The sequence below is a fragment of the Astatotilapia calliptera genome, chromosome 20 (genome assembly GCF_964374335.1).
Source record: "Astatotilapia calliptera chromosome 20, fAstCal68.1, whole genome shotgun sequence".
Lineage (NCBI taxonomy): Eukaryota > Metazoa > Chordata > Actinopteri > Cichliformes > Cichlidae > Astatotilapia > Astatotilapia calliptera.
In genome coordinates this window covers 6,394,742-6,538,920 of record NC_137441.1, presented here as the reverse complement: position 1 = coordinate 6,538,920, position 144,179 = coordinate 6,394,742, and the positions used below count along the sequence as shown (strand labels likewise).

At 40.3% G+C, this 144,179-nt stretch overlaps 4 protein-coding genes and 1 long non-coding RNA gene across 12 annotated transcripts; all 5 read left to right on the top strand.

Moving 5' to 3' along the window:
• The first annotated feature begins 3,036 nt into the window (after window positions 1–3,036).
• On the top strand, window positions 3,037–4,004 carry LOC145423061 (uncharacterized). Its single transcript, XR_013904173.1, has 2 exons — window positions 3,037–3,349; window positions 3,447–4,004. It is a non-coding gene; the product is annotated as an uncharacterized LOC145423061 (long non-coding RNA).
• A 30,001-nt stretch (window positions 4,005–34,005) lies between these two features.
• Window positions 34,006–38,220, top strand: zfp64 (zinc finger protein 64 homolog (mouse)). Of its 2 annotated transcripts, none has more exons than XM_080294366.1 (6): window positions 34,006–34,218; window positions 34,488–34,551; window positions 34,629–34,772; window positions 35,768–35,830; window positions 35,921–36,172; window positions 36,279–38,220. In XM_080294366.1, the coding sequence occupies exons 3-6, from the start codon at window positions 34,694–34,696 to the stop codon at window positions 37,688–37,690; spliced, it is 1,806 nt and encodes a 601-aa protein (XP_080150492.1). In that variant the 5' UTR covers window positions 34,006–34,218; window positions 34,488–34,551; window positions 34,629–34,693; the 3' UTR covers window positions 37,691–38,220. The 2 variants fall into 2 exon arrangements, with proteins under 2 accessions (XP_080150492.1, XP_026010903.1); XM_026155118.2 differs by having other exon boundaries at window positions 34,009–34,218; window positions 34,384–34,551.
• Window positions 38,221–51,949: 13,729 nt separating this feature from the next.
• On the top strand, window positions 51,950–66,374 carry sall4 (spalt-like transcription factor 4). 3 transcript variants are annotated; one of them, XM_026155112.2, is made up of 5 exons: window positions 51,950–52,034; window positions 60,332–60,479; window positions 62,534–64,966; window positions 65,048–65,355; window positions 65,464–66,374. In XM_026155112.2, the coding sequence occupies exons 2-5, from the start codon at window positions 60,413–60,415 to the stop codon at window positions 65,899–65,901; spliced, it is 3,246 nt and encodes a 1,081-aa protein (XP_026010897.2). In that variant the 5' UTR covers window positions 51,950–52,034; window positions 60,332–60,412; the 3' UTR covers window positions 65,902–66,374. The 3 variants fall into 3 exon arrangements, with proteins under 3 accessions (XP_026010897.2, XP_026010899.2, XP_026010896.2); XM_026155114.2 differs by lacking the exon at window positions 51,950–52,034 and having other exon boundaries at window positions 60,289–60,479; window positions 65,051–65,355; XM_026155111.2 differs by lacking the exon at window positions 51,950–52,034 and having other exon boundaries at window positions 60,290–60,479.
• Window positions 66,375–69,899: 3,525 nt separating this feature from the next.
• On the top strand, window positions 69,900–106,667 carry atp9a (ATPase phospholipid transporting 9A). The gene is made up of 28 exons (XM_026153470.2): window positions 69,900–70,063; window positions 72,411–72,555; window positions 75,845–75,958; window positions 76,156–76,264; window positions 77,283–77,341; window positions 78,259–78,310; window positions 79,297–79,391; window positions 79,691–79,771; window positions 80,621–80,696; window positions 81,143–81,219; window positions 81,448–81,608; window positions 81,710–81,852; window positions 82,455–82,567; window positions 83,241–83,450; window positions 85,633–85,794; window positions 86,372–86,464; window positions 86,582–86,665; window positions 87,625–87,795; window positions 89,237–89,335; window positions 91,872–91,961; window positions 92,216–92,360; window positions 93,804–93,868; window positions 95,825–95,980; window positions 97,266–97,330; window positions 97,535–97,643; window positions 97,734–97,791; window positions 100,624–100,827; window positions 104,854–106,667. Exons 1-28 carry the CDS (start codon window positions 69,996–69,998, stop codon window positions 104,988–104,990), a joined length of 3,141 nt encoding a protein of 1,046 aa, XP_026009255.1. The 5' UTR covers window positions 69,900–69,995; the 3' UTR covers window positions 104,991–106,667.
• A 6,781-nt stretch (window positions 106,668–113,448) lies between these two features.
• Window positions 113,449–132,816, top strand: nfatc2a (nuclear factor of activated T cells 2a). Of its 5 annotated transcripts, none has more exons than XM_026153473.2 (10): window positions 113,449–115,519; window positions 115,903–116,824; window positions 116,931–117,099; window positions 119,443–119,645; window positions 119,745–119,917; window positions 121,594–121,734; window positions 123,578–123,633; window positions 123,729–123,861; window positions 123,985–124,665; window positions 130,892–132,816. In XM_026153473.2, exons 1-10 carry the CDS (start codon window positions 115,387–115,389, stop codon window positions 130,945–130,947), a joined length of 2,667 nt encoding a protein of 888 aa, XP_026009258.2. In that variant the 5' UTR covers window positions 113,449–115,386; the 3' UTR covers window positions 130,948–132,816. The 5 variants fall into 5 exon arrangements, with proteins under 5 accessions (XP_026009258.2, XP_026009259.2, XP_026009256.2 ...); XM_026153474.2 differs by having other exon boundaries at window positions 113,451–114,185; window positions 123,729–123,888; XM_026153471.2 differs by having other exon boundaries at window positions 113,452–115,519; window positions 123,729–123,888.
• The last annotated feature ends 11,363 nt before the right edge of the window (window positions 132,817–144,179 follow it).

Here is a 144,179-nt window from a genome sequence, read left to right as displayed (position 1 = left end):
ATCAAACATGCAATATTGTTTCTGTTTATGAAAAATTGCTTCAATCTCTTTAATATCAGGGTGGTGGAGGAGAGTTATGACAAAATATTTCTTTCACTTTACTTATAAAACTGCTTTTGTAAAAACATAAAGAAAAAGAAAGTGAAAGAAACAAAGAAATAACAGTTTTTGCTGTGCGCTAATTGTTTCTGTAACATTTCTTCTTTCAGACTAGCAAAAATTTCAATCTGATGCGCACAATTTCCTTATTTTAACATAAAACTTGAACTTGAAATTTTACAAAAAAAGAAGAAGTTTAAATTAAGGTTATCATTGAAAGACATTTCACTGTAATATTGGTTTATTAAAATTCATACAATTAAATACAGGCTATTTTCTTAAAATGACACTCGGAGCGAGAAGTTCCCAGCAGCATGTAATAAGACATTCCAGTTTATTCCTGTCTAATTTTTAAAGGTTTTTGCAGAAGATTTTGTTTATATAGGCCATGAAACAGAGCTTGATTTACAGGGGGGGAAAAAACAGATTTTTTCTGTTATCAAAAATCCATCTGTAAACACTTTTGACTCTAACGAAACTAAATGAATCAAGGATTACAAACCTGGTTTTATCCGATATTCAATATTCTGAAAAAGTAAATGAATTAGCCCAAATTTATAGAGATGTCTCATTTGCATCTTAAAAATTCTAATCTTTACATACTTAATCAACCGGATAACTTTCATGGCGATGAGTAAAATACAACCGATCGTAACATGATTTTTATTATTTATTTATTTTTAAACTTAAACAAAGCAAAGTAGTAAAAGTTTAACTTGTTTGCTTTACATGATAACTAAAAGTTGCAATCATTTGTTTTATACATTAACACAATCACCAGATAGAGGAACTGTACAATGGTAATCACTGCAGTTAACTATATGAGGCCATTTGTGTCTATTGAATAATATCTGGTGTACAGCAGGTGCTGCTTCATTGTTTTCCGTCCAGGCCAAGTTCAGGTCATTCCTGAATGTGATCTGAAAAATGCTCAGTCCTCAGTGATGCCTCATACATGCACTGAAAACAACAAAAAAAAGCTATTTGGCTTCTGTGGATCAGCATTCTTCTCAGGCATGTGTACGGGAGTGAAAATACAATATCGTTTTGGAAGATGCTTGCATTCATCTTAGAATGAGTCTCTCAACCTAAGCCCCACTTTTAGCCACCTCACAGAAAAGAAAGAAAAAAATCTTGAGGTTTAGGAAGAAATGAAACCCCCAGCGCTGCTCACTCATCTAAGAAACATTAAATGTACGGTTTGTTTACCCGCATGTGCACTTATGAATCCCAAGGGTGCCGCAACCTGTGTATAACTCACCCTTAGGGCCTTGGAGTATTTTTCACTATGAAATGAAATTTTATAGCATGCGAGATTAGCCGACACTAATGCAAGGTCAAAAATAATAGAATCAATAGGCAGGCTTGGCGATGTTAACATTTACAGAAAATAATGGGCTGAAAAGCGCTGTTGAAAACAGAATGAAATGACTCTCTGCAGAATTCTTATTGATGGCTTTTCATTATTTCTAATAATTTGACTTTCTTTTGTGTGCTGTTGCCGGGGGTATGGCCCTTGCTTTGGCACTATGGTTTATCTCTGTATGTGTAGGTGTTTGCGTGTGTGCACTTGCACTCGTGTAAGTGCAGGGGCGTGCATTTGTGCTTTCATGTGTGCACGCACATGTTTTATGGTCAATAAACAGCTATTTTCTGCCAAAGTCTTTCAGCTGCTGGTCAGATCTCTGGTTATAATGTTCCAATAGCAGTTTGGAAGATGAATCTCTGCAGATCAGCCAACTTTGTAGATTTGGGCCTGGTCTCACATTCAGAAATGGACGATGTTTATTGCTTCTGACAACACTCGCTCCTTCAGAGAATGGGCCAACATCAAATGAAGTGTCCAAGATAAACCCAAACGAGTATTCTCTGTGACCTCATGTTTTATAGTCTATTGGAGTAGTTGCACTATCTGCAGCTAATTCAAGTGTGATTACAGGGGGGGTCTGAGATCCCTCTCCAATATAACCCCGCTCGCTGCTATTGTCTTTCCCTCCGACTAATGAAAATAATGGTTATGAATGTTTTTGGTGCACTTTGATTGTCACATCAACTGTTTTTATTGCTGTCATTATGGTTTAACATCGCACTGTTAATTCTGTTAATTAAAAAGCTGATTGCTTTTGCCAGTCTGTGATCTCCATTTGGTGAGTCCATATGGTAGAGATTGCTTGTTGTAAATTTCAATGAAGCCTTATCACAGCGTTGCTATGTATAATCAAGCAGTACAAGTGCTTGAATTGCCTAGAAACCCCCATCATCCTCCCTTGCAACTCTTGTCCACAACTTCACTCAAACTACCATTTTCCTTAAATAGCTTTTGTTTAAAATCACTAGAGAGATTAAAGGGCCATTGTTTGTAAGCTAAGCAAGCGCGTTTTAATGCACACAGTACAGTAGATAATATGGGATTGAGATGATGGCATTCCCATGTAAATTTAGGGGTGGCGTTTCCAGTTTAAGAAATGCAATTAAATAGAAGCAATAAGCACATGTAGGAAGCAATCCGGCGTACTTACGCATCAAGAAGCACTTAATATACATTCAAGTCAAATATATGTATGCTCTCTATGCACATGTGCTGCACACATAACAGTTGTTCATAGCTCAGCAGTGATGACCTACTTCAGCTGGATTTTTATTTGTTGTTTGCTTTAGTGAAAAGTCCCTCAGTCCACTCCTCTGTCTGAAAACACACTGGTTAAATCCCTAAAGGATGGATTAGATTTGCTTTTAGGTATCAGCGTCTAAATGTTATGTTCAATATCAAAGCGCAGGCAACCAAACAAATCAACCAAGCCAGAAGATCAGTGTACGCTTCTTTGAGAATTTGCTATAAAATTAAAACAAAAACTGTGTTGACATTAACACAAGTACTTGGTATGTGGTTTGTTTTTACCAGACCAGATATAGTTTTGGGACATGCTGTCAGTGGGATCAAAGCCTTGTTTCCTGTATCTGTCCTAAGTGCAAGTTTGTACACACAGATAAGAGAGCTCAGCTGCACTGGGCACCGCTACAACAAAGTCTGGGATTAAAATGCCACAAACGTATCGTCCAATGTATTTGGAAGCTCGATGACAGCAAAATTATTAACTTTAAAAGCAGCCGTGACCACGTTCCCCGCGACCACGCGACACAGAACGTAACCTCGGAGTCCGTGTTGCTACGCCGCCCGACAATCTGACTACATGTATTCCAAACAGAGACGTTTTCATGATTGATAACAACATAAAACACAGCATTCTGGGTGAGCCACATAAGTCTTGTCATCGCAGGTCTTTGAATTCTTGACAAAGCTTTTTCCAAATGATGTTCTCATGTGCGTGGAATGTCCGTGTTTACAGAAGAGACAGGGAGAGGGTGCACACATGGACGCGTCTGCCCTCATCAAGCCTGCTCGGGAGTGGACGTCTATCAGTTCAGAAGTCAGCGACTTGCACGAGTCACCCATTCTTCATTTAATTCCCTCTGACAGGCCCGGGCTCTGTCTCTTCTCTGCAGTATTTACAGCGGTGGAATCTGTTTATGTCACACAGATGTAAATGTTTATACTTGATGAACACTGGCTGAGTTTTTACAGTCCGAAAAGATGTGTACGGTTTTGAATGTGTGGAAATAGTTTAGCTTAATTTACTGTCATCATTAGGAATGTGAGATCTGTCTCAGACACCAGTTATTGCTTTTAAGCATGGTGCCAGGTTTACATGTTTAATCGTGGTCTGTTTGTAGTGCCAAATCCAGCAGCGTCCTTGTTAGGCTCTCGTTTGCAAATGCCAGCTGATGTGGAATAAATTGGGTGGCTTATGGTTTGTTTTTTATTTTATTTTTTTATTTCACACGTGGATAACTTTCTCAGCAAGTTCTTCCTGCCGCTACACATAAATAAAAAATTTTTAAAAATCTGTTTTGTGGAATTTTGGAGACAACAAAGTAAATGATGGGCGGTATTTAATGGATAAAATTATACATAATGGAGTATGATGATCATAATGGTGAACTGTACATATTGTTGTTTTTTTGGTGAGGTAGCATAGAGGCAATAGCAGCTTTAGGCAGAGCACTGCAGTCTTAATTTGTTAAAGTCATTGTCCTGAGCTCTTTTCAGAAGGCGAGCTATTTATCATTTAGGCGGCCGTTATTTTTAATGAGTCTGTTATCATTCATTTTAGGGCATCCCACCTTTCCTTGACACGGATAGTATTTCTTTTTATATAGGACATAGGATTTATGTCTCCCTCTCCTATCAGCCTCTCTTCCTCTCTTGCCTGGCTGAGCTGTCGGCTGGATGGCAGTTTGGGAAGGTGCACATACCAGGGCCACAGGGCTCATAGAGCTCAAAGTATATCTTGCTTATACAACAGAAAATATGGACATTATGTGGCCCTATCCTTGCCTGTTATGTTTTTACAGAAGGTGTCAGTAGAGAACATGAAACACTTTTCCATTCTGGAATAAATTCTGGGGCTGGATTAAAAAATAAAAGTATAATGTGGGAACTGAAACCTTAGAAAGTCAGAAATCAACAACTCTAGACTGATGAGAGATCCAACAATGGCGTGTTAAATTATAATAAATATACTTACATAAGCTATACATACAAATCTATTTAAGATCAAATGCTACCTTTTAAGGCTTGACAAATGAAAGAATGATTGTAATTATTTAAATCTACAAAATATGAACAACCAGCACATGTAACACTGAACCTAAGGAGGCATTCAGACATAAAACAATTCTGTGTTTTTTTGCTGGCTTTTTTCCCCATGTACTGGTGAGATGATAAGATACATTCAAGGAAGTCAAGCTGAAGTAAAACATCAATAAATTTCAAGGCTTATCGGATGTCAAAACACTGCGCTGCAGTTTATAATACTCGAAGACTGGATTTTATAACTCTGGAAAGTTACTCTGCTGGTAATGTTTTTCTTTTTTTCTTTCAGTCATCTAGCCAAACTGTGGGCTTGCACATATGTGATAAACCAATGGTGTGCTCCAGCAGATGATATTACACTGCACTAGAACCCTGCTGCATCACAGTTTGTTTTTTCTGTGCAGAAATAATATTAGTGTGAATATGATGTGCAAACTATCTGGAGAAATATTCGCTTTCCTGGAGCTATCCAATTTGTCGATTACGAATACATATATTTAGCCATACAGTCATGTTAAATGCATGCAAAAGGCGCACATTTGCATGTGGGAAATTACCACACAAATATGAGGCATCATAAAATAATACATCTCTGAAGTAACGCTTATTCTCAACATTTTCTGCTGCTGTTATTTTCCTTGCTAACAGATTGTGCAGGTATGTTTTGAACTGAAGTGCATAAGTGCCTTAAACGTGAATTCTTTCTAATGGCATGCAAGGAACAAAAAAAAGTTTGATAGCATGAAAGACAACAGGAAAACTGCCCTCAGTTCTTTTGATCTATGACCTCAGTAAACACTTTCTTGAGAAGTTTATGGTGTCAATTGTGAGTTTTAAAGTGTTACTGAATACGAGATGACACTTGTTTTGCAAGTTATTGCCCCCATTACAGACAAAAAAGAAAATAAAAGTACACTTTGATGTGGACCTTTCTTGCAAGTCTCTATGGCATAAGCGTGCAATGTTCCTCGGTTTATCAGTCAGATCGACCGCTCGCTTGTCTCGTCTGGTTCAAGTGAGATGGTGAAGGCCAAAATGCTGAGGTTGAGGCTTCACAACAAGACTTCACAAGGCTAAGGTCTAATCGAAATGATAAGATCAAAAAAACCCTGATGAGGGTGCCTCCAAATGGCAGATCTTAGGAATGAAAAATGACTCGAGAACTGATGTGCCAAAAACTACAATTCCTCAAATGGCCACTTAGGCTGGACTTCAAAAAGTTAGCTTGAGCTGCCAAAACGTTCAGCATGGCACTCTTGTTTTGTAAAAATATGCAGAGAAGGAGGAAGTTCTCCTCACTGTTATTTTCATATCAGCCAATGAGCTATCAATTGTCAGTTTGCCAATGAGTTTCTTGGAATTATAACCATGGTGTTTTTTAATGATAGCAGACTCGACGACCCGAAACATATTGTTGGAATTTCACCCTTTTTTCTTAAGACCGCTATCTTAAGGTGTTTGCTGCATATACAAATTATGGAGCAATTTAAAATTATGCTCCTCAACTTCTAGTATCACATTGTTTACTGTACATAACGTCATTAAAGGATGGCTAAAACTCACAAGGGATAAGGTTGTAAATAAATTTGGATCCCACTGAACTACGGGCAGCGCTGCATTAAAAACAGATATGATTGCACCATGGAAAACTCAGACATGGGCTCAGGAACACTTCCAGAAATCACCATTCCATTTACATATGCAAGTTAAAGTGTTATCATGCAACGAAGCACACATCTGTGAACACGATGGATTGATGCAAAGTGGAAAATTGGGATGAGACAAATCAAAATTTGAAATTTGTACAGAAATGTGTACATGGACACAAGGTATATACAGGTTTTAGGGAAATGCTTTCAATTTAAAATCACAGCAAACTGATGTACCCTATTACAAACCCTGCTTAGCGAGTGCTAGCATTAGCTTATGACTCCCCATTGCACTTTTCCTTAACAGTATTCTGATTATGAGACGTATCACTGAAGATGTTTACTAATAAAGACAATTTACAATAGCTACCACTAAGTGCCTATTTCTTAAGTACTGTTTTAATTATTACACCAGCCATTGTACTCTTGAAATACTTTTGCAGTTACTCTTGCTTCCTGAGTGCTTGACTCAGTTCCTAAATAAATGTGTCACTGCGGTAGTACTGCACTCCCCACGATGGGTGTACGTACATATACAGTATATATCTTGGTCATGTTAGCAGCAGACACGTGTTTGTATTTGTACATTACTAAGTGTTGGGCTTTGATGTCTGTTCCCTGAAGTGTTGATCTAGGCCATATGTAGAGCTGGCAACAAACTGTAATAGCAGGTGAAAGAATGTGCACTTGGCATCTTTCTCACACTCTCGGAGGCACACACAGGACATTGGCTCAAATTTTCTTGCTATAACAGAAATGACCCGACAGGTTTAGCGCAGCAAGATGTTTTCTGCTCTGCTACACTTTTGGGTGGTGGTATCAGGATGTCCGTTCGGTGCCAACACTGAGTTCCTCCTATGTTGTTACAATACACGTCTATTTGTAGGACCTCGACAGAATCCATCTTTGCATTTCTGCTTATGAAAGTGTCTTTATCTACCAGACGATGCTTACAGTGAAGGCCTGAGATGTGAAGTGGGATAAAGTAACAGACTGTTCCAGGAGATAGGCAAAGCGCCCTTCGTCGAAAGTTACCGCCAGGCAGCCGGGGGTAATACATCACAGCTTTTGTGAGGACAATGCTACGAAGCCAAATCCAAGTACAGATGCATCATAGTTGCACAGTGAGCATTTTGTTACAAATAATGTTGTCATCAATTTTCATCTTTTGTTTAAACATATTAGTCTTTTGGACAAGATAGGTCATATTTCAGCAGGTTGATAAATTTTCTCCCCTCTCCTCTTCACAGAATGTGCACTTAATTAATTACACAACCTTTAATTGGACAGATTATTCCTAATGGTGGTACAGTGCTAAATGTACAAACTCTGAGAGGGCTCACAAGTAATTATTTTAATGCCACTTTCTCGCCTAGCTGTAATCAGTATATTTCAAATAATTAGTATTTTTCACAGGATAAGGTACAGATGCTCTAAAATAGACAAATTACATTTACATTTGTGTGTTGGATTTCTGTGCAGCTGATGCCTCATCTACTGCATCATTTCCATGTGCCGAGGCTTTACTGTGTTAAGGGGCGTATGATCACCCCTTGATATTTTACGATATCTGGCAGTATTACCTCCTGTTTAATTACCTCGGTAATGTGCATTGATGTACATGATGGATTTTTACGGAAGCCCACTTCTTAACTATCGGATGCGGCGATATGAATGATCGTCACTGCTGCGGTAGTCTTAAGAGATAAATTAATAATTGTGATAGAGGAAGCGGAATACAATTAGCAAATGCATCTGCGGTCAACTAACGAAGATAAAAACGTGCATGCTCGCGTGTTTTTTTGCCACGTAAACTCCAGATATCAACACGTCATTCCACGTTGTTTAAATAAACACACTTAGGCTTTTTGACCTCAGCAATTCAGCCGAAAGAAGCTCTCCATATTCATTTAACTGAAGATCACACGATATGAGTAGACAAACAATCTTAATTTAGCTATAAGTCTACTAGTATACACAGCGACTGTGGAACAATTTAGGGAGGAAAGAGGAGAATGATGGTGCTGTAAAAACTTCACAGCTTGACTCTGAGATAAGGAAAGAGTGGTTAAACTAATGGCTGAGGCCTGCTTTGAGGGTGCCCAGGCCTCAAAGTCATATAATTCAAAGCATGTATGTCTGCCTTGTGCTCATTACCATGACTGATCATACTGTCTTCCAGTATCCTGCCCGCCTGGCACCCAGGACCTGCAGGTGGTACTTTATCTAATGTCCATGTCAATTTTTCACAGAAATTTTTTGCAGCTAAGCAGTCCGAAATCACAGCTTGGCAAGGAACAAAGAGCAAAAACATTTACTCAAATGAATAGTTGAACAACTGCATACAGCTTCTGTTTTTCTAAGGTGAAGACAAACTGCAAAAACGATGCAGTTGTACAGAGGTCTATCAGTTTATTCTTTTATTGCGAGGAAAAGACTATTTTTTTCGGTTATAGTGGACAGTTTAATACTGTGAAATGTATTCCATGCATTTATATATATATATATATATATATATTGGGGTTTTTTTTGCAGCGAGTGGCCCAGTACCACAGCACTTGTCCATTCTGACAAACCCTGATTTCATTTATCTAAGTGCTAAAATGTCCAAAATTCATGCGTCACTGGCCATCATTTTTCCCTTTTCAGCGTCGAAGCATCTTTTTTTGTTTTTCCCTCGTTCTCCCCCCTCTGTCTCTTGTCCTTCTCTTTTATTGCTTTGTACAGCAAAGCACCATTACTGATCCCTTCCAAAGCACAAACTAAAAATCTATCCCGTTGTCATTTGCTGCACCGTGCCATCTATCATCGGGGGTGCTTGGCAGCGTCTCCATACGAGAGAGGAGGTGCTGGAACAGGAGGCAGAGTCAAGGACTTTCACGCGCAACAAAAAACTTGTCACAATTATTTATGGCTCTTGCTGGGACACATAATAGGACACATCAAACTGCTGTTTTTTTGTGTGATGAGCGCCCTCACATCGCTGGCTCCCTTGTCGAAGTGGGTCACAGGCATCTCTTGCCTTACACATACAATTTCCAAGACAATGGCGGAGCACTTGGGGAAGTGACAGTGACAAATACTGGAGCCCCCACAGAAAGCTGGGCAGGCTGTTACATGAGTGATTGCGCCAATAATCATGCGGAGTCGTCACGTGTCTGTGGAGCAGGAGGGAGATGGGCAGCAGGGGTGGCAGGGGGTGGGAAGAGGCAGAGTGAGTGAGAGAGAGAAAGAGAGAGAGAGAGGGAGTCTATGAGTGTGTGAATAAGACAGGGAGGAGCTGAGGGGGGGGGGGCAGAAGGCCTGTGTAGAGAAGTGGCTAACAGGTCCTGGCAAATCATTTTTTATTTCCTTATCATCCATCTCCCACTTCCTCCCCTCAGATGAGTTGCTGCTAAATGACTGTCACTTTGGACGGTGCTGTGATATGTTCTGCTGTAGCGCCCGTAATTGGGAAGGGGTCACCAGTGCCTGTTTCTCTGTGTGACCTTTCTTAAACTCAGCCGCCCAGGGAATTGGGCAGAGCCTCAGATTAAATTACTTCTCCAGCGCCTCGGCCCTTCACCTTAAGTGCTGGCACTTGGCTCCAGTTCATGGGAAAGAAGCCCCTTGTTCTCGCTTCAGCGCTTCAGGCACCGAGCACAGACTTGCCCAGTTTGCCAGCAGGAGCTAACAGGAGAGACACCATCGGACTATAAGGCTTAAATACTGGTATACGATGTCTTACAGATACACTTCCAGATACTGCACTGCACTCAAATTGGATCACACTTCAAGAATTCCTTGTGAGATGTCCTTTTCTTCCTTTTTTTTTTAAAGCCAGATGATATAGGATGTAGCACAATATGCAGGCTAAAGTAATTACTTTGTTTCTTCTATTAGTTTCTGCTTTTGGTAAACAACAACGAAGAGTTAAATGTGAAATCATCATCTCGCTGTCAACAATATACCCCCACCGCCTCTCTCCCGTCACCACTTAAAAAATGGCACATTGACCTGACACAGCAATGTGAGGAGAGAGGCAGCTATTCACTGCTCTGTTAGATATGATATAATGAGACGCCACCGCGCTGAAAGACTGACAGAAGAAAAAACACCACCCAATTGTTCTCCAAACATTGTGGGGACGTCTAAATAAAAATGTCACATTTTGGCTCGCTATCATGCAAATTAATGGCATATCTGGCTGTAAAATAGACATTATGTGAAATCAAATCATCTCAGAAGACATAAAAAAGCTCTGATCAAGTGTTCGTCCTCCCCTTTGAGAGCCTTCAACAGCTCGACTACCTCCTCAATTACTTTGGGTGTCAACAGACAGCTATCTGCAACGAGGGCATGTTTTCCCACATAATGACAACTGATAGCTGGTGTCAGACAGGTTATGCTTTTCAATTTGTGTCTGGCAATAATAACAATTACAGCTCATGCAAGTCCTCATTACCTTACAGTATGAATTCATTTTGCTGTGCATATTTCCCAAAACGCTTATGTCCACACCCGTCAGCTGAGACGGGCAACGGGAAGGACAACACAGGATGGAAAACAAAATGGTAAACTTTGTTATGGTTGACCATTAACTTTAAGCAGGATTAGTCCTGCCAGACCTGCCTCTGATTCATTTTGGCTACTCAAATTGTCCTGCATTTACAGGGTGGGGTCCTGTTCTAGCTACCAATCCAGGAAGATTAATGGTTTAAGGAAAATATGGCAAAATGAAGGCTGCCGGCTGTTCGGTGACACAGATTTTCCCGTTAGTGGAGAAGATCTTATTGCTGTTGAACTAATTATAACATGAGTCTTTATTTCAGCATCTCTGCAGCATGCCAACAACTGCAGTTGTATTCATGCTGAGATGAACAGCAAAATTTTCAAGCTCTTGGCAGTGTAATTTGCACTAAAACAGGTGGTGTGGTGAGGATTTTAGGATCGAAGCACAATCTACCCCAAACAGACAAATATGTGAATGCGATCTAATAACATTTGTAACTCAGTGCTACGCTGTGTGTTTTAGAGTAAAAGGAGCATAAGCAGGATTACGTGGAGAGAGTGTTTCAGAATAAAAGTCCCATTCATTTGTGGCACAGACTCAGATTCATTGAAAAGAAGAAGTACGGCTCAGTTAAGCAATATCATAGATCCAAAACAAATAGTGTGAATTCAGCTTGTTAACAACAACATTTAGTTTTCTTGGAGGGAAAGGCTCTTTAAGTATTCCACTGAAAAACATTTCCGAATTTTTTTTTCTTAAAGAGACGTATACCAAACCAAAACTCATGTAATATTCGATTTCTTTAATTTTGACAGATGAATTCTATCTCCTTTGACTCTTGTGGCCTTCTGTCACCCCTAAAAGGAATGCACCAAACTCTCCCTTAATACATCAAATTATAATGTAGCTTTAAAAGTAGGTCATTACAGCAACAGTACATCCGTAAACAGTAAAAGATGGCTGCGTTGAGGGTCAGTGCTTCTGTCACTGAGCTGCGGTAGCTCATTTTCCCAGCCTGGCATCAGCCCTATAAGTCACTGCCCTCAGTCTGGAGACTGCCTTTGCATATACAACAAAGACAGACATTTCTGGACACAATTCAGTGCTCCATGGTACAAGGCCCACCCACTCTGAAGTGCTTGTTTTCCCTTCATGACATGTGCAACGGTATTGTCCATCTGGCAAGAATTTCCCCAAAAAGAAGGAAGAAAAGAAAAGCAGAAGAAACATTAACTTGTTAATGAAGTTTGTATCTTTCAGTCTGTACTTTTAACCTATCTAGCAACTAATCTGAAAACTTTCCCTTACATATAATCTTTTTTAAAAAGCCAATTAAGAGTATACAGCGTTTACAAGTAGCTCTGAGACTGTAGGGACTGCAGTGCCTTGAGATAAAAAAGCGACCATGTTCACATCTTCATTTACTGTTGTAGTATGCTAACATTTTCTAATTAGATCTAAAGCTTTGGGTGTTGGGAACATCATAAACCAAAGAGATGACATTTGACCTGATGATTACACCAGATGTAAAGTTAAGGGATTGCTATATTTATTACAATTCATCATGAGCAGGACACAGAAAGGGATCTGCATCCCAGATGAAACACAGTTAAGATATTTAAGTCTTGAACAGTGTGGTAAACCAGTTAACCAACATCCAAGTGACATTTCCATACGCAGAGCTATTAAGCGTGGCTAAAGAAAGTCACTGTGGGGTGAAGATTACCCAGAAAAAACAGCCTTTATGTGCTTGCTTGTGGTTCTCATTCCTGAAGACAAATGAGACTTTGCTGAGCTCACTGCTTGCCTGGTTGAGTCTACTTGCACAAACCTGGCATGACACTATTCACTCTTCTACGTCACCCCACATGGCTGTAATTTGAGTTTGGTCTATCAGCTTTTAGGATCAGCTTCAGACCAGATCAGGATTAAGAACACAGAGCCAAAGTATAATCACTATAACAAATCTGTCAGACACAGAATTTGTTCAAAACATACTAATGAATAGGTACTGGTATTCATAATGCTTTTGGATATTACTCTTCTTTAATTAAAATTGAGAGCAAATATTTTTCCACCAAAGTGGTGCCAGTGCCTAATCTAAAATTACAAAGCTGGAACCACTAATGCTGGTGCCTGTATAATGGGTTTTCTTCCCATAGAAGTAACCCCAGCTTCTGCTTTATAACACATAACCAGCTACACTCTAGCGCCCACCTGCAACCGCAGGGGCTACAAAATTGAAATCAACGCAGTGGTGCCATAAACTGCAATTCCTCTATTGGCCACATGAGGCTTGCTTCACAGCAAGTTGATCACCAGTTTCAATGTTTTTAAAAAATAATTTTTACAGATTGGACCTGTATGAATCATCTCCTCCTTCACGATAACTGTCCAATTCTTCCATATGAATATTGATGAGGCTTAAAGTTAGGGGCAAGGCTGTTTTGATTGACAGTTGTGCCCACATAGGCAGCTGGCTGCTAAGTGTCACCTCTGCAAATTCCATTCACTGGACATCTTGACCTTGTTTATGCTGTTTGTGCTTTATCAACTTATGTTATAAAGCATAAAATGGTTGCATCTTTCAGTTAATAGGAGAGAGGAAAATGAATTTTGATTACTATGACAGTCTCCTGTCTTTTGGAGGGGGTTTGCAACAACTAGTTATTACTGGCAGCCCATCGAAGGCCTGAAGACCAGTGTGCAACCCTGTGGCAAGCACTGGTAGCTGACTGGTTGGTGAGCAGATGTTGGAGGTTACTGGCAGTCAAACAAAGACCATTCACCTTCAAAGTAAAACCTTGTCCTTCTGAAACATGTTGGCTGCAGTGTTAAGGCATGGAAACGTCTACTTTGAAGGCCAACATTCCCTGTATTTAGATTCTGCTGCACTTTTAAAAGTTCCCCTACTGCTTGGTAAGTAGTTGGCGAGTGCAGACAAGTTCACATTTCCCATGCAACCATGCCAATCTGTTGGTAACCAATAATATTGCAAGAAGGTTTTTTGGTGAGCCACACCCTTTAAAACCAACTGCACTTAGCAAAAGCCAAGAGCCTTCAGCAAACACTTGCCAACCACATGGGGAATATACCTTCCTAGCAAGTACTTGCTGCCAACTGGTCTCCAGGCCTGACAGAGGCTTTTCAGGCAGATGGTACACCAGACAAAGGCTTAACTTTGTTGAGAGCAGAGGTTTAATATATGTTTACAGGTAGTTTTTGTGTGGTGTGACTGGAGGTAAATGCCAGCGTGTTCAACAAGTCTTCCAAAAGATAGCCTCTTGAAAATGTTCATGTTCAAATAATGTTTTGGGGAAGTTAATCTGAAATGATTAGGAATTATTTGAAGTCAGTATTAAGTGATTTAAGTGGTCAGTGCTGTGGAGTGTTCCAGGGATTTAACATATTCCTCCAACGTCTTTCTTAATTCTAGCTGACATCTTCCCGCGGAGGGATTGCATTGCACTGGCATCCGTGTGTGTCTGCTCCTTTTTAAGCACCATCCATGTGTGGCCAGAGCCCCACTTGACAATGACGCAGAGTGATGCCCCCTCAAAAGCAGAGAAAGAGGAAATCTGAGATGAATCACGTCCCATGGAGAGAAAATGTGTTAAATAGTACTTGGACACTGCAGCATGATAATTTTCTATCACAGCAGCCTATAAGTATCTGACAAGCCCTATGCTGACTCGGCAGTCTGTTACAAAATGGCAGGCGTGCCCTTTTATCTCGGTACATGTTTCACGGCAATTGGACAATCAGCCACTGCAGTGAAAATCCATAGTATTGATCGGCCTGTATCTTCTCTATAATTCTCCACCAGGAAATCCCTGATGACAAATTATATCTGCACCAGTTTTTGATTGGTGCTTTGATGTAAGCGATCTCCAAGGGCAGACTGAGGAACTGGTTGAAGCTTTATTAACTGAGTCTAAGCTGGCTCTTCCTCGTCTCACACCTGCCCAAAGCCAGACCTTCTGTCAGTCATATCGCAGGCAGACAGTCAAAACCGCTTCAGTGAGTCGGAATATACAGCTGCACATACAGGCCACCTAGCATCATCACAGAGAGACACGCAGGCCTACCAGTGGGAGGGATAGCTGGCTGTGAAGGTGACTGTCTGCCTCCTGTGTCTAGACTTGAAGAGCACACACACACACACATATGCCAATACAAGCGTGGCACAATAAATCTTGCATCAGATATCGCACAACTTTTTCCTGTTTATTTCAGGAAAGTCATTCCTGTATTTCATTACAATTTACAACATGTATACTGCATTTTTATAAGTCTATCCCGAGATAGTCACTGCCTTTTATTATGCCTTTGTAAATTGTGCGGCAGTGTTAAGTTTCAATTTACTGTCAGTGTAAGCGGTCATTTCATTCAAGCAGCTCCTATTCTGTTTCCCTTGCATCTGCCATAATGGCACTGCTACAGTGGAGCTAACCGTCTCCTCCAATCTGCTGTTTATGAACGCAACGCAAAGAGGTAGAAAAGGCAGCACAAGACAAATTAAATGTGATAGTGTATTCTATTGATTCTAAACAAACACAGGCCTTTTCTCACTCTCTGCTTTTAGCACTTGACGTGTACAACGAGCCTTATCATTATGCACACTGTACTACTCCCCTTTTTCCTCAGTTGATCACCCTGACCACAATGCATTGCTCAACACCGTGGAGTGCACACATCAAGAGGCCTCTTCTAATCCTGGCGGGGTACTTAGCAGGCATCAAAATTGGCGAAGAACTTTTCCGAAATCCACTGTCATAAATCCGATGATTTTTGAAAGGAGAAGAGGAGAGAGAAAGCCCTTTATTGGAGAGTCGGGTGTGTGTGCTGGGGGGGTGGTGGTGGATAATGTTGGACATAATCCAGCCTCTGACAGAGGAGGAGGGGGAGCCAGCATCGTTTACAGAGAGGCATATGCTCCCTCCCTTCACACAGTCATGAACTACAGCAAAGCAACCTTTTACCAGCCAGTCAGAGAAGGATAATCTTTCCCCTCGTAGCACAATGCAGGAGATTACATGGAGAACATGTCAGTCTGCACTGGATTTGCTAGACACTAGATCTCTTGTCCCTATCGATTTGCAGGCTGCTCATTCATGTTTTCACACGGGTCTCACAGGCAGAGCGGCCAAAGGCATATAGTTAGGAAAGCAGCCATTCTCTCCTTTCTGCTCTCTTACGCTCTTTGTATGATTGGGTGCTTCACATTGTGTGTGTGCGTGCATGCGCGCGCTTCGGTTTGCACCATCCTTTGCACATACATGCTCGCAACAGTGTCAATGTAACACCTGCTCCCGGTAAATGCGTTTTGTAATCACAGGACAAGTTAACCTCGACACCGCAGACTGCAGATGTTGTAATCCCTGGTGCTATTCTGTCGCTGTTGATTTGCTTCGGCGCAAGCACAATCATCGCCCTCATTTTAGGGGTTATAGTTTTCCCTAAAGCTTTGCATTATTAATCAATTATTACATTGCGCCCCCACCCCAACCCCATACCCCCACCCGCTCCCCAACACAAATAACAGAAGCTGCTACGGTTTACACACTGCTGGGCCCAGGTGGTTAGGATATTGACCATTATAAACTGGGCTCCTTCCTGTTTGTTTCAATATGCATCACAGCAATTTAAATTACAAAAGCAAAGCTGTAATCTAAAGCGGCTCGGGGAAGCATAAGCAGTCGGTTTATCAAACACAAACGTGTCTAAACTTCAACAGCATTTTGGCAAGTTATCAAACGTTATTTCATGTTAAATGAACTGTTTCTTATACAGTGCTTTTTACACTTTCTAAAACATGATTCACAAATTCATACAAGTACTTTTTGACCTATGCTTAAGGGCCTTCTATCTAACATTCACACACCGATGGATGGATCAGAGAGCAACTTGACGTTAGTAGCTTGCCCGACGATATTTGGCATGGAAACCGGAGCAGAAGCCAGGGAACTTTGTGATTAGTAAATGACCTGATCTACCTCCTGAGCTATAGCCTCCCCAATTGATTTCCTCGTCAGCTGTTTGTTTTATATATAATGAAGACATATTATTCTCATTTCCACATTAGCTACTCTTTGTTCTACCAAAACTGTGGCTTTTTGCAGACCCTCTGTTCATCTGCTACCTGAAACAAGCTGTTTTAAGTCCTTCCCCCCTGCCTGTAAGACATTGGGTACCTTTTGCAAACAGAAGGTTTGAACCAAAGGTGTGTGGGACTAAGTCAGGGCTGTTTTCCAGGGATATCCAATCTTATCATAGACAGCTAAAAAGAAAAATTAAAAACTGTAACAGTCTCTATTTAAGTTGTTAAATCTAAATAGGAAAAAAAGAAAGTGAAAACTAATGAGAGTAAAACAACTAAACTAATGAAAACAACACTATACTGAAAGAGTTCATTTTGTAGAAACTTCACCCGACCAAAGTTTTTGATATAAACTAAAGAAAGTCTTTGGTGTGTCTCTTGGTCCTGAATGACAAAAGCCCTGCATCTTTTATGCAACTTTGAGGAGGGCAGATTAAGGCCCACTGCAGTAGACTTTGACAGAAGAGTCCCGTGGACTCACAATGCCCATTTTAAGGAGCAGAAAACAAGAAGTCCTCACTCATGCGTTTCTCAGTGATCAATATGCTAACTCTGGGAATGCTAAAATCGAGGCGGATGCTTGACAAAGATGGATAGATTTGCACCGTCCGTGAAATGTCACTGATTCAGTGGAGGATGTCACCTCAGGATCGCTCGGCTGTGTGATAAGCCTGACACATCAGCTTGGGGTGGAAAGTGGTGTGGCGCCACTTTCTCACTCTCCCTTCCTGTCAGAGCAGACGGATGACAACGACCACCGCTGCACCGAGTCCAGTGGGACCCAGGTAAAAATGAACACAATTAAAAAATGGATGAGTTGCAATCTGTGGAGAAAAGTCAATGTGTGGGGTTTCGGGTGGTTAGCGTCTGAGTGGTCGCAGAAAAGCAAAATCATTAATTCCAAGTGAGGGCTGTCAATCTAGATTTGACAGAAACACTCTGAGCTGAAAAAAGTTTTTTTCGTATTATTTATTGATTACTTGCATGTCTGAGCACTTCTGTTTACTTGCAAATTGTAATCAAATTTCAGCACGTTAAACTGCTGAATACAACCACCTTGACATACTGTAAGTCCACACTCGCTGTGATCTATTCAGACTGACATACATCACTTTCATTTTCAGCACATCAGACACTCCTTGCCAGAGATTTCACTGATAATGGGAACAAAGCTCTGTCATTTTCCATAGATAATGTAATTGCCATAGCGAATGAGGCCATAAAGATGGCAATAAAGGTTTTAATTTTACTGCCTTCTTCTAGAATTTGACCCTTTGTGGTGCCCATATTTCTTCATGCCCCAAGGCAGGTGCTCTGAGACTCTCTATTTGTTCAAGATCAAAGGTCTGTCCAACAACAAGCAGCACTGACAGGCTGCTTTGGCATATGTTGGGCCTTTCTATTGGACCACGGGGAAGGTGAGAGAGCGAGAGGTTTCTGTTTTCTTCATCGCTCTGTCAGAGGGGCACATCTCTGGGGACATTGGGGCAGTTTGTGTGGTCAAAACAAGAGAGTTACACAAGGGGAAAAACAGCAATCAACAGAGTGGTACTTCACACTGACCCATAGCTTGACCTACTGTCAAATTCTCCACCTTCTTCTGTTCTGCTGCTCCCTTTTGGCTGATTTTGACTGATTGGTTTTGTTTTGTCTTTTGTTGATCCGTCTTCCTCCTTTTCAATTCTAGGTAGCAGGTATCATATCTCATGTGGTATTCCCAAAGACTCTGATTGTAATCCTGTTGCCTTCTGAAGGAAAAACACCAGAATCTGACAGAAGACAAAGCACCATCTAGCCACAGGATCCCGGGTAACTAATAGCTCAGGTCAAAGTCTGTCCTTTTATTTATAATCCTCAACAACATGAAAGATGAAGGGGTAGATTGAGATGCATAACTTCACCCCCTTTTTAAGCAGGAAGCCCACAGACACCAAAAATGATGAAATGCTTTGGCTGAGAGGTAAACTATTAATAGACTCCTCTACCTGAAACTGTCATTGTGATCCCTGCTCTACAGCCCTGCATCCACACCAGGAGCACCTTCCCGGGACCTGTAAAGGGCTGCTGAAAAGGACTATCACATATGCCGCGGTGCACACGGCAGCTACTGTACAGACGGCAGCGCTTATCCAGAGACCAGTATGCTTCATAATTGATAGTAGCGTGCATGTGTCAGTAACTCAGTGGGGTAAAAGCAAAGTGTGGGCATGCAGATATTTTATTTTGTGCTGATTCTGGATGTATAACTGCAAATCTCCACAAAAGCCTACAATGTTGTCGAGTCAAACAGAGGATGACAGTAAAACAAGGACGCAGGCATTTTTCATGGCCAACTAATTAGCTATTTCCCCTAAGAAGAACAATAAGAGCTCTTGTGTGTGTCACTACCGTCTGCTGTGCATCATGAATAAAATGCCCATTTTAAATATTTTGGGGACAACTTTCCGTATGTAAATCAGCCAACAGTAAAGTTATGTCAGAGGAAAAGTCACTGCCGATAGCAACTGCATTCCACAAATGATCATTTATTACCCGACACTATTTTTAAGGTGGGAAATGGCAGCCTCCCTTTGTCAAATCTAACAAGGGAATAGCTTTCAGGTGCTTATACCACTATAACTCATCTCTGTGACCTTTTGAGCAGGAATTAGGGCACTTTCATCCTTGCTCAGGTGCTTGTTGGAGTCCATTAGCATTTTTAAAAAGTGCTACAGAGTATAAAGCAAAACAGGGAATCTTTCATTAATAGACCTAGTGAACTTTAGCATGTTGGGTAAATTATGTAGAATCAGCCGATAAAGGATGGCTACAGCATTGCCGCAGACTTTAAAGCAACATCTTACTAGCATGAACTGTGCGGTTCATGTGACTATATTCCCTAAAACTCTCTCTATTTTTGCAACGTATTTAATATGAAAGCTAAGATCCGTGATACCTTCAAGCGCACGTAGCAATCATGAGTTAATATTTCCTTGCTTCAAATGTTCAGTACCTCTTTTATCATTATTCTCCAATTCAACATGCTCCTCCTTCAGGGAAATTACATAGCCAACCACCTAATCCCAGTCGTGTTGAGTGCTATTCTACGCTAGCAGACCAAATTAAACATCTGACTGAGATTGCTGAGAGAGACAGAACACACAGTCTTCTAACCCATTCTCGATTTTTGAAGCTCCTAAATAATTCATAGATAAAACAAAACACAACAAATACCTTGAGACGTGTGCTACACAGTAAGTTAATCCCACAAAATGAAATAGAACTTTATCTTGGAGCTTAAATTGAAGCAATACTGTGATATTAAAGTGTGAAAGAGAACACAAACACTGCAACAAATTACAAAATACCAGGGGGACCGACAACAGTATTACAGAGGACAGCCAAATACCATTTCATTTTAGAGTGTGGGACATGCGGTTCAATATTATCGTTATTGTCAATAAATTGTAGCATGCAAGCTAGTTTGAGTTATCACTGCCTGTCTCACATATCAAAGCATGGGGTATCTTTGATAATTCACAATTGTGCATTGTCAAAAATATCATGCAAGAGCAGCAGAAGCACTGGGAATAATAAAAGGGGGGAAGTTTGTTTGGGCCAAGCATGAAAAGTACTCCAGAATCCTAATGCACCAGATTGTGTTGAGATGTCATACCTTCTGCCGTCTACTCGTTTTGTATTACCACTTTCCCTGTGATCAAAAGCATTAATCTAAAAAAAGGCGATATCTGAGTGCAAATATCATCTTTATGTGGCCATTACTTATTAATCTTTATGTTCATTCCGGGGCCACTAAGTCATGTCACCTAGATGTCCTCTGAAAGCACAGGGGCCGACAGTATATTGAATTACATGTTCCCCTATTTACTGGAAAAGCAGGTCTTGGAGATAACAAGAAAGGTGATATTTACAGTAGCCTGCAGCAGTGTGATGTGTCCTGCCAAATCACAGCTCAGGTGGGCCAAGTAACTTCTTTGTGCTAGGTGGGAGGATGCGACTATGTTAGACACACTGGCAAGATGCATTTTTAAAGATCGCTCTCATATCAGTGTGTTTAAAAGCAATTCATATAATTGTCTGTGAAGATGAGCAACTAAGGTTTAAGTATCATTTTGATTTTCTCCTGTTTTAGATTGTCTCCTGTAACGTGCAAGTGTAGGACAAGCATGGTTGTAAATACCAAAATTAATGATGTCTGAATTCCATTTAGCTACTTTAGTTTCAGGCTCCTTGTATCGTGCACACTGCCTCACTGATAATCTGTCATGGCTCACTGGAACAAAAAAGAGCCATCGCTTTGTTATAGGTAACACCTGTGCTTTTACAAACAGTCATATACTTCAAGTTAAGACATGGTGTCCAGTGAATTTCCTCAAGGATGCCAAGGTTTATGTGGCAATAACCAGACAGACAATTAGGTTAATTAACACAATTTTTTAAGCAGATAGATAGATAGATAGATAGATAGATAGATAGATAGATAGATAGATAGATAGATAGATAGATAGATAGATAGATAGATAGATAGATAGATAGATAGATAGATAGATAGATAGATAGATAGATAGATAGATATTTTAAGTATTTGGTTTTTATAGTCATGCAACATAGTGTATTATCAAGCTCAGCTCAGCTCACAAGTCTGGTCAGTAACATTTTTGGAAAAACTACAGAAGATTAAGCATGGATTACAACCAAAACAATTACTCAATTAGCAGATTAGTTGATCAACAGAAATCAAAACAGCAAGAATTCATTTATTTTCAAATAAATTAGAATTTCCTCCTCACGTCTGTAACTCTGTATGCCTTCCTAGACCAGTAAATTAGCATTTTTCACCCTTTTCTGTATGCTTTTCTAAGCTCACAGGGCTAAGGCTCATATGTAGTCGAGAAATGTGTTAAGTATATTCATCACTGGCCAATTAAGCTGATTCTGACAGAGCCCAAAGTTGAAGCCATGACAGTAAACAATGCAACAAAAGTGAATGTTGATGCAAGGATGCTACAAATTCTAAAACATGGATGCTTCATAGACATCTTTAATGGAGCAACACTGTAAAGCCAAAATCACCTAGGTGGGCACCTGAGGTTATTGATATTAATTCAGTATATGATCAAATGTGAAATAAATTCACAACCTATCCTTCTTTTAATAAGTAATGGTTATGAATAAGTATTCTTGCACAATATTCTGACGTAACGGTGAATTGACCTTTAACAATTTGGGTGTAAAATGTCATCCCATGTGTGTAAAATGTAGAGCCGACTGATTTATTGGCAGGCCAGTATTACTGGTGAATATTAGCTATTTGCTGATCTACCAGTATCAGCATTTATAACTACCAATATATTAAAATGTGAAAGTACAGGGGAGACAGGAGAAACACCCTTCAATCATAAGTGTGGCTGTTACATGCTTTGTCCACCAGTGGGCACTCTGTAGCATCCTTGTTGACAACAGGTGTTTAAAACGCTACAAACACTCAGCCAATCTGAGAAGAGTCAAAACATAAATGAGCAAATAAATAATTATAAATATAAAATGTTAGGGGGAAAAAATAGCGATTTGTCAGGATATCAAATTTTTATATAAATTTTTAAACCACCAAACATCATTATTTATTATTTATTATAATATTTGGTGAGTTATTTGGTAAAATGGTACCACCATTGTTAGAAGATTACTGAGTTATAACCAAAAAAACATTTTGTCAAGGTGATCTTGACCTTCAAATACCAAATTCCAACCAGTTCATCCTTCAGCCGAAGTTCATGTTTTTGCAAAACAGTTTTTTTCCTGTGACTTTACAAGAATGCTGCCATGATGAGATATCAGCGACCCTGAGATTTGAGTTCATGCATGAGTTTGAGTGGATATTTGAGCAAGGTTGGAAAAGATTATCTTCAGGCATTCAAGAAAGACACATTTCTGTACAACCTAAAAACAGTCATAGGTGTCAAAGTTCAAGCTTCTGATTATGTTACATGAAAGTAAAGTGATAACCATTATGTTCTTTATTTTTGGTTGAACTCAACAAGTCCACAGGTGTCATTTTTGCCCTATAAAGTTGGTATTTTTCATCATCTTTTAATTAAAAAACATAATGAAGATATTAACCAATTTTGGAGGAAAAACACTTACAGTCCTTTATAAGAAGTTTTTTTTCACATTTTAATGGTTACGTGACAACACGTGTTGGGGTAGTGTTACACTAAACATTCAGCATGCATAGTGTACTTATCGGCTGACTTCAAAGTTGCAGCTATGCACCTGTTTAATTTTGTAGTTCTTTCCTACCGGCAAATTACACAAAACATAAATCCAGATTTAACTTGTATCTCTCTAACTTTATGTATGAACAACATGACTGATTGGCTTTTATGTACATATGGAGCCAGTTCACAACAATAGTAGTCTCAAGGCACCTAAAGTTAAGCAGCGATGGCATATTTTCACTTCATTTCATTTTGTCTGCCTTGAACAAATAACTTCTCTGTTAAAATCATGAGTGTGTCAAGACCATCACAAGTTTCACACTTCATTTTTATCTTATTAGACAAATTTTAGATTTTCAAATTTGTTTATCTGCTGCAAATATCACATCTCAGCATGGCTTTGATCACAATTACAATCAAACTTGTTACATGCAGCCACATATAGATGAAACAGTGCTTTCATGTATTTGAGAAATATGTGTAACCGACACAGCACAACTTCTTTCGGTTCTTTATGGCAATGCCACTGTTATTGTTTAGAAAGCTGTACTTTAATATAAACAGATCACAACGCCATGGAGCCTGCGTCTCCTTACTGCTGCTGCCGACTATATTCTTGCACGAGCTATTTCTACTGTAGTTTAAATCATTATTTATTAATCTGCAAAAGTAGCATATTCAAGTTTAGGTTGGACATGTTTTCCTTGTTAATGTAACTTGTGACACAATAATACGCGCCACACGACTTAATTATTTCTAATGATATGTGCCTGATACAGACAGTGACATTGTGGCATATGAGCGAGAGCACTTTATGGTTAATAAAGTGTTTTGATCATCATATACAGGACTCGGGGAAACAGGTGCAGATGAAACAACTGGAACACATGGTGGAAGCCAGAAGCTCAGCACACCTGTTCCCTTCCTGCTAAACAGCCTCGCAGTGGATCGTCTCTGGAGCACAAAATAGCTTCCATCTCACACACACAGCACACATTTCTCCAATTCCAATTGCTCAGAGATGGAGAACAGACATTTGTCCCTTTTAGGGCCAATAGCAATAGTGATAAATGAAAGCAGGACTCTTTCTCTATGCTGCTGGAAGATCTTAATGCATTTTCCTCTGGTCTGTGTAGACAGAGCACTCCGCAGGGAGGGAGGGGAGGATAAGTAACTATAGGAGGTGGTAATGGTGTTGGTATCGGCTGGTGTTGTTTGCCCTAGCTGTATTGAAGCGATGGTCCCCGAGGAGCCTGGCACAGGGAGCTGGGTTTGTCAACCTTGTCTGAGGGACTTAATATGAAAACAACACTAATGAGAACCATTTCCATTGCTCTGTTTATTTTCAGAGATGCATTGAGCGGGGCATACGCACGGCTCAGTGATCGCACGTTGCATTGCATTCATTATGGGGCCCTGGATGGGCTACTGATACATTACACACAAACACACTTATAATTGCATTTTTTTTATTGTTCAGTGCTACTTTTAATGCTGCACTGAAGCAAAATGGGCTCCATCTGACCAAACACAACCGTAACGTTATGCATCTGGCTGGCATCTTTTATCCTTTTTAGAAACACTTACTAAAAACTAAAAATCTGCCCAGAAAAAACCCCACTACGTCTGTACACTATGTCTGTCCATTCTATAGTATGTGAGGAGGAATTCTCTTCATCAATAAATGACAAGCTTCAGCAGACAAGTATCATTTCCTCAAGCAAAATGAATCCTCCCGCGTCCATCTATTCACTCACAGACATGCCATTTTGAAAATCTCTCTAAAGTGACATTACTCTAGAGATTGAAACCACTATTTCATTGAGCAGAAAATTGCTATTGAATTTGGGGCTGAATAATTGGAAGCTATGTTCCAATGCAACCCACAGAAAAGGTGGAGTTATGTTTTATTGTCACACTCAAACCAATGACATTCTGAAGCTGAGCAGCACAAATGGTATGGGTATTGTTGGACGGGACATTGCTCTCCTTTGTATATGAGCCATATCAAGCAAGGAGTTGGAAGGCAATTTGGAAAGGATGCAATTCACTTTGAGCTGAAAGAAGGCCATGGATGGCATGAAAAGATATCAGCATTTTAAGGGAAAAAATCTGAGCATTCAGCTGTGTAGTTCTATGTTTGTTAAAGCCTAGACCAAACATTCATTTTCAAACATGTTTGCTGTATTGAAAACCAAAGAGGGCGACATTTTTCATCCAAATATATTTTTTTCCTTGCAAGAAAATACATTGTAGAGTCTGCAATTATAAAAGCCTGAATTAAATATTTTCATACATAAGCTGCTTCTGATTGCATGTATCTACATCAACAGCGGGCTCTACTCCTTAAAAAAATAGCACTTGTGAAAGCGGCCACCATTTAATAGAAGAATAACTGTTTCTGCTATCCTCTTTGCTGTATTTTGTTTTTAGTTTTGTGGCACTTCCTCTCCCTTCCTGCCCCTCCTTTTATCCAGTGATCGTTTTGTGAACCCTTTACCCTGTCATTGGTTTAGAGACTCCAAATGACTCTCTGTTTCTGCAGAAGACTAATTCATCCCCTTTCCTCCCTCCCTTGGCCACTGGCAATACTGATGACCACCAGAAAGACGCACACACACAAGCGTGAACACTTTTCATACAGCTAGACGTCGGCGCATGCACGTACACACTCACACATACACGCACACACTGATGGCTGCTGTGGTGTGCTGGTGTAATGTGCTTTGTTGTGTGAAGGTATCAATCAGAGGGGAGCAGATTATTAGAGTGTCTGAAAGAGATCAAACAATGTTGCCGTCTGCACCCACACATGGCTGATTTACAGGCAGGCAGATAAAGTACTGCAGCTCTCTGTCAGGGGCTACATGACGGCTCGCCGCGCTCTTAGGATAAATTATTGCAGAGGCCCGCGGTAATGTCTCTCCACCTAGCAACCAGCCGCTCCAGCCGCTGCCAGGGGAGCCCTGCTCGTCTGCCATAATGGCACTGTGTCCGGGGTCAGCAGTTACTGTATCGTTGCAGAGTAGGAGGGATATACACACATGCACGCGCACGCACACACACACACATATATATATATAGAGAGAGACACACACACATCCTTGAATGCAAGCGCGTGCAGGTTTGAGCACTGTTTCTCGTTTGTCTCTACACCTGCCATAGGAAGCAATGCCAAAAGACACTCAGGGATGACTACAGGAGGACTGAGTGGACACAGGGGAGGTGCCGATGTCTCGCTGCAATTTTGCAGCAAAGCAACATTTTGAAAAACTGACACCAAGGTTCCAAACAAGACAGCGCTGAGGGGAGGGGGGTGCCATTATCAAAAAATAAAACTTGGCAAAAACATTACAGAAAGCCATTTGTAACACTAAGTCTGATCTCACTTGTGCGATTGGCCAAGAGGCAATTGTATAGACGCGTTATTTCATAGTACGCTCCAGCTGCTGCTGTCCTTAGGTTGGCATGTAGGCCGGCACAAAAACAATCACTTTGTGACTGATAAAAGCCTCAGAGGCATATTGACATATACCAGTGACTTTTAGAACAAAACACAGTACCTATTTGATCCACTTTCTGAAACAAGACTACATATTTTGAGCTGTGCTTTAGTAGACAGTGACAAAGATAGATACATATATAGAAATATATATAGAAATATATATATAGACAGCAGGAAATTGAAATGAATAAGTCACTAACCTGAAGTGGATTTCACTTACAGATGACACATAACTATTTTATATGTCGCTGAGCTCCTGGCCTTTTATTTATTTCAAGATGGCATTTTTTTTTCTGAACACCGAGCAAGGTCAGAGTAAGTAAAATTCATCCGAGGAATTGGCAGGAAAGAAACAGGGCTGCAAAAAGAAAGCAGAAAAACTATAGTGAGATGCTAAAAGATAGATGCTGTCGATTGAGTGTAATGAATATTTTAGTGAGGTTTTCTCCATTAGAGCCTTTCAACAGTGTATTTCTATATAAAAAGAGGAGGGAAACTAAGAAATAAAAACACAAACAACTAAAAAATACATTTTTCCTTTTTCTTGAACCATGGCGGTCCACATCAGGAGTTCAGAAACTGGCTTTGGCTAGCCGCTCTGCCATTTCAGTGATGACTGGGTGATCGCCTCCTCCCTGCCCCCTCCCCCGTGTTATCTCGCTCAAAGCAGTGCCATCCCTCCATTGTAATAATGCCGCTTCCCAGCAGCCCTTGGAATGACCTTTCTTTAATTAACTGCATCTTGATGAGCAGATCTACATAGAATGTGAAGGTTAATTAATGAAGTATCACTGCTTAGTCTTAAAACCATCACCTAGCGGATGACAGCCAGCCCACCACTCTCAATTTTACCCCCGATCTCATTAGCGATGTAAGGCCAATGGACAGCTCGGCTCTGGCCAGTGGATCTCAAATAAATTGTATCAAAGATGGGCCCTTTGATATCCTTCATATGGCTACGTAAGACCATATTCTGACTCTACACTTTGAATAATATATGAGAAATACTCACAAATACACACTCACATTCTTGCATCACATAATGTGTTCATGTTTTTCTCTGAGGTATGAATCTAGTCAGCAAACGCATAAATAATTCAAATGAAGGTAAAATAATATTTCAATTAAGATCCATGTAATCTGTTTCCTGCAAACAAATACATGATGGATGGTGATGGATAATTCTTGTATTATTGCACAGTTTCATCTTGATAAGCTTTCGGTTTCCGTGTGATTTCATTTCAGGGCACATTTCAGCGTTGCTTATCATCGCAATTTGGAAAGAAGATCCACATTAGCGAATGTTGCCCGACGACTAAAAGTGTCTAAAGCTGGTAAAAGATGGGACGATGATGACTCGGGGTCTACGGTTACAGCGAATTTCCCAAAACTGGCTGCACTCACACAGCTTTTTGTCTATCCATATCCATCTATCACGCGGGAGGATGAGGTGAGCTATCGCCCACGTATGCTGAGCACTCCTAGCGCAGACACTAGGTGGACATGCAAGACTATCCATCACCGTGGAAGCTTGGTTTTGTTGCCGTTGATTAGAAGATTTCCCTTCTGGGTATCACCGTCCAGGAAAGCCACCTGGGCTCACTTACCTCCCAACTTGCCCTGGACATTGGAAAAATGACCCGAAAGTATCCAAGATAAGAGAAGTTTTCTGACCCCTTTCATTCCGAATAAAAGCCTCATTCCAAAGGTGATGATTTCATTCATTCATTGCACCCAATCAAATGGTGCACATTATCCTGCTGTGAACATTATCCTGTTTCTTTCCGTGTAACGCTGTTGTCTATTTAGATGCACATGCAAATCTCCATCAGGAGAACCGCTACTGTCTCTGTATGAAAATTCCTCCTGAAAACAGAGAAAAATGATTGAAGCTCCCTCTGTAACCTTGTTCCAGCCCTAAAGTCAAAGCATTAATGCATGACTTGGCGTCGGGTAGCATAAGAAGCACAAAACAGCTTCCACAAAACAGCAGAGTTTGACAGGTGCGTGTTTATCCTTTTTATCCAATATCTGCAGGATAAAGAATAAAATATGACAAATATACTCAGGCCATCTGGATACGGCTAAACAAGCAAAGCTACCAGTCTCTATTTGTGTCTGTTAGCACTACAAAGTTATTGATTCTCACCATTTACCACTACAACCCTTTGACAGCAGACACAAGCTCATATGTTAAAACTGGCATGGCTGACTTCATGACAAGCTAACAAAGAGTGATAACCCCCTGGTGTCTTGTTGCTGTCTGTGGTTTTATGGAACACAAAAACAAAAGAATAACATATAAGCAGAAATCTCTCCACTGCTTTTATATCCGTGCCTAATCTGTATACTGAATGACAATGATTTCCAACCCTCATTTACGGATCGAGTCATGAAGAAAGACAGAGTGAAATCCCATTTTGTTGCCCTTAAATTGTTAAGATTTTGCCAGAGTAAACTCAATCCCTAATTGGTGTAGCTTTTTGCTACCAGTGATATAGTGTCACACCGTCACTGATGACTGTCAGGTAAACTTTCTATATAGAAGTATTTCTCCGTTGAAGCGTCTATCTGATTTCCCTTTCAGCACCTCGAATGACACCCCACTAAAAGCTGGCACAATACGCTTCCCGCACACAACGCTGTCACCAAAGACAACTTGGGAGAAGCGAGTGTTTTGAGAGTTTGAAACAAAATAGCTGGTGCAGCATTTCCCCATTTCCGTCTGAAATCCTTGACACCAGAGGATTTACAGTGAAGTGAAGTGAGGTGGGTGCTGTATGGAACGAGCTGTGGGGGCTGCGTTAGCCGGGGTGGGGGGTGGGGGTCCGCACTACATTCGTGCTGACAGGGATCCTCCCTGTAGCGCATGCTTTTTTTCCATTAGTTCCTTACTCACTCTCTTGCCCTCCAGACCCACAGAGTGAGGAAGATTTAAGTGGCCAGTCAAGAGAAATCCCCAAGGTTTGGCAGGTGTGAGGTCTGGCTTCATTATCTACAGACACCTCTGTCCAATTATGAGCCTTGCTCCCTCTGTGACGATGATGATGCTGTGTGTGTGACTATAGGTGTGTGTGTGCACGTGCGTATGTGTGTGTGGAGGGCATGAATAAGCTGCCCTCATTGTTATCTGTCTAACTATCAAGATTCTCTCTTCCATTGTGACATCATTGACAATTTCACACAAAAAAATGTATGCACGCGCACTCATACCCACACATCACAACCACGGACACACACGCGCACACAGCATGCACATGCCTTTTGTTTAGATTTAGCTCCATAGATCGGCCTAAACCTGAAATATTCGGCCCATGGCCTCATTTCCTCCTCTGCTCTACTTGGAAGAAGAAAGCAACACCTGAAAACTACTCGTGCGCTCACAGTAACGGTCACTTCCCACCGAAAATAATTAGGACTCGCGATAAAGAATAACCAAAGGCCCATAATAAATTACACACAACAATCCTGTGATCAAAAGTCTCACTGGTTTTGATACATCTCCATGGTTTCTCCATTTTGCTGACCCACTGGTTCCAAAATGTCAGCTACTACAAACTGGAGCAGTGCCTTGTAAGCTGCTTCAAACAAGCACAGGGGTCTCTTTCTCTGGACTGCTTTTGGACACCCCCTGCTGACACTAAAGTGAAACACAACCTACAGAACCTTCTTTCCAAAGCAGACTGCACTGATAAACATGACAGAACAGATGACAAAAATATCATCTATTTTAAGCGACGTGCACCTTAAAGATGGAGAGAAGAAACCTAATTATTTATTTGCTACTACGGCCACATTTGCATTAATGCATGCTACCACGCTAGATCTTAATACTTGACAATACAGACAATTCTAAACTACATTATTTTTAAAGTGGGGGGGGGGGGGGGGGTTAACATTTTTGTCTTAATTTATACCCCAGCATGTTCCTTGGGATTGCACACACTCCTCCCAGGGCTATGGCCTGCTATTGTCTATGAAGCCACATGTACCCTCTCCTCTCTGGTTTGCATGCACTCATATGCAGCCCTATCATCTGCATCACTTGGCAGATACAAAGAGCATAGCACTGATTTGCGTGTGAGCATGTGCGCCTTTTGTGTGTAGCACGGCTGCACTTGCTTGCTGTGCAAATGTGTGTGTTTGTGCGCATGCTTGTGTACAGTGTCTTTTTTTTCTTATATGATAAAGTGGGAGTGTCAGAGGCATCTGATGGTTCCCAGACTTTGGCTCTGTTTTATCTGATGCTGAGATGGCAGCTGTTGACCAAAGGAATTCATACATGTGTGTATAATTTGTCTTATGGCTCAAAACAAACTCGGGACATGGGACATCTTTTAGCCATTCAATTTGACACGACACAAACCAAAGGTCGCCGTGCGTGTTTTGGTTTCCTGAGTTAAGGACTGTCTAGAAATAGAACGGACAACAAATCTATCTTATTTTCTTGGAACTGTACAAATAACAAATCATTAACATATAAGAACAAATGCGGGTTGAAGCAGGTTGCAGCACAGCTCTGAACTCACCAATTTATTTGCCTCCTCTTAATGATGATAATCTTAGGACTGGCGGCAGCAAATGAGCTTCGCCTGAAAAAAAAAATTGCATGAATTAATAATGAGCAAAATTACTCAAACTCTGCACACCACAACCTGCCGCAGCACGGTGGGCAGTGGGCCCTAAGGTGACAAAGCTGGGTAAATATTTTATGTCTAAATATGATTTTGGGGTCCTGAGTCTTGTGTCTGACAATGCTGCCCTTATCCTTGCAGAACATGGGTAAACCATTAAGCTTAGAGGAGACTTGGAATCCATCGGCAGCTCTTATCTGGATGCAAGCGAGAGAGATCAGGTTTGCGTGCAGCAGTCGGCTTTTGAGGCTTATGTCTGTGAAGTGAGTCGACGGTGTTCTTTGGGTGCCCTCAGGTGGAAGCCTGGTATAATTGCTGTTGACAACCTACAAGTCATTGTGCAATTAAAGCATCTGCCGCTCCTGTGTGGCAGTGGGCTGTGATGCCTTGTGACAGCTCGTAGCCATTAAGCAACTGTAAGCAGCTGGCGTGCCTCGGTGGGGGAAAATAATGTGACAGAGGCACTCCCCCCTATTGTTGCCCTTGTCTCATTGGGGAAAAGAGGGACATTACATCACTCACCAAATACACGGGTGTCTCAATGAATGGGAAAGGGGCATGTCTACAAATTAGGACTGGCACAGCTGGATGTCCAAATGATAGTTTGTTTCTGAATGCAAAAACTGAAAGTGCTTTTGTTTTCTAACAAGAGATGGAAGCCTAGGGAAAACACAATCAAGACTATGCAGTGTGCTCAACCAGGAGCTATTGGAAATTAATCAAATAGTGAACTGATTGATTAGTTCAAGTGAAAACAATGACAACAATTAGATAATTCAGTTTATGGATTTTTTTTTTCTTTTGTTTTGGGTTTTCTGGGGGGATGTAAAACAACAAATTTTCATTGGTTTCAACTTGTTACATGTTTTTCTTCTTCATATCACTGAAATTTAATATCTCTGGATCTTAAATTATTTTGAGCAGAAACTGAAACATATAAACTGGGAAAAACTGTGATGAGCACTTCTTGTTACTTTCTGATATTTCAAATCATTAAGTGGAAAAACGATCTGCCCAAATAATAAATGACTACAATTGTTGTTTGGGAATATTTTCACTGCGGTTATTGCAGTGTTTCTGAACTTAACGAAGTGACCAAACTGCTCAATCATATGAGAGAAAGAAGAATCCTAAGCTTCGAGTGTGAAAAGTGAGAAAAACAGATTTACAGTTCTAGATCAAAGTAGGGAGCATTTTGGCCAGTTCTTCACTGCTGGGAGAAGGGCGGGAGGGACATAAGTCTTTTTTTTTTATTACACCACCACTAAATCATTTGGGTGTCACATGTAAATGTGGTCTTTTGATGTACATTTAAGTATACTCAATTTGCGAGGGAGGGGGGGATTTATGTGAATGCAATTTGCACACTCTTTAGTCAGATGCAATTATTTATTTAATTAGCTCATTTTCATGTCTCCATGTCTCCTTCTGAGCTGTGTCATCAAATTTCAAACTGCTAAGAAAACAGTACTTTGTTAATAATATCATCAATACATTTACCATATCACTAACTGAACATTTATGGATTATACGTGAAATCATAAGTCAAATAGGGTGATAATCAACTAGTCACATTCATGTGGGTAGGCTATGAAAGGCCTTGCAAGTCTAAGTGTGTGTGTTCATGTGTCTAGTGTACTTAAATATGTGTGTGTACCTCCTGTCTGTCTCAAGGATTTGCTGTTTCAGCAGGGAAGGAATCAGTCCTATGCCTTTGCCATGCAGGAAAGTCAGCGTAAGGAAATTCCTGAGCTTCACAGTGGCAATCAGGCAGTTAAGGACCTGCCACTGAAAATGGAGCTGTATGTCAGTCACTTTCATGGCTTATTCACACTAGCACAACTGCTCTGGCATAAAAAAAAGAGGCATTCTCATTCACTCACACCAACAACCAAGCAAATTGCCCTTACTTGAAAATGGTAGAGCGTGTATATTTAAGTAGCCTACCATCTGAAAGCTTACCTTGCACACGAGCAATACTCTATTAAGTCGCTGCAGGCACCACAGCAAGTGTTAAGGCAATATTCTGCTGCCTAGAGTAAACAATAAAGCTAACTGCTGATTTCCGTGCCTACGTAAGTTAGAATTTGACATTTATATGGCCCAACAAATAGTTTCAACATGCATGTAAAAGCCATCGTTGCCTCTCTTTGTGACATTTCTAATAAGTAGTAACCGTTTTGGTGGCTTTCTAGGAACAAAGAGGTAAGCTAATAGCTACTATCCTCTCCAAGTCAACTAATGCAGCTACTCGTTAAACCTTTAAATAATATACTTTCTGTTTTTAAAGAATTTTAAATTTTGAAATCAGATTTAGTTTTGTTCAGCATCTGGAAAGCAGAGCCTGAAGACCTCGAATGGGCCGGGGGCACCACCACACAACGATGTTGCGTTCAAGTGCTCATAAATACGCAATTTCAGCTTTTAAAATCCCGGTTTGCAAAAGAATTAACACAGTGTTAAATAGATATTGGTTTATTCTAAATAGGACAGTCAAACACTAAGTCAGATAGCTTTATTAATAGTATTATTTAATGACTTATAAGTTGATTTGGGTGATCAGACTTTGTAGTTTGATTTTCCCACGTTTCTCAAAGCAGCATATGACGACACCAGCAAAGCCTTGTGCGGTTGCCGCAAACCCAACGTAGAATGTCGTAAAACGTGGAGTCGGCAGAGAAGTGAAGTGCTAGTTCTATTGATATGCAAACCGTGGTAGATTTCGCAGTTGGAAATAGGTAGTGATGTTGGCTACTTTTTGACCCCAGTCGGCATGTTTTAAAACTACAATGGACGCAGCGAGGACACAGAAAATGAGCTGATCTCCAGCAAAACCACCTCGAAAATGGCTGCATACACCGCTGAAGGTAAAACAAAACAGTTGCTAAAATTCATAACTGGAAGACAAATCTATGATATCACGATTTAGCTCCAAATTATTGTAGCTATCTTGTAATCACTTTCACAGATGTACATTATGCAACGTCCTATGAAGTCGTTATTTCCTGTTTTGTGTTCTCTGCCATCCGAAGTGGCTGCAGGTCATTCTGTGGTGGTGGAGGTGAGCCCAGATATCCACATCTGTGGCTCCTGCAAAAAGCAGTACAATAATTATAAGGTCTTTCTCGCCCATAAGCAAAATGAATGTTTCCTGTCCACACCTGACACCCCAACCACTACTGCCACATCCACTCTCACAGGTAACATACTCCTCTTTCTGCTTTTGCTGTCCATAATTTGAATGAAAAATTGACTTTGCCTGTCAAATTATTTTCAGACTCCAGCACTGAGTTTATTTTTGAGGAGACCTACCAGACCTGTGTTGTGAGAGGTGTCAAAAAGATGACCAAAGCCCCAAAGACACCTTCCAAAAAACTAAAACCTGCCCTGACTTCAAAGAGACACAGCTGCTGTTTCTCAGGTTGGTGCCTCTTGCTGCTGATGAACACAGATCTTCAATCTCTAACAGGAAGAACTGCACTTCCTGCCACTCAAGCCCCATACCATTAATAGCTGTAAAAAGTATTTGCCTCCTTCACTTTCCTGTTCCATATCATCAAGCAAACTTTATTAAGTAAAATACGAAGAAAACCCAAGTATATACAAAAAGCTATCCAAAGCTGCCCGTGTGAAAAGATAATCAAGCAAAGTAATCCATAAATAACAAAATTACACCCAAGAGTGCATCGATGGAGCATCCAGGGGGTCACAAAAGAACCCATCTAAGCATCTAAGGAACTCTAAGCCTTACTTACCTCAGTTAAAGCTAGTGATCATTATTCAACAATAATAAAGAGACTGTGCAAAACTTGACTTTAGGAAAATATTCTGTGGACTGTTGAGACAAAAGTTTAACTTTTTGGCAGGTTTGCATCCTGTCACAGCATTTCATAAACAACATCATACCAACAGTCAAACATGGTGGTATTGTGATGGTCTTGGGCTGCTTTACTCCTTCAGGACCTGGATGACTAGCTATAATTCAAAGAACCATGAATTCTGCTCTCTACTACAAAATCAGTTTGGCTTATGCAGCAGGACAATAATCCAAAAAACACATTGGCAAGTTCAAAATTCCATTCCAGTTTTGGAAAGTGCTGTAAAACAGCCACCGCTGACACAAAATGCTGTGCATCAGCAAAAAATTGAAAAGAGAGGCAGTAAAGTAGAACTAAAATGTACAAAATGACACAAGTAAAAACAACCATAAAAGAGTTTTATAAACGCACCCCCACAAATTTATGGGCACAAAGCATCAACAGAGTGACAAATAGGCAAAAGAAGAAGAAGAAAGAAATCGGGAGCTTTTTCACAGCACTGTATTTATTTAGTACAGTGTTGATTGGACTTTTCACAAATGCAGAGGCTGCACACAATTTAAGAAAATGTTTGTTTTGTTTTTTTTACAATCTACAGGTTGCACTTTCAAGACACAGTATGGCCAAAAAGACATGGAACGGCATCTTAAAACTCACACCGGTACGCTAATGCTTTCAAAATATGTTCTTCAGTTGCAAAACCCCTTTAGAGTAAGGTTTAACCCCAGTTGTTTTTCTGTCTGCCATCCAGGTGAGAAGCCATTTGAATGTGAACTGTGCCACAAACGCTTCAGTCGGCGGGACAAGCTGAACATGCACAGCCGCTCGCACACAGGTGAGAAGCCACACAAATGTAAACACTGTCCCTATGCAGCAGCAGACAGCAGCAGCCTGAAGAAGCACCTGCGCATCCACTATGATGAACGGCCATTCAAATGCCAGATCTGTCCTTACGCCAGCCGCAACTCCAGCCAACTTACCGTGCATCTCCGCTCTCACACAGGTAGGTAGCCAAAAAAATCCAAAATTGTCAGCAGCTGTGTGACAGTTGTAGCTTAGAGACTGGTATTAAAACTGGCTTTATTTTGTTTATGTATTTATTTTCTAAGGGGATGCACCTTTTCAGTGCCAACAATGCGATGCAAAGTTCAAAATAAACTCAGACCTGAAGAGGCACATCCGGATTCACTCCGGCGAAAAGCCTTACAAATGTGACTTTTGTGAGTACTGCTGCGCCATGAAAGGAAACCTGAAATCGCACATTCAGATCAAACATGGTACGGAGAACTCCTTTCAGTGCGTGCACTGTGATTTCAAGTGTGCCAACAAGACTGCTCTGCGACAACACTTGAGAGAACACCAACCCACTCAGCCCATTCAGTGTTCCAAGTGCACTTACTCCTGCTCCAGCAAGGGGGCGCTCAAGGTCCACGAGCGGATCCACTCTGAAGACCGCCCTTTCAAATGTGACTTCTGCAACTTTGCCTCTAAGCAGCGCAGCAATCTTGTCATTCACAAGAAGAAGTGTCAGTTGGATAAGCTTGAAAAAGGCAGCGGTGGGAAAGGAGGCAGAGGTGGAGGCAAAAATTTAGGCACCGACTCTCCGAAGCCTGTCAGCTCTCGGTATCGAGCCAAACTAGATGCAGCTCGAGCCTTTTGCTGCGACTCGTGTGACGCTTCGTTTGTGAGGGAGGACTCCCTGCGGAGCCACAAAAAGCAGCATCGGGACACTCAGAGTGTGTTGCAACTCCAGCTCTCTACCCCAGCAGAAGCAGTTAACTTGGTTCCCGTTACCATGTCACAAACCAGCTCTGAGCTCGAAGTTCCTATCCCGTGTAACCCAATGCCTCCTTATAGTAATACACAGCTTAAAATCATTGTATCTCACCCGTTAGGCCAGGATAACCCCTTGCTCTCAACTGGTGGGGATGGCCAGAATAAGAGCAACATGGTCTTGCTTAGCCCAGAAAACCAGGACATGGTAGTTAACTCCATGATCCAGCAGGTCAACCTGCTGGCGCCTGTACAACCACTCGGTTCATCCCAAACCACAGAAGCCACTCTTGAACCCCAGACTGTCCTCCTGACTCAACTCAGCACCGACGATGCCAGCAACCCGCTCCACCAGGCCCTGATGCAAACGGCCATAACCGCTCAGGACTCGAGCAGCAGCACACAGACGTTCATCACCACCTGCTCTGAACTGGAGGGGCTCAATGCTTTGATCCAGGAAGGTGGCACAGAGATTACAGTGGTTACGGAAGGAAACTCTGCTTTGGTGACCACAGCACCTCTGCCTGATGTGGACATGTCCAAGCCAGCAGAGATGGTGACGGTTGAGGAGAGTGCCTTACCCTGTGAGGAAAGTGCATTACTGGTGCCAAACATCAGCCTGGGCAGCCAGAATGTGGTCATCCACGGCGTTCCACTTATAGTGTCTCCTCAGCAGAGCACGGTGGATCAGCTCTCCCCTCATGCACTCTATTCCAATTCACACACACTCGAAAGCATCCCACAGTGAACAGCGTTGTGTGTTTCTGAAAGTTAAAAAGACAGTAACTGCATCATAAGCTATTTCTCTGCTGATAGTAACTTGTAGATCTAACGGTAACCACTAAAATAGCAAGACTGTTGGCTTTGGAGGTGTCGTTTGTTTAGTCTTAACATTTTAGAATAAAACATCAATTTTAACATTGTTTCATGCACTGTATTTTCAAGTGTTATATTTGCAGGCATCAAAAATTGAAATTAAACCATATTTCAGTTACAATATTTAATTGAAATCAGGTTTAATTTAAAGCAACATCATACAAAAAAATAAAAGAATAATTCCGCAAATTAACAAAATGTGAAAGTGACTGAATGTATTTGTATGATGTGTATTTTATGTTTGTCCATTAGGTGGCAGCAGAGTGATGAGAGTATATAATGAAACTTGCTCTGCTTTATGGAGTATTCAGACTGTAAGTGTACTGCTGCCCCGTGGTATTGATTATACATATTCTGTATGTATAGCTTTTGTTAAAAATAAATATTTTTTTCAAGCCCTCATTCTGAATCTGAAAAAGTAGATGTCAATTGTAGAAAGCATTAGGCTGCATATCAAGGTCTTAGCTTCTAAAAGGCGACTCGCATTCCCGATAGATTTTTCAATAAAGAGCCAGTTTTTTGCTTGCTGCTTTCTATTATTCTTCCTATTTTTACATTCAGACTTAAGCACTTAGTATTTGCAGAGAGCGGATGCTGCACCTGAATAGGATTCTCCTGTGTAAACACTTGACCATTGATTTCTTTCTGGTCTCTGAGCACTAATGGCTCTGCTGAAGCAGACTCTTACATTTTCTCGCTCAGCATGGCCACAAACTCAGATGAAGTGGTTTGATGGTTTAAAAAACATGTTTGCCAGCACTGTAGGTTGAGAGAGTTGGTGTCTGTTTTAGACAGGGGACTCTAGCTAGTAAGGGTATTACTGTAGTGTGTGTGCTTTAACACTGAAAATATATGAAGGATGGCTTTTCTATAATATCCCCATACTACTAATTTTCTTGAGAAATGCTGCACTTTTTTATACCATTGTGTTTCTATAAGACACGACTGCTACTCACTTGAAGGTTTTGTCTTTTTGAAAGTGCTAGCCAAGAATTGTTTGATATGAAATGACTGCTGTGTCTGTCAATAAAGGAGCAGGAGACAGCTACCTTAGCATAAACACTGGATATGGAAAACAGCTAGCCTAGCTGGGTAAGAAAGCATAGTTACTTATTTTGTGAATTCTGCTTTGAACTGAAAATTAAGGGTGCTAATTTGAGACATCCTTATGAAAGGGTTAGGCGTATTGTTTTAGAGACTTGGGTGTATCCAAACTATGCTAATTGTGTGCTGATTGGTTTGAGTGCTAGCTTTAGCCCACATTTGCTAATAATTGTTTTACGTGTGAATGCAGTATTTGACCTATCAAATTAAAATGCTACACTTCTTTTCTGTTCACGCAGGTCCTCAAACAACAAACATGGTAGAAATCTAATCGTTTGAAATATAATCCATTGTATAACCCAGGATAACTTAAAATTTCAACTTCAATTATTTCCAGTGACAGAAAAAAGCTTCCATGGATAACAGTGCTAACTTTTAATAAATATGACGCCACCACCAGATGCCACAGAAACTACTACTAAAATCTTATTCGTAGATGGTGGTTACCATGTTTGGTTTTTGTTTGTGCATTTATGTAACTTAAGCAAGCTCTTTAGATTGTTTGCTGTGCTTTTTCTACTATTTCTCTATTTTCTACCTTGAAATTAAAAGACAGATCAAAATACTCATTTTGCTCCTAAATAGAAGGGAAAATCTGAAGTTAGGTTCTGTTTCTTGTATTATTTAAGCAACATAAAGCCAGCTTATAGTGAAGAATGTACCACAAAGAGAGCAGCATGCAAACACTAAATCTGCATCAGTTCTGCACTTGGGTTGCATTATGAGTGCCTGCACTCAAACTCAGATTTTTCGAACCACTCTGTGTCACCTCTTCTTCAGGTGGAACTAGGGGGGAAAAAATCCTGAAATTCCATTATGCATGAAGATGAGTGTTATGTGGGAAAACCACAAAGCACTCTGATGTATCTCTTTGATCTATTATCTAACAGACTTCCAGGCCATAATCCTAAGCACCCTTGAGGAGGACAGACCCTTTCTTTCCCCCTTCTCCTCTTCCACATGTGACGTCATAGCTGGGTTAAGTGCCTTTTCTATGGGTTACAATGTCTTAAGAGCCCTACTTGGGGAGAAGGTTTGAAGAGAGTTGTTATATTTATTTATTTTATTCTGTTTACACTTTTTGGAAAAATAGTGAATTGGTTACAGTATAAATCATACCCAATTTGGTCTGTAAGCTTGTTTTCATATTTCAAAGCTAACTAGAGTGCATTCTCTTGGCAAATCCTAAAGCTTTGCTTGCTTTTCTTTTTTTGATAAATGCTAGGATGAGTTTAAAATGAAGCTCTTCATACTGTATAGCACTTCTGTGTTCCTTCCTTCCTGTGTTTGAGATGCCAGCCTTTGAATGGGGGCCATAAATGGCTTCCCAAAAAGCAATTTCCACTCACAGCTGCTTAAAGAAATCGTAACTTGTGATGCATTCCTTCTGGACATAAATAGATCCAGAAAGGACCAGGTGATGGAAAGATGGACAACAACCAGAACAAGATGACACTTTGGCAAAAAACTGCCGGTGCTCTAAATAGTGTGAAAATGGTAGTAAAATAAACCTAAATGAATTGAGTTTGTCCACTTCTGTCATCAGAGGTAGCTATTAATCAGCCACCGAGTCCAAACAGTTTTTCATTCCTTCAGATACAATCTGTCCCTCGGTTCAACAGTGCATCTCTGACCTTTGGTTTGTTTGCACACAATTTGCAATCCCATCAGTAAATGGCATTGAATGCCTTAATGAAATTAACTGATTGGCGAAGTATTGATATGGATTTGTTTTTCCGATGCAGGCATCTTCTGGCTGTGACACTATTGACATCTTAAGTGAATTTTGATTTCTTAGTGCACTGGAGGCTTTTATCTTGTCTGTGTTCAATTCTTTTTGTCTTTCTGATAGAAATTCATGATGAAAGCGGTATGTGATCAGCCGAGGGACAAAAAGACACCTCAATTTGCTTTTCTGAATGCAATGTGATTATTTGCTGAGACATTATTAGGCTATTGTAGCGTCTACGAGAGGAATCGATAGTATCACTTTAGGGCAAACTCTGGATTTAAAATGACTTTGCCTCTGTGGGTGGTTGTATATTTCACGCTGCATGTTTGTTCTTCTTTAATGAACTCGGGCACAATTCAAAGCTGCTCAAATTTGTTCCTGTGATTCTTGAGTTTTTCACACTCTCTCAAAGCTTTGACACTATTTTGTGGTATTTATTTAGCATTTGAGTGTTTGGGGTGTTGTTTTTGTCTTTTGTCGTCTATCTTGGGCTGTCAGGAAGCATTACTCTGACAGGCCCTTTTGTTGTTGTTACTTTAAGATTGAAAGCAGAGTTTAAAACCAGTCCTCGGGGTGGGGGCAGCAAAATAAGTATAATTTTGAGCCAATAGGCATGGCTTCAGTGGGAGCACAAGAGCCCATAAAAGTCCTTTAGTGGACAAAAGAATGCTACAGTATCTCCTGCTCTTCAACACAGAGCCAGTGCCTTTTAAAATAATGTCTTTTATTCCTCTGTGACAATGTGGGCTTCACCGTTTTGCAGCGATAGCTGCACGTAATCTTGTGAATGCAAATAACCCGGCTATCAGCTTTTGTGATTCAGGAACAAAGACATTTAGCTATTGTTTTCCTGTCTTGTTTCTGTGCCGCTAACCCTATACAAATGCATGTTTTAATGATTTTGGCCGTGCACATCAGTGCCGTATATTCAAAGGGAAACAAGCACTCAGTTGTTTTCTTTTATTCCATATATGGTCGGATGCAGGTTTTGCTGGGAACCCGAGCCAAGTGTTAGTCTTGGGCCATCAGGTTTGGCTCTGCGCAGATATGGGATTTGTTTTTTTATGCTCGGTTTTGCGACAACCTTTGATCATTCTCATATGTCAGCATGTTGCTTTGTGTGTTCTCTGTCCGCATAGTCTCATAGTTTGCAGAGCAGCACAGTCAGTTTTTGTGTGCTTCAACATTTGTTTTCATCAGACTGCCTTTATACGGTGATTTGATTGTTGTTAAGCATTCCATAATTGCAGTCATAGTAAGTTTGATAATAAGAGTATTTGTACAATTACTGATGTGTTTATTATAAGGACACACTGGTTGTTAGTCCCTGGTAGGAGTTGCTTTTTACACATGTGGCTTTTGAATCAATACTTATGTGTTAACTGTGAATATTGTCCTCAAAGAAGGAACAAAACTGTTGCATAAGCAAACAAACCTATTTACAATTTTAGAAATTCCATTGGTTCTCAGCAGATGCCTATGAGCAAGCAAAATATTTTCTCTGTTCACGCATGCCTTATCCTAAAACAACAAACACGATGGAAATCTAATCTTTTGACATACAAGCCATTGTTGTGTGTGCGTGTGCGCGCACATGCTTGTGTATGCGCTTAAGTCTTTGTTTACCATGTGTGCTTTCAGAGTGCTTAATGCGCACAGATACTGCTGCCTCAATAATTCTTACACAATGGGAAACACTGAAGCCTTTGGTGGATCTGAAACACTTCACCTGAGAAATGTGGGGGTTTTAAAACTGCATCCCCGTCAAAAATCTCCCCAGTTTTTATTCTTTTTGTGTGTTTGATGTATTTTACTTAATTAAAACATTTTCTTTTTAATGAACTGCAGAAATACTTTTATATTTCTAAATCTGTTGTGGTGGCCCTACATACATTTATTGCATCCTACCTATAATTTCTTCAGTGTATCTTGTTTGTGTAATAATCATTGTTGATCATTTACTGCACTGCAGGAGTCACTGGCAGAGCCATAGAAATGTTTGAGATGCTCAGGAATGGAATGGTGAAGAGATGAAGGGTAAGATTTAGACTCTTTACTAGTATTAATATTACAATTAATACGATAGAGAAGAAGACATTTCCAGTTTTACTGTTACTAGTGAAAAAGCTTTGGTGAACTGGGGATGGCCAGCCTTTTTTAACCTTTAAATAAAGTTGTCTTTGTGCCACCATAATGTCCACCCAACCCCATGGAAAGTCATAGCCTGTCCATATTTGATGTTTGTTTGACCCCATAAGGGCACGAACCTTGGCTGATCCTTCATCTGAGGACAAAGCTTATGTTTGCAGTGACATCATAAATGCCTGCTCAGAGAAAACAATGGCTGATGAATTTAGCTGGAGTCCAGCACACTGGACAGCAGTGACACAGAGCCGTTGGCCGAAACTTCCAGTGTCATAGAAATGTTTCAAACAATGACCAACACCTTGGCCAAACATGCAGAGTACTCCCAAAACGAGGGGAGCTGTAGTCTGAAGAGATCAAAATGCTGTGGTTGTTTTAGGGACAGTGGCAGGGAGAGCCTGAGCACGGCTGGGATCATCAGGTTATAACACCAAGTGTTTATATGAATCTTTGTGACTGTTGGAGACAGTCAGGGATGGGGCACTGCTCCTGGGGGAAGAAAGACACTTTGTTTTTATAGGCTGCCTGGAATGTGTTGAGGACTCTGGACATCTGCTTTATTAGCATATGTGAATCTACCCCCAGCTATGTATCTGCTGGTGGTCTGATAATGGATCTTACTGTTACTGATAAATGTAAATACAGACTAGGATGCCTGGTTTGTGTTTTTTGCGCCGTTTAATTAATGGCTTTATTTTCATAATAATGTTTAGACATTTACATTCGAACCCCTGGCTAAAGCATAGGAGGCAGGCTTTGTGAAATTCATGCTTTTTTGAATGGAAGTTGGGTTTTTTCCCCCCTGTTTTCTCAGTTGCACTACTTTGCTGTTTCAGTCTGGCTCTCCTGCAGCTTATTGGTGTGAAAATTCCTCAGAAGCATTCTCAGAGTCATTCTCGGGTCGTTACAGATGCACCCCACCCATGCACTCATACCGGCTCGTGGATTACCATTTTCTTTGTTAAGCTAATTGCATTGCATTGTGTCTGTTTAAAAATCAAGCAGGGGGTATGTGAGCCTATGAATGAATGCACAAGGACTTATGGATGAGATGTATTTTCTTCACATGTAAATTAAATAATTGGCATTGTTGGATATGATTTTTAAAATGACTAATCGATTAGTTACATATTTTTTTCTTGCAGTTCTCTGCTCGAACTCGATTGTATTACCCTGTTATGAAGTCGACTCGGGTTGTTTCCTGCTATCACGTCTTCATGACAGAAAATTAATTAGTTTATGAATAATGCACCATTTCGCTTGCGATAAAGATCATGTGGCAAAGTGCCTTCAGACAGATATCATCTATTAAATAAACCAGGCTCGTGTAACCTAACACCTTGTGGGGAATGCACTCAATCAAGCCTATTGTTTCTGTTCACATACAGTTCCTTCTGTGAGATAAGTCTGACCTGGCCACGGAGATAACAACAATGCCCTAAAAGCACTGATGAGGCATTGACTGTCAGCGCCACAGTTAGCAAGATTTCCACCCAGATTCATACGCAATTCAGGTTAGGCAAGCAGCTGCGGTCATCAGAGGTGCATTAAATTAACTTAATAAATAATACAGGGAAAGTAAGCCATTGATGCTAATATCACATTATCCCAGACTAATATTCAGACTCTTAGTCAGGATGTAATTTAGTGAGCTGGTGCCTGTGGTGTGATTCATGCAGCAATTTGATCATGCCACCATTTGAATAGGCAGCATAAATATTATGGCACAGAGGATGTGAGTCAGGACAGAGAATCCAGTTCACTGGGCCATTACTTGAGTTGAAAGGAAAAAGAGGAAGTTGGTTTGAAGATTTGTCACCATCAGATCTCTCTGTTTTAGAAAGGGGGTTGGCTCAACAAAGCTCAGGAATGTGAAGAAAGATCTGGGTGTTGGGAATGTTTGTTCCCATAAATAGGAGCGACTAGTCGCCAGTTTCTGGGTGGGAAGAACAGCTAATAATACTATTCCAGCTGCATTATTATAGCTACATTATTATCTGATATAATACAGAGAATTTTAATTTAATTTACATAAAATATATAAATAAAATGATTTCATAATGTGGGACAAAATAGTGGTGCCAGTATTTGGTGGTTCCAATCAACTTTCTTTATTTCTAACAAAACCTGCTTCAAATGCCTGAATATGCATTATGTTTATCTTGATCAGCAGGTTTAGTCTGTTGCCACAAATCTGCAGTGCAACAGGTTAATCAAAACTGACCCTTTGTTTCGTGTCATCCTCCTAAAATGCAGATGTGGTTGTCTTGTTGTATGATTTTGGACCTAAATTCCTGCTAGAAGCTCCTTTGAGGCAGTTGTCCATGCTCAGCCACTCATCACTGGTGGTGGTTGATGTATCCATCTGTGCCAGCAAAGGGGAGCTAATCCCTGACAACTGCACGCCTCTGACACCATGTCTGTTGCACTGCTGGTTGTGCGATACAATAGCTTCTCCTCTTTTGTCCTTGAAATTGTTTTAATTAGCACCACAGCAGGGAGAAGTCGAAAACATAAGATCGAGACAGTAGGATGGACAAAAGTACACAAGTATGATAGTACAGTATTGCAAATGACAGTCAGTGATATAATTGAAAAGGTGAGTGATGTGAAAGCAGCAGTGAATCAACTTCAAATATTATAAAAGCATCTAAATGTTTATGGATAACTGAAACTTCCAAAGCACACGATGCCTTTTTAAATCATAGTTAATTATGCTTATTTTAAAATCAGCTACTCTTCCTAATAAAAATTATGACTTTTAGTATATTTTAGTTACTTATTGTTCCATTAGAAGTATCGTCCTGTAGTTGAATAGCCAGAGACTAATTTAAGTGCGCATTAATGAGTATTTCATGAGCGATACACCCACTAGAAAGTTTTAAAAAGCAAATTACTTTAAAACTCTAGAACCTGTTATGCTTGCTAAACCATGCTTAACAAGTGCAATGTAGGTAGATGTGTGCATGTGGGGGTGTGTGTGAACATGCATGTGTAGGCTGAGATAAGCCACAGCCTCATGCGATCACACTTGTTCCACCACCGAGACTTGGTGGACCTCCCAGCAGCCGACGAGAGGTGCGCATGATCCGAGAGGATCATGTGACCTCTAAAATGCCGCAATAATCCAATATCCATGTCTGTTAGTTGTGCGCGTCACTTTCTGTTGGAAAGTTAATGCTCTGAATCTTTGTGGAATGCCAGCCTACGTGTTAACTTTAGATATCGATAAGGAGAAGACGGGGTCGTCATTTTAGGGCAAAGGTTGCCTTTAGTTTCTGTAGATTAAAATGGAGGTTGAAAAACTTAGATTGGCCATTTATGTAAATACTCAACCCCCCCCTCCCAGTTTCTGCTCTCCCAAGTCAAACACCCATCCCCCTCAGACTCTCCTCTTCTCCTTGCCCCATGAGAGGCGAGATGGTGGAGGGGGAAGAGAGACAGAGATCCCAAACCATCTGAATCCCTTTTAACTAAGTGGACTGAGAGCAGTAGGGCAATTATTCCACCATGATGCATTCCTTTTCAAAGGAGGATGCCATCACCGTGCAACAAATGGAATGCAAGCTGTGTTATGGCCAGTGAAGGAATGCCACATCCAACTCACAGAAAAGTACATGAAAGAAAACATTAAATCAGGTGCTTTAAAAAAACTATATAAGTTGAAGCGTTCTATAAATTTATTAGGACCACAATATAAAAACAGAACAAAACATGTAAAGCAAAAGACATTACTTGAAGTTAAGTAGTATTTATTATGCAGAATCTCCTCAGTCGGGATGCTGCTGATGTTAGCAAAAACAAATATCAATCAATCAATCAATTATGATTGGTTAAGATGGAGCACAACTAAAATGCTTGTTACAAGTAACTACAGTTCCTTTTAACCAATATGGTCGACTAAAAAGTAAGATGTTTTCCCTGAAACACTGCAAAAACAAGTGTAAAATAGATCAAATAGTGACATTTGAGTGAAAATCAAGTATATGGATAATAACTAAAAAAAATAAAACTTCTGTATAGACAACCACAGTCTGTAAATTAGGTAACAGTTACAATGGCTCAGATTGCTTTGTAACTGATTAATTCATGTTTAAAGCATATTTCAATAGATTCTCCCATGTTCAGAGCATGAATGCTTGGATAAACAGTGTGTGGTTTGTGGTAGCTGACCACAAGCTGTTAGTTTTCCTGAGATTTGATTATCTATCACTTACATTGTAGGCCAATTTCCTCCAACTATAAACACAGGCTTAATGATGAAAAATACAGCTGTGTGGTGTTTGAATGGAGAAGCCTACAATTAACTAAGATTAATAACAGTGTGCTGTGATGGAGCCCCCCCCCCCTCATACTCGGACCCTCAGGCAAAAGTTCTGTGAGAAAAATTTTCTCATTTTCAGTCGCAGCGTCAAAAGGGATGTGTTTTTTAAAGGTTTGCCAATTTGTCTGTTTGGAATTTGAAGGCTTTATTTTTCTATTTCTGTCAATTTTAAACTTTATTTTACAGAAAATATAAGAAAAAAAGGCAATTTTTTTATGATAAATCATTTATTAACGCCTCAAAGCAATGTTTGCTTTTGTAGTTTATTATTGTTTTATTTATAATAACAATGCTGTTAATTCTTTAAGAAGATATAATAAAAAATTATACACTTTGTGGTCATTAAAGATATGATTTTAGTCTGGCGGGGGTTCTTTTCCCATACCCCACCTGTAGATTGTGCACCGCTGATTACTCCAGACACCCTTTCCAGGTCCACTTCTTCAGTGTTTAATGGAGCTCATCGTCCCCTACTAATTCTCTCACCATTTCCCCTGAAACTGGACACTCTGCCACATGTATCATCCAATAGCACCTTTCTTAGGAAGTGACTGGAGCATGGAGTGAGAGCTTTAGCACTTCTTTTAAAGAGTAAGACAATAGGAACAAGACAAATTTCCAACTGAGCAGCTGTGTGGTGGAAAACACTTGCCTTTGTGTAGTCCTTCCCACAGTTGCATAGGGGCTGTCATATGCTCAGCATTTGCTCAACTTTTTTAATGGGTTTTTGAATGCATGTGGGGTGAAACCAAACACATCCTTAGATGTGTGAAAGTCGCAGGGTATAAAGACAGATGTATGAATGCTCAGTTCCTATTCTCCCACCTCATCTCTGTAATGATTTAGTGCCTGTTTAAGAAGAATCGCCTTTTTTGTCATATAGCCACAGATGTTTCCGCCCATCTGTCTTATATTTATGGCTGATAAAGCTGTATATTTACATTCATCCTTACAGTTAGATGGCAGTAGTACATTTGTAAATAACAGTGCTTTGTATCTATATGCTAAATTGCTAGCTTGGTTCAGATCTGTAGGAAGAAACAATGTGTCTTTGTATGTGACCTCATTGTTCCTTGGTTGAACCTAAGTCCATCTGAAAGCCTCACCACTAAGCAGCCATCTTGGTAATTCCTCCAGGTATTTATTTAGAATATTTTTTTATTGTTAGGGAAAATCAGCCGCTCTTTCATAATCTCAATTCTTTATTTAGCAGTGACAGCTATTGAACGTGACACGCGAAATGAACGCAAATTAAATTTCATTTAATGATAAAAATGAAAATCAAGCGTTAGGATTTATAATATATACTATATATTATTTCAAAAAGCTTTAAATGTTTGGAGGGTTTTTTTAAATATACCTTGCTAGTTTTAATTATTTTTGCTAGCGTTAGCTGACAACCATCTTCTCTAAATGGGTCACTAATGTCTTCAAAAACAAAAACAAAAATGTAGTGGCTTCCTTTTGGGCATTTCATAGTGGCCAAAATGCCCCAAAGGGCTTTAAAACAGCAGTTGAGGGTGCTTGTTTAGCTTATTGGGTTGAGCAGATTGCATAGATATGCTATAAGTCTGAGGTACCTGGGTTCAACTCCATACCAAGGCCAATCTGCTGTGTTTTTCCCCTGGTCTTTCTCACAGTTTTACTATTTCTTCCCCACTGTCAGCCATCAAAATACAGGCTTTAAAAACAGCTGTGAGGTTAATATGGTCTGGAAGTGTAGCTGGTCATTCTACTGGTCATTAGATTACAGGTGCTAACCCTGGTTACGACCCCAACTTCCACAATTATTCAGTGATATCTCAGTGGCTAAATGCCATCTTTTATATGCAGTTTGTTTGTTTACTTTGCTTTAACCGTTGGAGAGACTCAGCCAAACATATTTCTTTCTTTGTATTCATGCTAAGCTATGATTTATGCCGTAGCCTCATATTAACCTTACAAACATGAGTCAAACATTCAATAGTTGAGCAAGAAATCAAAATGTGTCCAATTTTAAGTTTGCAAACGGGAAACAGTAGCTTGAAATCTCTGCAGTCTGTGTATGAAACTTCCCAGTGTCTGCGTCGTGTTAGCAGGCAGTTTCTGTGTGTTGACACACAGAAAGCAGTCAGTTAAATGCGTCTGCGAGATAACTCCAGTCCGAGCCTTTCATCCTCTGGACATTTGGACGGAGGCTCAGACAGGTCAGGGTTAATGACAGGCTGTCAGTGCACCTTTAATGTACTACGTGTTGAGTAAAGGCCGTTTTCTCATCCGCACATAGATAATGGTTTTGAAAAGAAAAAGGTCAACACTGATAAATAACTGGATTTTGATCATCAAATATTGATGAAAAACGAATGATTCATGTCCCAACCTACACTACCCAGGTGAGTTCATATTTCATATCAGTGTAACAGACCTCTCATCTGTCCTGAAAAACATTTCCTTTAGGGAAGTCTGACTGTAATGGAATACTAGTAAAAAACAGAAGAATGTGCTTTAATTTGTCAAGGGGATCTGAGCTGACAACTTTAGTAAAGTCCACTATAACAACCTTCCAGGGCCCCTGACCTAGGGAGGGAGTGACCCCTGACCTTATTTGGGCCTCTTTTATGAGGACTTTTTTGGCTGAGCCAGATGGCTAAACTATCAAAGGGTTTTTTATGAGAAAAATCTGCAGGCAAGGGTGGAGTAGTATATTTATCTCATTGTCTGGAGGACCAAGCCTCTGTAACTTCCGACTAGATCGGGTAGAAAGAGTTGAAGACGAGTTACATAGCAGAGTGTGCACGTGGGAACCTACGCACTATCGATGAGCATACAAAATATGAATTTGTAATTATTGAACGTGAGCTCCATTCTCATGTTTTAAGCCACTGGAGGTGGTTCATTAGACATACTTTTATATTTATCTGAAAAACATATTCATGCACACAGCATCCAACTATACAGAGCGATGTGTTTGCAAGATATTTAACTGTCTGGTCTAAAATTTATTATTAGCAATTTCTTGTTTACTCAGTCATCCAGTCTGCAACCAATGCAAACAGCAGCAGCAAGCAAGGAAAAACGACTCAGCAGCTCAAACAACCTGCTGTCAAATAGCGACCGGCAGCAGAATGAAATGAACAGCCTGTTGTTGAAAGAAGCTGCTGCTCTTCTGAAACTTTTTACAAGTAATGCAAAACTTGTGTATGGACACATGTTGTAATGAATCCGATGTGTTGTTTACTAAAGATCAAAAATGTGTAGAAAGCAGGGGAATTTGCATGTTTGGGGAAGGGAAGAGTTGTGTGTCCCAGGGTCACTATAACTTGCTCTGCTCACATCACTCATGTTGCATCTTTATGAGCGATGGCCTGTTTTGTTGGATTGAGTTTCTGGGGAAGCATTTAGGGCCCGTCTATGAGCTGTGCAATACAGGAATAGATTCAATATTCCAGTAAATGTTTGACGGGACGTGAGCTGTGCATAATCCGGAGCACGTGCTTGTACGTGCATGAATCGGACTTGAAGCTAATCATAACAAAGCTACTTTATGTGTATAGTTACACAGGTGAAAATCCCACTCAGTAGCGCCTTCTTATACGCTTGGGTCGCACAGCTGTTGTAAGCATTACCAGTTTGTTGTTCTCTACAGAAACAAACTCAGCTGTTCCCTCTGAGCCCACTCATCATCATCTTTGGACTTCTGTATAGACAGAGGCACAAAAAAAAAGTAGACACATGTATCTAATGATTAGTAAGAAAAAAAAAACAGGAGTTTTAAAATAGATCTGAGACCAGATTAGTCATGTATATTCAATTAAAATATAATTTGAAGGATTTATATATAAGCATTCACAATTGTTCCCAGATTCAAGATGAATTATTTATGAATTAACATCACTAATGAATCATTTATGTTATCAATTTTTATAACAAGGGTAACCTAAGCTGTGGTTTGCCTGGTTGTTTTAATGTGGCCATACCTTCCCTTGATTGCACTCAGGGGTCGAGTGAGATCTAAAGTAACTGGAAGCAGTTAAAATAATAGGAGCTTACCATGTGTTTGAGGTTATAAGAAGAGGAGGAATGGCCTCTTTACACAGAACAGCCACACTGAGGACTGCTGATGTTTACTTCAACATTTGGAGGACCTGGAGAGTGTGAATGATAAAAGTTTCTTTAAAGGGTTTTCATCAGGCAGGTCAAATCACAGTGCTGCATTACTTTGCATTGTATCCTTCCTCTTTGTGTTAATTTTGCATTATCAAAAAGCTAAAATCAAGTAGTCAATAACAATGACAACAGCTGAAAAGCAGCCGCTGCAAACAGAAGAAAATCGAAGCAGTTTTGGTTATTTTCCTCTGTCAGACAACAACTCAGCACATGTACACACCCACCTGCATTCAAAAATAGTCATTCTTACATAGATTCCACATAAGCTGTCTCCTCCCATTTTCATTCACAAAGAGAAGCGTGGTGGTGGTGGGGGGTAGGGAGGCGGGGCTAATCTTTTTCCAAATTTGTATGAGTCACTGAAAGAGCACAACAGGCATGTGCCATGTGCTGCAGAGAATGCCACTTGTTTTCCAGCTACAGTGGGAAAAAAATCACTTAAAGTTTGACTGAAACTGTTCACCATACAGACGTTTTTCACTTAGGCGTCCTTTCAGTTTAGTTCTTCGCCATTTTGACTTCACAGTTTGATTTGTGTGTCTTGCAAATGAGCTAGAAACCAGATTTATGGGGGGGATCCTTCACCTTAAGAGGTTTTTTTTCTCCTAGTTTCACTGTTAAATCTCCTAAAGTTTAGAACACAAAGACCCCTCGGCGCTGACCAGCCCACCCCGCAGATGGCCAGAGGATCAGAGACTGTCAGCACGCTTAAACGAGCCAAGAGTCGAGGTTCCAGCCCTGCGGGGAGGACGGAGCATGAATGGGGTATTTCCACCAACTTCTATAGCCCCCCGCTGGGCATTTGTAAAATGATTTGTGGCAAATTTGTTTAATCAATATGGATGCGGGGGAAGTCTAAAGTCTTTCTTTTGCCTTCTTTTCCTGCCTGTAAATGCATCATTGGTCACTACCTATGATGACGACAAGATTACTTTCTGTTTATCTGTGCTTGCATGTGTGTGTGTGTGTGTGCATGTAAATGCTAAATAGAAGCATACCTGAGAGAAAGCACTTATTTATCAGTAGTTAACTGGATAGGGCAGGGATTCAAACAAGCAATGCAAGTTTGAGTGCTTCATTGCAGAGAGTTTCTTTTTAAAACATCTATTGAATGTTTGTTCTGAAAGAAAAATCCACTTTCATGTGCTCTAGCTGAATTTTATCGTTTTCCCCTCCTTTTAAGTTGTATTTGTATGAATCAATAAAGTAATTAGTGTGATACGCTGCAAAGGTTGGAATGCAGCTTGAGAAAATTTTGTCAATAATTCGTGGAAAAAATAAATAAAACTGATGTCGAGAGCTTAATAAGCCCTGTTAATAATAAATCCTGTTTTTAGATTTGGGAGTTTTATTTATATTAGGAGTCACCAGCTTTGGGATCTTTTATGTGACTCTACTAAGCACTGTATTCGGTCTGCACGGTGTCTTTGCAGACACGCAGGTGGCTTCGATCCAATTCTTCCAAGGCTGCTGTCTAGAAATCAAAAGACAAAGGCACTATAGGGTTTTCTCCTTTCTATCCAGCTTTTAATTTACAGTTTTGTTTGTTAAAGAGTAACCCCACCCCTTTTCTCTCTATACTTCAAACAATTCCTTATATTACAGGAGAGAGTGAGGCTGTTTACATCCCTCGAATTCATTGTTTTTGCTAGAGGAAACATTAAAAAGTAATTGTACCATAAAATGTATACATTCAGTCTGAGAATAATAGATACCGTGACCTATGTCCTGCATTTTATCCTGGATCCTATGCAAAGTTATTATTCACAGCCCTTTTCAGATGCCTGTTACTGACTCTTCCTCTAAATTGTTTGCCATTATAAACCTTGCAAAGCTCATAAGACCATTTGTCACACACCTTTCAACTCCACTGACTCGAATGAATTCAGCACACTCTCCAAATGTTTCTTTTTTTTTCAAACTTTCTATCTAAACTGTCACAGCAGAGCTTACCACACCACAGCCCCTCCACAGATGTTGGCAGAATTCCTAATTTTATTCTCTTTCTCTCAGCCTGTCAGTTTTGAAAGGGGGAAGCAGGACAGAAAATAATCAGCAGAACATCCCATAAGTCTCTATGTGAGGGCGGCAGATGTGGGTGTGGAGGGGGGGAGTTGCCACTGGGCCTCCCCAAAGACCCATCTGACTATTGTTCAGCAGAAAAGCCATTTCTGTGGTTGCTATAACAACCATAATGCACCCTTATCCATGTTCCTGTGCAGTACTTGTGGTAGTATGAGATCTGATTTTTTTAAACTGTATTCACAAGAATGAGAATTAGCAGTCTTATTCAATTATTTTTTATTGTAATTTTTTAATCAGAGTGCTATTCAACATGTAAGCCTGCATGGGACAAGAGGAAGATACTTCTAATAAGTTTTTATGAGCACACAGTAATAAGAACTATGATATTTAGGCTGCTCGTCTTACAGGAAATGCGAATAGATTTTTTTTTTTAAGTGCCCCCAAGTAAATACTATTGAATACAATAGGCAGAAGCCGAGGGGATAAACAGTTTCATTCAGTGCTCACAAAAAGCCGTCAGTACATCTGGTACGTCAGGTCCACGGCTGTCTTTGTCTGCAGCCACTGTAAACCTCCACCCAGAGACTCAAAGCCCACCAGGTGTTTTAAAGTCTGTGGGCCACCGCATTCACTGTCAAGTGCTATAGGCTGCCAGTTTCTTTTGTATTTAGAAAAGATTTACCCTTTCGATTCCCAAGGGCCCTTTAGAGTGCTTTCAGCTGATGGTAAATCTACCACTTAATTTGCATTTAATAATTTACTTATTTATTTATTTTTAGATCTGGTTGCATTGCCACTAGTAATGCAAAAATTAAAGGTTTATTCCCAGATATTTTAAAAAAAATATCCATGTCTGACAATGTCAGCATTATGGCAACACTCAGTTTTGTCTTCTCATATTTAAGCAGTTTTAGGTTAATATGATTTTATATGTTCAATAAGAAATTCCAGATAGACTTTCTGCTTTTTTGCAAAAACTGAGCATGTGTGTCCCCATGATATCATTGCTGACACACAAAGACGTGTTACAGTCATTAATGTTTCATTGGCACCATACCATACATGTTCTCATCCCCCATGAACCAGCTGAGTTAGTTTCGTCTTCAGGTGACACTGAAAACAGTGTGATCTTCCAAAAGAACACAATAAGAGAAATGTTAGAATTAAATTATTTGTACATAGTTTTCCCTTTCATCCCGCCGCTTGAGAGTGATTATTCATTAACTTAAATGAACATATATAACCAAATTTGGATGGTGCGCTGTACTGCTGTATAACCATTATATTCTCATAAGCTAATTAGAAGTGCGAGAGGACTGATATCCTGCAGCCCCTCTGCTCACCACTTCCCACCCTGTAAATCTTTATGGCCCTGACCCAGATTGCATCTCAGATTTGAATGATTGGCCCCCTGTTGACTCACAGCTTGATGTGGACTGCCCAGCTCTCCCTATCTCTTTGTTTATTGTGTCGCAGATTCTTTAAGTTTCACCTCCTCATCCCCCAAACTATAATTCCTTTAGATAATCCCATCAAGATTTGTAAATTAAGAGTGCCTTATTGTAATGCTTTTCTCCCTGACATCTTTATTTTCTTAAACAGCGTCTTAAAAATGATATATCTGTGGTTGTGCATTAACTTCTTTAATGTGTAAATTCAGGTATCGAATCTTATTATTGCACAGACTTCTTTATTGTGGCTCCAACTAAAAAAAAACGAGAGTGAGAAGTGGACACAGTGGGGTTCTATTCATACAGTGAGCCCTTGTTTCCCCCAACACTCTATTGTTTATTGATGAAGGCAGTTGTCATAGTCATGCAATAACAAAAGCCTGACTATTGCTGTGTTTACATCTGCACAGGAACCACTGGGCAATTCTCCATTAAATTACAGCCATGTGTGGGCCACTGATCTCTCCCCTCACCCGCTAGCCCCTGTGCCACAGACACACACATTCACACAGATCCCACACTCAGAGTTGAGCTGGATATTAAACTGTTGCCATCACTGTAGACCAGGACTTAACAAATAAAACCAACACTGACTCATTTTGTGATGTCAGCGCCTGAAATTGTTTAAAATTGTGTGCCGAAACAGTTACTTCAGTTTGGGCAGAAACTACACCCGAAAGCTAAAATCAAAGAATTCACGAGCAGAGTAGAAGTTGTTTGTGGAATGCTGTAGCACATAATCTCCTCAGGCCCCTACCCCCCATCCTCTCAGTCAGTGGTGTGAGACAAATAAGCACTCATCTCGCTATCTCTGAAGACACAGATCTAGTTTAAAGAGTTTTTTATACTTCCTGTTCCACCCAGGTGTCATAACAATTTCCGGTTAAACTCTTTACATGGAAACGCGTTTGTTAAATTTTAACATTTTATAATCAAGTACCCTCGATGAAATGGGTTTTTTTTTTATATTTACTTGAAATGGTATATATTTGAAATTTTATTTGAAATGATATATTTTATATATCCCAAAATAATTAAGACACCTCTTAGAAAAAAAAGCTAGACTCACACTCAGTGGCCCATGAAGAATGCAGAATGCACAAATAAGTAAACATTCTTTGTTTAAAAAGCTTAACTGCTTTTATTGCACTAAATGCACACAGATGGGTCCTGTTTCTCTGAAAGGTTCACATGTCCACTGGAAATGTCAGGTTTCCACACTGCAGGCTGCATGTTGGACCTGGACTGAACCTGGACTTAACTTCACATTTACGACGATGACAGAGAAAAATTTCCCCCTTCAGCAAACAAATGTTAAAAGAGCCTTTTAGCATCCAGCTCTGCACGTACAATGTTCTGCACAGTGAAGGTCAAATTTCCAAGAAGGGTAACAAAACGTGCAGTCCATTTTTAAATAGAGAGACAAGTTGTTGTTGTTGTTTTTTTTAAAAAGAAAGAAATTATTAGAGACAACCCATCTACATCTATGAAGAAAATTAGCCAGCTGGTTTATCTAATAGGCTCTACATAAACAGAAACATTCACCGGGAAAAACAATATTGGCACAGCCAGCAAACATCCAATACCTTTCACCTCAGTGCCCTCAGCCTCTATTCTAGGCCGATGCTACCAAACAAAAGAACAAAATACACATGTTCATGAAAAGGAGGACATTGCAAAGGGTGTTTGCTGATCAATAACGAAAACAGTCGGACACTATAGTAATTGCAGAGAGCCACTATACTTGTATTTTCTAGATAATGCCATGTTTAGGTGATTGAAAATCAACAGTGGCAGGGAAAATGACTGTATAGTCTTAAGAAAAGGCACATTGATTGCCTTCAAGCAGCGCTCACGTTCTGATATGACAAATATGAAGGGGGAAATCACTGGACCTAAGTAACAAAAAAGGTCACCCAAACTGTTTTCATTTTCTTTTCCTATCCTCAGCGTTGCTTACCCTTTCCATGGGACTCAAGTCTTGCATGAAAAAAAAAAACTATTCCCCTTTGTCCTTTGTGTAAATTTAATGACGTTATTTATGACTACAAGGGAGGAAATGTTTTAAGGGGCACCTGAAGAAAGCCATCAAAGGATAAAATAATAAAACAGGATCTGGGAAATACACTCATAAGAAATCCTGATGTCAGTGAGCAAGAAGCTAGTCAACCATTAAAAGACTATTTGTGGTGTCCTGCTGGTGAGAAAACATCTAAAAGGGTCAGACAGCCTGGCATGGTGTTTTTTTAGGTCTTTACATAGAACAAAAATGCCATTTTTCCCTTTTGCTTCTCCAGTAGACAGTTAATTATTTGCAATCTAACACGTGTAATGTCGGTGATTTAATCAAGGAGCTCGGGAATGACACTCAAATGTCATCAAGAGTGTTGATGAGGGTCATGTCAAAGAGATTCATAGCTAATGATACTGCGTAGTAGCTTTTATGTGCTATGAGCCTTTAGGTTTTATCACAAGAATGCACAATTTTACAAAATAATATAACCTCTACCTTTTATTTTAGACTTGAATATATAGAAAAAAGCCAAACGTGGTGTGTTTTCTTCAAACTCTGCAAGCTTCTGTTTATATCACTTTATTTGACAGCAAGGAAGAGTAAAGGTTTTCCAGAAATAAAGCTAAAAAACAAATCTGCTTGTTTTGACAGCAGCACTGATTGTCACACTGAGGTGAAATGGCTCACCCTTCCCCGATTGCTCTGTGCCTTTCATCTTTTACTGAGTCCTAAAAAACACATGTTCAATTCACAATTCCTGAGCAAGTGTCAGGCTGTTATTGTTTGTCCGCTGCAAGGTCGTCGTAAAGCTCATCGAGTGACACATCTGAGAAACTTAAAGTCTCTCTATCCCACAGCACTCTCTTGTGAAAAGACAAGGAGGGGGTGAAAATTAGGCCAGGATATAGAAAATAATAACTCAGTAGTTACTGTCCTGAGGCTGTTTTCAAGCTGCCTTGTTGGCCGTTTATGAGACCTTCTGTCACCAGTGTAGATATACTATTGTCAGATACATGACCTGGTCAAGGACACAGTATTAGGTTTGCTTTCTGCGTTCGCTGCCTCTTCTACTGCCGTTTCTCTTTTCTCAAAAATTACATAACTGAAACTGAACAGTGCAAAATGATCACTATAGATTTCAGGCACCAACAAATGCGTCTAACCTCAACACAAGGCCATTGAATCTATATGTCTCGATGGTGTATTACATTATACAAAGCAAGAATGTGTGTCGAATAGAAAACAGTTTTTAGTTTAATTCGCTGGTATATTTAATTATGATTATTTACTTATGGAACTTTTTTCCAAGCAGTCAGCCATTTTTCCAAATTTTACAACTGTGCACAGTTTAAGTTGTATAGATTGAATGTTGAAGAAGAGCGTATTGAAGTATGGTTTCTTATTGGGGCTATAAACTGTCTAGACAACACTCCCCTCTTTTTCACCTTCAGCAAGTCCCTTAAAGGACATTTGTTTATTTGAATATAATGCTGTGTCTTTGTCTCACACTTATCAGCTGTGGCATTATATAACACTTACTGAGGCATTTTAGAGTGATAGAGAATGGTAGAAAGGCCAGTATCACCAAGAGTTACTGAAACTTTGCATACTCCTGTCTGTAGGTCATTTAAATGATATTTTCTTAAATGAACATCAGCACTTTCTCCTAGTATCAATCACTCTTTCATGCATGGAGCTACTTGTTAAAAGGAAAATCCAAATTAAAAATGTTTCCTGAACTTATCAGGGTCAAAAACATGTTTTGTATAAATTAATAAAAAATTGAAAGGATACAGTGCAAGCTGATCTGATTTTCACATAGGAAGTTGCATGAAAACCAGCCTTAACTACAGTGTTGCGGTTTATACTTTTGTTTTTTGCTTTTCTTAAAACTTTAACGTTCAAGCCTCAATCTATGAAGCATGAACACACTTGCCCTAACTTGCCTAATAGACTACAAGATCTGCATTTATGTGTCAATTGTGCTTCCACGAACAGTTTAATCCCTTTACAAGCTTTATATCTGTATGCCTGTTGCTTCTTTTCCTGTCAACATGCATAATTTTACCCAAAATACACTTTTGTCAAACTACAGTGACCTTCACTGTCCTCTATGAAAGCAACACTTTAGTATGCCCTTGGTATACCAATTAATGTCTGCATGAGTTAATCTGCGAAAAAGACCTACAAATAGAACTCCAAGGTTACACTACAACCATATTCTGCTATTCCTATACTTTGCCCCACACACAGTCTGCAGCAAGACTGTGTGTTTCCACCGGAACATATAGCACCCTTTAGAAATCTGTGGGTGACTGCTGTTGTGTGGTGAGCTATAAACATGCAGGAGGTGATCACTGTGCTCTGCATTAATAAAGGTTCCCCCTTTGTAAATTCTCCTTTGTGATGTGTAGTGAACTTCCTGGAATGTTTTTTCGGCACACCGACTGTGCCAACAATGTGAATGCTAATGTGAAGCAGGACCAACAGAGTCATTCCAGCATCATCCTGATCCCATAACAGAACCCTTGTTTTTTTTTTCTTCTTTATTTTGATTTCCCCCCCTGACAAAACAACATTATTATGGCGAGTACAGCAGCAGGAAATACAGTGACAGATTCAGCCTCTTTAATAAATAATACACCACTGCAAATGGTTAACCACACAGCAGTTAGGGACATCACCTAGCATCACAATAATTTATTGACCAGCTCCTTCAATGCAAAACCACACATTTTGAGCTATTTTGAAAAAAGAGTTGCGTAGTGGGGGAGCTTGACCGTTTGGCTTTCTCATTCATTCAAATATAACCAACAAGACGTTGTTTTCATTTCATGTTTGACTCTGTTTCCTGTTATGGCTCAACGGTATCCTTAGATGACTGTGTTCCCTCCATTAGTGTACATCCTTGAGACAAAACTACTCTAACGTTTCATATTTAGGAGATCAACATTTACTAGTGCACAATATTCTTTTTTTAAAAAGATTAAAGGGAGGGGCACATATGTGCATGTACATGGTTATAGCCTATGTTTTGATGAGCATAAACTGACTTTCTGTAGAACTATTTTGCCATATTTCCCTGTAGGAACATCCTACTTAGTCTACAGTGATGCTATTGGATACAAAACGCTGTATGTAAAATATGTGGAGTTTCCTGGAAAGGGATGGCCAAAAACCCATAAACAATAAATTGCTTTAATGAAAATAAATGGCATAAAGTAGGATCGGATCATTAAATTTCGCTGCTTTGAGTTTAAAGTCAAAGAAACAATATTTGGCTGAACTCTCGGTCGCCTTTGTCTTTCTGTGGCAGGCAAAATATAGTTTTCCTGAACAAGGAAAAGTACTATAAGTTGGGTGTTATTAACCCTGCCTCCATCCAGAGCGCCATCCACTAGCATGGCTCCTCCCGCCCCCTTCTGGCACTCTGCTCCGCTCATCAATAGGGAGCGCATTTAAATAATGTGTGAGCGCTTGGATCAGAGCCAATCAGCTGTCAGGGGACCGTGATAAATCGCAATGCATTATTGATAATAATAATTACGTTGACATGCGCATTTCTACTTCAGGGGTTAATTTTCCGAGCCGAAGAATCTGTTGAAGAAGGGGAGGAAATTTGTCTGTAACTCTTTGCTCCTGATGGTCGCACTATGTCGCGGCGCAAGCAAGCCAAACCGCAGCACATCAACTCCGACGAGCCCGGATCGATGGAAAATGGTAAGTTTACGCAAAAAGATGAGCTTGTTGGCAAGAAAAGTTAACATGTAGGAATGACACAGTATCGACATTTTATTTAAAAGTGTGGAGAGGGGCTGCTTTTACATTGTCCTCCTCGCACTTTGACCTGTTGCTGTCCCTCTCAACTGACCGGGGCTAAAACTTCGGTCGAGAAGCGACACATTTAGAAATCAGGTGCTCCACGAGGGGCTCTTTTAAATTGAAACATTGTAAGCTTTCTGTCTCTCTCTTTTTTGGTAAAAGCCGAAAAGCATCGTTTATTCTTGGCTCTGTTTTGTCTTGTTTCGTTGTTTATATTGACGGTTTGATTCTAATGAATGAATTGAGGTTGTTTCGCGGACTAAATTAAAGACGGTAAAGTACTTTGAACTTTTTGTTGATTCATTGAAGGGCACGTTGCTACATTTTGGATTGTTTACGCTTTTTACATTTAGAATAATTACCTAATTTGGTCAGGATGCCTGTCGTGTAACTTTATTTCATTCACGTATTGCGAGCTGGTTTTACTGTTAAATTTGAATCGGCTTTTTTAGATTTTGCGCAGTACCTTTGACTCTTTGTGCCGGATTCCCATAGGTATCGTTACAGTTTATTCTGCTGTAATTATAATTATCCGTACTTTCTGCCCCTTGTAATTAATAATTGTGTAATCTGGCGAGAGTTTATTTGCAAATCTGCGCCTCAGTTGGAAGTTTCAGACAAAGGTACCAAAAACTGTATGAAATATGACTCTGTAGTAAGCCGACCTAAAGGCAATAAATCCCCCAGTTTAATGCATGACTGTTTCCTTTCGTACATATGTGGAGAGGTGGGGGATGGAGCAGTGGCCTTTTTGTGGAGACTGGGTGGGGGTGCGTTTTGGTGTTGCCATAAGCAAACTTCAGCGCCGCTGTAGCCCTCATAATTAGAAAACTTGGGATGACAAGTTTTCCTTTTTTTCATGAACTGTAGAGCATAAAATGCCAAAAGGTTATGCATGAATCTTATTCAGCCCGCATAAGCTGAACGGTTATCTCTGACCTCCTCATGTTGTCCACCAAAGGTGATCACAGGAGGCTCATGCGCCGTCAAGTGGCGAGCGAGTGTGCTGCGTCCTGTAGTTATCTAATGATGGATCCGCTCTGATAAGGACTTTTTTTTTCTTTAGTTTTAAATGCTGCTAAGCTGCGTCATGGGTGCTTTTCCAGTCGACGTTAACAGTGTTGCAGAGCCATAGTTAGCGCTTCCTCATGGATCAGAATGTAATGCTGTTTGCAAATTTTTCGTGACACCGCCTCAGTGCCGCCTGGTGAGCAATTAACAAGTCCAGCAGATTCCTTGGGCAAATGCAAACAGGTGGTCTACCCCCCATTCTTCCAGGCATTAGCATTTAACAATACACCCAGTTGTGAAATGGTCTCTGGTTAGCACACAAATTAAAATGCTCACTTGGAGCACTTATCAATCTTTCAAAAGACTGAAAAATGCTTGGGAAGTGTTTTAATAAATGTAAAGCTGTCTTGTGTTTGAGCCATTCTCATTTATACAATATAAAACCTGCAATTTAGAGAAATTGTTTCTATTGTTTCTGGGGTTAGTTTAGTGTAAGGTGTTTCCTTTTTTGTGTGTGTTTTTTGGTGGTGGGGGGGGGGGGGGTCTTTTTTTTTTTTCTTTTTTTCTTTCAGAATCTAACTTGAGTGTAACTTGATACTCAATCTGTAGCTCTTTGTTTCTGTGGACATTGTTCTAGGTAGCCAAAGATAAATGATTGCCCTCTACAGGCCCTTTGGACAATAGAGCAATTCACAATTTTTACAGCCTGGTGCAGTTACCTAGAGAGAGTGGACAAAACGGGGGGGGGGACCCTTTTAGATGTGATGGTGTGAGCCAGTGAATAAGTACATCACACCAAATCAGCAAAATCTCAGATCTTGACAAATGAACAAAACATTGTAGCCTTTAATGTGTTACAGGAATTACATTATTTGATTTGACGAACATGGTTGTAATTGTATGAGAAGTATTAATGTAAATATTTTATTCTCTCGTTGAAGGGATTCATCAAGGTGATTCCGCTGAGGAGATTGGAAATGAAGTAAAGAGGTTCAGAATGGATGAAACCAGAGTGTGCACCAAGTGCTGTGCTGAATTCTTCGACGAAGAAGAATTTCTTGAACATGAGAAAAATTGCACAAAAAGTCAGCAAGTGGTCATCATGAAAGATGGAGACGGCAGTGACGAGCCTGAGAAATATTCACAGGGTTCTTCTGAAGGCCTTGCCAGTGATCACGAAGACGGCCACTCCAGCAATCATTCTCCATCGCGTGCCAACACAGACCAACTGGAAAGATTGGAGGAGGAGTCCAGTGCAAATGCAGATGATTCCAGACACCAGGATCGGGGAGAGATGTCTGCTAGTCCTGTGATGACTTTCCAACCCTCCCCGAAAAGGCAAGATTCAAATGTTACTCTTGAAACCATGGCTGACACTAAAGTGGCTGTTTCCCAAATTCCTTCAAACACTTCTCAGACTTCACAGGATGCCATGCAGGCCATTCCAGTAATCCTGGAACAGCTAGTGTGCCTCCAGCAGCAACAGCTACAGCAAATCCAGCTCACCGAACAGATCAGAATCCAAATAGCCATGATGGTCCCACAGAGTCTCCAATCATCAGTAGAGTCAACAATGGATCCTCTGAGAGCCCTTGGTGCACATCTCTCTCAGCAACTGTCTGCTGCAGCAGCACTGATAGGAAAAAGAACCGGCAGTCAGAGCCTTTCCATGGAGAAACTAAAGCAAGGTAAACTACCTCTACCCACTGGCATGTCTCCTGCTCTGAATGCAGGAATGGGCTCGATGACATCAAACACAGACCTTTTAAAGGGTGCTCCAGATCTAGCCGGACGTTTACCAGTACTCATGCCACAGTCTTCAGGTGTTCTGGGTTTCCCTAGCGTGTTCAGTGGAGTCCAGGCAGGGATCGATGCCTCCAAAAAAGTGAAGCCCAAGATGCTGAACATCCCACCGGAATCAAAGAGTGGGGACCCACTATACAAGCACAAGTGCAAATACTGTGGAAAGACTTTTGGCAATGACAGTGCCCTCCAGATTCATTTGCGTTCTCACACCGGGGAGAGGCCTTTCAAGTGTAACATCTGCGGAAACCGTTTCACAACCAAGGGAAACCTCAAAGTGCATTTCCAGCGGCATAAAGACAAATATCCCAACATCAGCATGAATCCTCATCCTGTACCCGAGCACCTTGACAATATTCCGACCAGCAGTGGGATTCCCTTTGGCATGTCCGTACCCATGGATGAGTCAAACATAACCGAAATGAAGCCTGTGCTAAGTCACCCAGCGGCTGTTTTCAGCCCATCATCCATGCCAGGGTTTAAAACATTTGATGGCTTTGGGGGTGATCCATTTTCCCAGAGACCCTCGCCATCAACAAGTAATGGCTCCCCAAATGTTTCGTCTGTGTATGGCCAAGACGTGGGCCTGGAGCCCAACCAGAAAGATGCTAAAGAGATGCTTGGAGCATTGCACCAGATGAATGGTAATTCTCTCTTAGGGGAGCAAAGCTCTGGAACAGCAAAACTTCAGCAGATGGTGGATGGACTGGAGAAGAAGACTGGTGATCCCAATGAGTGTGTGATCTGCCATAGGGTACTGAGTTGTCAGAGCTCACTCAAAATGCATTATCGCACACACACTGGCGAAAGGCCGTACAAGTGCAAAATCTGTGGCCGCGCATTCACCACAAAGGGTAATCTCAAGGCTCATTATGGTGTGCACAGGGCTAGCACTCCTCTTAAAATGCAACACTCATGCCCAATCTGCCAGAAAAAGTTCACAAATGCAGTGGTTCTACAGCAGCACATTCGCATGCACATGGGTGGGCAGATCCCCAACACCCCCATGCCAGAAAACCAGTTTGAACCAGCAGAAGCAATTGTGCCTTCTCTCCCAGAAGAGAAGTCTATCGACGCCAACGGATTTGAAGCCAGCATGGAAGCTCAAGAGCCAGAGCTTAACAAGACAGCAAATGACTCCTCCAGTTCCCTGCCATCTGCCGCTGAGGAGCAACCACAGAAGCTTGCAGCCCCTGTAATGTCCAGCCTAGATGTTTTGAAGAATCTCTCCAATGCTCTTGCACTGAAACGACAAAATAGCACTACTTCAGAAAGTGAAGGAACATCCAAAGAATCCCCACCAGCTCAGAGAGAGCAGGAGTATCAAAACGGCCGTAGTCCCTCCATCTCAGACTCGGCTGCGTCTTTTCGCTCCTCTTCTCCAGTTAACAACTTTAATGGAAAATCTCCTCAGCCTGCTCTTGATGAATTTCCCCAGAGCGGGTCAAAACCAGAGTCAGGTGACGCTAAAGATGAGTCAAGTGGCGCACTTGACCTCACAGCTTCCAGCAGCTTCACCCCAAAAGCAATTAAGGAAGAGCCTGGCATGTCTTTTTCAAATGGAGACTATGGTAAGTTTACAAGTTGAGTGAAGTGTATTAGATGCTGTCATCTTGAATGTGTAGACCTAATCTTCAATCTTTCTGTATTAGTAGCTTCCAGTAACATGCCTTTCATGAGGATACCACCAACGTTGGCCAGTCTAGAGATGAAAGTTCCCCCAGAAAATCCTCTGGGCCCTCACGGGTTGTTCAGCTCCCATGTGCCTCAGGGAACAGCCATGCCCTCCTCAGTCTCCCCTGCACCACGACGATCAGCCAAACCACATGTGTGCCATGTCTGTGGCAAGAACTTCTCCTCTGCCAGTGCCCTGCAGATCCATGAGCGCACACATACAGGAGAGAAGCCTTTCGCCTGCCACATTTGTGGCAGGGCTTTCACAACGAAGGGAAATCTAAAGGTGAGTCATCACTTGTCTGAGAAATGGTTAAATTAGGCATTAGAGTTCATGTATATAGATGATGTACTGAAAAATAAGTGTTTTGTTTTTTTTTTGTTTTTTTTTAAGGTTCATATTGGCACCCACATGTGGAACAACTCATCAAGGCGTGGCCAGCGTCTGTCTCTAGATAATCCCATGGCGTTGATTGCAATGACCCCAGATGCAAAGATGATGCCAGAAATGATGCAGGCCCCCAAAGAGCTGGTCGCTCCTCCGATGAACTTTGACCCATCTCTGTGGAACCAGTATGCGACTGCTACCTTCAGTGGTGGCCTGACCATGAAGACCAACGAAATTTCTGTCATCCAGGGAGGTGGCATCCCACTCCCTGGGAGCCCTGCTGGTGGGCCCCTGATTGGCTCCACTGGAGGCCTCATGAAGATTGATGGATCCCACTCAGGCTTGCCTGCCACCATGGCTGAAATTGAGAAAAATGGCTCAGACAGTGTGCCAAAATCACAGTTTCCACATTTCATGGAAGAGGGCAAAATAGCAGTTAATTAGTTTCCTTTGTCTTTCTTTCTTTATCCATCAGGTAATAAACACATTCACTTTTGTGAATGTCTCTCTTCTTTATTGAGGTACAATCAATATTCTGAGAAATCCTTGTTGATTTGCTGTTAAATTGGTTAAAAATGTCCAATTAACTTTATTGCAGCTATTTTCCTCCTGATCTCAGTGATTCTTAAGTGTTATTACTAGTCAAATCTGTATAACTGCTAGGGATGCATCAATACAGCAGCTTATTTTTTTTCAAGGACATTGACAAAGAAGACTTGCTGATCTTTCGATTAATGTCTGTCTATTGTTGCATAAACTTTGATGGCATGATGAAGCGCTGAAAAACTTTATTAATTTAGTTATAAAAAGATTTCTCTGGTTCCCTGGTACAGAAAGGGAGGAGAATGACAATATCCCAAGCTCATGATTCCAGTTGGTGCATCCCTAAAAACTACTGTAGTTGTATTTTATTTCATGTAATTATATATGCGGGTATTTGTTTTCTTTCTTTTTTTCCTTTTTTTTTTTCCCCAGTGAGTTGTTTTGTTGTCTCTCCAGAAATTGAATGTATAACTTACTTGAAACTGCTTTAATTCAAGACTGTCTCCTTGATACTTTTGAAGGATTTTGACTTTAATAGGAAAATAACCTGAACGTGCCAGCCTGATGAGTCAGAAATAATGACGTATTTGACCACATGTGTCCATACTACTTCCCCCTCCTGTTGTGTGCCATAGGTTACATGATATTGTACATATTTGTAGTGGTAAATGTTATTAGCTTGTCTGTAATTGAAGAGGCGTTCTGATCAGATTAATGTAATGGGCAATGCAAAAATCTCTCAAAGTGCAACAGTTCAGTCATAGCTGAATTTTGGTTGCACTGGCGCCAGGATACAGTAGTTAATAACTTGTACCCTTTTCCAAGTGCCTAGTCTGATTTCATGGCACCATCTGGTTGTAACAAAGGTGCTGTTTGACTTGAGATATTGTGTTGTGACATGGCATGTATATCACATCTTTGTCAGCTTACTAAAATCATTTTTTACACCCACGTAGTCCACTTCTACAACTACGGAGTAAAATTTTGTTGGCTGAGCTCTGAAGGCTATCCCATGCTTAATGTTCTCATGCCTGCACTTTATTTAAGGTTTTAGTTTCATTTACATTGTATAGATACATTTACGTCACTGCTTAATTGTACTGGCTAAAAGGGGAAGAGGTCAAGCCAACATTTGTATGTGTATTTCCTTCCTGTAACAAACAGCTGTTTACGGTAATATACAACTTGTAGCATGATTAATTTATTTATATTACACAGTGCTTGAGTTTAGGGGTAAGTTCTACCTCTCTTAGATTTTAGTTGTCCCACATGCCCCTTACACTCAATGCAATGCTCTGTACGTTTCTGGGTACATTGTTTAGTTTAGTTTAGTTTTTCCGATAATGCGATAAGATTTCTCACTCTCAACCTGCTGAGTTGAACAGTAATGAATGTATGTCTGACACTTTACACAACTCAGAATGGTCCAAGTGCTTTGTAGGTCCCTGCTGTACATTCCTTATTGATATGCATTTGCCAAGTTGTGCCTTTCTTTAGCAACCATGTCAGAAACTGCTTTCAAGTTGTCTCTACAGTTCAAGTAATGTTGAGCCAGTTTGATCCGTTTACAGTGTAAATATTTCTTCTTCTTTTTTTTTTTTCTTTTTTTTCCAAAGGTTTCCTTCACATAAATGTTTTCTGATTTTTGAAAAATAAAATCAGGGTGACTTTTTCAACATTCCTCCTGTCATTACTTCAAAGATCATCGAACTTTAGCGATGAAAATAAATAAATACATTTTTAAAAAGCCTTAAGACTAGACAGCATTGTGCTAGCCAGACCTCTAGGCTAATATTTATGGCTACACAGGCTTGTTTGAATGTACATAAAATCCCTTATTTACATAAATTCACCCTTCAATAACTACTGGAAATTTTATTTTCTTTTTCTAAATTCTCATTTCCCAACAGGAGCTATTAATCCTTTGCCAGTTTGCATTCTCAACGAAAAACTATTTGCATCCCCAACTGAAGCATGGTATCCAATCGTCCATTTTTGGTAATCAGCACAGTGGCCTCTTCCTGAGGAATTTTGAAATGATCCATTAGTTTGCATAAGTCTCCCTATGGAATACAAAGTAGTTCCAGGCAAACAGAGTGAGCAGATATACAGAGAAACCTGTAATGCAAAAATACAGAATGGCAATCATAACCGTCAGATGTCTTTGTTGAGAGTTGTTTGCATGTCAGCTCATTTTAATAGTACCTTTTATGCAATATCATTTTAGATTTTGTAAGGGCTAACAAAAAGATGGCTCTGTAGTGTTGTGGTTTACACATTCACCCTACCAAGCAAAAGCTCCCCAGTTTGAGGATACACAAATCCCTTTGGGGATGTGTCAGGAAGCACATCTAGTGTAAAAATCTGCCAAATCAAAACATGCAGAGCTACCTGCTGGGAAAAGCCTTGTGGTTAAGGAAGCAGCATTACAGACAACAAAAAGATACAAAGATAGTGCAATGTTTTATGCGTATATCTGAAACATGACGCACGATAGATGCTTTCATAGTGGCTGCCTTTTCGCATCATTTTTTCAATCGACTCTTTCTCTGTCACAGGCTGAGGTCAAAGTTGTGGGATGCAAATTTAATTGCTGTAGGTTAAACTCATTATACAAATTTTACAATTTGCTACAGTCGTTTAAGTTTACCCTTTTGTCCTTGCTCAAGCCTTTTTAAATAAGCACTTTACAGTCTTATGAGATCTCTTCTAATGTGCTCAAAAATGCCCCAATAGGCTGATGACTGGCCCATTTGACTGCATTACACTGGGGTGTGTTTTAATATTGGACACCTGGATGGAAGGATGGATGGGTTCGATTCAGTTTTATTTACATAATGCCAAATCACAACAACAGATGCCTCGAGGTGGTTTTTATTGTAAGGTAAAGACCCTACAATAATACAGAGAAACGCTTTTGACAGGAAGAAACCTCTTAGAACCAGGCTCAGGGAAATGGCCTTCTGCCATAGATGGATGGATTGAGCGATATGTGTTAATCACATTACAGTCTATCAGATCACATCACTTTCTACTCAGATTGTTTGTGGGTATTTTGGAAAGATGCTGAAATTAGTGAAAAACAAATCATTACCACTCCTTTCTAGTCTTAAGAACCATGCTGAATAAGAATAGTGCTAGCAAATATGGGTCATAAAAACTGCACAAACCTGTGTTTGGAGAAAAGCCTTACTGTCACCCAAACCATACCCCAACTGTAAAGCACAGTGGAGAGAACAACATGGTTTGGGGCTGCTTTGCTGCAGGCTTTGCGGTCATCAGGTAGCATTGAAATTAAAACGATAACATTTTAATAAACATATAAACATTTATCAAGTAAAAGATATTGTACAGCTGAGTATCAGAGCAGCAGTCCTTGAGATGGTCCTATCAACATGTCAGAAAAATGACAGAAATAATGAAAAAGGAAAAAACAAGGGGCTGGAAGAGTTAATAATAAAGCCAATAATTTTTGATTAAAAAGAGAAGACTCCTCAGTCAAGACAGTCCAGAAATACTGTATGAAATTCAACAGCTTGTTTATTTTAATGTCAAATAAAATCTATGACACTTAATTCAGCTATTTAAACTTTTTAGTGCCAAATTTCACTTGATAACTGTTTGCTAAAATTTTTTGTCTCTCTCGATTTTCTTTAAAATATATATATTTTTTACTGTATTTATTTCTAATGTAATGTGTCCTGGATTTCCTGTACTCCTCACTGTGTCTCGTTCGTTTTTGGTCTTTCCTGTGCCACCCCATTGAAAAAAAAATACTATTACTAGTACTATACTATTAAAACTAAAACACCTTATTTGAAAAAATAATACAATAAGTAATTATTAATGACACGAGTGTGGTATAGTACTCCAGTGGAAGATTGGTTTGCTTGGTGTAGCACTGTCCCAGCTGTCACTCAGGGAAGCCTCCGCCCAGCAGCTCCACAGCCAAGCGGACTCCTTCCAGCTTCCACCCGCGACAAGGGGCTGCAGGAATGACCGACAATATCCCTCTACAACCCGTGAGGCGACCGAAAAGACACGACAGTAAACACAGAAATGGGTAAGGGCGTTATACAGCTCGGTATTATCACTGTGAAGCCATTTGTTTACGTGCTTCGCTCGTCGCATCTCCTGCTGTCACTGTAGCGGTTAAAAGTGTTTACAGGAGCGCGTCGACATTGTCTCAGAAACCAGCTAAGCAGCTTTCTGGGTAAAATATATCAGTACGGAGGGAAACATAAGGACGAGCAGCCCGTAGATGTACTAATAAATATGATGTAGCTATTCATTGTAGCTTTGAAACGGCTAATGTTAGCCGGACACATCCTTGTTCCGGGGTTGCAGTAGCAAGTGCATATTAACGCCCATTGTCAATATTTGCTCGCCTGACATTAAGTTCAGGCTGTCTGCCCTGATTTAAATACATTCTGCCCCTAATTTTTACATACGGACGAAGTGATCCTCTGTAGTGTTATTTGACCACCACAAAAAGGGGCAGGCCTAAGAAATAATGATGGAGAAAGTGGAGAGACACAGTGCTGAAATGCTTCCAGCAGACTGATCAGGCTGCCATGGTGATGTCACCTCCTGTTATAAAGACCCAAGATCCTCGAACGAGCTATGATGTTGCAGAAATAAAGGCCTGCATATATACAAGGATGATGGGTGTATGATTTCTAGCTGGCAGTGTGATATATAGTGACCATTAGTGCAGCCAGTGCACTTTCTTTGCCTCCTACAGAGTGAGGCATGCCAAGGCGAGGGTTTATTTGTATAGCACACTTGAATAAGACATTTGAGGGCCTTGCATAAGTCTTTAATGATATCAAAGAAACACGTATACGTTGGATTTGGTGTAATAAAGTAAAATGATTGAGGTTTTAGTTTCATTTGCTTTCTGTCTAACATTCACACACATTCCAGTGGATGCCCAAAACATTATACCTATCAGCTTCTCGTTGTTTATGAGCTCTGTGTTTTTGAGATTATGTTACATAAAGAGATTTTGTTGTTTTCCATTAACTAAATAATCTAGAGCCTTTAAGCAAAGGTGGATCATGACTTTCTTTGTAAAGCTCCTTAGTAATTTTTTAAATTAAAGATATCAACAAACTAGTCGGTGCTGTGTCTCAGGAGGTCGAGTGGGTCTTTATAAAAACACTGATGGAGTGGGAGAGCTCTGTATAAATCACTTACACATTTAATTTGTATTAAAAATTCGGGATTGGGCGGATTGTTTGTTTCCCCCATTTGTGAAAAAAGGTTAAAAAATAATATGAGAAAAAATAATTAATATAAGTCTTTCATCTCTCCATCACGCTATCTTTGAACTTTGTTCCGGCACATAGTTCATCCAGCACAACGGATAAACATGGCAGCCGACATCAGGAAAGGTCATCTCATTGCTGATAACAGTCCACATTTAGGTGTCCCATTTATTAGTGAATAAACAGCCACTCTAACGGTTGATGTAAATATAGAATTATACAGAAAGACTAAAAAGCATTAGAAAAATAATCAGTTGATATACAGTACTAACCTGTATTTTGATAACACGTACATGTAACACTCATTAACATAAGGGAGAACATTTTGAATATGTCAGCTTGGGTGTTTTAGCTACTTTTCACAGGTTAGCATAATGACTGCTCATTATATATGCCTGATACTACTCTAAACAGTTAATTAGGAAACACAGTATTGCATAACAAATACAATTTAAATTGTCTGGATGGGTGGGTTTGAATTGCCATTGCACCAAAGTCAGATTAATGGCCTGTGTTATGCTTTCCATGTTTATTCTTTCTATGTCTGCAAGTATGAGGGGGTCTACTTGGTTCCAAGTGACGTAAATATTATCACTGCAGGGTTGTTGAATTATTGCTACGGTGCTATGATGTTTTTCTTTTAATTTGTCAGGCCTGGCAGACAGGATATTGTTGGCATCTAAGACTTGAGTCATCTGCCATAAAAGTCAAATATGTTGTTTACAGTTAGGTTCAATTATTAATCGCAAAGCCACTGAGCTGTTCGTTGGATTTTACGAAATGCTTTGTTTTCTTAGTCTGAAGGGAGTGACCAGCTTTTCCAAGATAAAGTTAATATTTATTTTTCACGGCATGATCTTTCCAGACACCTTTGGTCATGGGTCTGTAGCTCAGTGCAGTGTGCGCTGTGGGATTTGGCTACAATAAGCAACACATTAACAAGAAGATGTGAGAGGAAATTCATTAGGGTTACCTCAATGCAGCTCTCTCAGGGTGTGGAGAGTGAATTCAAATACTTCCCAAATATTAATTGTCTTTTCGTCACATAATAGTCTTTGTCTTTGCATCCTTACTACAGAATCAAACACTGGAATTAAATGTGAAGTGTTACTTGTGTCTTCCATCTCCTCCTCCTCTCAGGTGCTGCCCGTGGTCGAGATGCTGTGGCATGGGTGACTTCCGTCCCCGCACCGTGTGGCTCGGCCACCCAGAAAAAAGGGAGCAGAGGTACCCCAGGAATGTCATTAACAACCAGAAGTACAACTTCTTCACCTTCCTGCCTGGGGTTAGTGCCAGTCAAAGGTCACCGCTTCACCTGCCCTTTGTTTAACCCCCCGAAGCCGTCATCCAGCTCTTTCCTCCTGGTCATGATTCACTGTCTGTTTGATCGGCACATTTTCAGAGCATCATAGGATATGTCTGTCTTAATTGATATTTTTTAAATCCTCCCTGTTGGTTGCTTGTAATGTAAGTATGCAAGGCATTGATGCTCATTTCAAATTATCCTTCTTCAGAGTATCAGGTTTGGTTTAGTTTGGCCTGCAGCTAGTAGTTATTTTTAGCATTGGTTGAAAAATGACAGTATTAATAAAAACACTAAATAGAGTAGGGTGTAATCTGGGTTCATCCACCATAACCAACTGTGAGTATTTAATGTCATGTTTTGTTAATCAACCAAAAGTCACTTTTACAGGAGTAAGCAATAAAAAAAAGCAGAAAAGAGTGAAGTGTTTGTTTTATAAAAACAGCTGACTATAAAGAAAGTGACCGAGTGATGCATCTCCAGATAAGATCAGGTCCTTATGAATGACAAGTGCTTTTTTGGTTCTTTAGTTTCCTATAAGAGTACTGTAGTCTGTCTTTATGCTTACACTAAACCTAACCCAAAACATTGGATGATACATGTGAGGATATGAGAGATGCACTGTTTGTGCGGTCTTAGCCCTGATATGCAGGACGGGCTTGGTTTGTGAATTCAATATTAATTACTTTATTCCGATTGCATCTAAGTAGTATAAAGAGATAATTTGCCATTTTTAAACAGTACAATGTTGCATATTCGAATGAATGAGAGATGCATCATAGTTTCAGCTACCAGCTGACCAGCGCCTGCGCAGCACCAGGTCTTATACAAGCACTTTCTTGATATTGCGTGACAGATGTGACTTTGGTTGGATATTGCATGGAAGGCAGTTACCGAGCTATGTGCCTTTGATTTTTGTATTTTCCCTAACTTATTTACATATGCATTTGTTTTCCAGGCATTCAGTTGTCTTAAGATCTTATTTTTGCTTATGGAGTCAGACGTTGAAAGTAGCTCAGATTTGTTTGTAAAGCAAAAGACAAGAGCAAAGCCTTTTTGCATTGCAAATCAAGATGCTTTTTATTTACTTTGGTTCATGTGAAGAACTTCTTTTCTCTAGATCATATTTAAAACATATTTGTTGCTCATGTGCTTTCCTCTTAGAGGAAAAGTTTTTCTGGTAGTAATCTCACACGCTGATGGTAATGAAACTGAGCAAAGCTGTAGTGTGTGTGTTGAATTTTAGACTGACGCTGGCAGATGAAAAGTAGCCATATGTGTTTGCACATTGCTCCATATCTGTTGGTTCATGAAAAGATTTGTACGCCTAACTGAAAAGTGTACTTCTTTAGTAAGGGTGCGTGAGATGCTTATATGAGCTGTGAAATTATACACCTATAGATGCTGCCAGATTTGCTGCAATGCTACGTCTGTGGTTGGTTTTTTCGAATATTGTGTGTAAATGTGGACAATGTTGCAGTTAATTGTGGTGTTTTTAGTTCTAGATTAACATCTTTTAACTTTGATTTTTAATTCACTCAAAAGGATACGATTGCAGTGTCAGATCATTTTCATTCTTTATTAATTTAGTGTGTTAACATATTGCCAGTTAAACTGCTATTTTTGCCACTTTCAACTCTGTGTCGTTGCATTTCCTAAAAGGCAAGCCTTTAGCTGTTTCTACTGCATCTCCAGGCTGTTCTAGACATTCTCGGACAGAGGTAATATTCGTGTAATTACACAAACGGTCAGACATTCAATGCTTTTTAACCTGCCAGCTATGTGGAAAAGATCCAGGTGATGTCTGACTGTCCCAATTTATGGCAAAGGAAGACTACTGAAGATAATAGGCCAGCAAACTCACAGCTAGTGGTCTTCCTATGCTCTGGTATACTCAGATTGCATCGTCATCTCAACCAAGAGAGCATTTCCGTTAGAGAGAACAATGTCTTGCTGGGTGCTGCATGTCAGTAATAGTGAAAGATGAATCCAGCGTCCGTGACGTCACCTAATTGGTGGCGAGTCCACATTTTGAGGCCTTATTTTTAGTGTTTTGGATGCGCCCATTGTCGTTTTCTAAGGCTAAAAATCATCATGTTTGCAAGAGAGGGTGGAGTGCTAAGTGCTGCATTTGTAAACTGGATGAGTAAAAAGTACTGATGCAGATACCTGATGATTTATAAAAGTAGAAGACCGATAAAATACAAGGGTATCGCTCAACAAAGCTGAATCACAAACTTACTGGATAAGCTGTATGACAAAGCAGCTCATAGTGTTTGCCAGAAAATCCTGTTAAAAGTAGAAGTGAGGTTCTGCTCAGTGAATTAACTGAGATGAGGCCAAGGAGACAGCAATCAGCTATAGCTGCTTGTGTGGGCACACTTGACAATCAAAGACTCCACAGCTGGGATTTTAAGACTTAGCAGCATCCAATATGGATGTGTTATTAAAAGATTCATGCAGCACACATTTGTTATGGAGGAAAAGCTACTGGTTGAGACCATAACCAGTTTTTGTTCAAGCTTGTAAACGTACTTTGTAATGTAATTTTTAAGATGGGAAATGACTCGCTTTTGTAGCCAGCCTCAAGTGGTCATTAGAGGAACTGCAGTGAAAACAGATTTGTTTTAAATAACATATTATACTTGTTACACAAAACTAAAGATAACGGAAAGAAACTACAAAAAAAATCCTTCAGGCATACTCAAAGGCATTTTCATTGATGATCAGATGACAAATAAATTCTCTATTAAGTCACATACTGTCAAGCAGGAAAGTAGACTTTTGAGGGGGAAGGTTGTGACATTGGTGATGGTGTATGGTTGAGGCAGTGAGTGAGCATTTTCCTGTTTTGTTTTGTTTTCTGGGAAATGGCAGCACATGTTATTTTTGGGTAAATTAAACCCTATTTAATATGAAAGCTGCTTTTATCTACTCCCTTATTCACAAGAGGTCCTCATATCTGAGCAGCATTTTAGCAGATTTTTACACTAGATGCCCTTCCTAATGCAGCCCCCGGGGGATTTGTGCCTCCTCTCGGGATCCAACTAGGGATTTTTTGCTTGCTAGGCAAATGTGTACTACACCATGAAGCTCCTAAACCCTACTTAAAATAATACTTGGAATTCTGTTTGTCACAGTCCTGGTTATTATTCTTTGTGGGAAAGCCAGAAACTGAAAATCGTGTATATTCAACAACAGCCTCCATATGCACATTGCTTTGCGAAACTGTGAATATTTCACTCTTGATCCTTTGCCTTTTTGTTCTCAGGTGCTGTTCAATCAGTTCAAGTACTTCTTCAACTTGTACTTTTTGCTTTTGGCCTGCTCTCAATTTGTCGAGGAGTTACGCTTAGGTGCTCTCTACACCTACTGGGTCCCTCTGGTATGTGGCATTTCACTTACTGTTAATCATTAAGGTCAATCAGCTTCATTTTCCATTATTTGTGTTCCTCTTCAATGCTTTTTTAAAATGTACTTTTGCTGAAAATTAAGGTTTAGCTATTTCTTTTCACTTCCACGGTTGCAGCACTCACATAAACTTTATTAGTTACTTTTTCACTGTGACTTGTCACTCTCCAGGGTCTTGTTTTGATCATTACCATCATGCGAGAGGCAATTGAAGAAATTAGGTGCTACCTTCGAGACAAAGAAGTGAACTCTCAGATTTACAGCAAGCTTTCAACAAGAGGTAAGAACTGAAAGCAGGTTTTACCTGCGTCGATTTCTGTGTTGCATTTTTGTTTTCTTAGCAAACATGTCTATTAACTGTAGGAGGTTGGTCCTGTTAAAACTTATTGGGGCTGGGGGAAATGGTGGGTAATTCAAAGCAGAGATGTAAAAGTGTACATAAGAGGCCTTGGTATAAAGTGCTACCAGCAATAAAAAGCATGGGACCTCTTGTGGTTTCCATCACTTTGCCTCTTTGATGTGGCAGCTTGTTTTACCCATAAACACAATGACTGGTTGCCTCCATGGTGGCAGCCCCTCTGCATATTTTGTGGTTTATAGAAACTTTATGGTGTCAGAACTCGGTGTACTGGTTGCAGTTATTTTGTCTAAGTTCCTTTAAATTGTATGTTTATGAATACACGTGCATGAGATATTGCCATATGATCAGTCAAAACCATCTAGAACATTTCATCACTTAATGCTTTTCTGCTAAAAGCTGTGGTGTGAAGTGTTACCGAATAGGTCTTTTTTGTGTTAGCGTGTAAAATGTAAAATGCATTTGTAGAGTAAAGTTCCATGAACCCGAATGCATAGCGATATTAATGTGCTTTAATGTCTTACATATGCAAAGCTCAGAGGTCACGGCAGAGTTCAAGGGTCAGTGATCTCTTCCAAACAATTTTGCCGTTCATTCCAAGTGGAATGAAAGAAAAGGCTCAACTCCCCCAGCATTCTTTCAAATCTTCATGGAGACTTACTTTCCCAGATTCACTCAGGTGACTAGTGAGCCATGCAATTCGCCCAGAGGTCTGGGTTTTGTGAAGACATATTTGCTGAAAAAATACCACATTCTCTCACTAGCTTATAATTAGGGAAACTTTTAAGACAAAAATCTAAATGTTGGGTGGTCTAGATTCCATTTAAATTCTTAACTACATGACTCACGTAAAAGTTTCAAATAGCTTTGTGTATGTGAGACTTTAATCAACATTCAAACTTGCCAAACACTTAACTTTATGTTTTCTTCTGTATTTCAGGCACTGTGAAGGTTAAAAGCAGCAGCATTCAAGTTGGTGATCTAATAATTGTGGAAAAGGTTTGTTGAAGTTTTTTTTTTTCATCCACATCTGTGAATAGTTTTGCTTTTTAGACCTGTCAAGTTACCGTTTATATGACAGCTAGTAATGAGGGGGTTGTTAATCTTCTGTGCTCCGCTGGTGACTGAGGTGAAAAGAGTTAGTAAAGATTTTGTAATCTTGTGATCAATGCTGAGTGTCGGCCTGTCAGACTCGATGCGCGCGTGGCATATGTGAACATGAAATGCCTTTTAATTAGATCTGAAATACAAATTCAATTAAGCGCTTTAGTTTTATCTCGAGATTTCATTTATAGTTTCTAGTTCGATATCTGTGTGAGTTTTGGATCTGCTGTGTTGCTCCCCTCGCGGACAGACTGGAGTCCCTGAGGTCTTTGTACATGAAATGTGAGAAGCGCGTTCTGTCTTCAGTTTCCAGCGGAGGGCTTCTCTCTGAATCACTCATTAAGTGCAGTTGAGGGAAAGGTCACACATGTTGTCCTACACATTTTGCTAATATGACCGAGTGATTCCGAGTCATCTGGGTTACAATTCACAAAGTCATCGGTGGAGGTGATGGCAAAAGTTTTCAAATAAATCTCACTTTGAAAAGCCATGCGACTTGCTTTGTTAAACTGCTATTAATCACGTGAACTAAATCTAAACAGTTAGATTTTGCCAAAGCGGTCATGTGAATTTAATGTGTAATATCTTGAGTGAAATGGCCGGGTCAGGCTGAGTGTAAAAGCTGGCTTGGGTCCTTTTAGGGCCATGACAGAATGATTTGCTGAGGGGCTTAATATTTTTGACTGACTGACTGTTGGTAATGTGGCACATGAAGTGAAAAAAAGTCACAAGAGCATAAGGAGGTAGAAGGAAAGTATAGAATCAGGATGTAAGGTTCACGCCATTTTTTTTCTTTCTGCCTTTCTTTGTAGAACCAGCGTGTTCCTGCTGACATGATCTTTCTAAGGACCTCTGAAAGAAATGGTAAACATCTGCCGGTCATTCATCCATATATCCACAACAGGCCGGCTGGGGAAATGAGTTGTTTAAAAAGGCGCTGAGGTGCAGGGATTAGCCCTGAGCTGCGACAGGAAGTCCTACATTGTATAAATCGGAACCGTGACCACTACTAAGTTATCACTCAAAGTTATTGTGGCGAGTTGCCACGGCCACATAGACAAAACATTGTTTGATTTTCATCTTTGTCTCTGACTAATTTTGTCTTTCAAATGAGAAGATAATGAAAAGGAAAATCAAGGGACACAAAAAAAAATCAAATGCAAAGAACAAAAAGAAGACAAGAGGGGAAGATCCCTCATCTGAATAATCAAATATGGATTAGTGTATCATTTGTGGGAGATGACACCAAACATTGACTAAGGCGGTTTAAATTGAAATGCACAGGCTGCTGCTGTTTTATTTATAGCCTAGAAATCCAAATGTGACTAAGAAAGAAATGCTACATGCTTGTTGTTGTTGCGTCTTCCTGTTGGGGGAAGAAAAACATCAACTTTGTTTTACTGGAAATAGTGCTCGGTTATCTCCCATTCCATGTGGAGGCCATTAGGTCAATTATGAAGGGCCTAGGATAGGATTTAGAGTTTTGGGCAGGATGACTCATGCTGGCCAGTGGGGGGGAAGGGGTCTGGTAGACGCTTCCACTTCTACCCCAACAGCAATAAACTGCTCAATCCTGTTCCCAGTAGTCAGTGTTCATCTGTGACCCCATGTTAAAATAAATTCACACATAACATTAACTTAAAAAATTGATGTTTATTAGAAAAGATGAGAATATGATGAACTCGCAGTCTAGCCTTCAGTATGGTTGATAATCTGCTGTAGGCAGTGAAGTGATCAATAATGGAGCTTATGAGTTTCCTTCTTTGAAATAAAAACCTTTCTGTTGTTGCCCCCTAGAGGTGACTGTTTTCATATGGCGTCAGTAGCAGCTCTTGTCCTCTCTTTTCCAGGCTCCTGTTTCCTGCGGACTGACCAGCTTGATGGAGAGACGGACTGGAAACTACGCCTCCCAGTGGCCTGCACGCAGAGACTACCAACTGCTGGCGTGAGTTGTAAACTGTAGATGGAGGCTGGCAGTAACGATTCGACTGGAAACTGAATGTTTGCCCTGTTGTTGTTTCTCTTTTTCTTTTTTTTTATAACAACTAATAAATACAAGAGTAATTTGAACTGAGAGAAACAAGTCTTTTATTTAGCCACTACATGCTAAGTTAAGTATGCAATCTAAACATTAAATTCATTAATAATTGTTGCATGTACAATGTTCTGCACCATGTAGGACTTGTAAAGCCTTTTCTTTTCTTCTTCAGGTAATTTTAAGTCATGTTGTCTAATCTCTCACAGGACCTTCTCCAAATCAGATCATACGTGTATGCAGAAGAGCCAAACATTGATATCCACAACTTTATCGGAACCTTTACCAGGGTAAGTGGTTGCATTGTTACGCTGAACCCTAATCTCCCTTCAGACATGTTAATCTCATCTCCAACATCTGAGTCTTTGTCACTTTTATGCTCGAGCTGTAACAGAAACCGTGCTGAACTGAGTACAGTGATATCAGTGTTGTTAAATACCCCTCAACAGAAGCATGCAGAAAGAAAGATGCTCATTGAAGTGTATTTGTGCTCTCAATTGTTGTCTTATAGAACACAATTTATTGGTTTCATCTATAAAAACTGTGAAAGTGACACTTTTAAGTTGTTGAATGTCTTATTTTAGATCAGGAGCTGTGATACAATAGTGACCTCTCCAGATTGTACCTCGCCTGTCGCCCAGTGATAGCTGGATTAGGCTCCAGTTTCAGCAATCCTGAATTTGATAAATGGTTGAATAGATATTAGATCAGACTTAAAAATGAGTTTCCTTAAAGCGTTTGAGGACCCCACCGCAACAATCACTCAGCTACATCGATAAAAAGTTGAAATCCTGCAAAACTCTTAACATATAGCACACCCCAACAAGTAAAAGAGTCCAAATTTAACTCCCTAGCGCTTGCTGTGTTATATGTTCTAAAACATTGAATGTCTTGATGCATGCTCAATCATCCAGGTAAGTAAATCTCCAAAAGTTGATTCTGTTCATCTGACGTAGCGTTTTGTGGGAGAAATGTTTCGTCACTCATCCAAGTGACTTCTTCAGTCTCAGCTGACTACTAAAACATTGAATGATAAAACCGATTAATAGGTTATCTGTGGCTCAATTAGGAGAAGCAGAGACGAGCTGGTTTCTGTCCTTAGTAATCATTCTGCATGTCTGTTGTATCAACTGTTACAGGAAGATGGAGACCCACCAGTTAATGAAAGCCTCAGCATTGAAAACACCCTGTGGGCGAGCACTGTTATTGCCTCTGGTAAATATCTGACTGGTGGTGCATCTATAAAGCTGTTAATATCCAAGTAACCAGGACCTGCGTGTTCACTAAAGCACTGATCCTTCATAGCTGTTGATTTGATGGTGTATCTAATCAAATCTACACTCTGGAAAAAAGCCCAATGAGGTAGCCCTTTCTAAAAAAGCAGAGGCACCGCTAACTATAATTGTAAAGAAAGTGTGCTTCGTCTGTGGGAGAGTGAATCCACTTTAACCGGCACAAGCATGTGTTGTTCATTAAGCAATTAGAAATCTGCGTCCTCCATTCAAAATGTCATTCTTCATTTGGAAAAATCTATTCATGTCAAGATTATAAGTCTGGAAAACGTCTTCCTGACATGCTGTGTTTTATGTTGTACCTTTACTATATTGCCCTGAGGCCGTTTTTTTTTGGTCTTTTTTTTGTCTCTGCCTCACTTACTCCAGGCACAGTGGTGGGGGTCGTGATTTACACAGGCAAGGAGCTGCGCAGTGTCATGAACACCTCCAACCCTAGGCACAAGGTACAGTAGTGTAAGCCAGAGCTGGAAGACAGAAGTCTGATCATTTAATTGCATGAAGGTGTTTTTCCTAGTATGTGTTTTTTTTATACAGTATATGTGTGATTGGATTTAACTTAATTATTCAGATAAATTAATTTGTTGCTTCACTTATTTACATTTGCATTTTGTCAGTACACAGATCTTTTATATTTACAGTAAGTAGATGCTTTATGTTTGCTTCTCTTATAGGTTGGTTTGTTTGACCTAGAGGTGAACTGTTTGACTAAAATCCTGTTTGGAGCCCTGGTTGTGGTGTCACTGGTCATGGTGGCCCTCCAGCACTTCGCCGGCCGTTGGTACCTGCAAATCTTTCGCTTCCTGCTGCTCTTCTCCCACATTGTGCCCATTAGGTCCGACTTAACGCTCTTTTTTTAATGGCATCTGCAGTGCTATGTTATATTTACATGTGAGGAATGAAAAATTGCGTGCTTCCTTGTTTTATCTGATGCAGTTTGCGTGTAAATCTGGATATGGGAAAGATGGTTTTCAGTTGGATGATTAAGAAAGACTCAAAGATCCCTGGGACAGTGGTGAGGGCAAGCACCATACCTGAACAGCTCGGACGGATCTCCTACCTGCTGACTGACAAAACGGGTAACCTAGCATACCGTTTTTTGTTGACCTAGTTGAGCAGTAACACGAGAGGATAAAGTGGTGAGGATTTTCCTAGGAGGTATTCTGTAAGACAGAGTTTAGCTGTTTCCTACCCTGCAGCGTTGCTATGCGGTGGGTTTCTTGCTCCCTGAGACTTACAGGACCTTTAAATCATAAAAAATCAAAGTCTCTCATCTATACACACCTTTAGAGCATAACACCTCCACCAGTGAACCTCCACAGGCAGGAGGTGTTACTCGTCAGATTTACAGCCCTCATGCCTAATAAAATGATCGGCCATTTCCACATCCAGAGAGCGATAAGGCCAGTGGGGTCTTCAGGTCACACTAATGTATGTGTAAGTCCCCTGAAGTCTTTTTGATATACTGGCAGAAATGCTTTTAAAGTAAGTGTGAGGATACGGAGGTTGTGTGTAGTGTCAAATGCTTCTGGCATTTTTCTGGTCACCATATGTGGCTGTTACAGGTGACTGATTGTTGTTTGTTAGTTAGATAATTGAATCTCTACAATAGGGTCATAATTTGTGCTGTCAAGCGTGATAACTTTTACTGTTTAAATGTCTGTAATGTAACTTTCAACAGGAACTCTTACCCAAAATGAAATGGTGTTCAGACGGCTCCATCTTGGAACTGTGGCATATGGGATGGACTCAATGGATGAAGTACAGAGCCATGTGTTCAGTGCCTACACGCAGGTGAAAGGTGTTATGTGTATCTTAAGAAGAAAAAGTGACTAAATTGAGCAAACTGTGTCCCAGTATTCAGAAGAAGAGATTCAAATTTAAAAAGCTCTTGAAAGGATTAAAAAAGCAATTTTTTTTTTACAAAATGTATTAGTTTGTGATTATTGTTCAGCTGAATGCTTCCTGACCTCAAATGACATTCTTTATCCCTCTTGACACCAGAGGTTAGTAGAGCAGGAAACAGGATTAGCCCACAAGCGAAGCACTGACCGGACTCCTTTAATGACACCATCATTAACCCTGAGAACATGCAGCCTTCTAAAAATAGCAAATTCACAATGCAGAAGCAAATAGTTCATATTTACTCTACACATCTGGTTATGTTTACAGGCTGCTAACATAGCAATAATGGAAACTGTTGAAATGAAGAAGCTAGTTCCTCAGTCTGTGAAACATTTCAAGTGTTAATGCAGCTTCCTCACAAACTCTCAGTCACTAGTGGCCCATGGTTTTTTGATCTTTTTTTTTTTAAGTTGACAGTACTGATAATTAGCTCTGTTGGCTAGAATACTTCCCCTCTCTTGACAGCTGGCAACAGTGAAAAACTCACATAAAAGAAGTCTGTTAAAACGTTTATATTCTTTGTTCTTCTTGCACTAACAGTACCTTCTCTAATTCTCTTCAGCCCACCCATGACCTTCCAGCCTCCAGGGCTCCAGCAGCCACTAAGGTTCGAAAAACCATCAGCAGTAGAGTTCACGAGGCTGTGAAGGCCATCGCCCTGGTGCACAACGTAACACCCGTGTACGAGTCCAACGGCGTGACGGACCAGGCCGAGGCCGAGCAGCACTACGAAGACACTTGCAGAGTCTACCAGGCATCCAGCCCAGATGAGGTATCCAGTCCAAGAAAATGCTGTTTTATAAAAACCTATAAGGCATATAATGATATGCACATTATTATTGTGTAAAACAGGGGTGTCCAACTCCAGGCCTCGAGGGCCGGTGTACTGCAGGTTTTAGATCTCACCCTGGGTCAACACACCTGAATCAAACGATTAGTTCATTACTAAGCCTCTGGAGAACTTCAAGACATGTTGAGGAGGTAATTTAGCCATTTGAATCAGCTGTGTTGGATCAAGGACACATGTAAAACCTGCAGGACACCTCACTTTGATCCGTACACAAATGATGACTCTAAAAGACTGTTTTCATATCAACGTGCTGAAGTTGAAAGTGTGATTAGACCTTTATTATTCATTCATCAGATGATATATGTTAATATATAAAGCTGAACTCTTATTTTTTGATGTTTCAGTTTGAAATGTTTAAAATGTAGTTACTCTACCCAAACCTAAGACCAAGAGCAAAACAGGGAAGCAGATTTCTAAGCATATAAGATGCGTAGGTTTGTGTTTTTGGTCAAGGCCATTACAAGAGTGTCTGTATTTCTTGAATAGGGAGAGTCTCACAGAAATGCAGTCCACACTGATGTCCTTGATCAGTATGAATTCTTTTGAACGTCAGGAAAAAGGCTGCGGACTTCGACTCGATCCATTTCCTGCCATGTAAATACGGATTTCCTTAATGTGCTCCTCAGCCCATTGCACTTAGCCCCCTCTGAGTTTCCTTTTTTTTTTTTTTTTTTTTTTTGCATTTTAATAGCACCCAATACACTATGTGGTGGTCACCAGAAAAGAAAAAAGAAAAAAGTCTGGCATCGGTGGTTTGCGTTGTTGGTAGGAAATGGAGCCGTTTTATTGTTTTAGGTCACAATGGATAAAACAGTTGGCTTTGAGTTGCTGAGACCTGAAAGTTGCATTCAGTCAGTTTGATACAATCGAGGCAGATTCAGTTTGCTTTGCAACAGCTTTCAGGAAGTCTTATTTATAGATCTGGTTTTGTGTGTGAGCACATTAGATGCAATGTCAGTGACTGTTAAATGTATGGTTTCTACTACTGTAATGTAAACTGACAGTTTGCCACCATCCGCATGCAGATGAAAGTAGTTTTTTTTTTTCGTTTTTTTTTTTTGTTCAACATTTATTAAAATTTTAATAAATGTTCGTTTGTATGGTTTGGTTCAACGAGGAGTGAAATCTGAATCACTTTGCTTTCTGGCTCATAAAGAACATGTCAGCCATGTGGTGTTTGTGAGTCAAGCCATCTGGGTCAAGCATTATTCAGTCCAGTTACAAATGGGCCGCTAACTCAGATGCTTCTGTTATAAGGTAGTGCTGTTGTGGCAGACACCCGATCCCAAAATTCCTCCACAGTGAATATTTCTAGACTCTGACTAAGCATAATCTTCATACTTCCCAACCTGTATGACAAACACTTCAGTAGTCAGAGCTTTGATGACGCTAAAGCGTTTCTGGTCAGACATTTTTAGGCTATGTGGTGCATATTTCCAAAATAAGTAATTTTGGTATCCCAGAATCTGTGATTTTAAAGTTGTTGTAGGAGCAGAGCAGTCTCCCTTATTGTCTCTTATCTGCATCTGTTTGGCTTCTCTGCTGTTCGTCCTGGCAGAAGATGGATGATGAATTGGGAATGTGATCTGGTTTCTAGTCTGGAAGTTATTGGGCAATGCCATCTCCCCTCATTCTCTCTCCCCACACACACACACACACACCACCCCGCACACATGCTTCTATTGTATTAATGGATGTCGTCTGTTGTGTCCTTCAGAAAGGAACAAGCAGAAACTATATTTTCAGTTAAGAAATGGACATCTTCCCAGTTTTTCAATCAATAGTCTTAAGTGCTGAAAATGCTTGAGCTATTGATGTTCTCTGACAGTCTACTTCAAAGTGGCCTTCGCTGTTTTCTGTGTAATTCAAGTAATGGAACATCATATTGACAATGCTTTTGCCATGAAAATAATAAAATGACCCAGGCAGAGGTCACTTTCTCTTAATGGGTTCTTGAATGATGATAATATTTTATTTGGTAGAAATATGTGTTATTAGCTAAAAGCTACATATTTTGCCTTCTTATTGTGCTCTATATATATTTAGTGTCAGTTGTGCATTTTAATGACCGCTCACTAAAGCCTTTACACTGTGCTTTTGATAGGTGTCGCTGGTGCAGTGGACTGAGAGCGTCGGCCTTACACTTGTAGGAAGAGACCAGTCATCCATGCAGCTGCGGACCCCTACTGGCCAAATACTGAACTTCACAATCCTTCAGATATTTCCCTTCACTTATGAGAGCAAAAGGATGGGAATTATAGTCAGAGTGAGTGCCAAAATTAATATTATTACTAGTTGTTAGTGTTAGTAGTGGCTGCTGTCCATCTTGCTCAATATATTTTGATACAAAGGAAATGTACTGATTTCCTCACATCTCTATTGCTTAGAAATTACTTTCAATTACAGTCAATGTAGGTCAGTGGTTGTTGCTATGATGTTGATTCTTGCTTGGTGCTGACTTTAACAAGGAAAACAAACGAAAAACAGATTTGTGCTAAAGTGTATAATCTGAGAAAAACCTCACCTTGTGACCTCTGACTAAGTCGGATGACTAACTTTATTATTGCTGGCTGGGATATTGCTCAGGAAGCCAGGGATTTTTAAAGTTGACTTCCTCCTGATAATATTTTCAAACACTTTTAAACTCTCTTGTGGATACCAAAATAAGTTATGAATTTCTAGGCAACACTAAATAATAGAATGGCGCACGTGCACTTTGGCTTGTGCACGCTGAGTAGAAATCCCCCTGCGAGAAGCACGGCTGGGTAATCATTGTACCAAATATTAAATACAATTTTATGTACCGTTTGCACATGATAAAGCACAAATCAATGTTTTTCTAGGATGAATCAACAGGAGAGATCACTTTCTACATGAAAGGTGCCGATGTGGTGATGTCAGGCATCGTCCAGTATAACGACTGGCTGGAGGAGGAGGTATGTTTCTATGTTTCCCACGAGTCATGCCGCATACCTGATGACACTGATTTTATTCCTGTTAATAGTAAATCACAAACTTTTAGATCACATGCAGATGTTGTCTGTGTTTTCTAGTGTGGGAACATGGCGAGGGAAGGTCTGAGAGTCCTCGTGGTTTCCAAAAAGTCGCTGACAGAGGAGCAGTATCAGGATTTTGAGGTAACAGCCCTCCATGAAATTGACCTACAGCAATCTAAGACAGAGCTCAGAGTTGGGTTTCAGATTCAAGTATGAGAAGATGGGGCTGTTGAAGTGTGCTTAGGTTTACGAGCGTTGTTATACATGCATTGTTTGGTCCCTGTCTAGTAAAGCCATTACAGTTTCAACAGTGTGATAGTAAAACATGCTCAAGTTACATTAAGCATCTGTCGACTGACAAGCATTACACATGATATTGATATTTGGAGGAGACATGTTCAGCATTTCTAAATGTCAAAGTGTGTCCTTGGGTAATTAGACTAACCTCTGACCCCCCCTTCAGTATTTCTACCCCACTGTTCCTCACATACACCAGGCCCCCCTCATTGTTTGAGCAGGGCATGGCTGTCTTCCCTGCAGTTGTTAGCCCCAGGCCTATTACTGAAGTGTATAATTGAGTGAGCAGAGCTGGTGGGCAGCAGTGAGTCACCAACTGAGTCACACACAGAGTTTATGTTTCTGTATGAGTCACACTCAGATTGTTTTTGCTTTATCTCACTCACAAATTGCCCTCGAGCTGAAATGCTAAAGATGGGCGTTAACTGATTGATTATGTCTGTCCTGTATGCTGTAAGTACAGTGTGCTGTATGTATAGCTATTTTGTTTAACAAAGCTATATTTATAGCTTTCAGGGCTGCTTGACAGTTTACATTTATACACAGATTTTTGTATTTTGCTATTTTTGTATTTAAAGTATCAGTGCATTTAGGATGGTATATAGTAGATAGACTGCAAATTTGGCCTTATGTATGCACAATGCATGACATATTCCTAGCTCATTTTATTCCTTATTTGTTTTTCTTGACTCTCCTGGCTGACAGCCACATTCCTGTTTTCTTCTTTTATTCCTGGCTGTTTCACTTCTTGCAGTAATTTCACAGTATTTAAACTTTCTTATCCTCCCACTACGACTCTCCAGGCACGGTACGTGCAGGCCAAGCTCAGCGTCCATGACCGCTCTCTGAAGGTGGCCACAGTGATTGAGAGTCTTGAGATGGAGATGGAGTTGTTGTGTCTGACTGGGGTGGAGGATCAGCTCCAGACTGATGTCAGGCCCACTCTGGAGATCCTCCGCAATGCAGGCATCAAGGTCTGTGGGGTGGGGTGGGGTGGAGTGGGTAAATGGCCTTACAGTGCACAGTAGCAACAAACTAAGAAGACAAGCACATATGTTTTTCATATTGGCTGTATGTATCTCAATACAGCCTTCATTTTTTCCATCCCTTAAACTTTAAAACTGACACTTTAGTTATTTTAGATGTTCAATTCAGGCGACGTCCACACTAGCCCGGATAGATTTGAAAATGGCGTTTTCGTGAAAACGTTCCGTGTCCACACTATCATTTTCAGTCGTTTTCACAGAGTTGTGCGTCCACATTGAAACGGCCAAAAACGCTTACGTTCCAGTACTGTGCTTGCGTGAAACGCACGACGATTCGACCTACCTCATTTCTGTCAGCCGTTTATTTACTTTCTGGCTCTTTGAAACGTCTTTTGAAACGCAAAATATTGAGGAAAAGCACCGAGTTTTTTTAAATGGACTAACAATGAGGTGGAGTTGTTGCTGCGAGTAACACAAAAACAGCGTTTTCAAATGTATCCGCTTTGGAGAGCGTTTTCAAAACGCTGTCTCAGTGTGGACGGAAGGCTAAAACGGAGAGGAAAGATTCGTTTTCAAACGAAAACGTATTAGTGTGGACACAGCGTCAGTCTTTGAAAAGGATGCTCTTTCCCAGTATGCTCTTCATAGGTGCTAAAGCACAAGCGTAGCTCATATGTTTCACACCAAAAGCTAAACAAGAGGCACTTAAACTAAACTTCAGAAAAAGTAACAAATCTCAGTTTCTCCGGTTTATTGTGACCATGGCAACAAATATGATAACGATTCAACTTACAGTCTTAAGTCTTTACTCTAAGCCCGTTTTCATCCTCTGCTTTAGTACAGCAGACAGAAATAGAGTCAAATTTCTTTGGGTCATGGCATTTAAAAATTTTTAAAAATCAGCGGCTATGTAGTTTTCCAAAACTCTTGACAAACTACTGAACATGGAGTCAGTTTCTTCTTTAAAAAGTCATCCAATAAAAAAATAAATGTGTGTGTTTTATAAACAAACCACACGAACAGAACATTGCTTTTTAAAAGTTACCACTCATGTAATTTGTTAAAATGAAATTCAGCTGTGTTTGGGTGGAGTCAGAAATGTCAAGATCTGAGGATAAAATCCCCCCAAACCTTTTTTGTGATATTGATGAATCAGCCATGTCAATTCTCTTATATGCAAGATCCAAAATACTAATGAGAAAGAATTTGGATGCTGTGATACCAGTCTGTGTGATGACTTGTGTTATTTTTGTTTGAAGCACAAGATCTAAACTAACACTGTTTTTATTGGTAAAATTGCTCCACAGGCTTTGTCTTAAAAGCCCGTGGAGCAATCTTTACAGGCTTTTATTATCAAGATGATTCTCAAAGTCTTATATCTGGGTTTAAAGACACTGGAGTGGGATTTCTGTCTCTGTTTCCTGTGTAGGTTTGGATGCTGACCGGAGACAAGCTTGAAACGGCCACGTGCACTGCTAAGAACGCCCATCTGATCACCCGCAACCAGGACATTCATATCTTCAGACCAGTAAGTCCAGGAAACAGACCCGTCTTTCTCTTGTGCACATATCTAGTGGGTAATAGTTGATTTTACTCCAGGGCTGATGTCAGTTCAAAGCTGCCCTGACAGTTTCTTGAATCTGTCAACCCACGGGCATCCAGGCTCTGTGACCAAGGCCCATTAGCTAGTGGTCATACAGTCCAACACAACTACGCATGCAGGCCGAGCCAGCATCCACAGCTGAATAAATCACCTCCCACCAGTGAAAGCATCCAAGCCACTGTCAAAGAGAACAAACAGCCCTTCGCTCAAACAGAGGAGAAACCAGCTGAACCACTCCCAGAGGGAACATGCAGAGGGCTCACTTCCTAATTTGTTTTGCAGGTTTCAGGCACTGTAGCTGCTTTGATAGTCCCCTTCTGCCTTAACCTCTGGATCCATGCCAGAGCAGAAGGAGCGTCTGCCATATAGGAAGGTTAGAACTTGCGTAAAACTGTGGTTACTGGAAGAGAATAACAATGGTTGGCAGTGCTTAAAAACCTCTGTCACCGGGGGACGGGGGTGTGCTGACTGGGCCTGCTACACACACATCTGGATTAGTTTCCTGGTGGCCACCAATGGCCTGAACTGGACTGACGTATGAATTGTCAGTGGTTGAAGGATATTCATTCCAGAGCATAGCTTTTGTTGACAGATTAACACCATGCCTTGTCAGTGCTGAATTTTTGGAGAATTTGAGTCTATATTTGAACCTGACACAACTGTTAAGAAATTCTGTTTATTTTTTCAATTTTTTTTATGCAGGATATTATCCCGTTTCCCCTTTCCATTTTTCTTTTAACACACCCTTTTAATATTTGCATTGTAATACATCAACAATACACTACAGGCTAGTTGTGTGCAAATGTAAGGACAAACCCTGAATAATTTGCATATGCATAATTTTCATTTTAACCTCCTCTGTGGTAAGTTTAAAAACATTTTTACAATAGGGTGAAATTACCTTATGCCTTTTTTGTGTCAACATATGCCTCTTTAAGACACAGTGCTCAGCTAAAAGGTCAATAATTTTACTTTTTAATTTAATCTGAATGATCTTATGTTCTTTCAGTTCAGTCATTTACAGTCTAGTTTTTGTGATATTAAAATCTTCTAATATTTCTAATATTTTCTAATATTACAATTTTAAGGTTTTTTGTACCAGCCTTGCCTGCATCTGTGGACTCAGTTACTTCCTTTTCAGGTCGTGTGTCACTCCCATTCTCATAAATGCAATAGCTTTTGATACCTTTGGTGGAATTTAATGAAATATACTCACTTGGACTCAGAGAAAAACTACTTATATTTTCATGGGAAAATGTCAAAGTCGCTTTGACGTAATGTTCTGAGTAATTACATGTGGCAAAAACATGTAACTGTACTTGAGGTACAAGATCAAAATTGGCCTAAACTCAAGAATTCACAATCTATTTATGGTAAAATTTTATGCACTTGTCTAACAGTTGCATTTTCAGTCTGTGCAGTGTCTTTTAGTTGATTATTTGGCTGAACCTCCTATGTCTTTGTGCTCTTCTCATCTGCTTTGTGCTGCACATTTTGTATCCAAATGCTCACTTTCACTGTGACATCATCTTGTTCTGCAAGAAAAAGAAATCGTGCAGTTATTCACCAGTATAGCAATATTTCACATGTGGTCAGATGCTCAATTTGTGTCACCAGTATTTGATTCTGACCTCTCAATTAATAATCGTAACTAAAGATATTTTGTAAGGATGGACAGGCGTGGATATAAAGTGGAACTTGACGGTTGGAAACAGTAAGGCTTTAAACTGAGTGAAGTTTCAGGCTCATCCTGCTCTTTACTTCTATTCCCTACATCAACCTGATATCCGCCTGTAGGCTCCACAGAAACATTTAATTGTCACTCCAATTTTATTTCAAACACAAGTAGAGATAGGAACCTATATGCCGAATTATACTTGCTATTCAGTAGCTACATGGTGCTGTTTAATAAATTAAACATTTGCATTTATATAGCGCTTTTCAAGGCGCTTTACAATTCCACTACAATTCCACTATTCATTCACTCTCACATTCATACACTCAAGCTACAGTTGTAGCCACAGCTGCCCTGGGGCAGACTGACAGAAGCGAGGCTGCCATATCGCGCCATCGGCCCCTCTGGCCAACACCAGTAGGCGGTAGGTGAAGTGTCTTGCCCAGGGACACAACGACCAGGACAGAGAGCCCAGGGATCGAACTGGTTACAGATGCGCTTCCCAACCCCCTGAGCCACGGTCGCCCCCTCAGTCACACAACTCACACTCGTGAGTTGTGTGACTGAATTCTAGTGTATTTAGCTAGTTGAATGTCAGCTAGGTGTTTGGTTGCTCTAACATTTGTCATTGCTGCAGTTGGAGAGAGACAAGCTTCCCTTCTTCTGTCTGATAACAGAGAGACAAACATGCAAAGCCTGGCAGATTTTCCCCTGTGATAATTCTACATTAGAGTGTTTTGTTGGGGCATACAAGTGCATTTAACAATGTGGTTGCTATTGGTATAGGTGACAACACGAGGGGAAGCCCACCTGGAGCTCAACGCTTTCAGGAGAAAGCATGACTGCGCTCTGGTGATATCGGGGGACTCGCTTGAGGTAAGTGTGCCACTCAGACTGTCTAACCCACATCCCATTAACTTATATCTCCTTATGAAACTTTGACATATATTCTGCATGAAGCGTGCACAATATATCACTCTGGAAGTGGTGTCTGTGGTTAGAGTCACTATCTCAACCACAATAGGAGCTAAACTGTAAGTTGAGTGGAGGTATTCGAGCGCCACAGCTGAAAGCAGTTAAATGTGGGTGCCTGAGTGTTTTATCTGTCCATTATGCTGGTTTTCTTGCAGGTTTGTCTGAAGTATTATGAATATGAGTTCATGGAGCTTGCGTGCCAGTGTCCCGCTGTGGTTTGCTGCCGATGCACCCCCACTCAGAAGGCTCAGATAGTCCGACTGTTGCAAGAGCGCACAGGCAAACTCACCTGTGCAGTAGGTGAGTGGAAAATTTAAACTGGGCCAGCATGTTTTTCATTTGTTTAAAGTTCTTCCTTGCACTGTTTTTTTGCTGTTGTTGTTTGTTTGTTTGTTTTAGTTTTAATATGTGTTTCCAACTTTATAATGTTGTTATGCTATTATAATAATGAATAATAATGAAAAAAGCTATATCTCTCTCTATATATAAATCTACATCTCTCTATCTATCTATCTGTCTGTCTGTCTGTCTGTCTGTCTATACATACATATTAATTACATACACACATTAGGGGTGCAACAATACTCGTATCGATATTGAACCGTTCGATATAGTGCTTTCGGTACGCATATGTATCGAACAATACAGTTTCTTTTATTTATTTTATCAACTTTTCTTCTGACGATGCTGTCTGTGTTGAGAGCTCAGTGGATCTGCGTTCGACTACTCCGCCTAGGCTGCACTGTTGAGTGCAGATCCAATGAGCGCAGTGCAAGCTAGCAAGACAGAAGCTAAGCTCGTTGCAACATGGCAACTGCCTCAACGCTACCCAAAATTGAACCTCCCCCACTCTCATTCAGATCTGGCGTTTGGAACCATCTTGGTTTTCATGTGACGTATGACCCTGATGGTAAGCGCATCATGGACAAAAGTAAAACAGTATGTAGGACGTGCCACAATGCTCAATTGGTGGGAACTAGTGCGTTAGCGCAGTTAGCTCATTAACGTGTTGGCCGTCTAGCCCCACGCACAGGACGATCGTTAACGGAGATTTGCCGCCTTATGGCGTTAATGTCATTTTAACGAGATTAACGCTGACAGCACTAGTGGGAACACAATGAATATGACTGCACATTTACTGCAAGTGGAAGCAGACAAAAACAACAAGCACGCATGCTACAAACTTTACCTGAGTCATTTAGACAGCCGTTAGCACATGATTCTCCTTAAGGGGACCTGATATGTATAATATGCTGCTGAGAATATAGCCCAGAAGAAGAGTATAGTATAGCTTTTATTTTGGAAAGAGCCATTTCTCTGTAATAAACTCTCTTTTCCAAAGATGAGTGATTTCTCGATCAGATAGATTTATTTATTTATTACTTTGTTGTTTCAGCAACATTAAATTTAAAAACTGTACTTTTGAGATAAAATATATATTTGTAATTTTAATAAATGACAAATTAAAAAGGCATGAACATTTTTTTGTATCGAAAAAATATCGAACCGTGACACCAAAGTATCGAACCGAACCGTGAATTTTGTGTACCGTTGCACCCCTAATATATATATATGCGTTACTCTAAATTGCAACCCAGTGAACTTGTAGGAGCTTGGATCTCTTAATCAGGCCAAATTAAGGGAGTGTCTTGTGAACATGCACTTGATACTTTCACTAAAAGTTTGTATTGGTGAGTCACTGATGTGAATCCTGACACCTCTATGGCTTTTGTTTTCTCTTAGGGGATGGAGGAAACGATGTCAGCATGATCCAGGAAGCGGACTGTGGCGTGGGAGTGGAGGGGAAAGTAAGACTCTCCATCTCATCGCTTCACATTGACGTGCCACTCGCACAGATTTTTGCTTTCTGTTTCCTGTCAAGATCTCTCTCACATTCAGAGAGTTGTAAAAGGACATGCACACAGATGATTCCTCTTTTTGAGGAACTATTGTGTGAATAGAGGAAACAAAATGACAGGATGCTTTGTGCTTTGTATTGTATATTTAACATAAAAGTAAGAATCTCCCATCAGCCCGTCTCTTCTACTTCTCATTGTTCTCTCTGAAAGTTGCCTGTCAAGTTGGTTAGTATGCTCAGACATGGATCCTTGTATTTGTGACAACAGTGGAATTACCGACAGCAGACGGTGCAGCTGTGCTCCTGGTTTAGTCTTTACTCTTTACTTTTTAACATAAAGTAAATAAGCATATTAAAATATGGAGTTTAGTACAGCTGACCTTAAAAGTTAAAAACTGCTCAATAGTTGACTGTAAATTTTATCTTTATTATGAAGAGAAACAAACTTACAAATCTGGTTGCAAACTAAAAGATGCTGTAGGTGACATACATCAGCGGTCCCCAACCTTTTTTGCACTACAGACCGGTTTAATGTCAGACCATTAAGGTGTCGCACATAAATACAACAAAATAAAATGATACGACCAAGACAAAAACTGTGGTATTTTGTAAATATAATAATAAACGCGAATTCACTGTGTAATTGTGTAACTTTATTAACGGCGTCCTCCTGAAATGCGCCAACAACAATGAGAGTAACATCCTCCTCTCTGTCCCTTAATGCTCTTTGGTTGCTGTGGTAACGTGTAAACATTTCTTTCAAAATAAGACCCAGGGAAACCGATAAAAACCATAATTTCACACCCGGGCCTCAACTCTCGTGGCCCTGTACCAAACGACTCCACTGATGTACACAATTTATCTTTTCCGCTATCTTCTGTGTATTTATCGTCCATCGCTTTTCTTAACTGCTTATCCGTATAAGGTTTCACACAGCTGAAGCCTGTCCCAGGTGATATTGGGGCGAGAGGCTGGGTAAAGGATGACAAGTCCGAGACAGGGCTATCAGAGGCAACCATGCATACTCACATCCACACCAATGCAGATTCTGTGATTCTCAGGTTTTTCTTCTGCTATGTCCAAATTGAGAAAGTTCACACCACAGTCAATCAAGTTTTTCCTACAACTTTTTCTCCATATTTTTAGCGTGGCATCGTTGTCCTTTCTGCAGTGAGAACCACTGATCTAAGCTAACATGTTCAACTTTGGATTGTAGGGGAGATTCTATGCAGGCACAAAGAGAACATGAAAACAAATAACAGCAGGCTGGAACTCAGAAACCTTTTACTGTGAGGAAATGGTTGCTTACTACAGTACCACCATTCTGGCAATGATGCCCCCTATCCCAAAGATTGTTGGGATAGGGGGCATCATTGCCAGATCTTAACTCTCTCATTTCATGCATACTGCATAGACAAACTCGTTCAGACTAATGTGCATAAAAAGCTGAAAACCCATTTGGATTTTGGAAGGAAGATGGTGCACTCACAGGATGGACTTGGCATCTTAAATACATTTTTTCTGTATGTTCCAAACATAATCTTATGTTGGTAAATAAAAGGTGGAAAACTACACAGTTATTCCTGGGCTGCTTGTCAGAGAGGAAGCTAAAGGTTTAATAACAGAAAATCTGCAGTTCTTCTATGAAAATCCTCTGGTTCTAACATCTCAAACATGAATATTTGCTTGATTTTTAAACAGGTGACTTATCATGTGCAATGCTGCTTTTTGTAAATTTGTATTGCTAATTATGAACTTTATGCTTATTGTACCTTCAGTCTGTTTCCCCCCCCCCAAAAAAAAAATGTTTTATTTGTACAAAATCAATTCACAATACTCAAAGCATGCTTTTCAGGTCAGTCTTTGCGCAGTATGTCCTCAGTGTCCTCTGCTGTGTGTTTGGCAGGAAGGAAAGCAGGCCTCTTTGGCTGCCGACTTCTCGGTGACTCAGTTTAAACATTTAGGCCGTCTCCTCATGGTCCATGGGCGGAACAGCTACAAAAGGTCTGCGGCCCTCAGCCAGTTTGTCATCCACAGGAGCCTGTGCATCAGCACCATGCAGGTAGACTAACAAATACACAGTGTCGTATTGGTTTGTGTGCATGAGTCATGTAAACATCAAGCTGAATAACTTAGAACTACAAGTATTTTCCACTTGCTATGGGATAGTTTCTTGTTTTAGTTTGCAAAACTGTCACTACTTTATATTTTACTCCTTTATCAGTCTCCAGTTGTAACAATTTAGGTAATGCACCACACACTTGAGAGGGTGCTTTTTTCTGTGTTAAATATTGTGCTGGTAATCAGGATGTCAAGATATTTCAGTATGTTGTGAATTAAATTTAACCTTCTAAAAACAGTAAACTTCAGTGATCTAGAGATATTTCTCTTTTCTTTATTTTCTTTACTCCCATGCTCAACTGCATAATGTCAAAAAAAGGTTGAGATGATTACAAGCAAAAGGACTGTGTTTAGTGTTTGAATTTAGCTAATCGGTTTGGCCCTTTTCTGCTTGTTTGTAGCCAAAACCACACTGCAAAAAAAGTGTATGCAGCCTTAAAGTTAATGCAGGGAGGTGTTTTTTGTTCTTACTCACAGCACCTAAAATCTAAATGTAGAGAGCATCAGTTTGGGGAGAGGCAGGGAGAGGTTTCAGGGGTGGTCTTGAAAGGGCGGGATGCATGATGACTCAGAGAAGGCAGTCTGTGGTGCCCTTCTAAACTGCCCCCACCAGGCCTAACAAGTCTGTCTAGTTCCCATGTCCCAGTCCAACATCAGCCCCCGCGGTGGAGGGGCAACCCATGACTCATTGTATCGTGGACTTTGGGGTTTTGGGGAGGCCTTCCTCCGCATGTCTCACAATAACACCAACCACAGCTGGAGCTGTGACCTCTCCAGTTTGCAGCTGTCTGACTAATTGACATCTCATCATTTTAAACTGTAGAATTTACCATTGTAGTCCAAGTATTTGCAGTAGTTTGATTTAGAATGATGTCCTTGTGGTCACCTTTTGATTTTTGTGTTCCCACAGAAGGTTAATGTTTAAGCTGGGTTTCTTTTAATTACACTTTCCCATTTTTTTTTCCATAGAAATGTTATTAGAATTGGTGGATGGTTATATTAAGGATGGCCAAAGCAGTTACCCTTAAAATGTGAATCATGCAAAAGTACTCGATTAAAAATGAGTATAAAAGGCCTCCTTTAATGAAAGTATGGTGTTTTTTCTGTCATGGAGTTAAAATATCAGTGTGTCAATGTTCCAATACTGCTTATAATATCATTTGGGTGTTGAAATGAGAAAAATCTCAGATAAGAGTTTCTCATTTGTTCTTCTTCTGTTTCTTTAGGCAGTTTTCTCCTCTGTTTTCTACTTTGCTTCAGTCCCACTCTACCAAGGATTCCTGATTATTGGGTAAGATACACGCTCTGAATGGAGATGACTTATCAAGAGAGCATTTAGCTGCCTTGTGTCCCTGGCATTTCCTCTGTGTTAAGACTATTGAAATGTTTAAAAGGGAAAATATGCAAAATCTTACAATGAAAGATTTCAACCAATTTGTACACGTGACATTTTATCTGGGAAGTATTCATCACACTCGATTTTTGTCTGTTTCAGCTATTCCACTATCTACACCATGTTCCCTGTCTTCTCCCTGGTGTTGGACAAAGATGTTAAGTCAGAGGTTGCCATGCTATACCCAGAGTTGTATAAGGATCTTTTGAAGGTATCTAGTAAATGTTCGCAAATTAACTATTGCTGTGCAGGCACGTAGCTTTGAATCGGTGAATATGAACGCACTGTCTTCTTTTCACAGGGTCGACCACTATCTTTCAAGACGTTCCTATTATGGGTTTTAATAAGTATATATCAAGGTAAGAGAGAGTTTGTGCAAACTGCTGGCAATGAGTCAGTAATTCTAAATATACTTAATTTTTAAGTACTTTACAACATCTAAGCTGTATTTCAGGTCATATGTTTGTTTAAATGTTTGTATCTGTACAAGACGTCTACACTGGCAGACTGATGAGTCACTCCCCGTCAAACAAACAAGATATATTGCTTAGGTTCATGACTTATCACTCTTGAAAAGCCCACACACTTTCTTCTTTTCTTTAGGGACTTTGTTAAAGAAAAACTTGAGGTAACTTTCCGACATGGACCGTTGCAATGAAAGCTGTTTACGCGGGCATTCTAAACTACACCCCGAAACCTTTTTTGTCTATTTCTGTCGAAACACTGTATATCCAAGCAGTGGTAAGGGCGTTTTTTGCAAACCACTTCTGTGTGTTTGTATCATTCTTCTCGGTCCTATTCATGCTTGTATGTTAAAGGAGGCACGATTCTATTAGATAGAAGAGTGCTACTGTTACTGACCAAAGATTACTTTGGAAAATCTCTCATAACAACCATAATATGCAGGAAATGCCTAAATGTAATGGTGTTTTAAGGAGGTAATGAAGTGGGCTTTGTTCTTCTTATATAAGAGCAAATTTTTCTCTTTTAAATTAATATTTTGATTAATTAATTTTTTTTTAGTCTCTGTAATAAGCCAAACACATTGGCCACTTTATTAGGTACACCTTGTCAGCCTACCTTAATTCTTTACTGCGATGGTTCAACGAGGCGCTGAAAACTTTACTCTGAGATTTTTGGTACATATTGACAAGACAACATAAAGTAAATAAACAGTTGCTGAATCTCCCATTTCTCCACATCCACATTGCAAAGGTTCTCTATTAGGTTGATCTCTGCTGACTTTGGAGAACATTGAGTACAGTGAACACGTTGCGATGTTCACAGCATTTGAGCTTTGTGACATGATGGTTTGTTATCGAGCATCAGAATCAGCATACTTTATTAATCCCCAAGGAAATTATGTGGTTACAGTTGCTCCAGTATAAATAACAGAAACAGACTAGACTATTTAACAATATGTTACAGATTTAGGAAATTTAAGAAATAGCACAATATATACAAATCACTCAATAATTAATATCAAGGATTGACAGAGGTGATTGCAATTATAAACAGGGGTGCACATAAGTGGTCCGCAGGTGCGCATTCGCTGTCAAAATAAAAGACGCGCACCAGATAAGAAGTCACAACGCGCGTTTGCGTACATAAGATTTTCTGGAGGAGGACAGACATTTGTTTAGAACTCTTAAAGATGTTGAAGAAGCGCCTTTAAGCAATCACCTTCAAAGAAATGTCAGAAGGAGTCGGAACTGCAAAAGAAGCGCGTATTCTCGGAAAAGTGGTTGCGGGAGGTGAGCTGTCTTCAAATAAATGATGAACGCGCAGAGATGTGGTGCAGAATATGCCGTGAAAATCCCACTCTAGCGGACAAAAACACTGCCTTTTATAAGTGCGTGAACGCGCGTTGCAACTTGTCATTTGGTGCGCATCTTTTATTTTGACAGCGAATGCGCACCTGCGGACCACTTATGTGCACCCCTGATTATAAATCAAGAATTGACAGGAATTTTACATAGTAGAAAAGAGCATGTGCAAAAAGGCTGTAACTATTGCAGTGTTTACAGTGTGTTAGATGGAGGAGCTGTACAGAGAGATGGCCACAGGCAGGAATGATTTTCCGTGTTGTTCAGTGGTGCTTTTTGGTAATCTCAGTCTCTCACTGAATGTGCTCCTGTGGCTAGCCCGCATGTCGTGGAGTGGGTGGGAGGTATTATCCAACATTGTCTTTATCTTGGACAACATTCGCCTCTCCGACACCACCTTAAGGGAAGCCAGCTCCATCCCCACAACATTACTGGCCTTACGGATCAGTTTGAGTCTGTTGGCGTCTGCAACCCTCAACCTGCTGCCCCAGCATGCAACAGCATAGAGGATAGCACTGGCCACAACAGGCTGATGGGAAATCCTGAGCATTGCCCGACAGATGTTGAAGGACTTCGGCCGCCTCAGAAAATAGAGACGACTCTGGCCCTTCTTGTAAAGTGCAGTGGTGTTTTTAACCCAGTCCAGTTTATTGTCTATGTATACTCCAAGGTATTTATAGTCCTCCGCAATGTAGAGGATGGTACACTGGTGTTATCGTCAGTACCCAGCTAGGCAGTGACATGTAAATGAAGTTTAGTTGGTATCAAAGCGTGTCTGTTCTTAGCATGTCAGCGTGTCGTACATTCAGAGATACTCTTCTGCATATCTTAGTTGTAACGAGTGCTTGTTTGTGTTACTCTTCCCTTATTGTCACTCGAAGCAGTCTGGCCATTCTTCTCTGACATCAACATTACATTTTATCCTAGAAAGCTACCATTCGCTGGATATTTTCTCTTTTTCGGGCGATTCTCTGTAAACCCTAGAGGTGGTTGTTTGGGAAAATCCCAGTAGATCAGCAGTTTCTGAAATACTCAGACCAGCCCTCCTGTCACGAACAATGGTGCACATTCAAAGTCACTGTAGTCACACAAACATGCAGACACCCCCATTTGGATTCTCAGTTTGAACTAAGCACCTCAGTTTTCCTTTTATTCAAAGCAGAAGTTTCATTATTGTCATTGTTATACGATGAGATTACCATAAATATGTTATATCTTCATTGTCATTATTTTAATAAAAACAAATTGTATCAGTGTAATGGTAAACAGCTTATTTCAAACTGTGGATGAGCTGAGGAGGTGGATGAAGTTAAATTATCACATTTTTAAGCTTTAATTACATTAAGGCCTCTTTTTCCTCCACAGGGAGCATCATCATGTATGGAGCAATGCTGCTCTTCGAGTCAGAATTTGTCCATATCGTTGCCATTTCGTTCACCTCTCTTATCCTGACTGAGCTACTGATGGTGGCTCTGACCATTCAGACATGGCACTGGCTCATGATAGTTGCCGAGCTCCTGAGCCTGGCTTCTTATATTGCCTCGCTCGTCTTCCTGCACGAGTTCATCGGTAAGTTAACACGATCACACACAGATGCCTTTATCAGACAAAGAGTGACTTTCAGGCTGAAGTGCTGTCTAATTCATGGGGAAGCAAAGGAAAATGCATTCATTTCTGAATTGATTTCACTACAGTGTTATTTTGTTTTTTTGCTGACCTTGAAATAGTACGTCAGCAGTACAGAGACCCCGCTCATTCATATTGTGTCTCTAGTGTATAATAAACAGCGGTATGCTGAATATTAGGAAGTCCAAAGCTGACTGTATTGACAAATTCTCCTGGTGTGGACGACAGTCAGCCATGCTGTAGTATCAAAGAGGAAATGCCTACAGTCCAGTTAGTTTCCTGTGAGCTTCCAAGGTTTATGTGTTTATCACAGCAAAGGTGTGTTAGAGAATATTACCCAAAAAAATGTTCCAACCAAATAAATAAATTCATAGCCATTAAAAATCTAAAAGAAAAACATTCATAGAACAACAGTTTATTGCCCTGTTGCACCCACACATTTACTTTAGTTGACAAACAATAAGGCATTTTTAGTTGTGCCATATTAAGATTCGTGACATACACAATACTGTGACCAAGGGCTCTTCAAGGTCTTATTTTGAGCTTTATGTGGGGTGTGGAGTTCCATTTTCAGCCTGCAACCTCGACCACTGAGGATCATGACTGGCATGTGGTCAAGAATACCCTTTTGGTACACGTTTTCTCCCTCTTCAAGTCAGACTAGAATAGATTTTAAAGCCTATTCTTCTGCTGAATGTGCAGTTTACACTTTTAATTGGACATTTTCCAGGGTTTATTTTTCTGTCTCCTGCATTCTAAGCATTCTGTACCCATATGGCTTTAACTCAAAAAGACTTGGTCAAGAACTCCTGAAGGAAATTGTGTTCTTTTTTAAATATGGAAAATGTATACCATAAAATTGTAAACTGCGAGGTGTGCATTTCCAGTAAGACACTGATAGGGTTCGGGGGTACAGATGGTGTGATGTAAGGCTGTGTGTGTGTGTGTGTGTGTGTGTGTGTGTGTGTGTGTGTGTGTGTGTGTGTGTGTGTGTGTGTGTGTGTGTGTGTGTGTGTGTGTGTGTGTGTGTGTGTGTGTGTGTGTGTGTGTGTGTGTGGTATAAGTGCATGCCAGTGTTAGAAAAACAATAGGAAGTAGTTTGGCCTGCTGAAGAACAATGAGCAGCATAGAGGCTACTTCAAAGCCTTATTGATGCAAAAATGAAAGCAGAAGCATTATACGCATTAAGTGTGTTTCAGTGTGGTCGTGCTTTCTGAGATCATCATGGTCTCATTTCCTTTTTTCATTGCACAAAGAATAGTTTTGAAGTACAAAAATGATGTAGCTTTATAACCTCACATCCTGTCTGAAAATCCTCTTATTGTTTCCATCACCTTCTAACGCTGTAACCGTTGTCTCTACACCCATGAGTATAAGATAAGATAACCTTTATTAGTCCCACATGTGGGAAATTTGTTTTGTCACAGCAGAAAGTGGACAGTGTAAAGTTATATAGCAAAAATTAGAATACAATAAGAATAATATACTGTACACAACTGTACAGAATAGAATCAAATAAAATACTATATCAGGGCTCTAGAGTGCGACCAATTTGGTCGCAAATGCGACCAAATTTTTCAGTGGTGCGACTAAAAATAAATATTTGGTCGCACAGGTGCGACCAACTGTTCCGGTAACAAAAAAAAAATCTCTGTAACTCTCCGTGTGGTCAACAACAGACACACATTATGCCCCTATCGTGGACTAAACCAATCAGAGATAGTCAGGGGCGGGACCTCTCTGATTGGCCGTGGTCCAGTTGAAAGTGCAGGTGGAAGAGAGAGGTGAGTAGCTTGAATAAAGCGATATCAATTCATTAACGGATTCCACACAAAGACCTAAACACGGAGCGGACCCAACACATCAGAATCAGCTTCGTCTTTCTCGGCTTTCTCACCCGACGGCCTGAACACGGACACGCTGTCGGAGCTTAGCGATTCTTCGGGTCCGCGCTGTGTTTACGTCTTTTTGCGCTGATTCTGAGCTGCAGGTTTTGTCTCTCCAACCAAAATTCACCGAGCCTGCAGCAAAAGAAGCAGCAAACTGCGCTTCACATTTGATCAATGTCGTCATGAATTCCCTCTGACTTTTGCTGTTTTGCTTCCACCACGATAAAAATCACACTTCCTGCACAGTTCTCTCTCTCTCTGTACTTCAGGAACAGTTTCCCGTCTCAAATCTGTTTTCTGCATTATTCATTCGCTTATTACCCACCAGTCTAGCGTTGTTTACAGCGCTTTTTCTTTTTTCACTTAAATGACCTCGGACAAGAAAGCCTAATTTCTGCTGTTCAATACTGAAGAAATTTAAACTTCTTAAAATTATGCAAAATTGCAGAATATTTTTAAGGTTATCTGCTATAAAAAGCCAGACCAGGAAAATCTCCTTCATGTTTTCCTGTGTTTTATTCTCAGTTACTTTCACACAAAGGCATCTGCTGTGATTTTCACAATTCTGATGAAGTCTCATGTGTATCAGTACTGATAAATGATCAGAATTATAATATTTCTGACTGTCTGAGGCTAAATTGAATCAAATCAGGACTTTGAGAACCGGAATTGAATGGATTATAGAAATCAGTGATGATACTCAGCCCTAGTGAGCAGCCTAGGCCTGAGAGAAGTGGATGTACTGTAGCTGTGGGTAATAAGAAAAGATGAAAAGAACTATTGATAACTTTTTTGTTAAGTTAAGGCCTGATCTGTCTGAAATTCATAGCCAGTGCTCTGACACGGTGCCATCAATCTTTGAATGCTGAAAAAGCACAGTGTATCCAGAAAACACATTATATGCTGCAGTAAATGCACTGCCCAAGTGTCCCCTCTCCCCACTGCCTTTCAGCAGCAGACAGCAGCAAACAGGTCGTCAGAGGAGGCCAAGATGATGATTAAGTTTTTAACATTTTCTACAATATTGACAAAGCACTTTAAGCACAAGTTTGTTAGTTAATAATTTAGAAATTAATATTGTCTGTATGGACTTCCCCCCCCAAAGAAAGTGCACATGCAAAACTGCGGTGTTAAGCGATGCGGTTGAAAAATTTGAGTGCGCCTAACTTTTGTGCCGGTACGCCTAAATTTTTAAAGTTAGGCGTACCGGTGCGCCCATGTCAAAAAGTTAGTCTAGAGCCCTGTATATACAGTAGAATAAAATATACAATAGGATAAAAATAGAATACAAATGCTGTATACAACTGAGTGAAATTACAACAGAATAATAATATGCATCATTTTAATTAAAACACCTTCAAAACTATTAAATTCCCTTAAACATAGGTTGGAGTTTCCTCAGTCTTTTTAGCGGTGTCACCACTTTACTGACACATTAGTACATGTTAGCTTTTAGCTTTTAGCATTAGCTAAAAATTAAAACACCACTTAAAAAATTGTCAAACAAAACAAACAAACCCTGGTGGTTAGGCTCAAGGTTAGACAAGGGGAAAAGTCATTTTATACCCATTGACCCTGAGGGAGCACCAAGTCTTGCAATACTGAAATTCTGAAGGTGATGAAAAAGACCTTGGTAGCCAGCATTCAGTGTGTGAAACTGGGAAGATGTTTAAGGACAAAAAGAAAAACAGCTGCTGTTGATGGTTGAAGTCAGTGTCTGGAAATACTTAAAAAGCAAACTGCACTGTGTGTGAATGTGTTTTAGACTTTATTTATGTGCATTTCTATTGCAAGTTTGCATTTTGATTAAAAGTCTGGTCTTAAATTTCATTCAAAGTGGCATTGAAAAGGTATTTAAAATTCTGTACCTGCAGACACCCTAAAACAACAACAATCAGCTTGTAGCCCAGACATAAAGAAGTCAGAACTGAACTCTTAACACAGCAAAATTAGCTGAGTTGCAGGTGCGAACAAGAAAAAAGAGAAAAATGTTTTCCCTCCTGAACTCTTGTATGATGGTGGGACATGTCTGTTTGTATCCTATGACAACGATCTTACCTTTACCTCTTTTTTGTGTCAGATATTTATTTCATCACCACCGTATCGTTCCTGTGGAAAGTGACTGTCATCACGCTGGTGAGCTGTCTGCCCCTGTACATCCTCAAGTACCTGCGCAGACGCTTCTCTCCACCCAATTACTCCAAGCTGACCTCTTAAACCAAGGTCTCCTCCGAGAGGTCTCAGGATTTGTTTTTTGCGGGAAAACGCAAAGATTTTCCTCTCTTTGAACTGCAAACCTGCACCTTGACCAGAGAATCAAATACAGATAAACGCCCTTTAATTTTCTCTGAAAAACTCTTGTTAGAAATGTCAAATGTAGACTGAGTCGACAGGGACAGATTGTTTACTGGTTGGGAGAGTTTGTGTCAGTTTAAAAAAAACAACAACAACAAAACTGTGTTAATTGCATGTATTTTCATGAAAGGACAGATTGATTGATCGTTATTGTGAAGAGCACCTGCAACAAATTGTGGGATGGATTAGACTGACCAGCTTAGACTGGTTTCAGTTGTCCTGTCAGCATTAAAAACATCCCTAACATTAATATACCTGAAACCATTTAGTCTGAATGTAATAAATGCAAAATACAAACAGCTTTCAGTGAATTTTACAGGTCCAATTTGTTCTATATTTAGGAAATTACACTGGAAAGTTAACTCATTTAGACATCTGTAGCTGTATCACTGGTTTTGCAAAGGAATTTGGTCTAATTTCCAGTTCCATCTTAAATAGTAAATTAGTTTTTAATCTAAGAACTGGAATTTGACGTAGCATTTTCACTCAGGACTTGGGTCACACTCTCCTTAAACAGTTATTTCTAAACAGAGTTTGAGAATTGTACGGTTACGGTTAAGTTTGCTGGCTAGACTGCATAAAACAGACGTCTGCAAGTTTGTGCATTTGTTTATGCGTCACCTCGAAGCTACATCCCAGCACGGCGGAGGTGGTGTGGTAGTTTATTTTAGCATGACCCGTGGTGTCTGATGTTAAATCTGTCCTTGTCTCATTGTGCGGACCCTGAGTTGTTATTGTTTGTGGAGCGTGGTCAAAACGACCACAAAGGAGTGCCGGTTATTTGCAGCCGAGCCTTCCGCCGGGGCTCCCGACAGGCTGTTTGTTCACAGGAGAATGCACAGTCTCTAATGTGGCCACTTGGGCAGGCCAGCAACGGCCACGCTTCAGCATTGCATGATGACTCACTGTAACAGTGACCTAAAGCCATAACTGAAAATACCCCGGTGACCGGCGTCCAGCCGCCACCTTTCATGTCAGCTAATCCAGGGCCCCCTCACTTCTCACTGCAACAACAAAAGAAGGGATCAAATCAACACACTACTCATCCAAATGTGAATATTGTCAATAAGTATTAGTACTGCACCTTCAAAGAAAAGCTTCACGATGCTACACTCCTCATATTTCATTTCACTAGTGGTGTGATGGTGGACTGTGAAAAATCAGCAGCTAACATGACCACATTGTTTCAGTTTTAAAAAGGCGTTACTTTTCTCTTATGTAATTAATATGTCAGTATCCAGGGTGCCATAATTAATTTTGTATGCTAAATGGGAATTTCAGTCTTCACTGACTACAGCAAGCTGTTTGCACTGAATCTTTTTTTTTTGTACAACTAATTAGTATATTTTTATGTTGTAATTGAAGTGCAGAGCGTAAATGATGCTAAAATGGTTTGCTTGCTTGTAAATAACATAATTTTTAATTTATTGCCATGTTTTATTTAACAATGTTGTTTGCACTCAAATGAGCAGAACAAAAAAGGGAGAACTGTGCTGATGTTAATGTTGTGATGATAATTAATAAACATGTTTTCTTTAATTGTGCCATCCTTGGGGATATTTTTTTACTTTTACTATTCTTCTTCACACCATGATTTCCAGACGATCCTGATCCTTATATCTTAAAGATCTCAGCTGATATCATTGCCGAGCCAATCGCTCACATTTTTAATACGAGTCCAGCTCCCTACCTAATATTTGGAAAGCTGCCTCTATTCTCCCTTTCTTTAAAGGTGGAGATCATCCTGAAATCTTTGAATCTTAGGTAAGTTTGCTATTATAAAAGTTTTTAATCTGCTTACATTTTAAGGTTATTTTCAGTCTGGTTTTACGACTAGGGACAGTATAATTACTGCTGCTACAACTGTGATAAATGATCTCATAGGTGCCGTGGGCAGGAAAGTACACTGTGCTGTCTTGTTTCTGGATCTAAGTCATTTGATTCAGTGGCTCAAGGATTGCCCCTGAAAAAAGCACTTTAATGCTACTCTTGGTCCTGAGGCTGTTAGGCTAAAGGATTTTGAAATTATTTTGTAAATTGAACTCTGTGTTTATGTAGAGGACCCTAAATTTGTTAACCCTAAAGTTAACTAAGGGTGTGCCGCAGGGCTCTATTGTGGGGCCTATTTTATTGCCTTGTTTTATGAATGCTTTAGTAAAGAACATTCCTGCGAAAATACATTTTTATGCTGACGATACTGTCATGTACACACATGCTGCCTCTGTGGGGCAGGCAGGCTGGATTTCACTCATTCATTACAAACTGTATTTAAAAGTGATTTTTAAATATTTAACAAAATTTATGTTCCTGCCTGCAGGAATTTGATGATTTGATGCAGGAATTTGTGACATCTGATGGTAAATGAAGGGGTACATACTTACCAGTATATGATTAGATGACAAGTTTCTCTTTAATGTAGATGTCACAAATCTTCTTTGAGTTCTAAGCTCAAAGTAAAGTTTGTTTGTTCTTTTTAGAAACTAAAGTTAATTTATTTTTTATTATAAGAAAAAAAATGTTTTATTGTACTGTGGATTATTTTATTACAAAGCTTGTCACTTACCATGTCTTTATGATTTGGTAGTTTGGCCATCAAATACAACTTGCAGAAAACAGCACTGGTATATTTCTCTTCTATATTTGACCTTTGTACCCTTCTCTGTCTCAGTACCAACAGTTACAATTAACGAGGGTGTTTGTTTTTGTTACTATGCACACCGGACATGGCATAATTTACAAAAAACCTAAACTTAAACATGGATATATATTTGGTGGTGAATTTAAAGGCATCACAAATGAGCACCACTTTAGCTCAATAGGTGAGCATTGCCAGAGTGCAGCAGCCCAGGTTTGAGTGTGACCCTTGGCCCTTTGCTGTGTGTCTTCCCCCTTCACTGGTCTACTATCCAATAAAATAAAAAATAAAAAAGGGGATGAAGGAGATTTCTTGATTATTTTTCTTGAGAGGCCACTGATAAGGCTACTTGTATACTCTATTTTATGTTGGTTTCTTTTAGAGCTTTTGAGATGTTTTGAGTAGATATGGCTGCTACCTAAGCCAGGCCTCTCCTGCAAAAGAGATTTGCTCTCAATGGGACTTCCTTGTTAAATAAAGGTGATAACTGTAATCCCTTTTGCTCAGCGTTGCCTAACCAAACGTCAGTGGTCAGCAACAGGCTATGATAAGAAGAGTATATAAAGAAAACATTTGTGAATGAAACTTTAATGCTTTCATTTCCTCTGAGCGATCCTTGTTAATGGAGTTTGGATTGAAACCAAATTATGTTTGTCTGCTGAAGCAATCCTGGCTTCTCTGGTTGTGTTCCACTTCAGTTTCTGATGAGGTGCAAGTTACACAGGACACACAGAGCCTGGATGTTTGGCTCTCTCTCACCAGAGGAGGGAGTCCCTGGTACCTAGAGACACTTCTGTTTTCCATTCATGGTCACGACCTGCATGTTTTAATCTTATTTCAGTCTTAATGAGAAATAATATAACACAAAATATCATCTGACTTTATTAGAAATATTATCACAGCTCATAAAATCCATAACTTGGTGGAAAACGCATCTGTTTTAAATCAATGTCCATGCTCTGTGAGAATTTTTAGAAGCAACCTTATTAATTGTTCATGTAAGTTAAAAGTGTTTGTGTTTGCTTGGCATTTCAGCTCAAGGATTAAACAGGACTAGATTCTCAGTCATAAAACCTTTTCCTTTTTTCAAAATGCAGTCAAGCGCCTCAGAACGGCATGTTCAAATTAAAACTACAGTGTTTATCCAACTTTTTTTTCTTGTTCCATGCCCAAATGCGTAAGTTATACCATTAAAAGAAACCATTTAACTTAATCTGTCCCATGAAAACTGAAATTCCACTCCAGAATCAACAGAGCTGCCTGCTAACCTCAACATTTTGGTCTTTCCTCCTGTCCCGATGCCAGCTACAGAGCTCCTGCTGGCTCGCTGCCAAGTTCACTATCCAGTTAACAATCTCAGTAAATCTTCAAATTAACATTTAGTATTTCACAAGATTTTGACTTTAAGGCTTTGAAAAAAAAGGTAGCATATAGCTTTTATGTAACAGATCTAAGCTAATTACCACAACATCGCTGCATTTTATCTTTGGCACTTCAACACATGAATTTGTTTCCAGCTTGGAAACATCCTCCACACAGCTCCCAGTGGAACAGCGCAAGAGAGAAGCAGACTATCATGAATCTGCTACAGAATATACCACCAGCTGTAACAGGCCCCTGACTAGAGTGGTTAATACAAATGATAGCATGGAAACATGTGGGATCTATACCCAACTTTAAGGCCAAGGCAGCCACATCAACGAGGTCCCAAAGCCATTGCCAATTTCCTACAGACAACACTAACTTCTGCTGCATGGTTTCAGCCTGAGGTCAGCCTTGCTTCTGGATTGGTTAAAGGCATAATGAATTCGCGCAATAGACCAAATTTGAATAACACTCCTAGGATTATAGCCCACATTAAGCTTATCTGCTGAGCTGCTTTGAAATAACAGAAACCATTGACGGATTATTTGAAACGACACAAAATAATGAACACGCCACTGCAGATGAATTGTTTACTACTCGCTGTTATTGCTCTGTGTAAACACTGGATTTTGGCAATGACAGGCTCCTCACAGAAACTTTGCAAGGCATGAACACACACCCTTCTCTGACACTATTTATAACCCTGTGGGCCTGGAATGCTTTGATTTGTCTCGGCACCCACCACTGTTAAAGAAGGGCTGCATATGTGTTTCGCTGCCTCTCCCAGCGATCACTAATGACATTGGGTAATACCTCCCAAACTAATCAAACAAAACCGCCCAAAACACTTCAAGACTTTCGTTGCAGTATAAGTAAAAAAAAAAGAAAAAAGGAGTGATTAGTTGTGATTGTTGAGCCCAAAATACCTTCAATTGTTGTTATAAATGGAGTTGTAATAGGAGGAGTAAGGTTTTTTTTAGCTGCAGTTTTGGATAGGATTTATTTAACTTTGTTATGACTACCAAATATTGACTTTTATGCTTTCATTTTTGCACTGATAATAGATAGAGAGAGAGATCTAATGAAACACTGCTGAGTTGAACTGGAAACTTCAAGACGACAGACAGAAAGAAGTGTCGACAAGGGGGGCGATGTTGTTTCGTGAGATTTTATGTGGTGCTGAAAAGGGGAAAATCCGTGAGCTGCAGTCTGCCACTTTTCCACTGGATTTAAGACACTTGAATTCTTTCTACAGACATTCCAGTATTGATCAGAATCCTATTACATAATGAGCTGGTTTCGTCCAGCGTGGATGTATGTAGTTTCCATGTTAGTGGAACATATTAGTTCATTTGCACGATTTGGAAAAAGAAGGACAATGTTTTCCACAGATCTCAAGTTGTGGCAGGAAGGAAATAAAGATTCTTTATTGCACAATGACAAGGCAGCACTGCCCAAACTGAAATCTTGTCAGTAGTGGTCTCGCCAGCCACCGCAGCACTTGTCTAATATCTGGTGATACTTGTGAAACACATTCTAATTTTTTAAGGCTTCCACATCATTAAAAGGCGATCCATAAATGTTTGAGGTGTGCGCTGACAGCTTCTGCAATAAGTTTTGAAAATGATTCCTTTGTGCTAATATTAAAGTCATATTTATTTTGCTTCGTGTCACTTCACTTAGATGTTTGACTTGACAGAAGAACGTGGGGCGGGGGATTCAACTGGGTACCTTCCATTCTTGCAGAGACTTGCTATCTCCAGTCTTTGGATTGAGCTAACTGCCAGTTTTCTCTGGCCTTTTTTTTTTTTGCAGGGTACCAACATGTCAGTGGTGTCAGTCTTCTCATATGATTGTTTTTTGGTATTTAGCCATTGTTTGCATGCTTTAAACGGTGTATGACATGGACTTAAGCCCACTAAAACTAATAAACCTGTTGATATACTGTTATGTTTTTAATTTTCTTTCTTTGTTATGGTCTGTATCCTGCTGCTCACCTGAGAAAATTTACAGTTACTCCACTTATTGTCACGAGGTGAAAAGTTCAGAGCTATTGCAAAATAGAAAGCAGCTATACTTTACCTGGCAAGTAAGAGAGGTGATCAAAAGACCCAAACAAAGTCAAAAGTCCATGCTTTTCATTGACCCCTGAATTTCCTGGGAGAGCTTTCCATTGGACAATTTAATATTTCCATATGCTTGGTTTTAGGAGCTCAGCGGCACATGTTACCCTTGGAAAACTCTAACAGGGCAGTGCTCTAACCCAGACAACTTTACCTCAATTAGCTCTTTAACAGTGATGGAAAATACTGCATGACCTTGGAAAAACTGGGCTCATGAAAAAAAAAAAAACGGAAGTGCAAACTCGACTGTCTGGACACAGGCAGTTTTCCTTTCTTAAGCCTGTGCCATATTCATTTACTCATTCATGATTTAAGTTGCATAAGTGTTCCGTAACAGGGGAGGAATTTAGAGCTGGTAGACGAGCCTGCTGGATGGTTACCCCCAAAACGTATGCTCTGGCCACTGTGGTTTACAGACTCATTGCAGTCACCTTGTTCGCCCAGCTGTCTAGCACAAACTCCCTAACACAGACTGATCAATATCTCAATCCAAAATAAATCCTCTGATTACACCCCCCTCTCTCTCTCAAGTACACACATTTTCCTCTGACTGGCCTTGGGACTAATATGACTAACGTAAGCATGGGATCACTCCCTGAGGTTATACTGAGGCTCGGCATTCCAAATGTAGATGCAGTCTGAGACAAAGCAAATGTGCTTTTTAAATTTGCTTTAACCGGTAACGTTAACATGAACTGGACATGTCATCACTCCTGTGTTCCAGCAGCACAATGTGTTAGCTAATGCAATTTTAAAGGCTATATCTGAACTTGCTGAAAACCATTCTGCTAACTAAAGAAGTGAGACATTTGACTGTTTGAGCTGGAGCACCTTTGTGGGTTTGGTTACAAATATAGTCTCAAAATAGCCAAACACACACAAAATCTTTTGAAACACTTCAGATTGTTCTTATTATAAATGAAGACTGTTCAGTGCCTGAAAGAAATTAAGAATTCATATAACAGTGTGCATAATTCCCTTTACAGAAGAGCGCATATGGTGGTAAGTAAGGACTAGAATACAAAGATAAGTGAGAAGTATCCTCGCAGGTCCTCAACCCCTACATCCCAGCAGTGCTGTTCTTTGAAGAAAGTAGTACATTGTACAATGAAATAGTATAAAAACTTCAGTTTTTCTGGCAAATTTTTATTTTGGGGGTATTTTGAACATACATACAAACTCCACAGATGTCATAAGTAACACACTACACTTAATGCAGCAGAGTAGGCTTGAGTTCTTGGCACTGACATGGTAATGTATAGTTTAACTTGGCTCTTCTCGATGGCTTATTCAGCATGTCTTCCTCTCCTGGGCAATATGTGAAAGTCTTAATGTTCTATTCCCAGTTTCTTAATTATGCAAATATATTCTGGATAAACTTCAGCTTCTTAAAAACATCGCAATTCATCACATATGGTCGTGAAACAGTAGCGGTTTAGCAGGAGCACTGATCTACAACGTAAACTTTTTCTCTCCTGTCCAAATGAAAAATAAAGACCTTTTGCTGCTAGGGGTGATTTATGACGATAAAACTTCAGAACCATTCTTCCTGAAGTTTTCTGTCAGTATTTGTTCAGAAGCTGGAAACCTCAGCAGGTAGATAGATGAGCCACCCCCCCCCCCCCTCCTGAATTCCCAAGAGTGCGATTTTAAGTTTTATGAGACGAGAAAAACTGTGCTGTGTGAAATATCATTCCTATTCATTATTTAGTGATTTATTCCAAAAAGATCACGTCTGGGAGTAAAAAGATGAAGTCTACAATGTAAAGTCCCATGTCTTTGTGACCTCAGGTGATCTCCCTCCACAATGCAGTAAATGAAGTTTCTTGGAATGAAGAAGTGAGCCTGTGATTTAGATGTCTGGCAGAAACCTTCATACATAACAAATCTTTAGCTCAGTTAAATCCAAAATAGCATTATTCTTCCTCTCCTCAAATGCTGGGTTATATAACTTCTATATGAATTATAAATGTGTCTACAGGTCTGTTGGGGACACGCTATGTCCTGGTCTTGTTCAGATTTTTTTCCAGCCAAGTATTAGAAGATGCAGCAGATTTCCATTTTAAAATGGAAATGGGTAGTAACGTCTTCCCACAATGGAAGCAATGGAATTCTCCATATTCCATGTTCAAAATTAGCCATAGCCTAAAAAAGGATTTAGTTTTTGCTCCAAAAAGCTACATCTTACTACTGCCTGGTCTCTCATAGTTCAAACTGAACTGTAGAAGAATGAGTAGGGTGAACTATGTTAAGTAAATTTCACATAGCGTAGCCTGTGATTAGACTTCAGAGCTATTTTTCATTTTTCTCTCTCTTTCCTACAATGTCCTACAGTAATTTCTTCATACCCACAATGAGGTTCTTGTGTGCTACTGTCTGAGAGAACCGCAGAAATGCCTTGGCGCAGGAGCTGGAGACGTCATGGATTCCTGAGTGTGGGGCTTTGCAGGAAAGCCCTGAGTCTCCGACATGGACCAGCTCCAGGTTTCCATGGCAAAGCCGCACAAACAGGAGGAAACACTGAGGGAATCCCGTTATTTTACAGCATTGGACCATTATAAACACCCAGAGCGGGGAAGGAAGCCGCTCTCGATACTCAAGTAATCCTTATAGAGCTCTAGGAAGAGGGGCTTCATACCAGAGCCACTGCTGATGCGGCCGCATGTTTTTGAACAGAAAAGGAGTTTGCGCGCAGCTGCCGTGTCGCAGCCTTAACTTGAACGTCTACAGAGTTTTTCTTTCCTGTTTTACTCCGCTTTCAGCATTTTAACCGAAGAGAGTTTCTTCTGCTATGGTTATTAGAGGACACTAGTTTTTCCAGATATTTCTTTCTTTTTTCTTTTTTTACATTCCTGTTTCCAGTTTTTTGTATCCAGATGTTCAGAGAGACTTGGAGGCTGGCACAGTACCACACCATGAGGTCGATGGATCAAGGTACTGCTGAAGTGTTGTGATTATCTGGTAATCAACCCATTTGATTTTTAATTTATAGACTAGTGTTAACTAGTGTGTTCATGCCTGAAATGCTGCAGTCATTTGTCGGCTGTCTGTCTAACATTTCGGAGACAGCTGGGATGTTGATGTTTGGCGCTTTAAATCAGCATACAGCGCGTGCTTTTGAAATCACGGTCGCCTACAAAGTTTTGATTGCCATTGAGAATTACTTGTTGGATTGCACGATGCTGATCGGGAGAAAGAAGGGCACTCTGCACAAGTCTACCAAATGCAACGTAGCAAAGACCGATAGGCTCATGCAGAGATTGATTTTCTCATCAGTTAATGAAAACTTGAAGATGCTATCGTCTTCTCTGATAGGGATACACGCTTTCCGTCTTCATTAAGGATTTAAACAAATAAGCCTATAATCAACGATGTAATAAAGTTGTGATTTCTATATAACACCACCAACGAGATCAGAAAAATTAAAGTTTACTGCCGTTGTTTAGCTTTTTGCTGACAGAGCAAATGCTACCGGTGTAAGGAACGCCCTGGTATGTGTGCTGCGTCGTGCGTAAATCCGGGGATACCCTCAGGAGAACCCGTGGGTTTTCAGTGACAATAAAACAGTACGTCACTACGAAATCCAGTCCGGGACAGGATTTATTGTTTGACGAGATAATGCATCAGATAAAATAAACGTTTATATTTTCAGCCATCTATCCTCTTTAATCTAAGTCCACGCAAAAGCGATGCACAACCGCGTTTTAATGGTAACTCAGCTTGACAGGTGTCGAACATAGTCGGCACCCTGCTATGTCACCATGTCAAACACCCGGGGGCAGCAACAGGCTGTGTAGCCCGTCAAATCAGTATTCTGTTTGATCTGAGCAGTTAATTCACGTCCAAACTGCACTTGCGCTTTTTGTTGTTTGACGCATCAGCATAGAGAGAAGGCGTGATCGGACTCTCGGGGATGAACATAAAGAGTTTGTATTCAGTGTGTAAATAGACCCGCCTCCGTACGAAAATAACCGCGGCGAACTGAACAGGAAACGTGTGCGCTTCACCTTCTGCTGCTCACCGATGCATGAATTGACAACAGGTTCCCCAAATCCACATCTACACCGCAATTCGCCGTCCACGTCCCTGCCGCTTCGTGTGAACTCAGAGGAGTAGTTAGGAAAAAAATAGACAGATGACCTCCTTTTACGACGAAAAAGATTTGGTGGAAGAGCTCAGTCGAGTCAGCTGCCCCGATGAGGATTTGCAGTTTGAGTACCTGTTTGAATATGAGCCGCCGTGCAGTGACTTTGCAGGGGGGCACCAAGGTTTGTCCGAGACTTTTCTTTTTGGCACTCTGAGTTGGCTTGCCTTTCTCTTTCTCTGCTGTGTTGACCACTAGCGAGGCCTTTAAAGTTGCTTAATGTGAATGAAATGAAAAATGAGGAAGTAAAGTTGACTTCGCAATGAGGATTCTGACGCCTCGCCATGTGAAAAAAAAAGAGTCAATATTTCAGCTGATAACTGTATACTTGAGCTAAAAATAACCTGTGTTGTTTTTGAAAAGAAACACGTCTTTGATTAAGATTCATTCATTCATTGAGTGATATTGGTAAAGAAAAACATGCGCTTTTCTTTAAAAACAAACATATGCCCGTTTCTCTTTCAAATGTGTGCATTGTAATAAATGTAAACATTTTGTTCCCTGCAGATGACTCCAACCTTGGACCCCCAAAAGTCCTCAGTCCTGAATCTGAGCAGGCTTACCCCTTGGAGGAGACCTCACCCTATGGTATCAAGTCGTGCAGCCCCGCCTACAGTGAGCACATCGAAGTTCTCACAGGATACGAGAACCAGGAAGCCAGAAACTACCTGGACAGTACCCGACCTGCAGCCTTGAGCCCTCGCATTGAAATCACCCCCTCACGTGAGCACTACAGTCATGGTCGGGACTCTCTGCAGAACCACCATCTAAACATTAGCCCCAGACCTACCCTTACTGTCCCGGGCCATGAAAACCTTGCCTACCGTGAGCCCCAGTGCCTGAGTCCTGCCAGCAGCAATTCCTCCACCAGCTGGCACTCTGAGAACTATTCTCCCTGGGCGTCACCTTGCGTCTCCCCAAGCAGTGCGCAGAACCCTGGAGATCTCTGCCCTCGATTGCAGAACATCCACACTGGCTCCCCTCGCACCTCCCCAGGCACCTCTCCTCACACCAGCCTAGGTGACGACGGCCTCGGACCCCGTTCTCCCTCACCAAGACCAGGCTCTCGCTCCACCTCCCCACAGGGAAAACGCACCTACGACATGTACAGAAACCCAGGATTAATCCCTGGGCACCGGTCCCGCAGTCCTTCCCCCAATAACGGCCATGAAGATCACAACATAGGCGCCCACTATACACACACCAGCCTTACTGATGCCATGAATGGTTTTGGCACCAATCATCCAAACCTGGTTCCCACTAAAATAGTGAAGACATCCAACCAGGTTTACACTCTGTATCCAGAGAATCATGGCGATGGGAACTACATGGTGTCCTGTGATCAGGACATAAAGACCAAACCTGCTGCAGAGCCTTTCTTTGTTATTCCTTCAGTCTGGCCCAAGCCTTTGGTTTCCAGCCTCTGCAGGTAAATTGGCCATGAAGTGAGGCTTCACTCCGATAAGCTCCCACTCTCCATGTGTGTTTATTTATGCAATAATTCTATAATTTTATGAATAATTAATATTTTGCAGCATCCCTGTGGCTTCTCTCCCACCGCTGGAATGGCCGATTCCTCGTCGCACCGACCAGTATGAACTGCACATTGATGTGCAGCCTAAACCACATCACAGAGCTCACTATGAAACAGAAGGAAGCAGGGGTGCAGTCAAAGCCCCCACGGGAGGACATCCTGTTGTGCAGGTATGGCCAAAAGCATCACTATAAAAAAATTAAGTAAAATTCTTAAGCCTATGATTTATTTTTAAGTACTAAATCAGTAAATATGAATAAATCTGTTTTTTACTTTGGTGAATAACCATATGAAGTCATGTTGTCAGGGTTATTCATAAAAGTGCACATTCATAGTTATTTCCATTCCCATATTTTGGGCTCTACTTCAGTAGTCTAATGATTCACAGCTAAACCTAATCCTTATTTTTCTTATACTGGTCTGCCAACTTTCTTCCGATTGGCTGGCCCTTGTAAACAGGAGGTTTGAACACGGGTGGAGATTCTGTGTTCACATACAGAGCTGTGTGCCTCAAATCGTTGTATTACAGGTGTCCGTTTAACTGACATCATACAGAACCAAGCACAGAAAAAAGTGCCTAGAACGGTTTTTAAGAGCAGTCTGAATTCTGTTATCGTCCACCGCTGTGACAGTATACACAGCAGCAAAGTAAGGAATAAGGAAACTAGTAACAGTTCCGCTTTAAATTAGCCGTCCAGCTCGAGAGCCTCAGGCAACCCTGGTGGGAGGGCTTGCGTGTAATAGTATTTCCTACTCATTATACACTCGGCGGTAGTGGTGGTATTGTTGCCCGGGGTCATCTGTATGAAAATGAGTCTGTGTTAGTTATTGTGGCTACTGTCATGGCACCTCTCCATTTTTTTTCACTTTCTAAAACAAATTGAAATAGCTGCTGTAACCCCAGAAAAATGACGCATTGAAACCAGGGTGCACACTCAGGACAACCCTCGGGTCACTCATCAACTCTAACACTCAGATTTTTTTTTTTCTTTTTGGTGTTAAAGCTTAAAATAGTCTGCAATAGTGCACCTTCGCCATATGGTTTTAACCACATGTACATATTTGTTCTCATGCTGTTCTGACTTCCTCTTGCACTCTGTGTAAGAGGTTTTGACTGTGTGGTTCTTGCGTTAGCTGCGTTGAAGTATCGAAGCGTTCAGCCCCTATGTGTAGAAACTGAATACGGCCTGTGGTTATAATGATTGCAGACGAAAATGAAAAATACTAATATTTTAGTTTTTCTCTAGTCACAAAATAAGATTCAAATATCCACTTTAAAATTAGCCTTGACACAGTTACAGCTGGGGTCCATAAATAGATACAACTTCCTTTTCTTTGTGTTACTGTGGCAACATTTCACTGCTGTGTTTGTCTGTGACTGTGGGGACTTTGTGGAAATTAAGCTTCTAATGCTTCTTTTCCATTTTATGCCCATCCCCAAAGGCCTCACCCTGAGGTCAGTTCTGCCTGCTTTGCCGGCCAATCAGATGGTCAGGCCTGGCTAGCCACGGTTGCACTCCTTCACCTCCTCTTTCCCTTCCTCTGCCCTTCTTTCACTCTCTGTGTCCCCCCCTCCCTCCTTCTCTTCTTCTCTTTGCCTCTCTCTAAGCTTCTTGCCCTCCACTTTACTTTTCCTACACTGCGCTCTGTCATGACTCACGGGTCCTGCCAATGCCATGACGACTGGCCGGCTGCTCACATGGCCTTTTGAGTGTTTGCAGTCAGCTTCCTTCTGTTTGGAGGGGAGCATGCTCATTCATGTTGCCATAGCTTCTGTTCACACTGAGCAGCTGCTGTCAAGCCTGACAGTTGCATCCACTGAGATGATAATTTCTTCAAACAAGTTGATTTTTTTTTCCCTGACCGCAGTTAAACGGAGCTCTTTTGAATGGAAATTATGTTTCGAAACAACTTTAAATTAACTTTGCGTGTTGCAGGCTAATGGCAGAGGGACCCGAAGCCTTTTTTTTTTCCATTACCCACAATCCAATTCATGTTTGTGCTCTATGATAAAGGTTATGCACTACACAGTTTGCATAAAAACAGCATTTAGATGCAAGTTGATGCTTTGTGGTTTTTGCAGGTTTCCTTAGGAGGCAGTCACAGGTTAAAAGTAGCATCTTGGTCTTTTCATGTTCGCGGTTTAATCAATATGGTACTTGTCATTTCAGCTAAACTTTAAAAGATAGAATCCCCGCTTAATCCTTCATCCCATCGGAAAGAACAAGCACAAGGCCGTAGGATTTGAGCTCTCTGCTGGCTTCCGTTCAAGGCTGCAGAAAAAAGACTCATGTGTTTGCACGTGGGTCTGACACAGATTTGCCATCACTGGAGGGGGGGGGGGCAACATCTGGAAATGCAGAGTTAGAGAAAGCGGTTATGGAGAAGCACAACCAGTTAAACGTGACTGAAATATTTCCTTCGTACTGTATCTCTGCTTCCTTGCTTTCCAGAGGATGCTTTAAGTTAAAAAAAGAAAAGAAAATGACTGAGTGCTATTTCTTCGTTTACAGTTACATGGCTATAGAGGCAAGGAGCCTCTTGGCCTGCAGATTTTTATCGGTACAGCTGACGAGCGCATCCTCAAGCCTCATGCCTTTTACCAAGTCCACCGCATCACTGGCAAAACAGTTACGACCACCAGCTTCGAAAAGATTATCAACGGCACCAAAGTCCTCGAGATCCCGCTGGAGCCAAAGAACAACATGAAAGCAATGTGAGATAAGCATAGTGTCCACTTTTAAACCCCAGATCTGTCTTTTCGCAGTCTAATGTTTTAAATATTAAAGTTCTGAACATTTCGTTCTCGTCGCAGCATCGACTGTGCTGGGATCCTGAAGCTCAGGAACGCCGACATCGAGCTGAGGAAGGGCGAGACGGACGTCGGTCGGAAAAACACCAGAGTCCGACTTGTGTTTCGCGTGCACATACCTCAGCCCGGAGGACAGCATGTCTCTCTCCAGGTGGCCTCACATCCCATTGAGTGCTGTAAGTAGCTGCACACAATTACATTTAACAATATGTTTTATTTTTGCGTTATTGTAACTACTAATATCGTCCTGATAGACCACGAGCTTTTTGAATTTCAGCATGTGCACTTCCCATTGAGGTCAAACTGCTTTTCAAGAGTTAACAAAACTTCATACAAAACAAACATAAAAAAAAGAACCCACATTCAAATGAGTTTGGAGCTTGCCTGATAGTATGAAAGACCTCTTTATGCTACCAGGGCTTCCATCCAGTTGGTGGGCACAGCATGTGACAGTGTCTGTGTACCTGTTTGTATGTGCACAGTAGTAAAGTCTGTGTTTGGGTACATCAGCGAATGTGTACACAGTGTTATTAAAGCACCTGGTGTAATCAAAACTCAAACAAGAAGGGCCTTTATCTGGCTTTAATCAACACCCTGGTCAAGTGTTGCACCATCTGCTTGCAATATGCTCCTGCCATTGTAAAAAGTCATGATGCAGAATACAATATTATGTTGTAAGTATTTTTTTCCATCTGCTCGCGGATCACAGATGGGGAGAAACAACAGTTACTACCTCTTTTTTTTTTTTTTTTTTTTTTTAAAAGGTGAATTTCTGAAAAATCATTGTATGTGAAAACCAATCGAGCGTAAAGCAGCGCACAGTAACACCTGTGCTGCATCTGTCAGGCGTATTGTTAAGCAGAGGGTCAGTGATGGGGTGTTTGAGGAGATGAGGCACCTGCTTGTGTCATCCTCTTTGTTCTACCCTTTTTCAGTGTAGTAGGTTGAACCGGCCGATTTAAAGGTCAGCGGCGTGTTTGTCAGTAGCTCAGTTCCCATCAGTAAATGTGGAGATTCAGCTGAACAGGAGATACGGCTGAACTGATGACAATAGGGCACCAGTGAGGAACTGTCTTGTTTTTTTTTAAAAAGATGAATAAATGAATACAAAGCTGATGGCTACGGGAATATTATCTGTTTCCCTTTAACATATACATATTACATAACATGTCCATTTCCAGTTAAGCAGGTGTATTTCTTTCCGCACGTTTGAGTATTGTATGCATTTTTGTATCGGCCTCATCTAAACGTTCAATTCGGTTCTCATATTTCAATCAACTGGAAATATTTGTCCGATTGAATGATTTGACTGCACAGCACATTTACAGTTTTTAGAGGTTGCATCATTCTTTTCGGTGTTAGTTTTATTTTGTTCTTTGTGTCTGTACGGTACTTGATTGTAAATGGGCTGAGACAGCAACAACTCCCCTTTGCTCTTGCAGGTTGTGATTTGACTGATTTTAAGCTTCGGCTGATTAAAACCGAAAGCACTGGGTGAGATTGTTGAATGACTCAGCATCAAATGTTTAGTGCCAAACACTGTCACTTCTTGGTAATGAGTTGTTTTGCATTTGTGAGAAATCAATAGTGAACTTTCAGATCATCTGTTACATGCTTTTTTTTTTTTTCTTTTCTGCAGTATTGGGCTATGACTAAAAATTGGTTATGTAGTCTGTGATATGTCAGAGCTGGGGAAAACTGCCAATACCTGCTGCATAGCATCCAAGTAACAGCATAGAAAGCAAAGAAGTTCACAAAAACAAAGAAAAACAGAAAATCCACACACTGGAGAAAGTGACACCAGTAGAAAGGCAGTAAATGTTGCATGCCACCCTTTTGTGTGTCCCTGCAGCTCAGCGTTCAGCTCACGAGCTTCCCATGGTCGAGAAGCAGGACATGGACAGCTGCTCTGTTCTGGGTGGCCAGCAGATGATCCTGACTGGGCAGAACTTCAGCTCCGATTCCAAGGTCATTTTTATGGAGAAAACACAGGGTAAGCGGCATTCCAAAAACATGCTTTGCTTTCAAACCAAATCAGTGACTGAATTCATAAAATCTTTGTGGTGTCTGTCGATTTGTCAATTCCACTGTTGCACAACATTGTGTGACAGTAACAACACGACACGAACGACAACTAATGAGTCATAATTGGCCGTGTCTGTGCACGAGGTCATAGCTGTTACGTGTCTTCGCTTTCATTTAATAGATGAATCTGCGTGAATTATTTGCATGATCTGAAGGATAACGCTGCTGCCTGACTTCCTTTTGACCTTTTCTCCCTCACCTTCATGTCTTATCAGTCACACGGGCCTCTCGTTATTTGATCAATGGTGTCACATAAAAGTTTGTTTTATTTGTTGAAACAAATGGACGGAACAAAAGGATTTATTTTTAGCAGCGAGGAAGTGCAGTAATTTTTCTTGCCTTCTGACATTTTTACGCCAGACTGAAGCATTTGTACTATGATTGGGAGCTTTTATGGTTCTTGTCTTAGGTCAAAGGTCAGAAGTTCTGTTGTTCTGGGTTTCCCTTATTTTGATTAAATGGCATCAATGCTGTATTTTTAAATCTACAGGCTACCTAAAATAAAACTTGGACATGCACATCGCAGGTGCTTCCCCTCCTCTCCTCCTTCTTCTTCTTCTTTGGGGTTCCCTGCTGCTGTGTTATGAAACAACAGCAATGGATAGTAATACAGAGATGGAAAAAGAAATCTTACAAAGAGGGGTTGCCGATGTTTTGAAGAGTTTGTGTATGACACAAAGTTCTGGATCAGTGAGGCTGTGAAATCCCTCTGAATCCCTCAGCTGCTATTGGCTGGAGCTCCCCTGACTCCTGTGCTTGGACAGGGAAAGCTGTACGGAGAGAAGGAAAGCTTCTCTGTCCAAGTAAATTTTCTTTCTCTGTTTCCAGCTCCATTCCTTGCCCCCTTTCCCCCCCCTCCACATGCAATTATCTCCAAAAGTACACGCAGTCAGGGGTATCCCTTGGAGTAGAATTGCAACAAAATGCAAACAAATAGAAATGCCAAGAAAGCAGAAATGGTCACGTTTTGTAGCAGTGGAGAAAGTTGATCATAAAAAGAAAGCTAAGAAAAAAAGTTGTCAACATGTGTGGAATCCCCCCTTTTCTCCTGCTGACTCATTTTAGCCATGTGTTATTAATTCACAATCTGACAGAGGGTTTCCCAACTGCACTCCAAACAGAACTCGCTGCAGCACATGTCCTGTCATGTGTTGGGGCATGTGGAGTTTACGTTCGCAGGCACATGTTGTTTTCAACTTTTGCACATAAATGACAGCTGCATTTAAATCTAATGAAGTGTGAGATAACGTAAACCTTTACCGCCATAGATATAATCCAAGGTGTTTCACCTTGTTACGTTACTATTTAGTCGGCTCAGGATGTTCAAAAGTCACATGTCTTTCCGAACAATGGAAGGCTGTATGTGTGTTTGGGGTAAACCTACCGATCCTCTATTGTTGGGCGTGCGTTGTGGGGTAAGAGGAAGTGGTTTCAAAAGTGATATCATCTCCAAGCACAAAGATGCCTTTTCTGTCGACATGAACTGTAACTCAAATGGGACTCGTGGGGACATACAGTAGATTTGTCTAGTAATGCACGTCCCTACGTTTGAATTGGTGAAATAAAATAAGCAAAAATACACTTGAAAAAGAAAGAAAATTAATTTCTCAATCGTTTTAGTTTCACCGGTTTCCAAATTTGCACGTTGTCAAGTACATCTGGAAGCAATCGACCTCACTTACCCTGTAGAATTAATTACCACATGTTCTTAAGTGTAATTAGGTTTTCGCTTTCTCTTTCCTTCTTTCTAGATGGGCAGCAAATCTGGGAAATGGAAGCAACGGTGGATAAAGACAAAAGCCAACCTGTATGTATTAAACATGACACTTAAATTCTGGATATCTACCCTTTAGTTCAAATAAATGAATCACTTTCAGTACATAATAGAGCATTGTCTTGTAGAGTATGCTGTTTGTGGAGGTGCCGCCCTACCGGGATGCATCTGTCTGCCATCCTGTCAAAGTAAACTTCTACGTCATCAATGGCAAAAGAAAGCGCAGCCAGCCTCAGCATTTCACCTACACACCACTGGCATGTAAGAATGCTGCTCAGCCTCTTTTTGGTATGCTTTTTTCACATACTGCTTTTAAAGAATTATATTTAAATGATTTTCGTGGTATTGTTCACAGCCATCTTACTCATTTTTTCCCCTCCTCAGCTCCATCCATTAAGACGGAGCCTATAGATGAGTATGAAGCAGAGCGCATGGGCTTTGCCATGCCTCAAATCTTGGGCTTATCTCCTCATTCCTACTACCATAGCCCACGTGGCATTCTCCACCCAGACAATGGCCTGGTCTCTGGCATGGCTCCCTGCCAGCGCCTCAGCTCCAGCCTTCCAAACCAGGATGCACGTTTCCAGCAGCAGAGCCCGGCCATCGTGTACTCACGTGGAGGCAAGAGTCTGAGTGGCAGCCCTGCTATGTGGCAGACCGGAGGGATGATGCCTGACCCCCACAGATCGGTCCTGGTCCACACGGGCTCCCCGGCTCAGTCTGTGGGGCCAATCAATGCAGGTCAACACCCCTCTATCATCCAGTTCTCTCCCACCAACCACCACCTGATCCGAGCAGGTGAACCTCAACCCCTTACTGGGCCTCAACCTGACAACCAGCAGATCATATACTGCGATAGCTATTCCCCACAGGCAGCTGCCACCCATTCACCCACACCCCCCCAGGTAGCAGTAACCCACCCGCAGCACTACCCCACCGTGATTCAGCAGCAGAAAGGCAGAACTCCAGCTGGGACGGGGCAGATGGACGCTTCGGCAGATGGACAGAGACGAGTGACTGTCAAGGAAGAGAATTTGGACCAGGCCTACCTAGATGATGGTGAGTGTAAGTTAATGCTTTTATACTCAGTGTGAGTGGTCAATTGCAGCTTGTGTCTGAGTCTCCAGATTCAGGGCCAGACAACGTGATCGATAGGTGCAGTTCCGATTTGATAAGATCCACTAACAAAGATATGACTTTTCCCAAGAACAATTCAAGGATATTTACAGTATCTCCTTTTCACATATCCTGATCCAGTCTGTGTGCTATAGTATTCCTCTGAACAAAGCCAGCAGAACAAACTCGCACTGTTAAAACAATCCTTGCCGGGAGGTGCAGTTATGTTCCATTCAAGGTGGAAATAACAGGGATTGTGAGTCATATGTTTATACTTGTGCTTGTCAACCCCACTACCCTCTGACAAAATTAATGTCAGGCCACATCCAGCAGCAGGCATGAGGTTATACCTCTTCCTTAGAATTTCTCCAAACCTCCAATCTTTTAAAATAAAACGAGCAGCTCTGAACGCGGTGCAGTATTTTTCTTACCTTTGGTTTTTGTCAGCCGGGTGGTTTTTAAAGTTAGACTTTGCTCGTCAATGCTCTGCTCCATTCAAAAATGCTCATTCTGCTGGTCGTAGGGGTTCATCTGGCACTGGCAAACATCAGGAAATGAGCTTTTTCATGCATTAAAGACAGGGCGAGAGGGAGAAAAAAGTGTCACTGTGCTGACCGCCCGGACATGTTGACACTGTTATGAAGTGAAAAACAACTTCCATGGCAACCATTGTCAAACAGTGGAACGTGCTGCCTGGGAGAACTGGGGAAAGCCTTTTTGTTTGTTATAGTTGGCCAGGATTTCTCCTTGGCCCTATGCCCCTCAATTCTGTCGGGGAGCCCACCAGAGGTTTAGGTTTTTTCCAACCACGGGATTCTGCCAATCTGGCACAAGAAATTCCTATTTGCAGCTGCTGTCCTCCAGAGATCCCGCCTGATCCCTGTAAGATAGCAGGAGGGTGGAGGGTAGTTCGCAGGAAAAGGGAAGGAGCTGTGTGTGTTTGCACATGTGCGTGCTTCAATGGAAAAAATGAAACGAAGAAAAAAGGCTAGCAATGGAATTTGTGTTTTTTGGATGGAACTTGCAGGATTTTCCTCCACAGTAAACAGCAACAGGGCTGTGAGCTGGTGAATTAACAAGGAGTTAGAGAAATGGTCAAACTGGGGCCCTCTTTCATCCTCCCATCATCAAAAGCTGATGACGGTCAGTCATTTTCCCCAGGTGCCCCTGCTTGAGTTTAACTTTAACCCTTTATCTCATGAAAACTACTTGCAGTTCCTGGGATTAAAAACTGTCTTTTATTAATCTGAGCGTCAAGTGATTTTACAATTTTCAATATGACAATGCCAGTTCTATAAGTTCACACCATTCCTGAATGTAAAAACCTTATTAACCTTATGTAGCATTTGTAGCTCAATTGCTCTGCCATTGTCTTATCGCTCCCAACAGATGACATGCCACCTACGCATGCCATCATTGCTATTTAGTGAGAAAAAGAGGGGGGATTACCCAAGAGTCAAAACATTTTTAGGGGGTGAGAAGATAGGTGAGGCAGAAAAAATCCCTTCCAGTTTGAGTGGAAGGTTGTTGAAGTTTGATCCTGACCGCATAACACTCATTTATGTTAGGTAAAAAAGTGTTTTATAGCCCTAAGTGAGATTGTCAACATTACTCATCAAGCCATGTGTTAAAGTCTATAGTCATTTTTGAAAAAGAGGTGATGCCACATCCTGGTATCGTCACACTGTTGTGGTCCGTAACTGTCACATCTCAGAGGGACTTTAAAGTGTGTCAACTCCAGAGACGAGTGTTGAATGAAAACCCGCTATTTGTTCTCTTACAAAGTGTGGCTTCTAATTTCTCCCATGCAGAGGGCTTGAATTTTTATGCCCTTCGAAAAGTTCCCGTGCCCTCTGCTGGTATTCAGACGTGACCGTTCTTCTGTTGACTGGTATTTATTTACATTATCTAGTCAACTTGGTGAAAGATGCCTGTCAGAGCCTGCCTTGTTATGAACCGCAAAGGTCAAGAATCACCCCCATCAGTTACTACATATCATATAGTTTGTCAGAGCAAAAATAGAACAACTGGCACAGCGTACAAAGGCTGAAAGTGACAGATTTGGTGGGTGTGGAATAAAGCCTGGAGGCAGTGGAGCAGGTGAAATTGTTCCAGCAGGTAGAGATCAGCGCAGGAAAGATAAAGCACATAGCAACAGCCTGGTGGACGTGCATTAGTCTCAGCTCACTTACATCTCATTTGAAAGACTTAAAGACTCAATCGCGCCCTTCCAGATGCGATTATGCTACAATACAGCTTTAAAATCTGCAGTCTGCACTGTGTGTAATACGAATACGGTAATGCGAATTGTTTTTTGTTTTTTTAAACCTGTCCAGTCCGACATTTTTAGCAAGCAGAATCATGGTCTGAATGCTTCGTTGTGCCAAACACATTTTCTTTGCCAAAAGGAGCACTATAGACTCTCTGTTTATTTATTTTATTTTATTATTTGCATTAATATCAGAGTGGGTATTATGCTGGAGCAGACATGGGGGGAAGGCCAGGTTGGCTAAAGTAAGGAGAAGGTGGCGGAGGAATAGAAAAAGAGGAAAAAGGGGTGGGGGCGACAAAAGTCTATTCAATTCAATTTTATTTATACAGTGCCAAATCATGGCCCTTTATATTGTAAGGTAGACCCTACAATAATACATACAGAGAAAAACCCAGCAATCATATGACCCCCTATGATCAGGCACTTTGGTGACAGTGGGAAGGAAAAACTCCCTTTTAACAGGTAGAAAGCTCCAGCAGAACCAGGCTCAGGGAGGGGCGGCTGCCGTGACTGGTTGGGGTGAGAGAAGGAAGACGGGACAAAAGACATGCTGTCTAGGATGAATCTAACAGACATGCTGGGTCTCCAACTGCTGCATCAGCACCTGAAAGACAAAACAACCTCTGTTTGTTTTGTCTTTCAGGTGCTGAAAATCTGCAGTCTGCACTGTGTGCAGTACGAATACAGCAAGGGAGTAATTTATTTTAATTCAAACTGCTCCTGAATGCTAATGTGCAACAAAATGTATTAAACCAAAAAGGATTTAACACCTATAAAAAATCTTCTTTTTTTTTTAACTTAAGGCTCAATCTGACAGTTGGACTCTCATAGGAACAGAAAATGAATTATGGAGAAAATGTCTTCATGCAAATCAGATTCAAATCGGTCCCTTCATGCCAGCGTCAAGAAAAATAACAATAACACTCGCGAGCAGGTTTTTTCACTGTGTGTGTGTGTGCGTGTGAGCTTTGGTTGAAAATGCAAGCTTGTCACTCTAAGTGCTGACACACCAGAACTGTAGTTAGAATAGCAGTTAGATGTCAGTCCGATCCCTCCACTTTCTCTTTTCAGTGGATGTGTTTTTAGCTTCAGTGTCATTGCAGTGAAATAAGAGCTTCATTTAAATAGATTCGGTCATATGAAAATATTAAAAATACTGTATGTCCAAACATGTACACTGTATGAACATGCAGATACTTGCAGATGCACAAACGCACACATTCCAGCTCACAACAGGCAACTGAGTCAGCTACTGTACAGAGTTTCCCCTTTCTCTCCCTCCCTTTCTCTCCCCTCTCTTCCCACCTTTGGTTGGTAAACAGTCCAGCTCATTGGTATAGAACTCAGGAGCCAGACACTCACCTATTGAACAGACTAGTCTGAGTGTTCCCTAGGCCTGCCTCAAATTGCCAGTGTGTGCCAACCCTTCATTCGAATCAGTAAAGCCCCACTGTATGTTGCTCCTCTGTGGCACTCTTGCTCCTTCTCTAAGCTGGTTTTATACTCAGGAAAAATCCTGTGGCACTGCTGGATAGATGAAAGTTTCTTTAAGGCATTGGGTGTCAGAGGGAATTCCACTACAGACTAAAATAAACAGGGAGGCCGATGTTGTGACGACAGCAGAGCATCCAGTTTGGCTACTCCTGCAGTGCTGGAAGTCTCAGAAGTTGCTTTGGCTGAAAAAATGCACTCAGCGCTGAGCTGCTCTTTCACAAAGGAAGACAAGGGAGAGGCTGAGAGAAAGAAACAAAGACTGGGTTAAGGTTAAAGGTACTTTAAGTTTGAATTAGAATTATAGTTTGTATCCCCTAAAAACCACACAACACTCCACCAAAAACGAGTCAGAAAAACAAACCAAAAAACATAACACGACTCTTCCTAGCTTCTAATATATTTTGTGGTCTTCGGTTTGCTCTGTGCCTGCTCAGAAGTGCAGCTGTGTGGGTGAGATAATGTCAGACATTGTTTTACATGAGCTTAAATGTAGTCGCACCCTTAGCTTTGACACTATGTAAATAAAAGATGGAAATAGAACATACACAGTTGGGCTGAACTGAGTTAATCTATCTTTATCTAAAGCAAGATGGCAGTTTTTTTTCTAACAGTGGTTAGAAAATCAGATTTGAATATTTCATATTCGTAGGTGTGAAGTTACAGAGGCAGCTTAATATCTTAATATATATCAACTTTTTTGTATTCTTGTCAATGGATAATTATTACATATGTAGCCCAATGAGCATGAGCAAGTCATTTTCTGTAAGGTTAGAAAGAAGGCAACTTATGTTAACCTTGGGTTCCCACAACACAATAATAACTCAAATGTTTCATTCATAGATGACATTTTATTGGGTTCATGTATGATTTGCTGATTTCACAGACACTGAAATACCAACTTCAACAGTAACAGTAAATGGCATAAAAAAGTACATATTGCAACGTACTATTTTGTGTATTAGGAATAACAAGTCATGAAAATTATGACTGTTGTGCCATACACAAAAATGCAGATGTCTCACTATCTGGATCCTGCTGCTGTAGCACCGCACGAAGCTGCAGGTAGTTAATAAAATCAGAGGAAAGACTCCTACAAACAGCTGTAAGCCAAAAACTCGCTCAGAGCAGAAAAACCCAGCATGTTTTTTATTCGAGTGGCATGAAATTAAAGGTAAAAATGTGTGTGAAAGTTGGGTATCCTTATAAATGACACAAGTAAACATATTACTCCTTGTTTGGGTTCTTATAAAAAAAATGACTGACAGCTTAGGTGACTGGTTAGCATGCTTTTATTCCCTAAACTAAGCTAATTGGCTCACGGCTGTAGTGGGTTTCTTGTTTACCCTGTTAATAAGGAGGCATATTTCCTAAATAAAACATCTGACTAAGGTGTATTTAATGAGGAATACCAAGTCAAATAGAATCAGAAGCATCCTTTTAAAAAAGAATGAAAAAAACAAACTCTAGCAGAAAACTCTGCAAACCTGACAGACTGCTATACGAACTACGCTAGCTGGATAATCACAGTTTAACGGTTCAATAAGCCAATACTAAAATGAAGGCTATTACCATGGTTACAGAATCACAGGCATAATATGCTCTGTAATGGCTTTGTCACAGGCAAGAAGCTTTTTTTGGTCCTCTTTGAAATACTTTTATTACTCATCCGTCCTAATGACTTCCCCGGGGCATAGTGGAAGCAATGGCACCAGCCTATAATGTCTGAGAGCCAGAGTGTACACAGTAGGCTGCCAGATAAACACCATAGCTCAACACAGACGGCATGGCATTTGTGAAGCAGTGACATATTACACATAGTCATCATTCCTAGCTTCTTAACGCTGAACTACCTAAGCAGGCAGGAAGTTTAAGTAAGACTATACAGCAAGTAGTTACACTTCCTTGTCTCTACTATTTGGCTGTTTTACTCAGCAGATAAAAACAAAACTCCATGAACTCAAACCTGTGCTGCTGAGAGAGATAAACAACTGCACCTATTATGTGTGTATTTATTATTATTTCGAATGCAAGTTGTATGCCCCCCCACACACACAGTGCTCCTATTTTTAGAGCTGTGACACCATGAAAGTTTCCATTTCAACCCCCTTCCTCTGCTGTCGGTGTGTGTTTACACACACTTGTAATCGGCTGAGCAACAACCAGCAATTGCTTGCTACCTCTAGAGGTTACTCTATATAAATGCAGCATTTGTCTACCCTCCATCGACGCCCTTCACAGGATATCAGTCAGACTGTAAATGTTCTCACTGAGGAATATTTCCAATAGGAATGTTATCAATGTCACTGTTTTACGTTGTCAGGAAGGCATTGTTTTCTTATCATTTGGAAATTTCTTTGTGAAACTGATCGCGTCAGTGTCTGATATTGGCGTCTTTATTTTTCTTTGCAGTGAATGAAATCATAAGAAAGGATCTGACGGGCGTTCAGGCCAGAGGTCAGACATAGAGGAGGGACTCCAGCAGGAAATGACAACATACCCTTACCCCCCCACCCCGCCGACAAACAAACAGACAGACAGACATTAACGGGCAGTCCATCGAGGTGACGCATTTCCACTACCAATCAGACCTTCTCTTCCTTATTTTCGCTACCCATGGTGATAGAAATATGGCTGCTGTGTTTGTTTTGGATGTTTTCCTGCCATAAACATTTGGCAAACAGAAGATTTCATTTGACCCGTAATGTCTGCCATCAACACCCGACAGGTTTCCAACAGATAACACCACTGAGGAAAGGCAGAAAATTGTGCCTTACGTTGTTCATGATGTTTTTCAGGTGGAAACACTGTTTATAACCAAAGAGAAAAAACATAAAATGTTGAAGTCCACAAACAGCATAGCCATAATGTCCAGACAAGAAAGCCGCACCGGTTTGCCTTATCATAAAAGACGACATCAACAGGTTAATGTCGCGATGTAAAGTCATCACACGTACAACGTTCTTTGTTTTTTGGTCATTTTTTCCATCCTTTGTGCACAAAGTGCGTGTTTTGTCTTTTTGTATGTATTTTTTTACATGTAAAGATTGACCAAAGCTTACGTGTTGATCATCTCATTTTAAGTGCAGTTTTCTTGTGAAGCGCACACTGCTGCCTTAAGCATATACAAATGAACTGTTGTGACATCTCCTAATATGCACTGTTTTTCAGAATGGGATTTCAATGTTTATTATTATTATTTTTATATATTATTTGTGAATAATGCACCGTTTCCTATTCATATAGTATATATTCAATTATATCCAGGTGCCAAGATAGCTTTATGGGGACGTGTGCTTCATTTTGAAATGATTTCCATGCACAATAGTTGAGGTTTTATTTCCCAATATTGCAGCTAACAATCTAACTTAAGTCTGACTCATGCAAACTAAAGTGAGATCATTTGATTTAATTTGATATTTTGTTCTTTTTTAAAAAATTGTAATAACAACTCAGCAACAAAATGTCCAAAGTTTAAACTGTGTATTGTTTTGTGAATAGCTGCATTTTGAATTTATCCACAATGGCCATCATTATGCTTGGAGCTACTTGCCTGTCTATTCAGAACTATTGTGCTTGCAGATGCAAAGAGCATAGAAATTATTTTCTGTAATTGCCATAAAACATAAGCACAAAATAGCTATACAGTCAGGATTACCAATGTGCTCATATATCTCGCCTTAAATAGAAAAGCACAAGTTTAAGTGTAATTCTGAGTGAACAGTAGTACATTAAATACAAAGTGCCAGTTATGTAACTCTAAAGCAGTAAAATTACATTAAAGTAAAATGTAGGCCTGAGTCGCAAGAGTTAGCACTTGATGTGGACCTATTTGATAGAAAATAACTATATTTTGTTATATTCGTAAAGCTAATATTGATCATTTAAGGATATTTCTCATTGAGCCAGTGCAGTACAAGTGCATCTGACATTTCTTGAATGTAATTTGTATGAAACACCTTTTTCCCCTTTTGTGTAAATAGTAAATAAAGCGTTAAGAGAAGTAATTTGTTGTCATATATCATTTTCTCTCTTTTTCTTTAGAATACACATATGTTGTCTTTGTTTTATTGCCATGTATCTGTAATCTGAAGGGATTTACATTAACCTTACCTATAGTAGTTTTATAGTATATTTTTGTCTGTCTTATTATTTTACATCCTATGGTAATGGAAATGTTATTAATACTGTCTTATTCAATTTTCTATGATGAGAATTGTCATCAATCTGTTTGAGCCTTTGTGCCTCTAAAAAATTTAAATTAAATAATAAAAAAAACCTATTGATGCCATTTTTGTATTCCTGAATGAAGCAATAAATAATCCCGCCACACATTATGATGGTGTTTGTTTAAATGTGTCACTTTTCCTATTAATGGAGTGAATGAATAATTTAACATGCATTTAGATTCTGATCAACCTTAAATATTCTGGGCATATAAGCTAAAACGGTCTCTTCATTTTCGAGAGGAAAATTGTAAATTAATAGACCCAAAGAAGACAGTGACTCATCAACTACTCCCTTCCTGTACTGCGCCAGGGACAGATGTAGTCCTATTCATTGGAGACTCTGTATGTTTGCTAATAGCTTATACGGAATGAAAATATCCAGAACTCGACCCTTTGAATGTCATGCGGTATTTACACGGGCACACGTGAGGGAGGACAGTACACACACAGTTTTGAATCCTCCTTCAAATAACAAATAACAACAAGAAGGGGACTCACATGCTACCCCGAGGCTGCAGTTGCTATGGAGATAGCTTGTTTGGTGTTCGGCCCTTTTTCGGGAGGAGGGCTGTGTGAATGAACCTTGTGTTCAGGAAGTCTCTGGATATGACATCATCATGGGTGAAAAAGAAGCACGTGGGCTTCTCTGCATGAGGCGTCTGCGGCCCACTCGCGCACAGATATGCCTGGATGACTAATGTGCCCTTTAGCACTCTATGGTGTAATGAGTTTGGAGTGCATACAGATTAACTGTGTGAAATCGGTTAAGAATGAAATACATGATGAGCATGGCATTTCATTCAGCTCATTTTTGTGTTATTTCCAAAAAAAAAAAGCGCTCTGAGATCATCCTCACAAAAAGGCCATCAAGCTCAACTGAGCACAAAATTTATATTTTGTTAACTGCAAATGAAACGCCACACTTAAATCCAGATTTAAAACATGCCCAAGTCACAACTGGCTAATTACTTCATTAGCCGGCCGTTTAGGTGCATTGATATGGCGTTAAAATATGAGTAAATATGGCAGTGGAAGCTGCTGAGCAACAGTTGTGTGGAATAAAGGTGGCTTTATCCTCTTGCAGACACTTTGAAGACTCATTTTTTCAGACATGAGTCAGTGTCCTGGGCTTCAGGTGAGTAACTGCTCCTCGTAGTATTGGGTTTAGTGGGTGAAAAACTTTAAATGCTATAAAAAATAAAGACCATAATTAGACATGATGCATTTTGGCAATATTATGGTTTTATTTAAATTAAATATGCTTTTGATTATGTCCATTTAGCAGAACTTAAAATGACCAACTTTTAATCATAATCTCACTTTGACTCAGGTGAAACACAGATTGGGAAATGACCTTAAAAAAGATTAAATCTGGTATAAATATCGCGTATCCCAGCTAAAAATGATGAAACATAACATGCACAATTTATAGCTTGTATTACAGTGACAGCTAGTGAGACCAGAGAAAACTAAAAGTAAATGGTGAGCTCTGCTGATGTCCTGCAGAGGGAGACAAGAACTTGTGAATGGAGCTCTGAAACAGGAGGGGCTGTTTGACAGCTCTCCACTGGAATCAAGAGACAGTTACTGAGGTACAGAACACAAGTACACTGTTTTTGGAATAATGGGAATACTTCAACAGCGTGCTTTCTATTTTTTCAACCACTGAACTGGCAAATTCACTCACTTCAGAATTGCAAATTGAATTTAACGGGGCACACATGAGCAGCTCACAAAAGCTTCTTTGACAAAGCAGCTGCATGCTTAATTTAGCCTTTTAAATACATTTTATGATGTTATACCGTTCTGAAACCATTTTTGGCACCTAAACAGTAGATGCCGCAAATGCAGCTTATGAAATACAAATGCAAGTCTGAATCACATTGCTCTAAAAGGGGTTCAGTTTCCCTTGGATGAACAAAAAAGACTGAAAATTACATAAAAGAGCTGATGGGCAAAAATAGATTTGACAAACAGGAAAGAGCCTCTTTATGGTTAGCTAGAAGTGCACAGTTACAGATGTGTTTGGCATGGGAAATATACACAGCGGATGTCACTTTGTAATCATAACATAAGCCTAAATCATCAGTGTTTCAAGGACTCTCAGTGATAGGTTAGTAAGAGATGTGTGTGCTGTGCAGACTGTAAAACATGCAGAAATGTAAGATGTATTGAGATCTACATTAGAAAATGAGCTGATCGTTGAGCACACTGCAATAACTAATTTAATACGTTAAAAACGTTAACAAATCTCTGCCTGGACAGTAAACTCCAGAGAATGGAGAATGAGAAGAAATACAATTAACGTGATTATTTATCTTCCTGCATAAACCGTATCAAACTGATTCAGAATAGTTGTGTTAGCTTAAAAAAATTAAGAGTCAGTGGCTGTTACATCAGGATACAAATCATGAACAAGACAAAAAATTAAGTCTTCCAACTAATTTACATGTATCTAACTCCTAAGTACAGTTCTGTCTATATATTTTTGCACATTTGTTGTATTCTTGCTCCTGTGTACCATCAACGTGTTTTAAATATAGCAATTAAGATATTATTGAAGTGTAGTCTTTCAGCTTTACATCAAAAGTCTTAACAAAGTCTATCTTAGGAATTATGGCCATTTTATACATATCTGCCCATTTTCAGAGGCTCAAAAATAATTAGACAACTGACCAACAAGCAGTTTTATGGGCAGGTGAGGCCTGCTTCCTTGTTGTTTTTCTTTTATGCAGCAAAAGATCTAGAGAAAAGATCTAAATGCAGTTTCAAGTGTTGAAACTGCATTTAGACATGTCAGTGTTAGTGGGTGTGGGTGTGGGGGATCAGAGAGACAGCAAAAACCTTATGAGTGGCCAAATCAATAATCTGGTGCATTTATTAAAAGAAGGAACGCACTATTTAGCTCAATAACAAGCCAACAGTTAATGCAATGCATTAACTGTCTATGAATTGAACCTGAAAGTTTTTCACTTCAATCACATCTCCATTGTTTTATTTAAAATCCACTGTAGTGATGTACCAAGGCAAAACCTCTAAAAACTGGCCATTCTCCAAAAATGTATGGACCTAACTGTAAAAAAAACAGCATGACATATATTGTATGTGTCTGTATGTAACTTATATATGCTATATTCTATTAGATTATTCTCCACCTATGTGACGACTCAACTGAGCGTCCATGGCTATAGTGCATAAATGTCAAAGGGAATATTTGCAGGGGCAGAAACCAGTCAGGTGAGGGCCACGACCTGAGTGTGTACACTTGTTTTCAAGAGTCATTAAAAGTTGAACGCCTGTGGAACTTGTTAAATGTCTAAGTGTTTTTAAAGTTATGTAGTGACAGTAAGATGGGGTGAGTGCTGAGCACCTCAGTTTTGGAAGTCTTGAAGAATTGTTGGAAACTGTGGAGTTGACTACGGTGAGAAGCGCTCACAATGAAACTCTACATACAAATAACTGTTAGTAATTTATAAAAATGCACAGAGCAAACTGTTGATGTAATTTAATAATATAATAATATTAAACTTAACCCCTAGAGGTTACTTGCTCTTGTTCGATGTGCTTCAAATTGTTATTTGACGCCAACCAATAAATTAAGAATACAAATTTGTTATAAGATGAACAGTGAAAGGGGATGTTATTTTTAAATGCCAAACAGTGATACAGTTAAATGCTTTGCTTTGTTTTAGGTGCGACTGGTTTGGTTACTGGGAGTCCACTCAGTTACAGGGTTGGTTTTTGGCTAGCATTGTTCTTTTCAAAGGTAAAATACCATCAGTGTTCCACCAGTGGGCGGCTGGCTTCCTGGCTGTGGTACAACTGTCTGTCCTCTCCTCTGTAGTCTCTTTTAGACTTTTAGTGTTTGTTCTCTGGAGCTGACTTGACAAACAGAAGGTTTATATTCTGCATTACTCATCAAGCAATTTGATACCTTATTTGATACCTCGATGTATTACCTAACATCCTCAAATTATATTTTGCAAAACACCTTCAATACATTAATGTGAAAATCCTGAAAGAACTGTATAATGCCTCAGGCTGCGTATCCTTGCATTCAAGGCAAATAAAACAAAATAAATGCTTTCTCAGTTGTGCAGATCAAGGCCAAAAACATCCACAGGTGGACTTTAATAGTCTATTAGACTTTATGTTTTGTCATCACTGGACAAAAGAAATCAATAATAACCTTTCAGCACAGTGTAATTTAAGTGCTCTGAGAGGGAAGTAGACTGGCGCACCTCCTTGAGGCTTTGTTTTCATGCTTGTAGCCTGTGAGGGACACAGATCTTATACACTTGATCAGAGAAATCAGATCAGGAAAGCAGATTAAAATAGTAAAAAGAGCAAAGCAGTTCATGCACAGAAAAGGCTATGGTGGTGCAATGGGTTTAGTGCAGAGGAATTTCACCAGGGAGAGCAGAGTTTCAACCCTGTGAAGCCATGAATTCAGGGTTGGCTTTCTGATTCCATAAGAAGCAGGTGCGTTTGCCTGTGGTCATGTCATTAGTGGGGCTTACAAGAAAGGATGAGCTTCGGCAAGGGTCTGTCTCCTTTTTAGATTTCGGGTGTTTGTTAGTTTTTTGCCCCACTACATATACATATATATATATATATATATATATATATATATATATATATATATATATATATATATATATATATATATATATATATATATATATATATATATGAATTGAGATCGTCCCCACCCAGGGACACCAATAGCAGCTGGATAGCTGATTTTATATATATATATATGCTATACAATGGGCTACATCCCCACAGAAATTTTTAGTGACAAATGATAAATGTCTGGATGCAGAGCACATTTTAATTTACACCTACAGCGACAAAACAAAGGCAGTGAATGTGGAGAGCAAAACAAACTGTTCTAATGGTTCATTATCTATTATCACCAGGTGGCGAAATCCCACTCTTGCTCCTAGGTTAACAGTGACATCAGCTCTGAAGTGGTCCAGAGGCTCATTAAATCAGAGGAAACAGACTCCTCTGGTAAATACAGCTGCCGCCCACCACCAGCACAAGCATCGCACTGATATATAGTTCATTTCTATAGTTCCTTCCACAGGAAGCAGTGTTAAAGGTCCTGTGTTTACATAATGCTTTCTTCATACTGTAGTCCTTAGGGGACTAATCGGGAGGATAACCACTGAATATATACATATGTGGATTTATGTAAAAGGCACTATTTTGAAACCGTGCTTAGTGACATTTCATCTGTTGTATGTCGAAGGCAAATATTTTCCTGAAGAAATAATAATAATAATACACTCAAAACACACTCAGCTGCAATCAATCGTTCCATTGTTATGATCGGTGTTTGCTTTGTTCTTTTCCTTCGTGTGCCGCCTTCTTTGCGTTGCCATTTCCTGTTTTTCACACCGACTTCCAGCATCTGTCAGTAGGTGTGTTTGTTTTTTTCAGTTACAGGTGGGCATACATGTGGGTGCAGGGTTGGTGGTCAGCTAGTTTTGCGAGCTTATGATAGACTTAGCCTTTGTTTGAAATACACAACATTGTATTGTTAATGAAGTCTATGAGGAATCGAATCCCTTTCTTTAATCATAAGGCTGATTGTAATACTTTCAAAACAATGCGACTGGAGAGATTGCTGTAATATTTTGGATATTAAAGATAATAAAATCATGAAAGTAATTCTGGTAAAAGCTTCATATTTGTGATTTAAATTGAATTATTCAGTACTGTGCAACTTTGAGCTGTGTATTTATACCATCACTATATTTGATGTTTTGAAACCTCACATGACAGGTGGATCTGAATGAGCAACCGTGGGACACTGCAGACTCATATGGTAGCATCACATCACAAACTCGGTCGAAACTTAACCTTACCATGCTTTATTTTTCTTTTTTACTCTAACTTGGACCATCATTTTTAAAAAAAACATGGTGGATTGATTCAATAAGAAGTAACGACCAATTGAGACCAGGAAAAGGTTCACTAAGCTCATAGATGAAGGCAGCCAAAGAGGTTTCCCACAGACTTCCCTGCAATCTCTGCAGTTGTTTTTGCAATCTCAGGAGTCGCCCCCTGCTGGCTATTAAGAACACTACACATTTAAGATGCTTCCACAGTGAATGAAATGGATATTTCCATTCACAGATATATTTAGTTGTGTTTAATGCTAATTATGTCTCTTGAACAATCTTGCTGATCTGAGCTGAACTTCTAAATGTAATTATTACTTTTTCAGTGTTGTTATCTAAGACCTAGCATTGTTGTAGACTGTTCTCGCTGGCTTTCATTTTATGCTTTGACAATTGAAAACGGACATAACAGTAAGAATTTTCATACTGAACATTTTACCCTTGACATGATATTGACATGATGGAATTTCTGCAATAATTCTGTATCTTTACTACATTCTTGCTGCAAATATAGAATAAATGTGACTTTTCCTGCAGTGTTACAGGTGTCATTTGAGGGTTACGTGACATTTACATAAGTATTTCTGCATTTATTCTTGTGGCAGAGGAGTGGGTGACTTCTGGAGCACACAATAGCTAATTTAATTTCCCCTTCTTGATTTTTCTAACCCACAGTTATGCTTAAAGTCATCAGCCCATGCTACTCTGAAGCTACAAACTACAGTAAGCCTTTGTGGTGCTATGGCTGATAATGCTGTAAGACTAGTAGATCTTATCTATGACTGTTTCCTCCACTTTTCAAATTATTTCTGGTTATCACAGAAGCAGTAAGAACTTGATGGTGTGAAGATGTTCACCCACAATGGTGCTTTTTCCTTCTTTTTTGCACTTGTTCCTGTCTAGTTGTTGTCATAGAGAGTGTTTCAGTGAAGTGCTACCAGTAAGTCAAGACCTCTGTTATGATGGACTCTCACATTTCACATGCACTCACTGCGTGGACGCCTCAGGAGAATAAAAATGGCATCAGGAGTTTTATCTCGGGAATCATCATTTAAATGTGCAGTTTTCTAGAGTGAAGCAGGGGAGATGTGCCCTGCAAAATCTGGAAAACGTGTATTTGTCCCTCTCAGTAAAAACATGAAAGCAGCAGAAGACATATATTTGTGCTATTAAAGCTTATAAAAATAAACACATATCCACAATAAATTGACACAGAAAAAAATAAAAATAAATAGTCTGTATTCCAGTCCTGCACTCAAGAATACAACTAAAATTGCCAGAACATCATTTATTTTGTTTTGTATGATTATATGATTAAGACTTACAGTCAGTAACTTAGACCACTGATTCATTCCAAATGTACTTATTGTGTTTACAGTAAGTTATGGTAATAAGCTGAATGATAATTTTCCCAGCAACTTGGATAAACACAGACCTTTAGCATTCAGTTGTATGTCAACACAATTCCAAAGAGGAAAGACATCAGCAACCATCTTAGAGAAGCGACTATTGCTGCCCATCCATCTGGGAAGGGTTATAAACATTTTCAAACAATTTGAGGTCCATTATTATGCACTGAGAAAGATTATTCACGAGTGAAAAATACTGAAGATGATCTTCCCAGTATGTCCTGGCAAATTTGCCTCAAGGTCAGACCATGTAATGTTCAGAGATATTGTAAAAACCTACAAGCTACATCCCAGACATCCATCAGGTAGCATGTTAGATGTTACAGTTAATGACAGTACAATTAAAGGCAAGATAAAATAAGTATGTGGGTTTTTTTTTTATTGGAAATGTTGGCAAGAGAAAGCCTCAGCTTTATGAGGACAGACTAGACCACTGTGGAAAGGCTGTAATTGAAGGCCCCTCCCTGAACCTGGGTCTAGTGGAGGGTTTTTTCTTACTGTTAAAGGGGAGTTTTTCCTTTCCACTGCTCATAGAAGTCAACTGGTAGTTGTGGTTTTCTCTGTTCTCTCTGTAGGGTCTTTACCTTACAGCAGGGGTGGGAGAACTCCAGCCCTCAAGGGCCGGTGTCCTGCAGGTTTTACATGTGTCCTTGATCTAACACAGCAGATTTAAATGGCTAAATTACCTCCTCAACATGTCTTGAAGTTCTCCAGAGTCCTGGGAATGAACTAATCATTTGCTTCAGGGGTGTTGACCCAGGGTGAGATCTAAAACCTGCAGGACACTGGCTCTCGAGGCCTGGAGTTGGCCTCCTCTGACTTACACGATAAAAAGCTTTGAGGCAAATGTTGTGATTTTGTGCTATATAAATAAAATTGAAGGAACTTGAATTAAATTAATGGACAGTGCCACATTTGGTGAAAACCAAGCAGGACTTCCTACCATCTGTCAATGGTCAGTGCAAAGAGGAATGATTTGGGTTTTTTCCTGCAGCCACAGAGCCGGGGCATCTTCCACCCCCCAGTCACTGAGTTGACAACTCCTCTCTATACCAAAGTATGCTACAGTCAAATTTCAGGGCATGTGAAGCTTGGCTAAATTGAGTCATTAAACAGGACAATTACCCCAAGGCTAGCTGAAAATCTACAAAAGAATTGCCTAAAAAGAAAAGAATGAAGGTGTTCCAGTTATTCCAGTCAAAGTTCAGACCTCAAAATGATTAAAATGCTGTGGTGGGACCTTAAGAGGGCTGTGCATTAAGAAATACTTGCAGCCTCAATGAACTGAAGCAATGTTGTAAAGAAGAGTGGGTCAGAATTCTGATTACGACTTGCGGTCATACAAAAACAATTACTTGAAATTACTGCTGCTAAAGGTTTTTCTGTAAGCTGTTGAGTATGTGCTTAGTTTTCATTTAATAAATAATGAAACAGTGCAATATGTAATGTGTTGTTATTCATCTAAGGTTGTATTTAAAATTTTAGAACCTGGTAAAGACCAGAGGGGAAACCTTAGAGAATATACTTTCTTTTTCACATGACTGTTCGCTGATATTAGCATGTTAGCCCTGTCATAACTGCCAGTGTGAGACGTTATCATTTAGCCCAGTGGTTCCCAAACTTTTTTTGCTGGGCCCCCTTTGTTTTACAAGAAAAATGTTCGTCCCCCCCACCCACGCACAAACACATCCTCCAACCACACACACCCATATTTTGCTCCATTGCGGTTTATTTCACACCTCAAACATTTAGTAAACAATTAAGCAAATACAAGTAATCTGCAATAAATTACAGGTAGTAAGAAAGTAAACTACTAACTCTTTTACGCTACGTCCACACCTACATGGGTATTTTTGAAAACGCAGCTGTTTCGTCCACACGTAAACGGCGTTTCGAATCACCGAAAATGGAGATTATTTAAAACTCCTTTTTACGTGTTTACGTGTGGACGAGGAATACAGAGTTCGTCAAGCAACGTCAAAGGTATGTGCCTTTTTTCACGTCACGCTGTGTGCCACGTTATTGTTTACATGAGATGAATTGCAGAATGGCAGATAGAGACAAAATACTGTTAATATGACTATCTGCAGGTTTTACATGCTTACATACACACGCAGTTACTGTCCCTCTATTTAGAAAGGCAGAGGCATCACGGTGTGATTATTTTACATGTATTGTTTGTTTTTTTTTCCCCCTGTGTAATAATACTCAACATTGCTATCAATGCATTTTTCAAAAAAATGCCTCTCTGTACAAAATGGGTTTAAAAACATAAACAACTGTGGGATACTGTTTGTCCGTGATTTGAACCGGGGAACAAATCGTGGCAGGACCAGCCTGATGTTATTTGTATCCCGCTGTAACTTTACTGTATAAAGAGCAAACATCTCCAAAATGTCAGGAGTAGTTAGTGATTTGAGCAGCCGAAGGGAAAACCAATTCTGCAGGGGAGACCTACCTTGGCACTTGTGCAGGTGAAACCAAAGGGCAGATATGCTTCACCACATTTTCTCTTCTTTGGCTTAGAATGACGTTGGTTTGGAAACATATTCAGCTATGCTTCATCTCCTGTTTTGCGTTTCTGTGGCCGCCTGGTGATAGCAGTGTCCAAGCCTTGTTTTTTTTTTTTTCCTTTTTCATACTGCGCCCCCCCAGGGGGTGGGCCCCACACTTTGGGAAGGTCTGATTTAGCCAAACCTCCTTTCTGCCTGTCCGTAAAGAGCTGGGTATACAATTGTGAATGGAGCCTTTTTAAAATTTTGTTCATCTGGCCCCAAACTACATTAAATTATTAATATCTCTAACAGTTTTTGGGATGACCTTGTTCAATTTTGGTGTTGACTATACTTCATTATACCGTATTTGATTCCTTTACAAGAAAAAAAAATATTTGAACAGAATTCACAGCTTTTAAAATTAGTTCCTTTTTCAGTTTGTTACATTTGTGTATTATAGTTTTAATTTTTGAACCATCATTCCTAATTATGAAAAAGGAAGACCCATATCGTCTTCAATGGTGAAAATGGTGAAAAACTGGCAAAGAGCGGGAAAACATGTCAAGTTGAAAACTGACACCACAGATGTCCTGTTACTTCACTTATACATCAAATCCAAGAGCTAATTTACATCCAGCGGAAACATGAATATGAGTGAAAAATCTGACAAAAATAAAATAAAAATCTAAGTAGTTGCGCAACCTCCCCAAGCATAGCTGGACTGGCCATCGGGCATACCGGGCATTTGCCCGGTGGGCCGCTGGCGATTTTTTGTTTTTATGGGCCGATCGATTTTTTTTTTTTTTTTTGGAAGGGTATAAATAATGAAAGGTGTTGGATTGGCCAGTTGGTCATGATCGACTCTGGGCTGGACCAATTACAGCCGAGGAGGTCGGATGCACCCTCCCCCTTGTTTAGCAATCTTATAGACGAACTAAAGAAAATGGAGAACAAAAAAAGGAAAGAAGGTGCAGAAAAAATTAGGGCCAAAAAGAAACGAGCCCTTCAGGCAGACGCTGCCAAATGTGTAAAAATAACTGAATTGTTTGGCGGTAGCTATGGCATAGCTTCCACAGATTTAGCAACATCAGCAAGTGGTGGAGGCCAGCAGGTGGATAAGGGAAAGGGGAGGCAAGAGGAGGAGAGACCGAGGCGGCCGCCGGTCATAGTGGCAGAGGAACTGAACTTCAGGCAAGAAGTTATGACCTGCTGTCTGTGTCAGATATAAACCAAGTTTAGTTGTAGTTTGTTTTCGTTGTGCTGACTTTTTTACAGGCGCTTAGAATAACTGGTACTGCGTACTAGCTAGCATGATGGAGTTTATATACTGCTGGGCGGGTGCTATGAAGTTACTGATAGTAAATTTTATTTTATGCTTCAGGTTAGTTTCTCAAACTCCTCAAAATCTTAACAAATTGTGCCAATCCTTACATGTTGCACCAGGCTGATTTATCATCTAAAGTGGAGAAGTCTGTGACAGAGGAGACAGAAGAGCAGCAGAGAGAGATGGAGAGATGACTTCATGTCATCCATGAGGGATGCATTTGACATAATTTCACATATTATAGCCCAACAAGTTACTCATAGCAATTTAAATACCAGCAATCAGTTTTTGGCAGACAATCACTTTTTGGCACAACACCAGCTATTGCAGT

What these genes read in the sequence shown, in the direction of transcription:
- zfp64 (XM_026155118.2), top strand. Translation starts at nt 34,197, where the DNA reads ATGGCTGCATACACCGCTGAAG. An exon ending in ACACAGCTGCTGTTTCTCAG is followed by an intron (nt 34,773 to 35,767) that starts GTTGGTGCCTCT and finishes TACAATCTACAG; the next exon opens with GTTGCACTTTCAAGACACAG. An exon ending in GCATCTTAAAACTCACACCG is followed by an intron (nt 35,831 to 35,920) that starts GTACGCTAATGC and finishes TCTGCCATCCAG; the next exon opens with GTGAGAAGCCATTTGAATGT.
- sall4 (XM_026155112.2), top strand. Translation starts at nt 60,413, where the DNA reads ATGTCGCGGCGCAAGCAAGCCAAACCGCAGCACATCAACTCCGACGAG. An exon ending in GCCCGGATCGATGGAAAATG is followed by an intron (nt 60,480 to 62,533) that starts GTAAGTTTACGC and finishes CTCTCGTTGAAG; the next exon opens with GGATTCATCAAGGTGATTCC. An exon ending in CAACGAAGGGAAATCTAAAG is followed by an intron (nt 65,356 to 65,463) that starts GTGAGTCATCAC and finishes TTTTTTTTTAAG; the next exon opens with GTTCATATTGGCACCCACAT.
- atp9a (XM_026153470.2), top strand. Translation starts at nt 69,996, where the DNA reads ATGACCGACAATATCCCTCTACAACCCGTGAGGCGACCGAAAAGACAC. An exon ending in AAGGACCTCTGAAAGAAATG is followed by an intron (nt 78,311 to 79,296) that starts GTAAACATCTGC and finishes TCTCTTTTCCAG; the next exon opens with GCTCCTGTTTCCTGCGGACT. An exon ending in AGCAGTATCAGGATTTTGAG is followed by an intron (nt 86,666 to 87,624) that starts GTAACAGCCCTC and finishes ACGACTCTCCAG; the next exon opens with GCACGGTACGTGCAGGCCAA.
- nfatc2a (XM_026153471.2), top strand. Translation starts at nt 115,387, where the DNA reads ATGACCTCCTTTTACGACGAAAAAGATTTGGTGGAAGAGCTCAGTCGA. An exon ending in TTGGTTTCCAGCCTCTGCAG is followed by an intron (nt 116,825 to 116,930) that starts GTAAATTGGCCA and finishes AATATTTTGCAG; the next exon opens with CATCCCTGTGGCTTCTCTCC. An exon ending in AAGAACAACATGAAAGCAAT is followed by an intron (nt 119,646 to 119,744) that starts GTGAGATAAGCA and finishes TTCTCGTCGCAG; the next exon opens with CATCGACTGTGCTGGGATCC.